Raw genomic sequence first — 124,027 nt, forward strand, 5'->3', positions numbered from 1 at the left:
AATGGGTTCAGGAGTGTTTAAGAGTTTGGAGCTCAATCCAACTTACTTTGTTTGAAGGCCCTTGTATGCTGTGGAGTGATCCCAGCAGACAGATGAAGTTTCTATACAGTGATGCAGAAACTCTTACGTGCGCAAAAATGACAACCAGATGTACTTTGTGCTTTAAGATTAAGGAAACAATGGTAACTGGTGAAACAGGTGTCTGTATGTGTATATATGTGAGAAGGGAAAAAATTGTGGGTTGTAGAAAAAGACTTGGAAAAAGCCTTCAGGTATGCATGTTACAAATAATCAGACCATCACAACGTGTTTTTTTCTGGCATCCCATTTAATTTATTTCAAATTTCTTACAGTTTAGCAATCAAACAAAATAAAGAAAACAGCATTCTGATTTCTAAACAGGAGTAAATTGTAAGCATCAGCTTCCAATGGCAGTATTTACATGGAAAGTATCTGAATTTTTCTTTGATGGGTATTGAAAGAAAATAGATAGCACCAATTATTATTAATTACTAAATGTTGCAGTACGAAAACTGGATGCCTCCCACAGGAAAAATAAAACAAAACAAAAATGTTGATTTATATTCCCAGAACATGAAGTGTTTTCAGTATTTTTATCACTATAGTTCTAGGTTTGTTCCTGAAGAAGTATCTACAGTTAAGAGTATAAACTTAAGGGGTAGGTGATATTCCTCTTTAAGGCACCGATACTAGTTTCTAAATTGCTAGAATGGAAGTGGAAAGTAAATAAAAAGGAACAAATATTTTCTTCCCAATGAGAAGAATATTTGTTGGATGAATTTGGATTTGGAATATACCAAACATAAATGTTTAAAAAGCACAAATAATCAAGGTTTTGCCTGATAAGAAAATAATGGTTTTCATTCACTGCAATGATCTGTTATCACAATGGTTTTATTCCTTTATGTACTGTGCCTGCTGGGAAAACTTCTCCAGTGCAATTTGAGATTTACTTTATCACATTCACTTACAGCATTGCCTTTTTTTCTTCACAGAATCTTGTCACCAAAAGCATATTAATTCTTTAGCATATATATCTGCTTTCCTACTAGGAATAATCCACGGTCTACAATTTGCTCTGGAAAAATATTTGTTTAAATTCAAATTTAATAATAATAGATTTAAATTTAAATATCAAAGTTAATATTTAAATTTCAACTCATTTCCTCTACCAGTTTCTGTCTTGCAACATGAAACATTGATATTTGTTTTATATTCTCTCTTGAAGCAATGTGTATGGTATGTGTATGTATACCTGCCTATGGGTCTGAGGTACTGACATTCTCAGTAATTCACAATTTCCCCCCTCATTTTCACCAGAGATTATGGAAATATGGCTATATGCCTCACATTATGCCATAGAGGGAGTGCTGCAGTTTTGGGAGGGGAGGCAGGTAGAGAAGGAAGGAGATTCTTTCAAGGCATCAAGCATAATGGAACAACAGGAGTTGTGTGCGTGGAAAGGACACAGTGAAATGGCAAGCTGGCCAAAGGAGAACTCTGTTACCTGAACCAGAGAGAAGCCCAGTCATTTTTCTACTGTCATTTTTCTGCTGTGTTCTTACAGAAAAAAAAGATGGAAATGTTTCATTTTTTTTCTCCTCCAATATATATGGCATTAAAAAAAAAGAGAACATACACAAAACCTCCTGTCTTTGACAATTATACTACTAGCAACTATTCGGTAAATATAAATTGGCATATATAATACAAGAAGACATAATACATGCAACTGCTTCTCATTATTTTCAACATTTCCATGATCCACCCAGAAGCAAAATCAAACTCAAGAGGGTGAAATGGTTATCTGAGAAACTTAATTCATTACTGGGAACTGAAAGTTCAACACCATATCTCTCCTAGCTCCCAGATTTGATTATTCTATACAGGCTTGTATGCATATCAATGAACATATACATATAATCTGTCCACTTTCAAGGTTTACAAAGCACTATATTTAGTGTCGTTTACTTACAGAGACACAGGCACTGCTCATCTTGGACCTACGTCATTTAGGGTAGGGAGAATGACTGGTCTACTCATGGGTTTTAAATGGGTTTTTGCTTCTTAAGAGTTATGAAGTCTAAGTCTAAGAGGCAGAAGGATGCTGAATAATAATCCGTGGCATTGAATTCTCAGTGAATAAGGCTACACATTGATGTTTTAACATTTAATGGTGGGGTGGTGGCAGCAGGGTTTTGCACTTTTGTAAACCTTATATTAAATGCAGTGCCTTCTAGGACAACATGGTGGCATGGTGTAGCTCCTTGCTGGCCATGCCTTCCAAGAAATATTGATCCCTAAGCAAAGATTCTCTTTAGTCCTTTAGCTATAGCACACCTAATAATCAAATGGGACCAACATGGACAGAATGCAGGGCTCTGTTGTAGCAGGCACAATGTAGTATTTACAATCTTTGGTCTTTGGCTTGGGTGGTGAGAAAGAATTAGGGTAAGGATTATCTCATTCAGCCTGGTGGGAGCAGGAGCACATATGGGTGAAGAGGTCAGGTTAACTCTTTGTCCTGACCTTGTTTTCTTTGCTCCTTCTGGCAAGAGTAAAAGTGATTTAGAAGAGTTTGGGTAGAGTTGGGAGCAGGATAAGAGAACGCCTGAGATACCAAACCTTTCTATCCACCACCTTTATTGTATTTGCCCAATGGTGCAAGCAACTGAGATAAATGTATAGCCCAGATTTCCCCCACCCCTATCCCAAAAATCACTGGGGATTTGCTGGAACATCAACACGAAGGGGAAAAAAAATCAGAATGCATTAAAACCCATGTAAAATCCAGCACTGAGAATAGGCCAAGCCACATGACAGACAGTAGGAATGTGTCCAACTATTGCACTTGAAAGGCTGGTGTTCCCCTGTCGTCCTGCTCATAGTCAGCATAGAAGAGGTGGCATTCAGGATCTCCACGGATGGTAGGCGACCCCAAGATGGTTTTCCCAGTGTTGGGATTAACACACCAACATTCTCCTCGCTGGCCATTCACTGACATTTTGCACTAAAACAGAGAGGGGAAGCAGAAGAATTGATAATTCAGTTGGCTAAATAGACCCTTCTAGAGTTGACAGTCATGACAAATGATTGCTCATTCTTCCAAAATCACTAGGATTTATTATTCAACCATAGTATCTGCTGAATAGTGAAACTATTCAAACCATTCTGTTTTCTTAGGATGTTTAAAGCTAGCCAATTCTATAGACTAGAACATCAAACTGGAAAAAGTTGATTTATTACAAGTTTTGGAGGATCAAGCAGTCATTTTGTCTGAGATTAACAATGTAATAATAGTCAGCATGCCAAATTTGCAACTTGGACACTTCCTATTTAAATTACATGTCACAATCATGTGTAATTAAGAAAATGATGCTGATGAAATTCTAGTTCTATCCATCAGAGACTACTTTCTTGTATTTGATTTAAAATTAGTAGAAAAATGTCATGTTTTGCAGCAAGAAGTAAAATTAGAATAATAGATTTTGCTTTCAATGAGAACTGTGAATTCTGACAAGATTTTGCAACACTCAATAGATTTCATCATGGGTAATATTTATGTTTATTCAAAGCAACTATAAAAGCCATTCCCCAGTGAGCACTGGGAAATGAATAGGGATAGAAAAGCTCATATTTGGAGAGGGGGGTGGCAACAATATTTTTTAGGTCCATGAGACTCGACCACTTACAGTATTTTATATTGTTCTCAGACTATGGCTTAGCTTATTATGTGAACAAAGCATTATTGTTTCCAAACTAAGTTTCATGGCTTAGCATGTAGTATAATTTCAGTCAATTCAATAAATCTTGGCCTCATACAATAAATTAATGAGAGTTACTGTGTTTTTCAGTAATCTTTGTTTTCATCCTCTGCCATGCATTGGTTGGAACATCTAATATGACAGAATTATGTCATTAGTATGTTGAATTTGAGAACATAAAGAAATTCCATAGTGCGGGCTTGATTACTTAATCCATAAAAAAAATTGTTAGAGCCTTCCAGAGTCAATATTGTAAAAAACGGGCATTTTTGCTTGGATCAACTAGCAGAACATTGTAAGTACACCCCTGCCTTTCTGATTTAAGGATTGGAGGAGTAAGTCATCGAAGATTTGTTCAAATCAGTCTTAATGGCTTGATTGCAAATAAAATTTACTTGAATCTTTACTTGATTAATCCAGTATTAATCACACCTCCCAGATAGAAAATGTATGGTCAGTGGGAATCAAATGAGCAAAGCAGTCAACCACACACTTCTTCTTCTTGCCCATACAGCTTGCACTTTTCTGTATTTCTAACTCAAATATGATTAAAACTCTCTAGCAATGCTTGTTTTATTTTGCAGATCAAGTAGTGAATCCCAACTCCATATGTATCTGTTTGTAATCACGTAATAGTTCCTTCAGGGCACTAAACAATTGAAGGGACATTGTCCACAGCCATGGGTGTGGGCCTGCCAAAATAATTAGACCTCTGAAGACATTGGAACCCTAGCCCTTTGTCTTACAAAAAAGAAAGTTACATCAAAGAAACCACACCCTACATTGATGTTCATACTCTGTATGTCTAGCAGAAGGTTGTAAGAAAAGAAAATGTATTATAGAAAGGAAAAACTGGATGGATTATTGATGCATCATTAGAAAATGGCAAGAAAATGGCACCTAGGGATATCTGAAATGAGAAAAAGCTTCTGGCTCTATGATCCTGCCAAGGAACCTTGTTGCCTGGGTTATTTGTGGACATGGACTCCATCCTTTGTTCCTCTAAGGTAGTGGTCCCTACCTTTCCAATGTGATGGACCAGTGGGGGGGAGGATGGTTCCATACAAGCGGCAGGGCACACATGCACTTGCTACTTGTGAGGCCTGGTTCCTAACAAGCTGTGGCCTGGGGTTGGGGACCTCTGCTCTAGGACTTAATCTAGAAACTATATTTTCTCAGGAACAAGATATTTTGCTTGGCATTCAAATTCAAGAATCCAGAGTCCTTTTGACAAGTAGCTAATGTTCTCCCTAGGGACTTTAAGGACATTTTCTAAAAACCAGAGTATGCATTTTTGAACAATCTCCAGAAATATAGTTCATGCCAGCAATCAAAATTAGGACATGGTTCCTGTCTCATGATAAGAACATCTGTCCCTTTACAAACTCACTACTTTTGATGTATCGATATCCCCAGTAATTTCATGAGAAAAGTAAACATTTGACATAATATTGTTCTTTCTGGATATGGAGATCTAGCAAGGTGTCACCAATGTGGTGAATTTTCTAAATGAAGAACAAATATGTACAATGTACAAATCAAATATGCCTACCACGTCATGACCCTTAGCTATTTTTCAGATTCCAGTGTATAAGGATGACAAAAAAGAGGAAAATAGGATTCCAAAATTGATGGGAAATCAGAAGAGGAATGCTTTAAGAAAATAGCAGCATGAAAAGTCTCTATATTGTGGAATTTCCTACTCCAAGAATCCCAAGACTATCAACATTTTTGTGTTCTACACAGGTTTTTTTTTTTGGCTATTTTTAAAATTAATTAATTCCACTCAGTCTTTTAAAGCTTGGTTCTTGTCCTTAATGTTTATGATATAAAGTTGTTTTAAAGACAATGAAATAAAAGGCAATAAAAACACGACTCAGAAGATAAGAGGTAGATTCTAATCTGGGCAACTCACTAATTACATAGAAGCAGCAAAACCTCGAGGCTCCAGAGATAGTTTACCATATCTACAATGGGCATAAAATTAAAATATTTAAAGCAAAGCAGGCATTGTATGCCCACTGGGGATGTGAAAACAATACAAGTGGGAAAATATTCTCTCTTCTATGATTTTCCTTTGAATGTCTATAATAAATTCATTCTATATAAAATAATTGTTTATTAATACACCAATAACAACTGAATGATACACCACTGCATGATCATGTGTTCAGTTTTACATGAATCTGCTTAGAGTGGAGTTATGCATTGAATTTTTTACTATGTTTTCCGCAGTCTCCCAAGTACTCTTCTTACCTGTTTGAGATTGTAAAGTCCTTGCTTATCACAATTTGGGATGTTCAGGGAATAAAGATGTTCTAATGGACCACGTTCATCCGGCAGGCGCATGGTTGATATACGTTCCAAAACCTGGTCCAATTCCTGTTGACAGGGTGTCTGCAATGCACAAACAAGGCAGAAAGAGAAAACAGAACAGAAAAGCTCAGAGCATATCAAAGTTCATGTTCCGGGTTTTTGTTTAAGAAAGAGACTACAATTGCGTTTGGCTTCTGAGATAAGTATGTCAAGGTTTGTCATTGGTATGCTCAGTTTGCATTATTATTTTAAAAAAATATTAGGATTTAGAAGCTGCCCAACTCCAAACAACTCTGTGCAGTTTATATATTAAAAGTAATGAACTATAAAAACCAAAGGAAAAGATAATGAACATCCAGAACAACCCAATACCTCTCAAAGGAGAACAGGATGCGATCCTATATACTGGCTAGGACTTGCCACACCTGAAAGTAAAACCAAAGTTTCAAATACTTATGGAACACCCTCACAATGAGAGCCATATGGATTGCTGGGGAGATGGTGTTGAAGCTTGCTTAACATAACTTTATAGATTTGAATCTAATAATATAGATATAATTTTAAAATGTGACCGCTGTCTGCCTCCACCTCAGAAAAGTATATTACCATAGCTCTTTGCACTTAATATAACCTTTTTTAATACAGTGCCCTGTGGGATGTATTTCACTTGTAGCCTTTCTCTTTGACTAAGGTCAGAGGTGGGCTGCACATACTGTAACAACTGGTTCGCCTAGTTCAGAACCAAAAATGTGAGCGCGCACACGCCCCATTTGCTTGTGCACGGCTGCAAAAACATGGAGATTTCCTGCACGTGGCAGTTGCGGTGAGTAGACTGGGTGAGGCGCAGAAAGCAGCTGGGCTGCGTGGGCGGGACAAGCGAGCAAGATATATAGGATGGGATAGCACTGGGGCGGGTGCAGAGGTGGTATTCAGCAGGTTCTGACCAGTTCTGGAGAACTGGTAGCGGAAATTTTGAATAGTTCGGAGAACCGGCAAATGCCACCTCTGACTTCAGATTTTACAGTATCCTTCCCCTGCCACGCCCACCAAGCCATGCCCATAGAACCAGTAGTAAAAAAAATTGAATCCCACCACTGGGCGGGTGGGCAGGCCCAGCTGGTGGTCGGAACTACTGGTATGGGCAAGTCGGTCCAAACTGGCAGCAGCCCACCACTGGCTAAGATCAACCATGCCATGGCACTCTCATATAACATTGCTACCACAGGAAGTGCAATTACTCCCAGCAGGTTTCTGGGTGTAACTCAATGTGCTGGCTGTCAGTTTAAAAAACCCACCTGGCATGGGGAAAGATTACTTGTGGGGCTGCTTATCTTTGATGTTTTGTCCATCCCACCAGGTCTGTCAGAGTGGGCTTGGGTTTCTTTGATGAAGTAAAACTAGTGGGTTCTTCCACCCAAACACATCAGCCAGGATGTTAACAAGTTCTGGCACCGGTGTGTGTAATATGTTGCTACTGAGATTTTCACAGAGGCCTTGACTTGAGTTTTTTATAAACACATTTTGATAATTGTATTATGCCTTTACCTCTGTTCTTCACTCACAAGTTTCTCTTGTTAGATGGATGGATATTTATTTGAATTTGAGTAATAACTAACTACTTAACCTCCCATGATCACTTGAAAATAATTTGCCATGATTCTTTTATCTTTAGGTAGCAAGGAGATGTTTTTTTTATATAGCAAAGACTCTACCACTATCACTTCAATAAATTATAATCGGAGCTTGCCTGTTTTATCAGTGCTTATTCTTCAATCCATCTTGAGCTTTCAAGAAAATAAAGCACCACATGCCAATTGTTTAACCCACACACAGACAGAAGCCTCAAAAGCTTTCGAGAGACTGTGAAAACCAATTTCAGAGCCTGTCAGTTCCTGTCCAAGAAACATCCTGAATAGTCTTCAGCTACTCAGACTTTGCCTGGATTTGGGCCAGTTACAAAACAGTGAAGCCAATTAGACCAGCCTAAATATGGCACTATGAACGACAGAGTAAGAGAGGGGAAAACCTCATGCATTGCTAGTATAGCAAAACCAAAAGGGATGGTGTAAAGGACAGCTAGCTGGTATCAATTTTACCTGAGGGAAAAGAGCGAAGGCTGAATGAGAAAATCTACAACTAGAAATAATCCCTTTACACTACACTACGCCAGCTGTAATCCTGATTGACAATCCTGTGTGCCAAAATCTTCCTGGGCCATGCCAAAATTCTTCAAATTTATGGAAAGAGATGTTCTTTTCTGATCTGTTAAGTATTATTTTCTCTTTTCCCCTGGCAGTCTTCTCTAAAATTCCCCACCTTATCTAATTAAGGCAAATTGAGAGACCTACTGTAGTTTCTGATATAATTTCTGCTGAGTTACAAAGCATATTAAATTTTCAGAGCACATGTATATTAAGATTTTTTTAACAGTAAAGGTAGATAATCAAAAACAGAAGTGCCTTGCTGGATTAGCCTCCATCTAAGACACTTGCTAGCATCCACTTAATTCATCATTTTCTGCAAAAAATCTCAGTAACCAGTAGGCATTACGTGGTTAGAATTCTAGAGTTGTACAGTCCATATTTTGCCATCTAAATGAACATATCTTTCTTCACTGATATCCTCCATAAACTTGTTTAAAGAATAACATGCATCTAGGTGAAAAACTATTGCTACCAGCTGAATAATATAATAAAATATGTTGTTGTTGTTGACAAACAGAATCTGATTAAAAAAAGAGATGATCAGAAGTGAAAACAATTATTGTGTCTGATTACTTTTGATATGGCTCCAGTGATGTTAATGCACACTTGTAAACAGATAGAAAAGTGGGCTATACATGAATGTCAATATTTTATTTTTATCTACTTTATTTATTGAACATATATATGTCAGCCTAGCTTACAGACAATAATTGTAGGTATTCAAAACAACAGCCAACAAAAACAAAAGATAAAACAATAATTTCATAGGGAACATCACTTCCTATGACACTGTCACAACATCCCTACACTGGCTGGGCTCATTCCCTTGATGACTCAATGCCTGAGGAAATAGCGGTTGAACAAGATAAAAGTGGGATGCTGAGATGGGAGATGGACAGATCAGAATTTTATCTCAGATTCCAAAACTTTAAAAAAAAAAATGCCTGGGGAAATAGCCAGATCTTTACAGCTTTCTTAAAGACAAAAATCACCTGGTTCTCTGCCTGCCCAATAATATTCTGGGAAATAGGTAGACTGATTGCACAACAAAACCCTCACCTATAACTTAATCATCATTTTATCCACCCAATTCAACAGCACTTTTTAATTCTATTGTTACCATCATATGTCATTACCAACCAAATTACTTTTTAGCCTAATCCCAAGAATACAGGCCACCCCGACCTACAGCCACAACTGAGTCCAAAATTTCTCTTGCTAAGCAAGACCATTTTTAAGTGAAAAATAGCTGTAAAGATCTGGTTATTTATTGCCACAGTGGCTAAGTGAATCACTGCAGTGGTTAACTTAGTAGCATGGTTGTTAAGTGAATCTGGCTTCCCCATTGACTTTGCTTGTCAGAAAGTCACAAAAGGGGGATCACATGACCCCAGGTCACTGCAACCATCATAGATATGAACCAGTTGCCAAGTGTTCAAATTTTGATCACATGACCATGGGGATGCTGCAATGGTTATAAGTGTGGACACACGGACAAGGGAAGATCAGTTGCTCCTTGTAAAGAGAAGAGCAACACAAATGATTAGGGGACTGGAGGCCAAAACATATGAAAAATGGTTGCAGGACTTGTATGTCAAGTCTAATGAAGAGAAGGACTAGGGGAGACATGATAGCAATGTTCTGATATCTCAGGGGCTGCCGCAAAGAAGAGGGAGTCAAGCTATTCTCCAAAGCATTTGAGGGTAGGACAAGAAGCAATGGGTAGAAACTAATAAAGGAGAGAAGCAACTTAGAACTAAGGAGAAATTTCCTGACAGTTGGAACAACTTGCCTCCAGAAATTGTGAATGCTCAAACACTGGAAGTTTTTAAAAAGATGTTGGATAACCATTTGTCTGAAATGGTGTAGGGTTTCCTGCCTAGGAAGGGGGTTGGAGTAGAAGACCTCCAAGGTTCCTCCAAGGTTCCTTCTATTCTATTCTATTCTATTCTATTCTATTCTACTCTACTCTACTCTACTCTACTCTACTCTACTCTACTCTACTCTACTCTACTCTACTCTACTCTATTCTATTCTATTCTTCTGTTCTGTTCTGTTCTGTTCTATTCTATTCTATTCTTCTGTTCTGTTCTGTTCTGTTCTGTTCCGTTCCGCTCTGCTCCGCTCCCCTCCCCTCCACTCTGAGACTGCACATCAATGGTCCATGGTGGGTTTTGAGCACTCAGAAACGACAGAAATAGCTATTTGGCTCACAGTTGCTGTTAGTGCCTTTCAAAGGACAGTAAGTTCACAATCTTCCTCTTCTATTCATGTTCAGAAATTGGCAATTAACTACTTTTAAACTACGGGTATTAGATACTTTTGGATTGATAAGTCTGAAAATACTAGATGAGTTTGCCGTACATCTTCAATGAAAGAAAAATTTAATAATAAATTTAAGAATTTTTAAAAATTAAAATAAACAGCAAAAAGCTAAATACCACTCTGATTCTAGAAAGTTATAAAGGGATTAAGGACATAGATAAATTTGGAATAAGATTTTCAAATACTGAAGGATGTTCTTGAAAATCGAAATCAGAATTTAGTATCAACAATATTAATAGTGATGTTTGCTTCTATAGATAGAGATGGCAGAGATGGCATCAAAAATGGATCAGGCTATGAGAATGATATAGAAAAGATTGTCTCACTGCATATTAAAAAGAAATATAATGTTTCAAAAATTAAAAGGGTAATACAAATCATAAACCAAAACAGTGACCTGCATATTTTATTTATTTTTTATGTTGGATTTACAAAATAAGCTTATTAAAGCTTTGAAGAATCTTGTGAGGAAAAAATGATAAGAAATCAAATTCTATGACATTATTTGAATGGACTAAAGCTTTAGATGAGTTGAATTAAAAGAAGTTGGCTTAATTGATCCAGGTTAAAATAAAACATTATTATTTCTGGTAAATATTAATGGACTTCCTGTTGGCATCACAACTGAAAAAATGGTGCTTTATGGATTTGTTTATAGATATGGAATGAAGATATAATTGGCTGTAAACTATGAGATGGCAAAGAATTACTAAAATTATTTATACATGTCATCAAAGTTGGAAGTCACTTCTTTATATATTTTCTTTAATTACTATATTATTAATTTCTTTACTACATTATTTTCTTTCTTTTTTGTGCTTTTTGTATTTTTTTCTTCTTTGCATCTTTCATTCTTTTTATTATTTTTTAGTTTATTTTAGATTTTACTATTGTACTTAAAATCTTCAGTAAAAAATTATATATCATCTTTTAACTCAAGGATCCCTAAATTAGAAAAAAGTGGGACATAATTCTAGAAAAACCTTCAGTCAAATCTTATACGGTGCCACTCAGAGAAGATTAGAATCTTAAATGGAACTATTAGATCCTTGAAACTACCTCATAGTAATACTAGTTAATTTCATATTACTATTTATCAACTCACCCTAACAGGTTGTAGACGTATGTCAGGCTTATGCTTGGTCATCAGCTTTTGCTGCTCATTCGTTTTGTCGCGAATTATGGCTATTTCCTTGCCATTTTTCACAGGAGGCTTTAACCTTCCAAACACCACAGTAGAGGCACCATCTACAACGTTTTCCACAACAGATACTTCAGGATGTTCTTCGTTATCTAACAGAGAAAAGAAATATGTTAAAATAAAGAAAAGCCATTAGTTATCCAGCCTCAGAAAAAGTTCCTATAGATTCATTTGTGGAACACTACCTCTAATTAAAATATGGGGTGGGGGGGTGGGGGAAACCAACTATGATAGTTTGAGGAAATATCCTCATCCTTATATGGAAATCATAAAGGGTTTGTTTCTGTTTTTGATGAGACAATTCCTTGCTGCCAAATAGGTTTCTGAGGCGACAAACTCATCATTCCATTTCAAATGCTTGGTTGTAACAAATTGACAAGGTTTTTAATAATGCATTAATTTCAAATCAAAAGACATGCATGACTGAATTATAGGGGAAAATTTAGCTAAAGACACAAAATATAATGTACCATCTGTACTAAGAAGAGAAAGAAAAGTACTGCAGAAATTGTTAGCTGCCTGGTCTTAACATAGTGCTTGTTGTGGATCCATTTCTCCTAAGATATAGCAGACCAAGTTACCTCCTGACCCATCATTCTCAAACTGTCATTGTATTTAAAGCAGAACAAAGTGAAAGGGAGTGTGAGTGTGTGTGTGAGTGTGAGTGTGAGTGTGTGTGTGTGAACAAATAAAGGAACAAGACAGATTGTCTCCATGGTCACATAAAAACTCTTTTGGAAAATAATAAAATCTAAAAAGAAATACAGCACCTGTAATTGTATATAAATAATGCTAAATAAATAAATAAATAAAAAAGCAATAAAAGGATCTGCATTCTTTATAACCAAACTTATTGACACACTTTCAAGGAGGTAAAAGGTTGGAAAACAGAAACAGTGAAATAAAAACAGAATATTTCTTCAAGGAGAAAAGTCTCAATGACTAGGCTATCATAATAATGTGTGTGTGTGTATGTGTGTGTATAATATATATATATTATATTATTATATAAATGTGTGTGTATGCATGTGCATGTGTAGATTTTCATTCCACTGAGGTTACAAACTGATCCATAGAACATATGAACATTTGGCATCATCCTAACAGTAACACAATGATTCTTTTTTTTAAAAAAAACCTCTGATTGACAACATAGCAACTGTTAATATTATAGGTCTGGTAGCAACAGAAGTCAATCAAATTTGCACTCAAGTCCTTTACTTATGACCACATTTGACCCCAAAATTTCTGTTGTTAAGTGAGATATTTGTTAAGCGAGGTTTGCCCCCATTTTACAACCTTCCTTGCCACAGTTGTTAAGTGAATCACTGCAGTTGATAAGTTTAGTAACCTGGTTGTTAAGTGAATCTGGCTTCCCAATTGACTTTGCTTGCCAAAAGAATGCAAAAGCTGTTCACATAACCTTGGGACACTGCAATGGTCATAAGTATTAACCACTTGCCAAACATCTGAATTTTGATCACATGATCATGGGGAAGTTTCAAAAAGTCATTACTGTGAAAAATGGTCATAAGTCACTTTTTTCAGTGCTACTGTAACTTTGACCGGACATTAAATGAACTGTATTAGTAAGCCTGTATTTGATACATTTCAAAGGGTTTTTTAAAAAAAACATATTACCTATTATTTTTGTGATGAGGTAGTATTTTTTTCACCAGTTAATAATCTCACTCCCCCTCTCAAAAAAGAGTTACTGCTGTTAGTGACTATACTTGCTATGAGACTGACAGTGTATTCTGGAATTCTTGTATTGAGATAGGACTGATAGTAGACACAGCTCTGTAAACCATAAAGCTAGGACAAAATTGTAGTTTTGTTTGATTTAATATTTGGCCAATCAAATCCTCACAGAGTTAAATCAACCACACTTACATCCTTCTGTGTCTACAGAATTCTTAAAGCCAACGACTAAGTAGATTGGCAACTTGAATTCCTTATGCAAACGTTGGATTTCTTAGAAAAATAAAATGCTCTGTTCTTGTCATCCCAGGCTATTGATCATACAACACATCTAATACATAGCTAACACTTGCAGTTTTGGCATGGAACGTTCTTGGTTACTGAAGGTTGAAGGAATGAGATTCCTACTTGATCATGGCATAAACATAGGATAAAGACTTCAAATAAATTCATATGTCTAGGCCAGGTAGTTTGTATTCTAAGCCATTGCCAGAACTTGCTCTATTATTTTTGGGAAATCCTTACCAGGCTGTAGCCATTTTGAAAAATGGGGAAAAAAGGAATCTTGGGGAACTGGCCTCTGTCAGCTTCCTACTGATTCCAAGAGAATTTTACAACAGATTATAAAGTAATTGAAGTATCCATACTATAAAAGGGATGTCGAGTTCACTAAAAGTCAGAGCAGCTTTGTCAAGAACACATCACTAGCGCATACTGTGACCGTTGAAACCAAAAAGGAGTTGGTTGCAACAAGTTTTAGTTTTAGAATTTGTGGTTTAATCACTGCTAGGTTGGAAAACTAGATTTTGAGCCTGATCCAAGAGTATGGATATCCTTTCAGATAATTGGGGTCATTATTAACCCTACTTCCCCAATACATTATCTTCTGCCCTTATCCAATCTTTTTAGCAGGACGGTAGGAGTAAGGAAAGGATTGCTAAACAGGCTAATGAACAGTGTGTTCTGATGCGTGGTTGCTTAGCGAGAGCTTCTTATTCTTCTGGACTGCTGCTGGCAAGGGGATGATCCAAATGGGCATCCAGTGACCTCCTTTGGCTGTAACCTTCCCCAGGAAGTGCTTTCAAGCCCTTCAAAAGCACATGGAAACAGTGGCTTGACAATCCCTCTTCAGCCTGAGTAAGTCCAGCTTTAGCAGCCTGCCCTACTTGTTCATTTTGCTTTCTTTCCATTGCTGAAGGTACAGATTGGGGGCTGAACAATTGATTCATTCTTCCCCATCCTTCCTCTAGGTCAATGTCATGCAATCCTCATCATTTATTCAACTTATAGCGCAGGATAAAGGTCTCAGCTGCGTGTATGCCCTTGTTGTGGCAAAATTGCTGCATCACCCTCTCCTAAATTTCTGCTGGAGACATAAAAACTTACATTTGCTTGGAGAGATAAACACCAAATGGACATTTTTGTAATTCCCACTCTGGCGCAATATAATGAGCAAATCGAAGAAACTCATGTTTCACAATGATATTCTTACTTTACTTAGCAAGACCCCCTAAATCAGGAAAATATCTTAGTATGTTTTAAATGCAATTCATGGTATCCTCACATTGTGATTTGGATTTCAGCTATTTGGATTTTTAGAACTTTGATTCTAACCTTGACATAGAAATGGCTTTATAAACATTGAATAGTTTTTCAGGATTTTATGTGAAGAAATGTCCAGCCCTTTCTGATTCAGGGACCACAGGTGGGTGAAGTTTACTGATGGAATCAGTGCATGGTAAGCATACATGCGTGTATGCACATATATGTATTTTTAAACAGCTTTCTACAGTCAAACACTTCCAGAAACATGCCATACTATCTATGTGCTTAAAATCCACATTTAAAATTTATTGTTCCCTCCACTCTACCTATAAAATAAAAGGGAGTTCTATTTCAATTCACCTTTAAAGTGGATTATTATCATTTTCATTTTGTGATGTGCAACTAGTTGCAGACGTCACATAAAGGAGATTAGAAAGAATCTCCTTTGGATGGTTTGGCATAATGTCTATTACAAACATCTAAGTTACAAGCAGAATTGGTTGAGAACAGAGTGTCCTGGAGAAAAATCTATGTGGTTACTAAACGATGAAACTGATTTAATGGAATGTAATCAATCAATCAAATTATAAGTATAGTAATAGTCATTTTGTTACTTCTGTTACCCTTCTGAAAGGAAACAATCATCTTTGGGGAAAAACAAATAAAAAGTGAAGGGTTTTCATGCCTTGAGTAATACAGTCTGACCTCAGTTACACCCAACTGACATTTTTAAAAAAACAAATAAAAAGTGAAGGGTTTTCATGCCTTCAGTAATACAGTCTGACCTGAGTTACACCCAACTGACTTTTTTTTAAGGTTTGGGGAAGTAAATACATGTACTGCAACCAAAAGTTTGCTTTTACATTAAAAAGCTAAACCCCTAAGGGAAGAAATGCCAATGCTCCACATTAAGCAAGTAAAAGAAAAACACAAAAGGATCAAATATGAGTTTTACTCTCCCCTTTAGAGATATCTACATGTCTGTCTTTGCTTTTGAATCCTATGGCTTCAAGCCAACATGTCTAAATGTGATTGGCTTTGAAGCCACATTACACTTCTTTATTCTGTATTTTCCAAACAGTAACTCCACCCAGGGCGTTATGTTTCTTTTCTCATTTCAGTCTTATTTTTCTTAGCTTGCCTTTTCTAAGATCATAAACAACTATTGTGATGTTATTCTAATTTTATCTTCCATAAAATTTGAAATCAATTGCATTTCACCATTTATGGGATCTTGCATTTATATCAGACCTAGAGAACAACTGGAATGTGGCCGCCTGCACTGTGGAGAGTGCCCTTAGGTTTTTCCAATAATACCTCTGTTGCATGAGCTGCATTGGTTTCCAGTTTTTTTCTGGGTGCAATTTAAGGTGTGGACCATCACTTTTAAGGCCTACATGGCACAGGCCCAGGTTATCTGCAGTACTGCCTTTCCCTAAGGATAGCTACCCATCCTACCAGGATAGATAGGTGGGCATACTCCTAGCCCCTTCCTTTAAACATTGCCATCTTATGGGAACTAGGAAAAATGCCTTTTCCATGCCTTTTCCTTGACCTATGGAATTCCCCTTCCCCTGAAGTTTGTCAGGCTTCTACCCCCCTCGCAACCTTCTGAAAAGAACTGAAGATCTGACTGTCCACTCAACTACTGGGAAAAGATGAGGTGATTGCACATTGGAAGCTTGGCTTGGTACCAAGTTTTTGTTTTTAGGTATTTGGACTGAATAATTTAAATATGGGTTTTTAATGTTATTTTAGTTTTTGATTAGGAGCCGCCAAGAGTTTGTTGTAAGATAGGCAGCTATATAAATGTTTTAAGTAAGTAAATAAAAATAAATAAACAATTTTTGAGATCACAGTCTTAATCACCACCATCACCAATCAGGCTGTAGACAGTGCATATTCAGCACTCCCATCACTTAAGTTATCAAAATGATTGTGAATCAATCATTGGTCTCTAGAGGTAAAAACAAACAAACACCTGCCTTCAGAGAATGTCAGTTTCAGGTCTCTCATGCTTGTGCTGAATCCCTAGAGAACTCTGCCATTTTAGCTACTGCTACTCAGGCATTTCTCATCTCAGCTACTAAGGAAAGAATTAGTAATCCCATTTAATTTGTCTCACCTCTATTAGACAGATTCCTTAATTTCTGTCCTAAATAAAAAATATTTAAGGAGAAAATATGGAAAGATGAAAGATGCTGATGGACTCCAGTGTCATCATACATAGTGACAGATTCCACAAGCACAAAGAAAGCTTCAACATTGTTAGGAAAACATCCAAAACAAACATCGACTGAGATATGTAAATATCTAATTAAATATCCTTCATGCTGAGCCCTACCAGACAGATATACAACTACCACATCTTGTTCCTACTAATGATTGATTTCCTGAAGCCAAATAAACGCTTCAGGAAAGAGATAAAATATAAAATATAGACCTAAAAATAAATAACAGCTCAGAAGAACATTTAGCCAAATATTTAACAGAGCAGCAGTTTCATCTAAAATAATTAAGGGAATATTTTACATTGAGAAGCCATAACAAATATTAATCCCACTTATTATTTTTAGAAGCCTCCTTTTTTTTCTCTTTCAGTTCAATAGTCAAATGTATGTATTCTTTTATAAAAGTTTATTAACCCATTTAATAGATATAACGTTAATAAGGTACCAATGGAAGACATTCCAGCTGAAATAGGCTTGAGATCATTAACTCAGATTAAAACTGCACCAGAAGGCAAAGTGTTACAGCTATGACATCTCAACAGGATCACCTCCAGAATTAACCCCTCCTCCATGTGTGAAAGTTGTTTTTTTAAAGGTATCCTAATGGTATATGTAATGGCACACAGGGTTTCTATGAGACACCATTTAATATGGCACTTTTTAAAACCTGGCATGCTTAGGTTTCAGAACAATTTATTTTTGCTCATTTGCAAACTCTACATTCAATTTTCAACCAATTTAATTAATCAAACCTTTTGTTTAAAACATAAGGGGAGGGATCAGCCTTTAAAAGATGGGAAGTTTTATTCCATCTGAAAGAAAGAAAATGAATGTGCTGTTTGAGAGCATCAGTAATATGATAATAAAAAGGAAATGCAGAAAGGGAGGGAACAAGAAAAAAAGTAAGAGACATTCTTCAGCCAATCCACATCAAATTTAATTAAAAAAAAAGATAAATTAATACTCTGAATTGTTCTTTGCTATATTAAACCCAAATCCAACAAGTCAACCTGATTTAAAATTTCACATAAGCAAGGGACAATGTTTGGGGATGAATGAAAGAGTAAAGGGATATATAAACTACTATGGAAATTCTAAACCATCACTACCACAATATGATCCTAATCCGGAACTATTAAGTTCTCTATAGATGTGTATATCCAAGTGATAGCAAATGTTAAGCAGCAAAATGACTGAATAAACTGCTTGAAGTATGAACACCTGCAGCTACCATATAAATTTCTCCTGGCTACTTGAAATAAAGCAATGTTCTTAAACAGGTTTATTAGTTTCCACTGCTCTCAGTTAATAAGAAAACTGCTCTGCTACACAGTGTTACAGCTGTTGTGACCATCCCTACATCTGCAGCTGTTTCAAAAATATGCATGTCTGGGTTAGACTGCTAAGCTTGTAACTTCTCTATTTCCATCTGCCGGACAGGTTTATTAGTTTCTTTTATGGTAAACTCCACCCCAGGCAGGAATGAAAAGCTTGAGCTGTGATCATTTGTCACATCTCGAGTCAGGCATTCAAATAACTCCTCCTGTCCCATCTAAATGCTGAAATAGACCCCAAATAACTGTAGTGCATGATCCAAGTTGCTAACAGTTGGAAGCACACCAACATTAGCTTCCGGAAGGAAAGGAGATGCTGAAACTAAAGGTCTTTCAGCCAGTGAATACAAGCAATTCTACTTTCTTTTCCTTTCCTCATTTCAATTGTTTAAATTTCCTGCTCACTATTCTTTTGCATTTTTTTTAAAAAAACCTCCAATTATCTAGAGCCTGCCATTAGCTTAAAAGAAAGAACTGAATGGCACAAAATCACAAAACATACTTTAGATAATGTACACATAACTATATTCCTAGTACTTGTGCAAACCAACTGAATCAAAGGAATGAAAGAAAGTTCATTCTGCTCTTCTAGACCCACTGTTAACATTTTAAAAATTTTATATATAGCTATAAACCAGAAGTACAGTAAGCTGAAACTTTTGATATGACTCAGCGTGCTCTCCAGACACTGGTCTTCTGAATACAAAAAACTTGAGGAGACATCAAATATCCATGACTCCATGGCAGCCTTATCTCATGCACACAATGTTGTTCAGCATGTGGCATGTTATTGAAAATGTCATGTTGAAGAATGCAGCCAAAGGTACAAACAGAAAAAATATCTCTTTAGTAGCTCTCATTTGCTGAAGCTACGTATCACTATATTTCTATGCTCAGATGCATTTCTGTTAGTTGAAGTGGAATTGCTGCTATTCAAATTTCACACACATCTCTCTTGTGCAGCTGAAAACTCTTGCGCAGTCATTCTTGGGTTCTGGGCCAAGTCTTCATCCATTAAACCCTTAAATAATGCTTTCAAGTGTTCTTCCTTTTACCCAACATGGGAATGACTCTGGCCAAGATGCCATGGGAAAAAAAATGATGCAGACAAAAAAAAAAAAGTACTTACCCGGAAGAGTGGTCTGGATGTTAAAACAGAGCTGAAAGGTGATGTAATAAATGGAAAACATAAAACATCTGTGTTATATGCCTCCATGTTTTGAAACCATCACCCTTATCCTGCATGTTATCATTCTTCTGAGTAGCTTTTGTCTTAGTAAAGGAACTTTCAAATTGGATAGTTCAAGTTTTAAAATATCAATGAATATAGAAGATTAAAATATTTAAGATGAAATTCAAAAATGCTATTCAGTGGAATCTTGTTCATTGTTAGAGATAGATAAACAATTAATTTCCCAACACCGATAATAATCATCCTATTGCATCAGTTCAATGTTGACCAAGTAAATTAATGCAAACAATGTTGTTTCCTCATACTATTAAAGCAATAATCCTTTATTTACTTGAAGTAAATCCATTAATCTCACTGATCATATTTCTTTAAATGCATTCAAAGCATTTAAACAATATATTAGAGACCTGGAAGCCCAACAGGACCAGTCTTGTTCTACTTAAGAACATTTTTTTTCTGAACAGTCAAGTCCCTTTTTACAAACCAGCAAGATGCATATACTATAGAACTGCTTTAAAATTCTAAACACTAATTTTAGCATGCATCAATGTTCTCCCTACAACAGTTTTGGAAGGTTGATACAAAATAGTCCCCTATGAACTGAGACTGCCTCTGTGGACAAGTGACTGTTGAAACTATGCCTCATGTTCTGCTATACGGAGTCCTCTATAAGGACTCAAGCACTCACCTTTTACTCCTTATCTAGTAAATCACCCAGGAAATTCTTATCTTTTTTATGTCCAGTTGTTGTTTTAGATCAATATGATTCACTCTCCTTGACCACAGCTAAATGTTGTTGTACCATCTATAAAATTAGGGAGACTTCAATTGTCCACTGATGCACACAGCACCAAGATATTTTATCTTGTTTCATTTTTACTTTATTTTTATGTTTTAATTTGCTTCTGATTGCTGTTTTGCTTGATGACCGTAATAAAAATACTTCTTTGTAGACCTACTGTATGTATAGCATTGTGCTCCAGTTATCCATTGTGCTCCAGATATAATCAAGTGATAACTTGGATAACATAAATCTGAAAATGTTTCCTGTAATAATTGACTTTCTTTCTCTACAAATATTCCATATGCTGAAATATAACTTAAATATATCCAGATAATAGCAAAAATTTTACCCAGGTAGAATTGCTTGTTTTGCTTCAGTAAATTAAAAACTAAGGCACTGTGATCTCTCAAAGGCCAAAATATTTACTGGTAGCATGAGCTTTTGCAAACATACATTTACTTTACTTAAAACTTAAAACATTAAAATAACTATAAAGGAAATTGATGTATAAACAACAGCTGTGGTATATAAACTGAGAGGCAAGTTTTATATTTGTAAGAATACTTTAAAATGGAGTCAGAAAAAATACAAATTCTGCCCACTTAATCAAGCTATAATTTATGAGCAAAATTGAGGTACTGACAACAGAGTATCTTTTGCACACTCTTGCTATTTTATTGATAAATACGGTAAATATGGATATTGTTACTCCAATCATACTTTTGTTTCTGAAATACATATTTCTAATTCTCAAAATACATTGTGTTTTGGCAGAAAAGGTTTTTCAGTTTTTAAGCGCATCCCTTGCTTGTGTGAGCAATATGCAGAAGGTCAGAGTTTGAACAGATTTCAATGCCAACTAATAAATAGTACCTACAATTCATGAGTAACATGGGCTCCTTCCGGATGAGTCTTTTTTATGGTGCAATAGCTCTGCCTTTGCATATAATTTTACCTCAGGACAGATGTCACCATTCATTTGTAACCTCCCTTGTCATCCTACCACCACTTCTTTGGTCTTTTCCCCCCCTTGGCCTTTTTACAACAAACCCATTAAAATGGAAAACAGGAGTTTCCACACAATGTCTTTTGACTGGTAGTATTAGAAGCCAGTTTGGAGAATCACAACCTTCCACCTTAATGAGTTTCACCTCTGCAAGAGTTAGGGATTTATGTAAGACATTTCCATAGCACATTTAGCTATCTCCCAACACTGTTTATTTACACCTTGGTCATATAATGTTAAGAGTTCAGATATTATGCTAAAATTATGTTTAGTTTTCTTCTCAGAGGAACAAGAAGCTAGATACATTAATTTGGACATCCCCCCTCTAAGATTTTGCTGAAAAATAGATGTGCTGAATGATGAATATTTGCTCTGTCTCTTTGCTCTCCTCCTTCCCACCCACAATCAGGATACACAAAATAGCTTCAGGGTTGCAAAAATCAATACCATTAAAACTTTTTTAAAAACCCTCTCTATAACCTTTGTAAAGAAAAAATAGGTCATCAACTTTTGGCAAGATGCAGGGTTCATTGGTTATATATCAACTATGAACCTTTTCTGGAGTAATTGTATAGTACCAAAACATACAGGTACACGAGTGGAAAACAAATGAACTAACGTTATTATCTCTCTTTAGCAATGTTTCTCAACTTAGGCAGCTTAAAGAAGTATTAATTTCAGCTTCCAGAATTCTCCAGCCAGCCAGAGGTCCACACATTTTCAGGCTGCCAAAGTTGTGAAGCTCTGCTCTACAGGCTCCAAATACATCTTCGTAACTGTAATCCTGAGTTCAATGATTTAAAATTTCTACCTCTAGAAAAGGCTGAATATTAAGATGTCCACAAATTATGAGAAAGTAAAGAAAGATTTACTCTCTGTAGCTGAGATTCAGAAAGCTACCTGTGATGCTCCAAATAATTTCTTAATTTCAGAACTTTCACTCATCCTTTAAAAGCCTGTCCTGAGCACCAGAGACCTTTCCTGAGTAGCATTCAATAATGTAGTTTTAGAAGGTTGGCCTGATTAGTACTTGGGTAGACAATAATGTTGAAAAAACATCCCAGAAGATGCCAGGGTGAACCACTAATTATTTGAAAGAAAACTATATGGAGGTAACTATATAAACATCACTAGTGGAGCCCAACTAAAATAGCACTTTACTATTGTAGATGTCACTAGCATAGAAGAAAGCCAGAGATCCTATATCTAGTCAAAGAAGTATTTTCCATTAGAACAAAAAAGCTTTTTTCAATATGGTTCTTCAATGTAAGAAATTATATAGTAATATTTTAATGTGTGTGAAGGGTTGTGGAGGGAGGGTATTGCTACATTCATTGCTTCAATGACATCTTTTAAACTGAGCATTTGTGTTCCCAGTGACACAGTAATTTCACTTTCCACAATAATTTCACTTTCCACATACATGTTTTACACAAACAAATTGCAATAAATGACTGTTACTAAATGTTAAGTACCCATGACTGCCCTTTGGTCAGGACACGTGATTTTATAATCAGTGAACAAATAGCGTGTTTTGAAACTTCATTTTGCATGCCAAAATTTGCCTCTGTACAGCTAGAATGGTCACCTAAACTAAAGCAGTGACTAAGCTCCTAAGGGACCAAAGCTATATCAATATTCAACGTAAGAATTCAACCCAACAATAGATTTCTTTTAAAATCAGCACTTCTTTATTTTTAAGTAACAAGATTTATGTGAACAGAGTGCAAACATTGCGGACTCCTTTTTAAAAAGATTACCAACATTATATCGTTTATTTGTCCTTTCATTTAATACACATTGACCTCAATGAACCATTAAAAATAGCTGTGCATGCTGTGTCACACAACATGCTTTTACTGATTTGAAAATGATATTGCAATCATTCCATTACTTCATCAATACAAAATTGGTACAAAATACAAAACGGTAATCCTTTAATTTCTGACAATTTAATAAAATGCTATGGAAATAAATTAAGAGGATGAAAAAATAATCAGTAACAATTGAATGGTTGTGTGGTTTTTTGTTGCTTGCTTGTTAGAGGGTACTGTTTTTCTGCTACTGAAATTATTGTTATATATTAGATTTTTATCCCAGCTGCCTTTATTACTGTATAAGTAACTTAAGATGCAAATTTACCTAACACTCTTTCCTCCTCCTATTTTCCCCAAAACAGCAACCCTGTTAAGTAGATTGAGCTGAAAGTGTGTGACTGATCCAAAGTCATCCAGCTGGCTTTCAGGCCTAAGACAGAACTAGAACTCACAATCTCCTGATTTCCAGGCCAACACTTTAAACACTAAATCATACTGGCTTTATTATGCTACCATGCAATTTCACTCTTATTCCTAAAAAATATTAAGGCCACCCTTTGCTCAGTCAGTGATTAACTGTGAAATTCTTGTCCAACAATCAGAAAGTAAAAACTTTGGTAAGCTGCAAAAGAGTTTCAGACGGCCAGCTTTTCACTGTGCAATTTTCCTCTCAGTACTTCCTTGGCTTTCTTCCTTTCCTTTAAATGCCAGCTCCTTTTATTGTCCCATCGCCTCCATCTTTTCAGACTGGGAATTGTGAGTAGCCAAATAGGAGGGACAGAAAGACGTCTAGGAGAAAACGATACCAAAAGCAAAGCCTGCTGCCCGTAATAACGCAGTAAGGGCAAAAGCACCAAAAGAAAGTCAACAGGCGTTCTCATGTTCCCTAAGAATAAAGAAGATGCCTCGTCTATGAAAGAAGAACCCCTCTGAGAAATTGTAAGGCAGATTTTTGCACAGTATTAGAATATCATTCAAATAATACACCGAGATAAGAAATAATGTGTGTATGTGACAACAATGTAGAACACTATGCTAGGGGAATGTCAGACCTGCCACCACCTAAACCTCTAAGCCAAGGCTGTTAAGCTCCACGGGCCAGATGTGTCATGTGCTGGCCACACCCACGCCCGGTTTAGCGAAGGGAAAAAAAGTCCCGATATGTCACATGACGTCCCTGCTCTAAGCAGAAACTATCCTTGGCTCCATTTGTTGAGACAGCTGACAGGGAAATTGAAACACTCAGTTTCTATGATACACTACCATGAATTAATCACATTAAGATCAACTAATAAACAAACACCATTACTCCAAACTTAGGCCAACATCCCCTAGACCTGGCACACTGTTCCTCAAGGGACAGTCATTATCTCTGTTCCACTGGGTTTCATAGCAAGATTCTTTCAATACAGTAATCTAACATGTCTTTTTGTATGTGTTTTTAAAATGGTGATGTTATTGTTTTTACATTTCAAAATACATTATTGTTGATTTTCAATAGTGTAATGAAGCAATAAGCCAGGAGAATAGAACTCCAGTACTTTCACAGAAGAAACCATGCTACTATTTGCCAAGCAATAGTTTTAAGTGTTTGCACACTGGAAATCTAGGCAAGTAACATATACTCTATGGCTTGGAAGGAAGGCTGGACAGACTAGTGGCTGGTCCAAGAATATGTATCATGATTTTGTCATCGGTCCCCGCTCCCCTCCCCCCACACCTGCCTACAGATCAACACAGCTCCCTTAGTACTTAGTCAAGTGTTTTGAATCTTGTTTTTTGACACAGAAAACTGTCATTACAAATTTTTTCAGGTAACATGTCATTTATTTAATTTATTTATTAAATTTATATGCTGCCTATCTCCACAATAGGACAACTCTTGTTGGGGCACCATTGGTTGGCAGTATGCATTCTTTGTCCTGTTACGAAGTAATTTTGCATTCATTCCCTATATGAAACCATCAGGATCTCCTTTGATGGTAAACTACCACCTTGTCCGACCAGCTCTTGAAGGTGAAATTCCCATTCAGAGAACCAGCAAGGGGAGTGGTTTGTAAGCTGGAATGTAATTTTGGACAGTGCTTTACAGCTATTCTTTGGGTGCTTCATGACCCTCCCCCTATTCTGCCCACCAAAACCAGCTGGATGAGTTGGAGATCAGCTGTCATAGAAATAGTTCTGACAGCCTCATGTTCTTCTTGTCCTGAAGTGTATGCAAGCTGTCACAAGGGATTATGTCAATCAGCAGTGAACTATACATTGCACTCTTTCATACAGATAATAAACCATAAATGACTAATGCAGACATGTGTGGACAAAGCTCATAGTAAAAGATGTGCCTTACAATTTGCAAGGTAGAAAGTCAGAAGGGTTCGTAATTCAATGATATGACACATATGCTGCCCCAGATTCAAACACTAGCTACTCCAGTGGGTATTAGGGGATATAAAAGATCTCTGCCGTGAGCTCCAGAAAGATCCAGAGAAGACACGTTATCAGAATTATTTATGCTGGATGCCAAATATTATGATTAAAAAGATGCCTGGGTTCATACATTATAAAGTGTATTTGATTTTGGCTTAGCATGCTGTCTGAATATGACCTTTGCAATTTGTTTTATAATTTGGCATGTTTAAAGAACACAACCAACAATAATTCATTCAGGAAATCTTAGTTCAGCAAAGCACAATTAGTCTCTATAATATAATTGATAACATTGAATCCCACCATAAGAAAACTTCTTTTATTTCATCACAAATCCAGCACTATTTTATTAGCTATGAGTACTAATTTTCACATTTATATACACACATATCTGTTCATACAATTTATTTTTCTATGGTTTCGCTGTTGTTTTGCCTTCGCCCATTCTGGTCTTTGATTGGGGCTGTTAATAAATAAAATTAAATAAATGAATGCGCACATAATGGAACAACTTTTAAAAAAACATTTCTTCTAAGCAGAATATTTATTTAACTCATCCCTTACTGACTTTCAAGATACTTAAGACTATCTCCTCTGCACATTCTCTATACTGATTCCCTGTTGCTTTTGCAGTTTTGACTTGATGAATAAGCAAGCATACTTAAGTCCAGTAGCAATCTTTTTTGTGATTGCCCTTTTGGAGTTCAAGAATGCATATCACTTCCACAACTTTCATAACTTCACTGGTTCCTGATGATATACAGATCTAATTTAAAGTGCAATTGTTGATTTTCAAATACTGAATACAGGTAAGTTTTGCCTCTGTACTTTCAGGATAAAAAATGTGTGAAATTGCCTGTCTATGGATTCTTCTTCATTGTGGTTCTGCTTCTTATTCCCCTACCGACCAAAATTAAATAGGTCTTTTTAAAAGATGACATGAGACCTGAGGAATTTCTTTCCTTCAGACCTCCCAACAATGCTTACATTGTCAAAAAAAAAAAAAAAAAAAAGAGGAATCACACCATACCTGCAAATCATACATATAGATGCCTACTTAGGGAAAATTATTCAAACTTAAAGCAGAAATATTGTACTTTATACATATTAGAGGTAATAGAATCCAGGTGACCAATATACTGTACATGCATGATCCAGTATCTGGGTATTGATGGTGGATGGACACCTGAGAAGCTCCTAGGTGTCATTTTTATATTTATCTGTAATACAGACTTGGACCAACTAGTCATTCAAACAAACTCTGAAAAATAAAAACACGTGGTTTTAATTTGTCTTTAGGTTCCAAGATAAGGCAGACTCCTTTACGAAGATTTTCAAATTATCTACATCTTTGTGTTTTACCTCTTGATCAGTATTACTTCTAATAAATTTCACAGGAACTATTATTCTTCCTTGTACTGTACAAGGACATGAACATGACAACGGAAATTTTCCAGCATGACCATCGAAGTCAGAGCTCAAGAGGAAAAGTAAAGAGTAAAAACGAATTATCACTTTACTTTTCCCAATAAAACAGGCTGTACACAGAAGGGTTTTCCCACTTCTTTCAAAAAGCATTTCAGCATTTTCCACAATTCTTATCAGTATCCATGGGGAAAATCTCCATTGGCTTGGCTGCTCTAGAACAGGCTGTCAAATTCCTGGCCCTGTGGGCTGTATGTGTCACACACTGGCCATGCCCATGCCTGGTTTAGTGAAGGGGGAAAAAGTCCTGATATGGCACATGACACCGTTGTGATGATGTGAGTTTGACACCCCTGCTCTAGAAGGATGAGAAATAAAATAGTCCTCTTTCTCATGAATAAACCAAAGAGGGATTTAATTAACAAAACGAGATTTAATTCAAAGCAGAATACCATGAACAGTTCAAAGATGTCTCCACATCTAAGGAGCTGCTATCAATAAGGCTCTGCTGACTACCTTATCATGTTTATTGTGAGCTTCCTCAAGTTTAACAGAATCTTTGCAAGTCTTAAGATACTACAATCACTTTTAACCCCCTGATCAATTAGGGTGCGACCTTCCTAAGTTTCGTCCTCCGGCCATTAAAAATGGAGGGTTCCTGCCTCTTTTGTCTGATCATTTCCTAGGCAGCAACTATCTCTTTTCCTTCTCCCTCAAGGTCATTCCTACATGCCATGACATTTATCCAAGAGGCCATCAAACCAGCCCAGTGTATTACCTGCTCCAAGTCATTTTCTAGCCTAGTGTTTCAGCAATTGTCAAAAGACACCAGCAAAGCTGCTAGGCCTACAAATTCCTGCCTGCATTTTTATGAACGGTTCTTCAGAAGAAATGAGCTGAGACATGCATAGCAGCCAAGATTTCAATATTGATTACATGTTTCTTTAACACAGAGTTCATTAAAGATGGGATATGATGCATTCTTAGCAGGTAAGTAAATAAATGTCATATTTGTACAAATTATCCCATCTAACTTCTTGCAAATTGAACATATTAAAAGTTCACATTTTTTTAAATGGAAAGGAGCAAAATAGCCAACATTGCAGAAGACTTGCCCATCTGTTTCCTCTTGTACTTTCATGTCCTGCCAGAGGTGAGAACACAACAGCAAGAGCTCTCAATCTCTCTTATGTTTTATACTTATAGTAGTTGAAGTACTAATAAATACACAACTGAAATATAATCAGTATAAAATATTATAAAGTATTACAAAATCTCTACTACGTAACACACATTGTTACATTTTTTGATTAAGAGAAAATATTGCCTTTTCCAAAACAGATAGATCACACATTTCCAATATTTGGATATTTGGCGTAGTAACATATTTCCAATTTCTCAATATGATTCTTTCAGTCCCCCTCATACTTGATGCAACCATGATTCCTGATAAATTATCAGTTTACAAAGCTTGGAGAGAGATATAGTTCAATATTAACATATTTAACATTTCAAGATTTCCCCATAAATCTAAATACATAGGTTAATACGCTATTCTAAAAAAATACTAAATGATCACATCACCATATTATAGGGATCAGTGAATATTTAATATTTTTTTACACTATCAGCACATAAAATTTCATATCCATCCTTTCAACTATCTTCTCTGGTGAGTCTATTATACCCCAAATACAACTTTTTTGATGAATCAATGTTAATATCAGATTTGTTAATATCATTTAACATTTTACGGAAGGACATGATGTGGCTTTATTGGAAATTCCAGTTTTTTAACCCATGCGTGGGATATCCCATAAATCTCTACTTTGAAAACATATTTGAGCTTTTGGTGGGTTTTAATTCTGTTATGGATTCAATCAAATAAGAGAGCAAAACAAGTGCTTTGAAATAATTAAAGCATCTGGTCCACGTTGATCTGTTAGAACATACTTCAGTTGAAGATATCTCTGCTATTGCAAATTGGGAAGACCAAATTCAGTCTGAAGTCTTTTCCCACCCTATTGTTCAACAGTCTCACTGCTGGAGAAGTCACAAATGATCTCATATTAAGATGTTAAGGATACATCTGATAATTATTTTGAATCCCTCAAAAATCATGACAAGTCTGTCAGATACAGGCAATTCAAAATTCTTAACTTGTGTCTAGTCAAGCATGTAGTCCCAATCACACTGGAAATATGCCTCTATTTAAAAAAGTACAGTTTACAATGTTGAAATAAGGGAACATGCTACTCTTTGATTCTATAAGATTAATCTCTTCTTCCTTTACAGAAATCTTGTACATTTATTGCTGTCTTAAGGAAAGCATCTTGTGTTTATCTCCATGGAGATCAAGAGGTATCATGAACAAATGCCAAGAATCCTATGCTGTCTGCACTAAATGGTGCAAAATCACCAGTGTCTTAAGCAGGTAGAAACTGTCTCTTACCTATCCGTCCAGTTCAATCATACATGTACTATTCCTCCTTAATCTGATGCCACCCCAAAATGTTTGGGTGTAACTTCTAAAATTTGCAGATAGCAGGTTCAACAATGTTTTTAAAAATTTCAAGACTTTTTCTCCTTCCACCCCTACTGGATAATATATTTTTTCTTTTCAGGGTGAACACCCATAATGAGCTAATTCCTTGATTATCTTAAAAGGGGTTCAGTCAGAGTGTCTCACTGTCCAATTAATTTTTATTTATTTGGATCCCACCTTTATTATTTTTATGAATAACTCAAGGCAGTGAACATATTCAACATACCTTTCTCCTCCTAGATGTAGAAGTGGATAGTGACACTAAAAAGTACTACTCAGTTAGAATTGAGTTTCCAGTCTAGAAAATTCTGGGTTAATTCTTGCAGTGGATGAAAGGGCAGGCGGACAGATAATTGAAGTCAGAACTGGAAAGCAACAAGGGGCAACTGAGAAGGATAAACTAGATGACCTTTAAAGTAAATTGCACAATTTTCAACTCAAGAATCTTTCTGTCATCTCTTTCTCATATAGCAAAAGAAAGAAAAAGAAAAAGAAAGAAAGAAAGAAAGAAAGAAAGAAAGAAAGAAAGAAAGAAAGAAAGAAAGAAAGAAAGAAAGAGCAGAATTAATCATAGATCATATACAAGCTTTTACTTGGCTCATCCATTACCAAACAAAGGAGAAAAGAATTACAAACACAGATCCTAATTAAAGCATCTACCGGTATATAGTCATTCTTTCAATAAGCAGATTTAATATTTTGATTTGACTGGGCAAGTTGGCCTTCCTGAAGTCAAACCTAAAACATCATTTCCTGATGCTCTTATAGTTTATATGGTATAAACCTGAAGAAAATAACAATAGTTAGATTTCTAATATCCATAATATGCATGTCTGTGTATGCTGGAATTAGTAAAAGAGATTTAGTCATATGCTAAGGTTGATTTACATTAAAATATTATTTTATGCAAATAATATAGTACTATTACGATTGTAATATATATGTATAAACAGACACTATGATTCTCAAGATTATTCCATTTTTATGGAAAGGAAGTTACACTTATCATTTTTCTATAGTGTGAGATAATTAAAATATTAATTTTTTTAAAAAATAATCTGTCTGAAATGGCCAATGGCTGGTTTGAGGTATCTCCTCTCCTAAAGTTGCCAATGTAGTGCTGTGTTGGTAGTTCTTCATATTATTAGTGACCTGTAGACAGGGGGAATCTTGTCTGTGTAAAGTAGCATTTTTTTTAAAAAAGATAATCTTTTCAATTATTGCCCTCTATTTTAATTAAAGATTACCAGAAAATCAAAGGAGTGAGAATTTATAAAATATCTCATATAAATGTAGAAAAATATTTTGAATATAAGTAACTGTGCAAAACAAGGCAGCATTTATTTCTGATCAGTGAAGACTAAATTTCTTAGCCTTAAGCAGTGGTGATAGAATATAAACAGCAATGGTTTATGTTTAACATTTTATGATATAGCAGCCAGTTCCTGATAGTACATAATTTTAAGAGTTCTTGCCATAAAAATTGTTAAGAGTTTGCTATAAATGATTTGAGAATCTGCTCTAAATTGCTAGCGTAAACTCTTAAACATAAGAGAAAAATATTATCTTATTGCTATGTGAACACAATATAAATAACCACACGTAACTGGTAGATTAATGCTATATCAATTAGCTTTCTAATGAATGAAAGATAAAAACATAGACCTAACATTGGCCTTTTAAAACAAAATTCCATTCTGTACACTGTATATGCTGTGTCTTTCATGGACAATATCAAAATTCTTACGGTTTGCATTTAGCCAGTTTTGCAAAACTTAGCAGTCAGTTTCAACAAATATACCTAAGAGTTAAGCTTTTTATTTTTGCATTAATCTCAGAAATACTGGATTTGTACATTTGTGGGTAGTGGGTGGCGGCGGACCAATGTTCCTGGATTTTCTGTAACTTGAAAAAAAGACTGTCACTATAGTAAATTCTGGATACAGAAACATACCTCATTTTCAGTTTAGACCACAACTAGAACAGTGGCAATTGGGAGAGACTAACGAAAGCAAGACATGGAAAATCTTAATAGGTAGAAGGTACATCCAGCTACTAATAAAATGTGTACTTCTAAATCATTTCTGTAATTATGATTTCCACTGAAAGAACATTGCAAACATCACAGTGATATCTGAGATACCAACAGAAAAAAAATTGGCTCATATGAAGATCACCAGCTCCTATGAGGTTGTTATTGTTTGCTTATTCTACAGCCTTCTAAGAAAAATAAATGCCGAATGAAATAATTAACCAGACTCAAGGTCATCCACAAAACAACTACTGAGATTAAGCAAAATTCTGTATTCTCAGAATGTCACAATCCCAGGAACTGTTGTGATTTCCAAAGCAATGTTTCTATTGCCCTTTAACCCTAAATGATTTTATGCAACCCCACCCCTAAATTCAGTTAATTTTATAAGATTTGATAATCAGGCAAGAAAAAGAAAATACAAAAGTGCAAAGTTCAGGGAAGCATTGCACAATGGTGGTGATGATGCTGTTAACTTCCAGTTTGTTTTGCAATACAAAATAGCGGATTGTCCTGTGTTTAGAAATAAATACAATTAACATTCCAGATTAGAAATCTATTCTGCTCCAAACTTTTCCCATCTTATAAGAAACTTGTATCATATGGATAACCACCTCATTGTAGGTATGTTTTTTCACATACTTAGTTCAATATTTTTTCTATGTAAGATTCTGCAAAAATTAAGGCACAAAGGTTTTTGGAAGATGAAAAAAAAAAGAGCAAGCAAATTCTATATCCAAGAATCTTAATAAAATGTAAATACAAGCCTGTTGCCTTATATCAATACACTTATTCATTTCGTTCTATATATTAAGTTTAACAGTCATGGCACAATAGCCTCTTAATAGCCTTTTAATAAACTGAATGCATGAGGAGACTCTTCTCCCTTCATCTAGTCCAACTTGTATTCAGAACTCCATAGAAGCTTCAAGGTAGTTCTGGGACATCCTGGCTTCTAACTACACTTATATCAGCCATATGTGTTAAACCTTTTGACTCTTTTGGCTGTATTTATCCTTTTCTCACTCTTTTCATCTAAGTTTATGTTTGTGGACTCCAACCAATAATTCTGGTAGTGGAAATCTTTTTGAATCCTTTTTGGCAAAGCAGGGAACTTGGAAGAAGCCAAGGCCAAATATCATTAAAATCAGCACTGACAGTACAATCCCAAACCCTTCAGAATTAAATTCCACTGGATGATATTTACTCCTCTTAAACATATATTCCAGTCAGAAATTTTGGAAAGCCAAAAGCAACCAGAAATAATTTGGAAGTTCACTGACAAATAATCTGGTCTAGTAGGAAGCAGCTCTTCATGTATAAGAGGCTATCTGTGTAGAAGAGAAATTGTATGGGCTTGGGAAAGAAACTAACCTTAATTTGATTTTTTAGATTCAGAGAGCATCAAGGATTCCATGGTTAGTTTCCTTACTGCAGAAATATCCATGTAGTAGCTTCACAGTATCCTTCTGATACTTTAGTAACTATTTTTTGAGGGACATCACCTCCATTTTATCCTCAATCTATTGCTCAGGCAGCCTAAAGCTATCTTCAGATATTCTAAATTGGAAGTGTTGTTTCTATTCTTCTCTCAGGACAAACTTCTAGGGCACCTCAGCAATAAGCTTGGAGATGACATGGTCAGTAATCTGCTCAACTCCAATTGGCCTAGCAATCTCCTGTAAAATGCCCCCTTCAATTCAGTTGTTTGGTACTGCACTTCCATTTTGACTTCAGCTGAAAGAGAGACTGGACACCAGGTCTTTCTCTCTCTTTATACTGGAAGGGACAATGCCCAAAGATCAATAGTCTGTCACTCATGAATCTTGCTATTGGTAAGCATGCATGTTATGCATTTAGGTGTGTACTGGGTATACTGTAAAGTAGGCAAAGCACATGAGATTTTCTCAAACATAGATACAAATGTGGAATGGGGGATGGAGAAGAAACTGTTTATCTAGTTAAAATTGATTTACAAGGGAAATTGGCTTCAGAAGGAAGAAAGGAGAGAAAAACCCAGAGGCTCAATATACCCAAGAGTTTCTGTTTTGTATTTTAAATCAGTTACCCTCCCTGTCCTGAAGCAACCCTGTAGTAATTAATACTGCCCAGACTCACTGTTGCAATATGCTAAAGGGAGGTTGTAATGAAATTTTATGCTATGATTCAAGGATAGGAGGAAAGCACATTAGCATGACTGTGAGGAAGAGTCCTTTGTTTTGGAATTGTAATTAGAATTCCACCTTTAGTTTATATTCTTTGTTAATGCATGCCACATTTCTGCAGTAAATGAAGCTTGTCAGTAAAATTAGCTTGTCCCAATCAGACCACAGCTGATACTGACAGCATATGCTTCAATTGAAATAAGTTTCTATCCAATATTTTTAGACTAAAATTTAAAATTATAATCACATATGTGCAACCTCCTGTGTCACCATCACTTTGGTGAGTCCTTAAATGTTCCATTGATAAAGTTCAATGGAATAATTTTCCTCACTACAGAGTCTCAGTGCAACTGCAGAAAAATATTTCTCAGGACTTACTAAGATGTGGTGGCAAAAGAAGCTCCCCCAATTTCCATGCTGATATGGTAGAGATGTGGCAGGGAAAATAGTTAAGTTTCATCACATTTCCCCAGAACCACTGCTTACTGCATCTCAAGGCTATTATTTATATGTTGGGAACACAAGTATCTTCAGCAGAAAGTAAGAATGTACAGTCATATTATAAAGGACATATTGCATACAGAAATTAAGAAGGAAGAAAATTACTATCAGTGTATGGGGTGGGGAGAAAAATGGATTTTTTAGGGTTAATAAGGTACTTTTGAATAAGTTTCACAATGCGATACTTCATGAGCCTTTGTGGAAATAGAGATCCTTGTTTCCTCATTATTATTTTTATTATTTCCTGATTTTGTTTAGTACAAAAGGAAATACGTTATCTTTTTTTCAAAGCCAAGGGAAACTCATCACACCCATGTCTCTAAATCATTCACCACTAGTAAAAAGAAACAATTTTACCCAACAAAGATTCCAAACAGGAAAACAACACAAATGGGACTATAAACAACCTGAACACAAAAGGTCATAATCTTATCTAATGAAAGCACGTGCATGATGCTTTAAATATTAGTGCAAAGTAAGAAGAAGCTACAAAAACACCAGTAAACAAGGAAATGTTATTTGTATAGTTGTAACATTTTTTCAATCCCACTTTCCCTACAAGAAGATGTGGTATTGTTCAAGAAATTCCACCCTATAGTAGCCTTTAGGTTCACAACAATTCTGTGAAGAAGGCTAGGCTAGCATATGCTTCATTTTTTGTATAAGGTTTCTTAGTGCAATTCACCAGGATGGGTAATAAGTCTGGAAACGTTCTTTAGCTATCCATTTACTCACAACTAAGTGTATAATATGACTCTTATTGGTGCACAAATCTTTGAACAAATGGCATTCAGAAGGAGAAGAAGAAGGAAGAGGAGGAGGAGGGAGAGAATAGACATAACAAATTTCACCCTTAAGCACCTTTATATAATTAACTTGACCGTCAAGGTATCAATCAAATATTGTCTGTTTGAACTTACATGTTCTTATTTGGAAGTAAGGCATATCACTTGCTGTTAAATTAGCAGCTATGGAGCACATATATAATATACTTTTTATTAAGGGTGAATATGAGAGAAGTATGGAAAGCAACTATAGCTGCTTTATGACTTTATATAAACTTTATTATACACAATCATACACACACACACACACACACACACACACACACTAATCTAAAGCCTTATTCAAAGATACCATTACCAAACCAAATATCTCATATCCTATATATGGTGCTTTTATCTTTTAAAAATGTCCTATTATTCTCAACTTATTTACTTGAATGTTCATTCAGATTGTATGTTCATTCATTTGTAGAATAATGATCATTCCCACCCAATTCTGTATTATCTGCAAGTCTGATAAGCATATTTTGCACCTCTTTCCAAAGTGTACTAGGAGAGGTGCATTTTAAGAAGTTGTATTCCCTTCAAATAGTATGTACTGTATTTAGCAATACATAATGATGGACTGTATTTAGTATTTTTTCTTCACCAGCAAAATGGAAACCTTTAGAAAGAAAGGATTCCTGCTTCTCAACTCTGCATATCTCTATGCCTCCTTTGTAGAGCTGAGGGATTTCCTGGAAAATTCATGAAAAACAAGAGATATTCTGGTTGCACAACCAGATATCCACTTGCATGAGATTGGATACCAGCCAAAGTTCTGTAACTTGTGTCTATTAAAGTCATATGGTATTCAACAATTTTTCTTAGGCTGAATGTTCTGTAGGACATTTGTGTGCGCATGCACATGTGTGGTGGGCACATACACACACAGACGCAGAGTATTACATATTTCTAATAGAAGCTGAGTTGCTCTTTATACTCTTTCAGCTTTTCTAATAGGATCATAATAGATTTCATAACTTTATCACTGTAAACTAAGCTTTGCTGATTATAACAAAAGAAGGAAAAACAGCCATAGTTTAGGCTGAATTGCTACCGTGTTCTCCTCATGAAGAAAAAGTTATTCAAAGATGGAAGTTAAACATTTACTTCTTCTCTCTTTACTTCCATGCTATTTCCACCCCATTGCTACTGGGGTGGGGATTGATGAGGAAAACCCCATAGTTTAAGCAAACTCTTCGCAGAATTAAATACATCAACAACAAATCAATGGTTGAAATTCACAGTACTAGAACAGCATATTGGGTTGTGGATTATTTTGCTTAACTTAAGATATAACGTTGAAAAGGAACAACTCTAAATGCATTTTATCAAATATTGTATGGAGCACCCTGCAACATATTTTGCTTTATATATAAAGCATCAGTTTGATTCAAATCAAACCTAGATTATCAAAACAAAAATAAATATGTCTCAATTAATAGATTCTGGACAGTTTCATCAAAAGAGCAGAAAAAGGCAACTTAATTGGCATTTAATAGACTTGTGATGTGACATATCACATTGTATATTTGAAAGCTTTTGAAAATTTGTTTAGGAATCCTTCTGTAAATGTTTGTATGAGACAATTATTTGGTGGATAATTGAACTAGATAGCTTTAAATACAATTTCTAGTTAGCATGGCTTTTTGAATTGTGGAAGTTGAAATTAAACCCACCGGGTTGTTAAGAAAGAAAGGCTGAGTTCCTCCCCCTTCCTACCTCTTTCTCATATTGAGAATACTAACATAAACAGTGCCATCCTTAATCTATCCATTGGGTAATTTCTAATGGGAATTGTAAATAAAGCTAGGGAAACTGAGAATGTGATGGATGTAGGATAACACATTTCAGAATTAAGATACACAGAATTAAATTTTGAAGGACTTATTGTTTGTAAGCCACCCAGAGTCTCTAAGAGTGAATGGGCGGCTATATAAATCTAACAAACAAACAAACAAACAAACACAGTCCACTAACTTATTTGAAAACAATAAAATTGATGGATGCTGTAATGGAGAATATATACTATATGCTGAAACTGTAAAACCCAAAACTTACCATAAGGCATTCATTTATAAGAAGACCAAAAGTTTAACATATATGTATTTTGTCTAAAACTGCCTTTGGACTTTTTTACTCTCCATGAACTACTAAAGTAGTTCTATCAGAACTTAAAAATAATTTCATTAGAGGCATATCTGCACACTGAATCATGTTTCTCAGCTTCAGATTCACAATGGATACTGTTTGCCTTTTTTCGACTTCAAGGTAAGATGTAGCCTGAAGGCAAGGTGAAGCTACCTGCCCTTGCTGTAAATTAACCACATGAACTAAAACTTCGCCAGTTGTATCTTCATTCTACATAGGCAGTCATGCAGCACTGACTAAACCCTTAAATCCTGTTCTAACATGTATTGTGAGAAAAATGAAAAGATGAATTGGTTAAGAACTGATGGGAGAGTAGTTTTTTAAAACATACTTGCAGCTATGGTCACAAGTATTTAGAGAAAGTTTCCCCTGGATGTAACAGCTAAAATAAATGTCTTTACTTAATTAATGTCTTAATTTAGCAATTGTTTGAGGAGAGTAAGATAGTGGAAAATATGTGGGAAATTTTAATTTATTACCATATTAACAAGTACAGAAAACAGTAGGTTGGATAAAGATTTTGTCATGTCTAAAATTAACCCATCAAAATCTGATGGACTTAAGCTATTTATGAATCTATTCAAAGTGTGGCTGAATCTGGCCCACTAACGAGAAGTAGTTATGCATTAAAAAAAAGATTGTTTTCCTATAAATCCATTAGGATATCATTCAATTGGACAGTGTAGGATCATATCATTCAATTGGACAGATTGACAATCAGATAGGGTGAGAGATTCACAAATAATATACACATATTATAAAATGTTTAAAAAACATTTTTAACTCTGCCTTTAACTTAACCCCAGGAAATGTGCATTAGACTTGTGCATTATATAAAGTTGGAGTACTGCTGAAAGTGGTCCTCCTAAATCACACAATTAAATCAGAAATAACATTTGCTTATAAACAGCCTTGTGATGTAACTGCTGCAGTGGAAAATGCTGTCTTAGGGTACTTAATCAACCCAAATCATGGGTGTGTCTGTCCATTCCATTCCATTCTATTCCATCCACTCATATCATCATCATCTACCTATCTACCTATCTACTTACCTGCCTGCCTGCCTGCCTGCCTGCCTGCCTGCCTGCCTGCCTGCCTGCCTGCCTGCCTGCCTGCCTATCTATCTATCTATCTATCTATCTATCTATCTATCTATCTATCTATCTATCTATCTATCTATCTATCTATCTATCTATCTCATTGTTTATACCACCTGTCTCATCTAAATGACTCTGGGAGATGTACAATAAAAAATGTTCTATCATATTCTGTTCTATCTAATTGTTCAATTCTATTCTTTATTCATCTTGGTCAGATTAAAATTGGAAAACTAGAGCAGGTTCAGAAGTGGGCTACCACAAAGTTGAAGAATCCAGAAACCATTAGAGAATCTGTGAATATTTAGCTTACAGAAGAAACAACCAAAGAGAGATATGATAGTAATCTACAACTCTTGGAAGGGTTGCCAAAATGAAGAGGGGTTAGATTTAATTTATATTGTCCCAGAAGGCAGTGTCAAAATGAATGGGTTGAACTTGTAAGAAAGCAAGCTCAAATTAGACATAAGGATCTTCCTCATTTTAAGAACAGATTGCTACAGTAAGTGGTGAGTTCTCCTTTGTTAGAAGTCTTCAGTCAAAGACCAGATGGACCTCTGTCAAAGATGCTGTATTGGGTCTTGCAACAAACAAGGAGGTAGACGACATGACTTCTGAGTTCACTTCCAAATGACACTGTATGAACTTAACTGTTTATACACCAATACTCAGAATATAAGTAAAAATGAGTCTCTGCTTCTAGTACAGAACAGCAAATATAATTTAATATGTATAACACATAGCTGGAAGTCTCCCATGATTGGAATAGAGAACTGGAGTATTTATTCAAAAGGAGAAGAAGAATTGAAGTGTTGAGGTGTCTGTCAAAAATCTCCATTCTTGCATCAACCATCTGTAGTTTACTCCTCTTTTAAGTAGCTCTTTAGTCAAGAATAAATAATCTCTTCTCATCTCTCTTACTCTTCTTGGTATCTGTTTCAGCACCACAATTTCTTTATTTTTATATTTTAATGTTTTCTCTCTCACCACCTGGAGTATCTGTGTCTTAATAATCTTCTTAGTAAATCTGATGTGAACTTCTCTTGGTAGTCTATTCCTCACTGCATATCTTGTGTGGACACGAAACACTTCATCCATCCCATCCATCATCTTTTCTTTAGTTATTTCCAGTGCTTCTGCCAATATTTCTGCCATTATTTCAGCAAGGTTTTCACCTTTCCCTTCTTCTATATTTTGAAATCTTCAGTAAAATTCTGATTTGTCTATTTCCCATCCTAATGACTCACCCCTTCCCTTCTTGATATCGTTCAAACAAATATCAATATCTCCAATTTTCTTATCTCTTTGTATATCTTCTTCAATTTTTTGAATCTGTCTTCATATTTGATCATCATCTGTTGAATATTTTCCACTTTTCATCTGTCTTTTCAATTTTTTGCTCAATTTTCTGAATTCCTTGCATGATCATTTGTAATGTCACTTCCTTCTCTTTCTCTTTTTCCTGTTGCAATATTGTCTGTATAGAGCATTGTCCTCCAGATGGTGAGGGAGTTGGTATCAAAGAAGCTGGGGCTGTTGTCTTTCTACTCATCTTGTAATGCTTATCTGTAAAGAAAGAGAGAGGGGAAAAAAAGAAGAAAAAGGAAAAAAACAAAAACCCAAGGCAAACAGTTGCCACTCCAAAGGAAAAAAGAAAAAAGAAACTCTTCAGGCACTTGTATACCTTAATCCAATTATTTGCGATGGTAGATGTAAAAAATCAAAAAGAAAAAAGAAAAATATTCTATATGTTCCTCTTAATAAACAAAAAGAAAACCAAAATAAAAGGTTTACATTCTAGTTCCTGGTTTAAAAAGTTAAAATCCAATTAAAGAGAAAAATAGAGCCCCACTAGTGGGGGGGGCGGGGGGAGAGAAAGGGAGGCAAAAGGTAAAAAACAATTCTAATATAAAACAAGCCTTTGCCGCCAAATATCCAAGGCTCTTTGATAAATCAGCTCAGAGTTTTTCAAGGTCACTTCAATCTTCTCTCTTTCAACTTCAACTCCAGACTCCAGCTATCTGTTCAGAAATGAGCACCTGAATAAACAAACTGCCATGCTCATCTCTATCTTTTCCAATACACAGCTCAGAGTCCTTGATTGTAACACAAACTAGTGAAAGAAGAAAGAAACAATGTATTCAAGCCTCTGGGCAGCAGTGCTATTTACTTTCCTTCACTTTCACTTCCCCCTCCTCAATCTACAACTAGGAACTAAAAGAAAAAAAAAGTAAAATCTCCCCCCCTTTTTTTAAAGGGAGAAAAATAAATCTTAAATCAAGCAGAAGAGTCTTAATCAAAAAAGAATTTTCAAAAGGATTGTTAAAAAAAGGAGAAAGAAATACAAACAGAAATAAAAAGATTAAAAAGTACCAGTCCAGCTTAAAGTAAAACAGCTTTGCCAAGTTCAAAATTCCAATAAAAAGGGGGAAAACCCCCAAATTTTCACTTTGACAATTAATGACGCCGCTTAAACTCTTTCCTCTTCACTTTTAGTCCACTTTCATTTTTTCAGGGTGTTCTCTCCAAGAAATAATAAGTAAAAGTTCATCTCACCAAGCTAGCACACTTTCTTCCAATCTCTTCCATTCCGGAGCTGTCCCAGCTTCAGCAGCTTGGAAGGCTGCCTCTCTGCCACCGGCAAAAAGGGCTTTCCCTGGATCAACCATGGACTTTGCGATGTCCCTGGGATCAACAGGACGTGCCCTTGTCAATCACCGTCTCTACGGGATGGTTTAGGTCCATGGGGACTGACCAGCAGCTGAAATATCGACGGTGATCTTGGAGAATCAAGACCGCCCATCCAACCACCACAATGCCAGCTCTGCCCTCTTCCTTTTGTTCACTTGGCAGGAACAAAGACACAGAATTGACATAGTTGGAAAAGCTGAGCTATTCTACTTAGAATACTTTAGAGAAAAGGAGGAAGAAGAAAGAAAGGAAGAGTTGAATTCCTAATTGAATTCCAAGAGGAGTGTATAGCAGTAATTGAAAAAGAAAAAGAAGGTGCAGTAGGTGGTGAACCCAGAGAACAATGAGAATTGAGATCTACTAGAGCAATAAAACCCTCTTATAAAGCTTAACATGGATGAAAGAAAATTGATTACGATTAACATAAATTGACTTAATTTGGCTATTAAAAGAAGGAAAGTATTTTACAAATTAGATAAATTAAAATTTGATATAATCTGCTTACAAGAGGTACATATTAAAAAGCAACATGAATATATACTAAAACAAGGAAAATTAGGGAAATTATTTACATCGCTGGCACAATCGAAAAAAAGAGGTGTGGCATTATATATTAAAGAAACAATTTTGGCAGAATTAATTTATACAGATGATGATGGAAGGATTTTGATGGTGGAGATAATGGATAACAGTGTTAAAACACTTTTAATTGCAATTTATGCCCCAAATGATAAACAAGAAGAATTCTATAGGAAGTTGCATACAAAAATAATTGATTTGGACTATGTTAATATCTGTATGTTGGGTGATTTTAATGGAATAATTAATGACTGGTTGGACTAATAAAACACAGAAAACAACAAAGAAAGTTAGAAAGATACTACCAAAATCCTTCCTTCAAATAACAGAAGAATTTAATTTAAAAGATTCATGGAGAGAGAGAAATGCGGAAAGTAAGCAATATACTTTCTATTCAAATAGACACACATCTTGGTCTAGAATAGATATGATATGGATGTCAGCAGAATTATTGACTAATGTATGACAGATTGAAATAGAAACAAACACATGGGCAGATCATAATCCAGTATCAGTTATCTGGAAAGGATACAAGAGGAGATCTAGGTGGACTCTAAATAATATGATTTTGAAAGAAAAAGACTTTAAACAGAAAATAAAGAAAGAACTTGTTTTCTTCTTCAAAGAAAATAGAAAAGAGGATACATCTTTACAGAATCTCTGGGACATGCTGAAGGCCTACACAAGTGGCTGGATAATGGATTATACTAGGAGAAGAAACAGAAAACAGAAAAAGACATTTAAGACATTAGAGGATGACTATAAAAGACTGGAAAAAGACTTACAGAAGACCCCACAAAAAAGACATTAAAAATAAAATGGATATAATTAAACATAAAATGGGACTAATGGAAAAAGAGGAATTAGCACAAAAAATTAAAAGTGCGAAACAGAATTACTTTGAAGATGCAAATAAACCAGGCAGATGGCTAGCTTATAAACTGAGAAAGAAAAGAGAAGCAAGAAGAATTAGCCACTTGATAAATAAAGATGGACAGGTTTGTTATGGAAATGAGGAGAAGAAAAAAATTATACAAGATTACTATGGAAAACTACACTTTCAAGAGAATATTCAAGAAGAAAAAATCAAGCAATATCTTCAGAAAGCAAACTTACCTCAGATACCCCAAAATATTGAAACAATGTAAGAAAGAAGTATAACAATGATGGAACTAACAGAAGCCTTAAAAAAAACAGAATGCTGGGAAAGCTCCAGGTCCAGATGGGTTGCCAGCGGAATTCTATAAGACTTTTCAGGAAATATTGAATTTTCATCTTCTAGAAGTCATGAATGAAGTTATGTTGAAGAAAAGAATACCAAAACCATGGTCAGAAGCATACATTACACTTATACCGAAGGAAGGTACAGACCTGCAGCAAGTTAAAAATTATAGACCTATATCTTTATTGAACTCAGACTATATTGAACTCAGACTAAAATCTTTGCTTCAATTTTGGCAGAAAGACTAAAAAGACACTTAAATAATTTTATTCATACTGATCAAAATGGATTTCTGCCAAAGAGACAAATCAAAGACAATGTGAGAATCATTTTGGATACTCTGGAATATTATGAAGCACACCCTGAGAAGCAAATGGCCTTGATGTTTCTAGATGCTCAAAAAGCCTTTGACAATGTGAGTTGGCAATTTATTTTACTGCAACTGATACAAATGGGCTTTGGTAAGAAATTTATCCAAGCCATTGAAACAATATATCATGAACAAACTGCAAAGGTGATGGTGAATGGAGAATTAACAGAATCCATAGATATAAGAAAAGGGACAAGGCAAGGCTGTCCATTGTCACCTCTGCTGTTTGTGTTAACGTTGGAAGTGTTGAACAGGAATATCAGTGAAGAAAAAGAAATAAAAGGAATGAAAATTAAAAAGGAGTATAAATTGCAAACTTTTGCAGATGACCTGGTATTTATGGAAACAGCACCCAAATTAATAGAAAAAATAGAAGAATATGGAAAAGTAGCAGGTTTGAGAATAAATAAAGACAAAACAAAGGTATTAACAAAGAATATGTTAACAAGACGAAAGAAAGAGTTGGAAGAAACTTTAAAAATACAGGTCATAAACAAGGTTAAATACTTAGGGATTTATATTACACCAAGATGCAGTACCCTGAAGGAAGATAACTATGTTAAACTCAAACAGCAGATTGCAACAGACTTGATGAAATGGGAAAAATTGCAATTATCATTGATTGGAAGAATATCCACAATTAAGATGACTATATTGCCTAGAGTTTTATATTTATTCCAGACAATTCCTATTCGATTAGGGAAAGAGTTTTTTGAAGATTTAAATAGAATTGTGTTGAACTATATTTGGCAGGGTAAAAAAGCAAGAATAAAATTAAAGCTGTTACAAGATGAGAGGAGGGTTTGCCTTGCCCAATTGGGAGCTGTATTACCAGGCGACAAGTTTGATGTAGGTAAAGGAATGGATAACACTAAGGAACAGTAGATTACTGACTTTAGAAGGCCATGACTTGCTGTTGGCATGGCATGCCTTTCTCTGGTATAAGGGAACTAAAACACAGGGGTATTTTAGAAGACATTATATTCGTGAGGCATTGTTTTTGAGCTGGGAGAGGATAAAAAGACAATATTATTTAAAAATTCCAACATGGATATCTACTACTGAAGCTTTTTCTTATCCAATAATATATAAAAAGGAACAAATAGTTAGATATGGGGAGTTATTGAATGAAAAGGGTGAACTTGGACGGAGCTGGCGTCACGATGATACGGCATGAGATCTTGGAGGTCTGAGATCGCTGCCAATATCTTTGCTCCTGGACGATCCTATCGGATCTAAACCATCCTGAAGAGATGGTGAAAGTGAAGAGCACATCCTGTCGATCCCAGGGATACCGCAAAGTCCCTGGTAGATCCAGGAGAAGCTCTTCTTGCCAGCGGCAAAGAGGCAGCCATTAAAGCTGCTGAAGTTGGGACTATACAAGGAAAAGAAATACCATGAAAAGATTAGCCTCTAAGGCATCAGAGGATGAGTATAAAGGACTTGAAAAAGAGCTACAGAAAATGCCACAGAAAAAGGACATTAAGTTAAAAATGGATATAACCAAACATAAAATGGGTCTAATAGAAAAAGAAGAATTAGCACAGAAAATTAGAGGTGCTAAACAGAATTACTTTGAAGATGCAAATAAACCAGGTAGATGGTTAGCACATAAATTGAGAAAGGAGAAAGAATCAAGGAAAATATTGCAATTAATAGATGATCAAGGCCAAGTTTGCTATGGTAGTAAAGAGAAGAAGGAAATCATTCGAGACTATTATGGGAAACTATACACACAAGAGAATATTGATGAGGAAAGAGTCAAACAGTACCTACAGAATGCTAAATTACCTCAGATACCTAAAGAGATTGAAACAATGTTAGAAAGCAATATAACGATGATGGAGTTAACTGAAGCACTCAAGAAGCAAAATAATGGAAAGGCACCAGCCCAGCTGGACTTCCGGCAGAATTTTACAAAACATTACAAGAATCGTTGAATCTTCCATTGCTAGAAGTTATTAATGAAGTTATGTTAAAAAAGAGGATACCTAAATCATGGTCAGAAGCTTATATTACACTTGTTCCAAAAGAGGAGGCCGATCCATTACAAATCAAGAACTATAGACCTATTTCCCTACTAAACGCAAATTATAAAATTTTTGCTTCAATATTGGCAGAAAGACTTAAAAAAAAACTTAAATAATTTTATCCATCCTGATCAAAATGGATTTCTGCCAAAGAGACAAATTAAAGACAATATGAGAGTAATCTTGGACACTTTGGAATACTACAAGGCACATCCTGAAAAACAAATGGCTTTGATATTTCTAGATGCACAGAAGGCATTTGATAATGTGAATTGGCGGTTCACGTTGTTACTGCTGGAACAGATGGGCTTTGCTAGAAAATTTATTCAAGCAATAGAAGCTATATATCATAAGCAAACGGCAAAGGTAATGATAGAGGGAAAACTGACAGACTCTACTGATATAAGAAAAGGAACAAGACAAGGGTGCCCACTATCACCTCTGTTGTTTGTGCTAACTTTGGAAGTGCTAAATAGAAATATTAGAGATGAAAAGAATATAAAAGGGATGAAAACTAAAAAGGAAGAATGTAAGTTGCAAGCATTTGCAGATGATCTGGTTTTTATTTTAGAAGACCCACTAGAAACAGTATCAAAATTGATAGAAAAGATAGAGACATATGGAAAGGTGGCTGGTTTGAAAATAAATAAAGATAAGACAAAGATCTTGACAAAGAATATGCTATTAAGACAAAAGGAAGAACTGACAGACCTATTGAAAATTCAGGTCACGAATAAGATCAAGTACTTGGGGATATACTTGACAGCAAAATGCAGTACACTAAAAGGGAATAATTATATTAAACTCAAGCAGCAGATAGCGCTAGATTTGGCAAAATGGGAAAATTTACAACTGTCATTAATAGGGAGAATATCAACAATCAAGATGAATATATTACCCAGAATTTTATATTTGTTTCAAACAATTCCAATTAGGCTTGGAAAAGACTATTTTGAAGATTTAAATAAAATTGTGTTGAAATATATATGGCAAGGTAAGAAAGCGAGAATAAAGTTAAAACTTTTGCAAGATGCTAGAATAAGAGGAGGATTTGGTTTGCCTAATTGGGAGTTGTATTACCAAGCTACATATTTGATGTGGGTTAAGGCAGGGGTCCTCAACCACCGGGCCGCGGACCGATATCGGTCCGTGGAGCACTCTGTACCGGGCCGCAAAGAAAAAAAAATTAAAAAATGGCGGCTTTCTTCGCCTTCGGTGAATGCTGCTGGGATCGGGGATCAAGGACACAAATGAAAGAAGGGGAGGGAGGAAGCAACCGAAGGCTGTCCTGCTCTCTGGCTCAGCAGCTTCGGTTTCCTCCCGCCTCGTTCCTCTCTCAGTTGCTCTCTCGCTGCTCCACCAGCCCAGGAAGAAACTGCTTCAAAGAAGCCGGGGAGGTGGCTTTTCCTGTCGCCGCAGCTCCTCCAAAGTGCCGGTCACCCCACCCCGCCCACCTGCACGCCAGTTCAATTCAGTGCCCGTTCTGCCTGCCTGCCTGCCTTCTTCGTTTCGGAGCAGCTTGGCTGAGAATAATAACTATTCACCTCTTTTTATCAGCTGAAGCTGCTCCGAAATGAAGAAGGCAGGCAGGCAGGCAAGCAGAACGGAGCACTGTGGATTGAACCGCGCGTGGGCGTGCGAGGTGGGGGTAAACGGGCGCTTCGGAGGAGCTGCGGCAACAGGAAAAGCCACCCCCCCCGGCTTCTTTGAAGCAGTTTCTTCCTGGGCTGGTGGAGCAGCGAGAGAGCGACTGAGAGAGGAACGAGGCAGACACCTGAGGGAGGGAGACACCTGAGGGGTGGGGCTGAGGGAGGCAGGGCCAAGGCGCTCCCTGAACTTGGTGGTTTGCTGGCAGACGTTTTATTACCCGACTAGGTAACAACATCAGATGTTACCTAGTCAGGTAATGAAACATCTGCAAGCAAACCACCAAACTCAGATTCTCCCCCCCCCCCGGTCCTTGAAAAAGTGTTTGTGCTTGAAACTGGTCCCTGGTACAAAAAAGGTTGGGGACCACTGGGTTAAGGAATGGATAACATTAAGAAATACTAGATTGTTGACGTTAGAAGGACATGATCTGTTGTTGGGGTGGCATGCTTTTCTATGGTATAAAGCAGGGGTGGGCAACTATGGCTCTTTTATGCTAGCTCAGGAATTTTGGGAGTTGAAGTCCACAAGTCATAAAAGGACCATAGTTGCCCACCTCTGGTATAAAGGAACCAAAACACAGGGGTATTTTAGAAGACATTATATATGGGAGTCTCTGTGGTTAAACTGGGAGAAGATTAAAAGACAAAGTTAATTGAAAATTCCAGTCTGGCTATCGACTATTGAAGCATTTTCTTATCCTATAATATACAAAAAGGAACAAACAGTTAGATATGGTGAAATATTGAATGAGAAGGGTGAACTTAAATCTATACAAAACTAGAGGAACAAGGTATAAAGATGAATTGGTTTTCATATGCGCAAATACATTCAAGGTATGATAAAGATTCTAAAACAGAAGGTTTCTATGATAAACTGACTGATTTAGATAAGATTTTGACAGGTACTGATGAAAAGGTGATTAAAAAATTGTATGGATATTTATTAGAAATTAAATTAGAAGAAGAACAAGTTAAAGAAACTATGATTGCTTGGGGGAAGAATTTTGGATATGGGATTGATCTAGAGAAATGGCAAAAATTGTGGTCTCAAAATTATAAAATGACAATGTCAACAGCATATAAAGAAAATTTGTATAAGATGTTTTACAGGTGGCATTTCCCCCCAACAAAAATAGCAAGAATGTTCAAGAACAAATCTGAAAAATGTTGGAAATGTCATCAGACACCTGGCTCATATTACCATATGTGGTGGACTTGTGCGGATGCTAAAAAATACTGGACTAAAATCCACACGTGGTTGGAAAAAATGATAAAAAAGCATATAGACTTGAAACCAGAGATATTTTTATTGGGAATTTTACCTGAAATATATAGTAAAGATTTGAAATACCTGATTGTAAATGTATTAACAGCGGCTAGGATTGTATTTGCTAAAAACTGGAAAAATGAGAAAATACCATCACAGGAGGAAATTATTAAGAAAATATGCTGAATATGCTGAAATGAGCAGATTGACATTTGAAATTAGAGAACAGGATGATAAACAATTTTATAAAGTTTGGGATCTATTTTATCAATGGTTAGACAATAAAGTATAGTAACGAAATATGTAGACTTTTAGAAAATACTATATCTACAAAATGATTTTAGGATAGATTTGGGATGATAATATGAATTGTCCCAAAACAAATTAAGTAAAATATGATTATTTCTTAAAGCATGAATGAATAAAAGTACAGTCAAATGATTGATTAATAATGATACCAATGTATTTAATATTGGATTGAAAATACGAGATCATATACAATGTAATTGTAATTGAAGACTACGAAATGGAAGCACAAAACAATTTGTAAACCAACCAGCACACTGTATGTACATATATGGAAGATGGCCTGATGTTTTTATGTTTTGTTTGTTTATGTTTGTTTTAAAAACCAATAAAAATTTATAAAAAAAGAAAAGAAAAGGGTGAACTTAAATCTATGCAAACGTTAGAAGAACAAGGTGTAAAAATGAATTGGTTTTCTTATTTGCAAATACAATGTAGGTTTGATAAAGACTCCAAGGCAGAAGGTATTTATGATAAGTTGACTGACTTAGACACAATTTTGATGGGTACTAATGAAAAGATAATTAAAAACCTTTATGGACATCTATTAGAATTTAAATTGGAGGAGGAGCAGCTTAAAGAAACGATGATTGCTTGGGGGGAAAATTTTGGATATGAGATTGATTTGGAAAAATGGCAAAAATTGTGGACTCAAAATTATAAAATGACAATGTCAACTGCATATAAAGAAAATTTGTATAAGATGTTTTACAGGTGGCACCTACCCCCAACAAGACTTGCGAGAATGTTTAAGAATAAATCGGATAAATGCTGGAAATGTCATCAGATACCTGGTTCATATTACTATATGTGGTGGACATGTTCAGATGCAAAGAAATATTGGACTAAAATCCACACATGGTTGGAAAAAATGATAAAACAACATATAGACTTTAAACCAGAGATCTTTTTATTGGGAGTCATACCGGATACATACAGTAAAGAACTGAAATATTTGATTGTAAATGTTTTAACAGCAGCTAGAAATGTATTTGCGAAGAACTGGAAAAATGACAAAATACCTATGCAGGAGGAAATTATCAAAAAAATTATGGACTGTGCTGAAATGAGTAAACTGACATTTGAAATTAGAGAACAAGAAGATAAACAATTTTATATGATATGGGATTTGTTTTATCAATGGTTGGATAAAAAGGCATGGTAATATAATAGACTAGATAATTTTGTGATAGAAATCTAATAGATTGATATAACACATAATATAGTGTTATAGTGGTTGAAAGTATAACATAAATTTTAAGATAAAACTTGGAACATCTCGTATAAAATGATGGAATAAATAGTTTAGTCATGGATGATTCATAATTGATAAATATACAAACATATGTTAGTTGGACAATGTGAAGACTGATATAAATTGTGAGTAAATGACTACAAAAGTATAGCACAAAAGATACGTAACCAACTGACACACTGTATGTATATAAAATGGAAGAGGGGTTTATGTTTTTATGTTTTTGTATGTGTATGTTTGTGTTTAAAAATAAAAAACTTCATTTAAAAAAAATAAAGAAAAAAATATCAATTCTTGCTCTGAAATTCAAATGAAAGAACTTGATAGCACTATATTCTAGGTTACATTATGTGGAAGAACACATAAACATAATTCTGTTCCTCTTATCATCATTTTCCCAAATAGAGGAAAGACATAAATGATGCCTTTCAAAAGCAAACTATAAATCTTTCAAAGAAGCACGTAAGGATAGGACATTGTGATTATTCTGACACATGTTGGGAGTACTATTCTGCCAAGTATGGTCCTTCCAGGAAATTCCTGACTTGTCTTGTAATTTATCTCTTTCACAGAGTGGAGGAAGGCATAAAAGGATCACCTATCCTTGACCTATGTTGTTCCTAGCATCAAACAGAAGGAAAATGAATATCTAACAAACTGTATATTAGTATTAATGGCTGGAAAGATTCTATACCTTTGTATGTGTCTTGAAAATAATACAAAAATTACCAACATTAACATGGATTTGTGTACCAGTCTAATGTTAAGCCTTTTTTTAAATGGACAACTTTAATAGATTGGGAGAATACCAAAGACATTATGCACTTCTTGACTGCAGCAAAGCATTTAACAAAGTACCCCATGACATATTGTTTAGTAAATTATTTAAGCATGGGTTGATAACATAACAAATAGTTAAACATACGGTTTGAAGATCTTATCCAGTGAATGTTTATCTATGGAACTGAACTGAACTGATATTAAATGGAATCCCACAAGAATCTGACCTCGGTTCTCTACTCTTCAATATTTTATTAATAACTTTGATGAAATAAAGAGATGATATAAAATCATAGAATAGCTAAAACTCTAGAAGACAGAAATACATTTTAAAATGATATTGGCAGGTTACAGAATTGAGTGGAAAGTAAACAGAATAAAAATGCCAACTACAAAATTCTTTACAAAGGAAAGAGCAATCAAATATACAGAAATAGTAAGCATAATAGAGAAATGAATGTGTTGGGGATAGTATTTGAATTCATAAGATCTTGGAAAATAATTGAAAGAAAACTGAATATATGTCCATCACATCAATAAAGTGACTGTAAACAAAACAAATGAAATTCTAGACTGCATCCACAGAAGTATAACTTCTAAATTATGGAAAGTAATCATTCCATTTTATTCAGCTTTGGTTAAACTCCAAGTGCAATACAGCATCCAGTTTTGGGCACCATGCTTTAAGAAGCATTCAGAGAAACAGGTCCAAAGATTGCTAACAAAATTGATCAAGGAACTTTAAGAATCTGGATATGTTTAGCCTGGATATGTTTAGAGAAAGAAAAGAAAATGGAAGGGATGATAGAATATGGATCACTCTTCAAATACCTGTATGGAAAGTCATACAGAAAAAAGGTTAAGACCTATTCTCTTTCATTCCATAGTGCAGAATATGGAATAATGGCATAAACTTATAAGAAGGCAAATTCCAGTTGAATGTTAGGGGGGAAAAACTTTCTAACAATTAAAAGGAAATACAATAGTGCCTCTCCTCACCTAGAGGGGTATTCCTCTCATTTGGATACAACCAGAGACTGAACAGCTATCTGTCTATGATATTTTATTTTGAATGCTTGCACTGAATAGGAGATACTTGATGATATAAGAGTCCTTCTTATCTCTATGGCTCTAAGAACAAAGCCGATTAACATGCATTATGAGTTAGAGGCAGACTGAAAGCTAAGTTTTGGTCAATGAAAATTTAATAACTGTCTCCCCAAGGTGGCAATTCACATTCACAAACACATTAGCAAAGTAGAACAACTCTGGATTAAATCTGTATACAGAAACAAATATTATAGATGCAAACTTGGAAATCAATATAAAAATGCAACATACATAACTACAAAGTTATGGAAAAGGGAAGTTTTGGACTAGGGGTGGTTGCACAGATTTCTTTTCAAATGCTAGCTGTTGACAAACAACTTCAGGATTCCTGCTCTACAGTGCTTAAAATGAATGCATACCTGTCTTTGATAATTAAAACAAGATCATGAAGTTCCCCACCTTCATTGTCTTGGAAATGGAAACACCTATCCTCCTATGCATTCCAGAATTCCTCTTCTGAATCAAATCTGAAATACTGCACAGGCATATAAAACATGTCCTTCATTAACAACAGACATATACAAGTTGGGCATTTTTTGGTTCCTAATCATCTTGAATGAAGAAATCATCTAAATAATTAGACCTGTAAGGGAATGCACACTGCATACTAGAAAAAAATATTTTAATTAAATGTGCACAGGAACATGTGATTTGTTTCTTATGGTAATCTCTAACATGAAGTAAACATAGCTACATAAGTAGTTTATTACATATTTAATGCTTCTGTATTTGGTTCTATTTAGTACTATTGCTTTAATATTATTATTATTACTATTTATCTATATTCTAGTGAAAACCAAATAAAGAATAAGTTACAATTTGCTGTTCTATGGTTCAGATTTAGGAGGAAAAAGAAGGGTTTATCAGGAAATATATAAATGGTTTACTTTTCCATGCACTATGTTATGGTATTAGATTTCAAAATGACTATGGGTTATTAAGGAATGTAAATCTAACAAGAGCTGCCTATAATTATTAAGGTACATATATAGAGATTGGCAACATGCAGGTAAAAGAAAACAACAGGGGGAAAAAACCCAAAATATAACATAGCAGTATTTCAGAAAGACAGCATGCAATTGAAGACTTGTCTGTAGAGATATACACTTCACATAATGTCATAGGATTATCCTCAAAAAACCTATTAGCAACATAGAAACAGAATTTCACCGTTTTAAAATCTATTAGATTTTAATCCATCCATCCATCCAATTTTTTAAACAGTAAATCTATTTATTATGTTTGTATGTCTGTGTGTTTGTGTGCTTGCATATTTCAAACATTGTCACATGAAGTGGGAGCAAGCATCTCAAAACTTTCACCAACAGCAAGAATTCAAAGATGATTAGTGAAGGCAAAAAGTAAAACTGGAAAAATGTTAGATTTCTGTAATGTGCTCAACTGGGATTGCTCTTGAAGAGTATCCAGAAGCTTCAGCTGATGCAAAATGCAGTTATGTATGCCCCTAGAATGGCACACATTATGTCTGCTCTACAACATGCATTGATTGTCATTGTGCTTTTGGATCCAATTGAAGGTGCTGGTTTGACCTTTAAAGCTCTTCATGGCATGGGGTCAAGTTATCTTGAGCAACCACCTCTCCCCAAATATATTTGCTTGTTGCACCAGATCTGGCAGAGAAGGCATGCTGCAGATTCCATCTAATCAGGAATTGCAATTGGTGGGTCCCAAGAAATGGGTCTTCTGAGCTGAGGTGCCTACATTATGGAATCTTTTCCAGGGGTGGGATTCTACCAGTTCACACCTATTCACTAGAACCGGTTGTTAACATTCTAAGCAGTTTGGAGAACCGGTTGTTAGAAGAAATTACTGGTCTAATCCTGTAAGGAAGGCAGGAAGGAAACATTCTGGTGTTGCTTACAGAAGCTGCCTCTCCGTTAACCCTTATTACATTCTTGGCAGGACTAGACTTCCTGTCTCAGGAACTTCTCTGGAGTTTTTTCCCCCTCCTTTGCTGGTACTTTGCTTGTGTGGAGTGACCATTCAAAGTTACAATGGCACTGAAAAAAGTGACTTATGACCATTTTTCACACTTATGACTGTTGCAGCATCTCCACAGTCATGAGAGGCGAGGAGATGTGTGCCTTGATATGAGTGATATTGAGTTGGCCACGCCCAGCCAATAATATGACCACCAAGCCACGTCCACCCAGACACATGACCACCAAGCCATGCCCACCAACTAAGCCACGCCCACAGAACCAATTGTTAAAAAATTTGAATCTCATCCCTGATCTTTTCCCCTTGGGGGGGGGGGGCGAGATTAACCCCATTTCTTTCAACATTCCACAAGTCCCTTGAAACCTGATTATTTCCCAGGGGACTGCAATGGCTCCCTTATTAGGCTCCCATCATCCTCTTTGCTCATGTGCTTTTTAATAGTGTTTTTTTAGTTTTAATGATTACTGTTTTTATATATTTATTTTTCTTTTTAATTCACTGCTGTACACTAAGAGCCACGCTCTTAGGATATGGACAGCCATATAAATATGATAAGGGAAGATTTAAGAGTTGTCTAGGATGCATGATTTTTATAAGGACAATTTGAGGGTGCTGAAATTGTCTTTTTAAACATTCCTTTACTGTTACGATGACTTGCCTTTTTGTTTCTAAGTGGCCCTGTGCCAGACTTGGAATAGAAAGGCACCAGATGGAGACGAAGAGTGGAAAGCCAACTAAATAGAGCAAGGTATAAGCACATTCTTTGAGGAGGAGGGGGGATGTGGGTGGCCGCCATGTGCTTCATAGAATGTGAAACTTCCTTGAGCTCTGGAGGCAGGCTAAACTGTGCAGGGAAAAACGACTCAGATAGGTTGAGTTCTAATATTCACATAGTCTAGGAATCATCTAAGTTTAAGGAATCATCTAATAACGGGATGCGGTGGCTCAGTGGCCAAGACACTGAGCTTGTCGATCAGAAAGGTCGGCATTTGGTGGTTCAAATCCCTAGCACTGCATAACGGAGTGAGCTCCTGTTACTTGTCCCAGCTTCTGCCAACATAGCAGTTTGAAAGCATGTAAAAATGTAAGTAGAAAAATAGGGACCACTTTGGTTGGAAGGTAACAGCATTCTATGCGCCTGACCATGGAGATGTCTTTGGACTGTGCTGGCTCTTTGGCTTTGTAACGGAGATGAGCACCACCCCCTAGAGCCGGAAACGACTAGCACGTATGTGCGAGGGGAACCTTTACCTTTACTTATATATATATTCAGTTCAGAAATTGATTGAAAGTCAGTTCAGCTAATGTTACACTATAGAAATTAAAATAATTAGCTGGATCATTTAGTTTTAGGGATCTTCTTTGACTCAACTGCAGATTTTAGAATAGTATCAAGTTTATTTGCCTCAAAGAGATTTCTTCAACATACACTATGGATCAAGCTGCAGTGCAACCCAGAACCAATGGTGCTATCCATGAAGCTTGGCTCTCTTTATTTGCCCATACATCCCATCTGATTATTCTATTCAAAAGATTGTAAGTAGGAGCAATAATGATAATTCAGCAAAATGAATTTTACACATGTTATTTAGCACTCAAATTAGTTTAAATAAATAGAAAAGATTAAAATATTTTAAAAATTTTCCAGGGCTTTAAAAAGTCCTCAAAAGCTTGCTCTATTTTTTTCTTAATGCTTATCCCGCACTTATCAATGCCAGAAAAATGGTCTTTATCTTGAACAATCAGTTTTGAAGCACCTACAACTTCTGAAGGCAAGCTATGGACCACCTAAAATATTATCATTAAATAAATAAAATGACATGGAAAATGATGCCATAGCCAGTTATTTTTAAACAGTTATTTTTATAAATAACTATTTTAAATAGTTATTTTTGTTTTTAAATCCAGGCACTATTATATTTTAAATGAAATGTTACCTGGGAGAAAGCAGTTCCAATATATCTCCATCTAACTATAGTCATGGCAGACAAATCAGCAAAAGGTGATAAAAGATGCTGATTCAAAAATGCACATCAGTTTAGAAGTGCATTAGTGCAAGAATGAATGTCTATGTCATAGTGGGACTCCTGCAAATATGCTGCATACAATTGACCAATTATATATTGGAACTGCTGTGGGAACCATTTATATTCAGATTATCAATGGTCTGCATATTTGTGGTTAGAGCAGTCTTTTTGCTCCATCTAATTCAATAGGAATTCACTGAGTGCACTCACAAAATACACTTAGTGCTGCCCTTTCCATGTAATTTATATACTGAACAAAAAGAAGCCCCTCGAAAACTATACTTTCACAATGCTATATAATTGGAGTGTATTCCATAGCTAAGCATATTTCGTAAATTCATTCAATCAATTCACTAATCCAAGTAATAAAAAAGAAAACTTTTCTCCAAACACAATATTAGAGACTCAACGTTCAATTCTTTTTAAAGGCCACTGAATTTTGCAATGCTTCTAGATACTTTCTAGTGAGAACATCCGATACCAAACTGAATAACTGTGTTCTTGGAGTACCATAAAACTCAAATAGATGGGCAGACTAAACTGTATTTTGATGTGCATGGAACTAGGAAGGAGAATTGGTATAAGAGAAATAAAGAGTACTGTAGTTGAGACTCACTGAGTGCAGTTCTATCTATTAAACAGCCATCAAGGACATAAAATTACAAATAAAGAATTGGAAGTATGTTTCGGTTAAAAATAAAAAGATGTCAAAATTCCACCTATTATTTAAAGAGACAGAAGTTTTAAAAACTTGACCTAAAATATCTGGCCTTTATATGATGATGATCAGATAAGAAGAAACTGTATTGGTTTCTGTAAAATGTTATACACTAAATCAAAAATTTATTTATTTGTAATTTATTCATAAAATTTATTGGGCACCCATCTTACCACAGGGTAACTCTGGGCAGAAACAATATTGACTCTACACAAGCTATTCTCACATCCATTTTAAATATAATCCCATTTTAATTTCAATTTGAAATTGCAATTTAACTCATACTCAAAGCTTTACTCAGGGATTTTCCATCTTGCTTCAAAAATCATTCAGCTTTAAAAGAGACAAATAATCTTTTACCATGTCCGAGTCCAAACACGCTTTGTAACATGAATCTGATGGAACAGGGCACTGCAATTACTGGAGTCTACATCAGCAGAAGTTGTAAAATCCTGAGTTGAAAGCTAATGTAGCATCAGGCCAAAGGCTAAATTCCAGAGAAGGTCACAACTTTTCTACCACTTCATTCCAGAAGAGTTTGAAGATTGCAAAGAAAATGTCTTCCACCTTGATTTCCCAGGAGAATGAAGAGCAAACTTCTGCAATCTTTTCTTTCCTTAGCATTCTAATAATTTTTTCCTTTCAAAATGAACCATAGATTCAGACTTCTGGCCCTGATAGTATTCCTACTCAGAACATAAACTTATTCTTGTCTGGACCAAAGAGACAGAGTGAGCAGGTGATCACTTTAGCCACTCTTTCTAAGCTGTACAACATGTCACGTTAGAAGTACAATTCTGTTTTAAGTATTTAAATGCTTTTCAAACATATATCACCGATTAAAAAAAGAGAAATGTGCAACTCATAACTTCTAAATAAAATTACATATTTGATGTGAATTAATAATTCAGTAGTTCAACATTATTATTTTGTTCTTTAAAAGGAGTAGCCATTCTACCCCTCCTCTCTTTGGTCATATGGTTACATTTAGTAGGACTGAGACAATGAAATCTAGCTAACCCAGGAGGGGGAAGTAAAATGGGCTGTGTGATAAGACCAGTTTCTCTTACAGATGAGCCAATAATCCACTTGGAAAAATCTTAAATGACCAATGATAGTCAGATTATTAGGCAAAGTTTTTAAAAAATGTGTCAAAAATCAAATCACAAAAACCCAAACTTCTATAGAATCACTACACTATGGATAATAAAGCCAATGTCCCAGGACACTTTGCAAACATCGGATTTGTTGTAGCATGCAGTCATGTATGTTCCTTCTGTCAGATATCCAAAGCACACCAAGTTGACAGTGAACTGAAATACAGTAGGCACTATATCAGGTTAACAATATAAGACCAAGAGAATAAAAAATGGGGAAAACAAAGTTAAAAATACCAGGGTAGTATGCAGAAGAAACTTTTCTGGGAGAAGAGTTTTAGGTTACCCATATGTCATTCTTTTTGAAATGTGAAGCAGTTCCACCAAATATTTATGAGAATGCCAATGGTCAAAGGTATCTCAGCAGTCCAATGCATGCTTAAGAGTTTCCAAGCTCAGTGAACCTTAGTGTCCATGTACACAATTGTAGCAGTTTCTTTACTATGAACTTTACAAGAGTTACTTGTATACTTTTATCAGAACATGAAGACATATCTTAGAAATAGGAACAATGGGAATATTTTCATATCAATAGGAAGAAAGCTGCAATTCTTTGTGAAATGGGGTCAATTTAAATTTTATCTTATTAAAGAAAAATTGGAATAAAATTCACGAAGTCACCTCACAGAGGATTTGGAAGAATACACTGAGACCAGCTGGTGGTGTTTGACTATAGACATGGGTAGAGGCAGTAAATAGAATGTCATCTTTGTTGACTTAATAGAAGTGAAGCAAGAACTCCAATTAAATACCAATTAGGTACTGTTGAAGTTAGTCTAGTTTTAATTAAGTGCCTTTATGAAACAAGATGAATTATTTAGAATTTTATAAAACTTAACCTCAAGGGTCACACTTGTACTTGAACCCTTATTTTGATTCCCACAAGTATTCTACAGTTCAGGAGAATACTCACAGCCTATTTTACGATCAGAAATGACATCTATTCTTGCCACAGATTGTTTGCATTTCTTCCTACATGAAGCCTGACTGGACTGCAAGGGCTTTAGTGGAAGATTAAACAACCCCAAAGCCCATAGTAGAAGGATATTCATTCTTATTCCTTTGACTCCTGCAATCTTCCTGACTCTCATCAGGGACAAAGTTTGCTTTCCACCCCTTATTTTAGGAATTGCATTCCAGTCCTCAATTAAGAAAAGGCTCACTCCTCTTGACTTTCTCTATACAGTACAAATAATCAAGAATCCATGGAATAAGCAGGTACCGCCTGTGACATCTGTACTAAATGTAAACTAAATGAATTACTGGAAGAAAAAGTAAAGGGTCTAGAGGCAACTCTAGCCACTCTGAAACTCAACCTAAAAATGAGAAACTCCAATCTAAGCAAGAAGGCTATATATGTACTCTTCAATATCTTCATAAACTATTTGGATGAGGGAATAGAATTTGCAGACAACACTAAACTGGCAGAAATAGCTAACAGTCTAGAAGATAGGCTCAAGATCCAGATGGATCTCAAGAGACTTGATCACTTGGCCCTGTCTAACAAAATGAAATTCACTGTAGACAAAAGTAAGGTTTTACACTTAGGTAAGAAAAATCAAACATACAGGTACAGATTAGGTGAAACCTGGCTCCATAGCAGTGACTGTGATGGGGACCTTGAAGTCCTTAAATATGAACCAGTAGAGTGTGGCAGCAGCCATAAAATCCTAGGTTGCATTAACAGAGGGATAGAATCAAGATCACATGAAGTTTTATTACTGCTTTATCAAACAGCAGTAAGACCACACTTAGAATGCTGCATCCAGTTTTGGTCACCTCATTATATATATATAAAAAAATGCTGAGACTCTGAAAAGACCACAGAGCAGAGCAACAAAGGTGATTAGGAGCTTGGAGGTTGAAACATATGAAGAATGGCTACAGGAATTGGGTTTGTCTAGTCGAGTGAAAAGAAGGACTGGGGGGACATGATAACGGTGTTCCAATATTGGAGAGGAGGGTCAATCTATTTTCCAAAGCACCAGAAGGCAAGATGAGAAACAATGGATAGAAACTAATCAAGGAGAGAAGCAACAGAGAACTAAGGATACATTTTCTAACAGTGAAAACAATTAACCAGTGGAATGGGTTGCCTTCAGAGGTTGTGGGTACTCCATCACTAGAGGCTTTTAAGAAGAGACTGGACAGCCACTTGTCTGAAATGGTATAGGGTCTCCTGCTTAAGCAGGGAGTTGGACTAGAAGACCTCCAAGGTCCCTTCTAACTCTGCTATTTTGTTATTCTGAATATACCTAAAGCTTTAAATCAGCACTTGGATTTTGGCAGATGAGGGTGCTCTTGCCAAAGTATGCTCAATTCAGATTATATTAATTTTGATTTGATTTCTCCCCAGTTTGAAAGAAGGAGCTCAAAGCTCTGTGTCTTATACTCAAACTCAAACTCAGCAAAAGCAGTTTCTTTTCCTTCTTCCGCTCTGTTTATAATGGGAAAACTCTCATCACCGTTCACCTTTTCCAAGCATCATTTTGGAATGGGTAATGAACAAAGATGGTTTTTGTTGAGAAATTCATCTTTATTCAATAAATTGTTTTTTAATAATCCTTTTCATCTATTCACCTATTTCCTCAGGAAAAAAAATTAAGCGAGCTGTGCTTTCCTCTAAATGTTTGTACTATTAAATTTATGTTGTGTGCATTCTTCAGTTGTCTCTTGACACAATATAAAGAGGAACAGTAAACAGGCAAAAGTTATGTCATAAAGATTAAGTGTTCCCAGTAAATACTATTACAAAAGTATTTTTAAAAAACCCTATCAAGCTATGTTCATGAAATTAAATTTGGTATAAAGCATTGATTCTAGAAGAATGATTTCATTCAAGTGTTAACTATATTTGAAATTCTCTTCTGATGCTCATGACTTTTTGAAAGTCCCCTAATTAGTGCAAGACTGATGTTTCGCTATATCCTTTATACCGAAAGAGACTAAATTTAAGTCCCACTAAATTTAGAAGGAATTCTTTTTAACTAAGCATGGAGACATAGGAACATACCGTATGTCATATAGATGTATAGAGTACATTTATAAGGCTAATTCAGAAGAATTTGAGAATTAAATAGAATAAAAATTTTGTGAAAGAAATGCTGTATATACTACGAGGGATGGATGGTTTTAGGACAATTTTTTCTACTCCTAAGCAGAGTAGCATGAGAGTTATAGACTAACATTCTTCTTTCTTTACCTCAGGCAGAGTAAGTTTTAATTTCACTATAATTAACTGTTTGAGCTGAAAGGCTTTAAGCTAAGACAGTCAAGATAAGCTTTTAAATGGTAAATTGCAGTACCCTCTGGTCACAATGGATTTTGGAGATCACAAACTATTAAATATGTACACTGCATTCTAAGACAGTTCACAAGGCAATTGAATTTGACATGGATATATCTATTTACAGTGTGTCTTCCATAATCTATTAAAAAAATTCCTTCAGTATCACTGGAGATATAAGCTAGCAAACCATGACTGCTTATGCCTCTTCAGCACATCTACTTAATGCTGATACATATATTGTTTTTGGTGTCAATATATATTGATACCAAAAACACTATAAAATAATTATCAAATTATTCTTAAGAAACTTAAAATAAAGTTTGAAATTCAGAATTATGGGATCAGGGATCAGGGTTTCCAATATTACCAGAAGGGTTGTTTTCCCTTTTAATGCTCTTATCATTAAAAGAATTACAAGGGAAAAGAACCCTTCAAATAGTATTGGAAACCAGTTCAGAATTCTGATCCCTGAAATTCAAACTTTACGTTTCTTGAGAATAGTTCTTTAAAAGATGCAGCATCTCAAAAAATGTTTTGTAGCATTTCTACAATTCACTGCAACATTTTACGAAGGACCTCTCTGAAACAGAATCTTATGTTTTCCAGCCATGCATGATATAGCTGAGAAGTCTATTTCACTCTACATCTACACATACAAGCTGTGTCCACAAAGTGGACCCCACATTAGAAAAAACTCCAAAGATCCAGTATGTTTTAAGCAAGTGAAAGTACAGTATTAGTAACTGCAGAGGGCTACAAATAAAATAACTATATGCACCTGTTTCTCTGCACCCTCAGATTAGAACCCCCAATTTCCATTCTATCATCAATCCAACTTCCTAATATCATGTGCCTTACTATTTACTTGCGGCCTCCCAGGAAAACATGTCTCTTCTTCAAATCCGTATTATTTTTGTTTAGTTCTTGCCATTCAATTATTTCTATTTGTACGCTTAACACCACATCTAAATTCTCAGTTAATTTACTCCTGGTCTTTTTAAAAATCAAATTCTCTCTGAATGCTGGTATCAATTATAATCCTCATTAGTTTCCTGTGCCTTGTTCCTTAGAATCTCCTCTTTTTCAATTCTTTCACGCTCTTCTATTGTTTTAGACTGGTTTTCTGTATTGTTTTCTATTCTGTACTCTCAGTCAGTTACCCCACATTCACATTATTGATCCCATCACCATTCTTTGCTCCCAGACTTCTATCTACAGGCTCCAGAGGTCTCTTCTACACACACTCTTAAATTCCTCACATGGTGCTTCTCAGTTAAGCCAGCTTGCTTCTTGAGCCATTTGCAATGTCTGGTACTTAAAGAATTATCATGTTATGCATATTCCCACACAAACTCTGTATACTTCTCAAGCTCCCACCAAACCACTCTATTCTCAATTTTTGCTCAACCCTCCAGCAACTTAAATCCACACAAACTCGAATATACTTCTCAAGGTCCCGCTAAACCAATCTATCTTCAACATTTGCCTAACACCCATAATGTATTCTCCCATAATATATTTTCTCTATCAGAAAAGACAGAACAATGCAAAATTCAACACCTCATCAGGGTTCTTCAGAGAGGCACCCAAAGAATACTTTATATACTTCACTTGACCCTGTAAATATTAAGAAAAATGCTTTATTGCGTTGCAACCCCCCAAAAATATGTTGCAACCTTGAGTGAGCTCTGGAATTGCAGTATTAAATATGGGCAGACAGTCACCTTGCTTTTCCTAACATCAAGCTCAAATTTGGGGGATTCTCTCATATAATCAGTCCCAGAATTTAACTACCTCCAGAGAAGATGCTGAGGCTCAATTTCACCTTAAAATTCTCAACCACAATCTTAAGAAGGCTACAGTGAGGTTACTCAGCCCTAACACTTGATTAAATATATTATCATTGTTTAGTCCGGGTCTAGAGTCGTTTTGGGGAACAGTGGAAGAGTTTGGAAACCCTTCATCCTTCCCGGTTTGGGGGAAGCACTCTGCACCTATTCAGAAAGCCACTCCCGGGGCTGAAACAGGACCTGAAGGTTCGGTCATTCTTAGCCAAACGTCCCTTGTTCGCTTCCCCGGATGGCCGTCTTAGCCCACCCCGCGGAGACCCTCCACTCACCCGCCCCGGGGTGCTCGACGGTGGTGGCGCTGTACTCAGCGGCGTCGCTCCACCGGGAGCAGGTGCCCTGTCCCTGCACCAGCGCCTGAAGGGGCAACTCAGAGCCGGGACTCGGGTAGCAGCGGGACCCGGAGACGCAACGTGGCGTGTACACCCCGCAGGGCTCCCCCTCGAAGCGGGCACAAACTCGACAGCAGCCACAGCCGGGCTCCCGTACTAACTCCGGGCAGGCGGAGGTCTCGGGTCCGTCGGAAGGGCAGGAGGCGATGCGGTCGGCGGTGCAGGGCGGGCAACGGAACAGCACCTCGGGCAGCGCCAGTCCGGTTGGCGGCAAAGACGCCCACCAGCCCAGCCCGAGCCACAAGGAGGAGGCGACGACCAGCTGCGGCAGCTGCACCATCCTGGCGGCGGCAACCACTTGACTGAATCACCGGCTGGGCAGGTGCTGCCGAGCGAGAGTCTGGAGGGTGCCTGGCACCGCTGGGTCCTAGAGGCAGGCGGACGGGCGACGCTCCACCCTCAGCTGGCGCGGCGTGCAGAGGGAGACCCTCCCTCGCGCCCTGCCCCCGCCGCCCGCGGACGGAAGGCGGGGAGGGGGGGGGGAGAGGTGTCTCGCTTTGCCGCCCAGCCCAAAGTTCAGAGGCAGCTTCCCTCCCCACCATCCATTCCACAAGCGGGGCAACAATTTGTGCAGCAGATCCCGGCTTTTCCCCTGAGAGGACTCTTCAAGATCCTAGGTTGGCGTGATTTTGCCACTTCAGGGTTATGGCGAGAATAAAAAGTTCGACCAAAGAAACTGGAGGAGAATTGGAATAACCGGTCCTGTATATCCGTCTGTTGGCCTTTCAGGCTGGGACTGACCCGATCCCAAATATGAGCCCATCTCCTGTTACTCTGAAGTTTTCATTTCATTTACTGTGCTCGATTTTCCACAAAATTTATGTAGTCTACCTTCAAAGCATCTCTATGGAAATAAAACTGGCCAAAAGCTACCTAAAAAACCCAGTTCTCAAATAAATGCGCAAATAAATTTATAATTGGAGAACTAAAAGAAGGGCTTCTTGCTTACATTTTTGTTCTGCATTGTGTTATTACGACTTACTCTGGTTGTGTGGTTTTATACCTAGGACTTATTATATTTAGAGGAAATACATTTTTAGAAGCCTTAGTCCTCATCACCGCCACATCATTTAAAGTGGGCTTTTACCTACTTTAAGAAATACTGCCATCAAGAGGTAATTTATGAGATTATAGAACATGAAATCCTAAACCACTTTGGAGGCCTTGGCCACAGTTAGCTGATGGAAATGAGCATAAAGACAACTGTAGTCACTACCAGCTGGTAGATATGTTTCCTAACCTTCGGTGACCTAAACCAGAAAACCCGTAGCCTTCTTATGGTGATGTCCCCACCATAACAGCATGTGGGAGACCGAGGTGGCAGAATCAAACAGTTCCAGCACAGTCTTGGATATTCTTTGACAAGGAGAGACTTCCAGCAGAGCTGGTGACAGTTCTGAGTCCTTTCATAAGATGATATATAAACAAAATGATAATGGGCAATATGTTTACGCAGATTACACTGGCACGTGAAGAAGCACATGCCTTCAGGGAAGGAAGAAAATATTCCTGTTTCCTTTATGTTTATTTTACTTAATTTTAAAAATGTTTTATACTGCTCATCTCCCCAATGAGGTGACTCTGGGCTGCTTGCAGGTTCTAAGCTTATAAAGATTACATTTATAGCCTGCGAGTCCTTTATGTTAATTCTAAATATTTGAAAGTGTTTTATTTTTCCAATTGTTTAAAACTTTAAAGCTTCTAAATCAACAGAGAGACATCTCCACATCATCCAAATTCCACCCTGACAAGTTTTTTTTTTTTTTTTAGGAATGGAAAGCATAACTCCGCCCATAAGATAAAAGCAACGCATTAGCATTATTTCGCAACCAGTCTCTTGATAATTCAGCCATTCAGCATGGGTTGCATCCAGTCATCATAAAAAATACCACTAGCAGAATGGAAGGTTGGAAATAAATATGCAATTTCTGAAATACCTTCTGGAAAACATTCTTTTAAAGAAGAATTCTAAAGGTTCAAAACTAAGCCATAATAATTGCTGCTCCCCAAACCAAACACAAGCATGGCACTGAAAGTACCTTAAGCTGTAATTAATGCCTCAGGAAACTGAAGACAGCCTGCTTAAGCTCTGTTAGAGAAATATCAGATGATATTAAAAAGAATATTGAATCCTCAGGCTATGCAGCACTTTGGATTCAAAAGCAAAAGGGGCTTCTGAACTCTCAGGAATGAAAATGTTGCATTTCTCTGTAAAGTGGCCACACCCACAAAACGCCTAATTCTTTTAAATACACTTTCCAGAAAAAGAAGGGGAAAAAACCCCCCACATCTGCTGGAAGCCTGATTTTACCGTTCACTGATGTTAATTACAGCCTAGAGAAATTTATTAATAATCCAATTCTATGCAAGCTCATCCAGAACTAAATTCCACTGAGTTTACTCCCACTCCCAGGTAAGTGGGTATAGAATTGAGGCCTAAATTAGTAATGCGCTTGTCAGAACACAGCCCTGATAAAAACATGACATGGCATATAAGCAAATTCTGTAGGTGGGATAATTATATGTCTCCTGAACTCTTCTCAAAAAGGGAACATGAGTGGCACTTTCCTGGTTTTGCTATATCAGTTCCTGGTGGTACTTCCATGGATTATACCACTATTTCTAATGCTAGCCTGCCCCCCGCCTCTCTCTGTGTATGTGTGTGTATGTGTGTGCATATATATGTATGTATATAATATAAATCTATATTTCATATATATATAATATATATGAATATATCTATATTTGAATTCTTTGATACATACATACATATATCCAAGAGTTTATATGTATGTATGTGTGCTTGTTTATATGTATTATGTATCCAAGAGTTAAAATATAGATAGATATAAACTAATGTATGTATGTACTGTATGTATGCATGCATGCATGCATGTATGTATCCAAGAATAGATAGATAAATAGATAGAAGATAGATAATACACACACACACACACACACACACACACACACACACACACGTAAACTTTCAGCAAGTCAAGCAAGGAGAGAGAGAGAGAGTAAGATTGGCTAATGATTTCGAAGAGAACTCATATAGCTATGTACTGTGAGTGTTGTTCTGGGTAAGTGCACTTTGTAAAGGGACTTTACAAAGTTAGCACAGGGATTGCTCATGACTCCTGATGAATGAGTTCCTTACTGGATAGATAATGGCAGAATTAAACTGTCCATTAATGATAATGCTTGTGATATGTGGGCATTATATATGACTCCTGATTCCGATCGATTTTATCATCAAGTAATAATAAATAAATAAATGATAAAGGCATGATCTCAGTTCCTGCCATACTTCACCTTTTATTATTTTTCAGCAGATTGATGGATAGATCTCCCTCTATTTGGATCTTCTGATGATTCTCCATTTATTTATTTATTTATTTATTTATTTGTTTGTTTGTTTGTTTGTTTGTTTGTTTATTACTAGAACCACATACTCCACAGAATACAATAATGCTTGGGAAGACCCCTATATATTCAGAATTAAGGTCTAAGGTGTTTCTGAACACATGCTCACCCCAAAAATGTGTTGTTAGAACCAGAACTGTCTTCCTAGTTCTTTTAACATAGGTAGATGTACAGTAGATTTTTTCCTCCAAATTTTCTTGGGGCCATTAAATCAGAGGAGGGGAAGATATAGAAGTTTCTTACCCTGAGATTTATTGGTAATTTCTAATTTAACTTCCACCTACTCTTAAATAAAACTTTTTCACCCCTTCTGAATGCTGCAAATAATTAAAAAACTCCTAACAGTGCTTTGCTTTGATTTCAGATGATGAGGGATTTGAGAGCAAGCTAGGACAGGTTGCATGAAAGAGACGTCCAAGAGTTGATGGGCTGATGAAGAATTCTGAAGCCCCCTTTTCATAAATGAAAACAAAAGTTACTTACTAGGATAGGCATAGCTCAGAGGCATTGAGTGGATCTAAAAGAGATTGTTCTCCTTAAATCAATGGGGTGTGGCAATTCTTTTCCTGTCATTCACATGAATCTGCTCTCATGTCACGGAATGCTTAATCAGATTTTGGCTGGGCAAATGAATGAAATGGAATAAAGCACAGGAACAAAATGCAAAATTAATGTCAGGAAGCAACTTCTGCTGATTAAATTGTCTAAGTCTTATTAAATGGCTGGAGACCTGAGTATTTTACTGATGGAGTAGTTACAGAGCCTTGGATATCAACATATTGATCATGTGAAAAAATGTATAATAAATTGGAGGCATTTTTTTTTATAAAAAGACAACAGAACCTGAAAAATAATGAAAGATGAAGTATGGCAGCAACTGAGATCATGCCTTTATCAGTGATCATTACTTGATGATCAAATCAATCAGAATCAGGAGACATATATAATGCTCACATATCACAAGCATGATCATTAATGGACAGTTTAATTCTGCCATTATCCATCCAGCAAGGAACTCATTCATCAGGATTTTGCCTGCGTAGCATTTACCAAGCTACCTTGTGATCCACACTTGCCCAATTAAGGCTGCTCTCTGAGATATCTATGTATCTGAAAAAAGGTCTGTTAGCTTGTTTCACATTGAATTAAGCCTTGCAGTTGCTGCTGAAATAAAATATTATTTTATGTGATAAATAATGATCATATTTGTTCTTTTGTTTCAATCAAGGCATAGCAAACTAGTTAAGTTGTAATAATAAATCTTCCAATTTTGGATAGCACTACAATAGTGATTGCTAGTTGCATGTATGGATTTGAGTGAAATTCTAATAGCAAGAAACTCTCCTACATTCTTTCAGTGAAGATAAAAGACTGCACCCTCTACAAAGCTCTTATAGATGGGCAACACAATATCCTCCAAATGATTACGTTCTTGGGATAAGTAAAGGCATTAAAACACAGTATAATAAACTGACTTTGCAAAGCTAAGAAATACTGTACTTTTAATAAAAGACTCAAAGACATTTAGGAAAGATATATTGTATAGATGTACCTTGAAGATGATGATGTCACTATCATCATGTTGATACTATTTCTTTAATTGTGTCTCATTCTCGGTGATTTTATGGATCACTCCTGTCCATATTTTGCACTCTTGTACATCTTTCAGTTGTTGTTTGCTCTGGATGGAATCAGTTCTGACGGTGTCTGGACACTGTGTTTTTTGGGTGGCCTCACTTTTTTTTTTTGCCGTTGATCATTCTAAGCATAACTGCCTTTTCCACTGTGTTTGACCACATGACATAGCAAAACTAAGCCAGACAAATTGTGATTTTGCTTTCCAGTAATATGTCTAGTTTTTGTCACCTTTGCTGCCAAAGGAATGCACAAGAATCTTCTTCAACACCATAGCTTGGACAAATCTATTTTTCTCTGTCTAATTTTTTCATGTCCAACTTTCACAATCATAGGTAGCTACAATAATGTACAATAAACACAATAATGTAGATTAATCTTCATTTACTTGCTAGGCTGATTTTCTTGCTTTTCCATATTTGATTCATGTGATTCAACAGCTTTATTTCTGGACTACATTCACTGCTTTGATCAATCCACAATCCTATAAGTTTTTAACATGCATTTGATGTCTTCATCAACTGCTATTTTTATATTTTCATTTTTCACAGTGGTCATGAGCTTGGTCTTACTAACATTCAGGAAGAGGCCAAATTTCTCGCTTTCTTCTTTAATCTTTTTGATCAGATGTTTCAGGCCTTCCTGAGAGTTATGTCATCAACATATTGTGGATGTTACCTTCCAATCTTTACTCTAATTTTTGATTCTTCAGGTTTCAGCTTCTTCATGATCACTTCAGCATACTGGTTGAATAAGAAAGATGAAATAATGCAACCCTGTCACACTCCTTTCTCTATCTTGAACCAATAAGTGTCTCTTTATGGTGTCCCCACAATGGCTTCCTGATTTGTGTATAGCACCTGCACCAACTTCTACAGAGGTGTTGGCATCCCTAGGTCTTTGAGGGCCTCTTCACAGCTTGTCACAACTGACAAAATCAAAAGCTTTATTGTAATCAATTGTAGTCAATAGAGCAGATGTAGATGTTTATATTCTTTAGATTTTTCTGTGATCCAGCACAGATTTTCAGTATGGTCGTAAGTGCCACAACCCCTTCTGAAGCCAGTTTAAACATCTAGTAAATCCCTTTCAATGGTCAGCAACAGATGTTGTTGTGTGCATTTTGTTAGTGTGAGAGATGAGAGAAGTTGTGCAGTAATCCTTGAAGTCACCTTTTTTGGGAATGGAATTAACACTGATTGTTTCCAATCCTGTGGCCATGTGTTTGTTTATCACATTTTTTGACTATGATGGTTGTGGGTGGGTTCAGGCCTCAGCAACTCTCCTGGAATTGTATCAACACCTGGGGCCTTATTCTTTGGTAGTTTGCCTATTGCTCACACAACTTCTTTCTGAAGGATGGCTGGTTCTTTTCTGCCTCCCTTTCCACATCAACCTTTGGGAGGCTGGCCCTTTTTGTTGTTCACAAACAACTCTTCTGTATATTCTCACCATCTGTTCTTGATACCTTGCTGTTCAAACTGTTCTTCAAATCCTTTTGACTTGCACAAATGTACTCCTGGTATGCAGGGGTGGAATTCTACCAGTCTGCACCTATTCGCTAGAACCTGTTGTTAACAATCTAAGCAGTTCGGAGAACCGGTTGTTAGAAGAAATTACTGGCCTAATCTTGTAAGGAAGGCAGGAAGGAAACATTCTGGTGTTGCTTACAGAAACTGCCTCTTCATTAACCCTTATTACATTCTTGGCGGGACTAGACTTCCTGTCTCAGGAACTTCTCTGGAGTTTTTCCCCGCTCCTTTGCTGGTATTTTGGTTGTGTGGAGTGACCATTCAAAGTTACAATGGCACTGAAAAAAGTGACTTAAGACCATTTTTCACACTTACGACTGTTGCAGCATCCCCACAGTCATGAGAGGCCAGGCGAGGAGATGCGTGCCTCGATGTGAGTAATATTGAGTTGGCCACGCCCAGCCAATAACATGACCACCAAGCCATGTCCACCCAGTCACATGACCACTAAGCCACATCCACCACCTAAGCCACGCCCACATAACCAGTTGTTAAAAAGTTTGAATCCCATCCTGCTGGTATAGCCCTTCAGGCAGTCCTCTTCTAGCTGTTTGCAATGCACTAAACTTCATTTTCTTTCCTCTCTGCTCTTTGGAAATCCGCATTCAATCTCATTGTTTCCTCCAATTTGACAGTTGCTTGTTGCTCTCTGAGCTTGGTTGTTTTCTTGCAATCATTTCATTGCCCAGAGTAAATAACATCATCAGTGCTAGCAAGAAAACATCTGCAAGAAAGCGGCCACACTCAGAGAGAATCAAGGACCTTTCATTTTAATCCTGAGCTACAAATATTCTCCTTTATTGCCTTTCTCCAACTTGTCTGCAGCTTTGGCTGCTTTTCTCTGCTTGGCGATTCTGATAATTGCTAATTTGATCATCTTGATAAATGTCTTGTTAATGAACAACTTTTTTTGTTATAAATTCCTGATATTTTTTTTTTGATATGAGTACCAAATCATTCCTCAGATCAAGTGATTTCCGCCCCACCCCAATAGCATGGTTTACTTTGGGCATTGAATACATCTTAGCAATAGCTCTGGGCAGGGAAATATTACTTGAAATTAATTTCCCCCCAATGGTATAGATAACTGCTTCTGCCCAGAAACCTTTATAAATCATGGAGAAGAATAAAGCAATTCCTTGTACAGCATGAGATACTTTGGAAGCTTATATTCTCCTGCCATAGAGAACGGCATATTGTGAAAAGCAGTTAGAACCTTTGTATTTCATATAAATTGATTGGCAACTTTTATCATGAAAAATAAATCATCCTAAATCTGTAGAGGTACAGTATCTAGAGCATCTAATGAGTCCATTAGTATTCTGTCCCCCAACCACCACAACCACACTCCTATTCATTCAGTTCCTGGGTACTTAAAAGTTTCTGAAAAACATAAAAAAAATTAAATACAAAGATTCTAACTGCTTTTCACAATATGCTGCATATTTATATATTTATTTAAAAAGCCTTGCTGCTTCACTGGGCCTGCTTTTACTTAGCTGAAAGGCTGAGGCTAATAAGGAATTATCTATCCTTCAGTTCTGGGTTCATGGCAGATCAATAAATGTTGTCTCTCTAAATACTTCATAGATTATCCATAAGGAAAAAGTAGGCTTGGGGGTGGGGTGGGGTGAAGCTCAAATGTGGGCTTTCTGAAAGGTCAATTGTAGAGGCATAAGAATGACACAGGAGGAAATTGGTAATGTAGTTAAGACAATGAATGCTTCAGTGAATGGTCCAATCCAATACATAGTAAATGTCTCATTTGGCAATAAAAAGAAGCTTTTAAATGTCTTTCTGCAATAGAGGTATTATTAACATAAAAGTATGTGACATTCCAAAATTACATATAAACACAGCAGCCCCCCAAAAATAAAATGCAAAGTTAACCTATATGGTAATATGCCAGCTAAACAAAACTAAACTAAATACAGAAATGCTAAAAATTCAGTATTGGCTTCCCATCAAAGCCCATGGGCCTACTTAGTAAAAATATTTTAGTATTTAATATTTACACACAATATTAAAAATATTTCTTATCTACCCGATTCCTCATAACTCAGAGACCCTAGAGGCATTGGAAAAAGCCTTTAGCCTGAAACTAAAGTATTATTTTAAAAACAATTACCATAAATCAATAAATAATATACAAGAGAGATTGGAACAGAGATTGGTCTATATTTAATAGTTTTAGGTTTTAGGGAATATTAAAATCACATCTCATGACCTCAACATTCATGTAATTCAGCAAAGAAAATCTTTAGAATCTATTGAATCCTTCAAGAAATGTTTTTAATAAGCTGGATCTACCCCTTTCTTTGAGAGGAAATACATTGAAGGAACTTTGGTGTATATATATGTCCATTGATAATTCCTCGTTGATTAAATATTATCATTATGGTGATCTAGTTTCTTGGAAGGCAGTTAAAGGATAAAGGTGTTTATTTTTTCTTAAACTATAGTATCTTTCAAAAATCAGGAATCTTTCACTTTATGGTCTAAGTCAGGGGTCACCAAACTTTTGGACCTTAGGGACCACCAAACTAATAATTTTAGATCCCAGGGACCACGAACCAGTTTTGTGGGTGTGGCCTAATTTTGGGTGTGGCTTGGTGGTCATGTGATTGGCTGGGCATGGCTAGTATGTAAATATAATAAATATTTATATAAATATTGATTTTTTTATAAAAAAAAGAGCAACTTTTACCCAAAATCAGGCAAAGCAGGCAGGCAGATTGAGTTGCTCACAGAATCACAGATTCATTCAGAAATCTATCTATCTGCCATTGGCTAGCTTAGTCTGTCACATAAAATTTGCTTGCAAGCAAACTCATAAAATTTACTAGCAAGCAAACTCACAAAATTAACTCACAACACACCATGTATGTAAATATTGAATTTTTTTATTATAAAAAAAGCAATTTTTACCCAAAATCAGGCAAAGCAGGCAGATTGAGTTGCTCACAGATCCATTCAGTGATCTATCTATCTGCCATCGGCTAGCTCAGTCTCTCAAATTTGCTTGCAGTGAGTCTGCACTGAATTTGCTTGCAAGCAAACCTTCAGTCCTAAGAGAAGCAGAGCCAAAGATCTAAAGACTAGCTAGAAAGCAAGAAATCCAACCATTTTCTGCTTCCTAGCTAATCTATATAATCTATATCTCCCAGCACAGCATGATGGTCAGAAAAAGGAAAAATAGCAATTTTAGCAGGCAAGTTTGCCCGGTAAGGAGTGAGTGGGCGGGGAGCATTCCTGCAGGCCATGTGGGCAGTGCCCAGCCTTATTATAATTTGATTCTATGACTGTATTAATTGTTTTGTCTAAAGATGGCAGGAAACACTTTCCTTTCTTTGCCTTTTGTTGTTGTTTTTCCAAATTCCAACTTTGATAGACAGACAGACAGACAGACAGACAGACAGAATTCTTTATTGGCCAAGTATGATTGGACACACAAGGAATTTGTCTTGGTGCAAATGCTCTCAGTGTACATAAAAGAAAAGATACATTAGTCAAGAATCATAAGGTACATCACTTAATAATAGTCATAGGGTACAATAAGCAATCAAATAATTGTCTCTAGAAATAGGAGGATGACCTTAAGTAATCCAATATTCTAGAGCCAGTTTGGTGTGGCAGTTAAAGCATCAGGCTAGAAACTAGGAGACCAGGAGTTCTAGTCCCATCTTAGGCGTGAAGCCAGCTGGGTGAACAAGTCATTCTCTCTTACCCATAGAAAGCAGGCAAGGGCAATCTACTTTCAAAACCTTGCCAAGAAATCTATAGGAACCTTGAGGGCAGTTATCAAGAGTCAAAAACTGACTCAAGTGGGGGGGGGGAATTTACTTTCTGTGGGTGAGTAAGAAGAACAGTTTTTGATCATGTATTTCTTTCATCCTTACTTCTGATTGATGTTACTTTTCATCTATCTATTTGTTCCTGGCTGAAGTAACAATGACGTGGTCCAAATAGAAGATTCAGCACGACATTTCTGTGCTAATCAAAAGAAAACAAGTATTCTTCTAAGTATATGTTGTGCGGGGAGGGGGGGGGTAAAGGGGGGAAATGCAGCTGTTTGGAGGTGTTCCCCTTCCCCCAATTAGGGTGTGTAGCACAGGCCACAGTTCACAGGAGTAGATTAGAGAATAGCTTTACTGACCAATTTAGGCTATATAACAAGCAAGGCTCTGTTCCTAAGTGTTTACCCTCCATTTAAGTTGAACCATTTGTTGCCAGGGGTTTATTTTACCATAGACATCCTAGCATTGCAAAACAGATGTAGGCTTGTTCCTAGAGGCGGAAAAAAGTTTTTTCTTTCTTTTTTCCTTTAAAGTCATTATGATTGTACCTCCCTCAGGCATCAGATCCTGCAGCCGCCTGCAGAAAGGAGCCCTTTCAAGGCAGCATTTTCCCACAGACATCCATCCTTGATTATTTTATAGCTCAGCTTTGTCATGAAGGATGAAGCAAAAACAAATGGGCCCATCAAAAAGCAAGACACAAAGAGCAGAGAACTTTTTATTTTGTTCAACAAGAAAATAAAATAAACAACAAATCTCGAAAAATGGAACAGGGATTAATTTCTGACATTATTCTATTCCCCACCTCCTGTATCTCAGAAACCAGAATAGACATTATTCTCTGCTTTCCAAATTCTGCACCTGCTTTCGGTAACGTTTACAGTTGACCTATTAAATTAGGTGGCATCAACACAGGATTAGATTTCCATCTCTCCTTTTCTCTTGGGGTTCAAGATTGCATTCTGTTACCACTATTGCCTTTCACTTTATCCCATCAGATTTTACAGGCTTAAATTAATTGAATAAACTTCTGTGTTCGAAGACCTGGATCTGCATTTAGTCTCGTACATTAATTTTCACTACAGATCTGATGTCAATATGATATTTTATGGCAGCAAAATTGAGCAAAGGATTCCGAAATATGTGCCCTCCTCTTAACGCTGAGCATTAAGGAGGCTATGAGTCTCAAAAACCCGGTGCTCTCACTATTATTTAGCTGGAATCCTGGTAGGTCTACCTTGGAATGAACATGCACACTAAGGACTCAAAGCACCCAGGCCAAGCTTTTCAAAAATGTGGCTCACTTGGTATTCCAAGTAGAGAGCTTTAAGGGGCACTTCAGTTGCCCTGCTGATTGAGCTTTAATGTAATCCAATTACCCCTTCCCTTCCCTTTCCACATAAATACACATACATACTTTTTACTCAAAAAGTCACAAAATCTTGTATATAATATCATAAAATCATAACAGTTCTCTTCTGCTAATTATTCTGAGCTTATTTTTCTGGATAGAAGAATATATCCTTCTATTGCTCAGCCAGAGGATGGAGCAGGCACTTTTACTTTGAATACTTTCCTAAATCAAGAGCAAAGGTGATTATTCCATTAGGAATTTGCCTGTCTGCAGTGGGAAAATCAGCCAGGGATCAGCTTCTGGATTGCCATTTTAAGTACAAGCTGAAAATGGAAAATATAGATATTATTGTTTCGAAGGAAATTCTGGTTAGAATTTACTGATATCCTGAATCAGAGAAAACTTTTATTCCATTGAGATAAATTGGAAGGGGTGATACTTATTTACCATGAGCAAAGATTTAGGCTGAATTCCATATAGACAGCTAAGGATTTTTTGATCAGATATAAATTAATTTCAGATCCATGTGGAGAAATGGGAATAGAAAAGATTTAGTGGTCAAGCAAGATCCAAAAGATGGCATTGGAGAAAAAGACGTGGTAGAGAGAAGAAAGAAAGAAGAAGATGTGGCCAAGACAGTTGTACAGGAATCTATTACGGTGCTTAAAGATGGAGATTAAGTCTATCACATGGAATATTAATGGAACAAATGCCCCATCTAAGCGTAATTTCCCCCCCACTATTTATGGAAACTTAATCTGGATATAGTCTGTCTTCAAGAAACACATATTAGAAACAAGACAAGACATATTTGACAAATAAACGATTAGGAGAAGAATATATATCAGCCGGGGTAAAAAAGATTAATGGAGTTGTTTTATATATAAAACCCCAATTCAAACCTATGCAATGGGGAAAATCAGCCAAGACTACATAGTTATTCCCTCATTTTTTAGTCTGATGTAGTTTTGTTGAATAGGAACTTTCTGAGGATGGAAGGGCAATGCCTAAATACTGTATGATGAGTACGCTCAGCCTCCTATTTTGTTTCTGGTGTATGGTGCTTATCCTGTTCCTATTGTCCTTATGGTGCAAATCTTGATATGTCTCTGTTTGAATGTTTAGAAGGTTTTTTTGTTACTATAAATGCTAGCTTGCACACTCTCACAATCTGCTTATGCAGGTTCTTAACATCAGAGGTGGCATATGTGAACCACCCATAATTATGCTAATTTGCAAAACTAATTTTTAAGGAACCATAAATAATAGAAATACAATTTAAATCAAGAATTGCTCCAGTGATGCTTTCAGATGTAAAGCTGTAACTGTAAATGAGTTATTTATATTTCCACTTATTTGGAAAAAGCAGTGTTCCAAAGCAACAGCACTTTGGAATTGCAGCCCTGTTCCATGGATTCAGGATGGTATTTAAGTTGACTTTTGAGATCTTCTCTCTTCTCTTTCTTTTAGCCTGTCTTGTTAGCTTGATCAAATGGAGGTTTCCTAATAAATAGTGATTCCATCATCTAATTCCAAGGGGCATACTGTGGGGAGGAGTGAGGGGAGAAGGTCAGTGGTTCCCAGCAGTTGTTGGACACAGGAGCTAACAAGGCTCTCTGTTGATATAATAAAAGCAGACTACATAAATCTTCCTTTCTCCTCCTCTTTCCCCCATTAGGTTTAAGTCACAGGAAAATACCGCCCTTTCTAATGGAGCTATTCAGTCAGAAACAATGCTACTAATGTCTCTCTGGAGAAGGCAAGGCAGACACATTTCACATAAGAAGCAATTAGTTAAAAGACTCCATCATTCTTCTGTCTGATTTGGGCACAAAATCAATGATAGAGCCTGATATCATAGTCTGGTAAAATGGAAAAATTGGGGGATGACTTCAAAGATCTCTTACACCACTGTCAGCAACCAGTCAAGATTTGCCACTATGAAGAGATAAATCAATCGGCAAGAATATAACCTGTGATCAAATCATAAATAGCAATAGCAGTAGCACTTAGACTTATATACTGCTTCACAGTGCTTTACAGCCCTCTCTAAGCGATTTAAAGAATCAGCATATTTCCCCTAGCAATCTGAGTCCTCACTTTACTGACTTTGGAAGACTGAGTCAACCTTGAGCTGGTGTGAATCGAACTGCTGGCAATGAGCAAAATTAGGCCACAATACTGCATTATAACCATGCACCACCATGGCTCAAGTAGGCTGAAGGATGAGGCACTAAGATACAATGAGTTGCATTTAGGTGAGTCTCAAAATGTTGATATCGACCAACTTTTCCTATTTCCTTATGTTGAAAATGATGTGAGAATTGTGGGCAATGAAATCTACCACATTTGAAGGGAAGGTTGGCATGGGACAGAATGCCAGCAATTCACAAAAGGGACATTTGGTTAAAATGCCATAAAAACACACAGCCAGACACAGAAATATCAGGGGAAAATAAAATAAGAACATTCCATTCATTGGTCATCGGTCAAATTGCCCCAACCTTTGGCCTGTTTAAAAAGCCAACATTTCTAAAGATTTTCTAAAGGATAGTAAGGTCAGAACAAATTGACCTGTTTGCAATCAATATTTCTCTTCATTTGGATATCAGTAAATTAATTCTCACAATAGGCCTATCATAAGTGCAAAGAAAAATTATTAAGAATATGCTGGAAACTGGAATGAAATATTCTGTGTTTTGCCAGTTTAAGGAAATTATAGAATTAAGATTCTTTGGAGTATTTATAGCCATACTGGTTCATGTGTGACTTCCCCACGGATATGATTTTTGCCCCAGAAACATTGTGCAGAACTAGATAAATAGTCAATGAATCTGGGCCAGCTACTCACATTGCAATCAGTCCATAGTTTTGTCATTCAATATCAATTATCTATCTATCTATCTATCTATCTATCTATCTATCTATCTATCTATCCATCCATCCATCCATCTATCTATCTATCTATCTATCTATCTATCTATCTATCTATCTATCTATCTATCATCATTACCTATCATTTTTATATGCGACCCATCTCACAGAAACAAGATTCTGAGTGGTGTCCAAAAAAAACCCTTAAAAACAATAATTATAAAAATATTAAAAATATTAATTTCACTGAATAAATACTCTAAAATTAAAGCATAAGTATTACCGTGTTTTCCCAAAAATAAAACCCGGTCTTATTTTCTTTTGGGCCCCAAAATAAGCACTGGGGCTTATTTTTAGGGGTGTCTTAATGTTTTTGAGTGCTACCACTGCAAAGTGTGGGGTAGAGCTGCCTGACATATACACTGGCTTACCTCAGGGTTCTGTGGCTCCACTCCCTGACAAGTGTTCGGCGGTGGCAGCACTGGCAACCATGGGCAATAGGAGCCCATATGGGTGCCGACTCATTTCTTATGGCACCAGCATGGCATCGGAACAGGAGGCTGAGCAACGCAGCCAGGCAAAATACTCTGTTCCCAAGTGACCCATAGGTGCCCAAATTCTTTTCAGCTGGATGGAGAATTGAAGGGGACTCGTAGTTTTATTTGCTTCACATCAAATGGGATGCTTTGAAATGGAGCATCTCATTTGCAAGCAGATGAAGCATTGTCTCCCTCCAAGCGAAAAGTGTACAGCAGAGCCAGGTGGAAGCAGAGGCATGGAGGGGGAGGCAGGTGATTCCAACACACCACCCAAACCATCCCACTGTCGCTCGTCTTGCCCACGGCTGCACCAGGCAGGCAGCTGCACAGGCATCAGGATTGCCTGCCTCCACTGTGCTTCTGCCTCCGCCTGCTGCCAGTGGCACCACACAGGCCTCCCTCGAGCCTCCTCTGAGTCAGGCAGCCACGCAGCATGCGTGGATGGCCTGTTTCCCCCCTGCTCCGATGCCTCTGCCTGCTGCCCATGGTGCTGCACAAACCTGAGAGCACATCTGGATCACCTGTCTCCCCTTGCCTCTGCCTCCATGTTCAGACTTACAGGTATCTGTGCTGCACCAAGGGGCTGGCGGGCCATGCCCATCTCCTGGGCTGATTTTCACAGGAGGGCTTATATTAGGCCCACCCCAAAAAATCAGACTAGGACTTGTTTTTGGAGTGGGACTTATTTTCCGGGAAACATGGTATTAAATAAAAATCTAAAAACCCCAGCATATGGAAGATTGTGGTTGTAAGGATAAGTAGCAAAGAATATGAATTAACAAATAACAAAAATGAATAATGTTGTAATGCCTGAAAAATAGGAGAAAATGTAAGGATGCTCTTGATGGGTACAGATCTAATTTGTTCTGCTATATCTTATATATTTTCTGTGCTATTTTCTGTGATATGTTTGCCCTGAAAGGGAAAAACATATTAAGTACATCCAGTAAAGAAGACTAACAAAGTTCAATTTTAGAAAACAGTATCATTGCTCTTGGACAGACAAATACTGCCACCTTCTGGGTCTTCACAATGAAATAGTCTAATTAGATTTTGTATATTAGTAATAACTTTACACGAATATATATAATGTATATGTTGCTTCATACTTGTAGTTAAAAGTAATAATTGCTTTTGCACTGATTGTTTTCATATTGGGATTTTATTATGCTCTCTTATTAGATTTATTAGTTCTATTAAATTTTAATTTCCCATTCTCTTAAGAGATAAAATAAAATGCAATATTAAAACACCTTAAAAAAAAACCATCCTCATTGCCTGAATGAGTGTTCTTTAATTTTAATATCAAACCACAGTTATTACTTATCCAAATCATCCTAATATGTAACTAGTTCTAAAGAAAGTATCTCTTTTCATCCTCCAAAATCAACATGGAGGAATGGTTAGGTCTACCAGATTGGTTTTTTTCTACTCCATTGCCATAATCTGGAGGTCATCTGGATTTTTACAGTCCAGATCTAGTAGCAATAGATTTCTTCTCCTACTTTTATGCAGAATCTCTCTCTTACTTTAACATCTCTCAGATGGGAACAAGTTCTTTCAAATCTAGGCCACGTTTCATTGTTGTGGACTGAATCTTCATGTGGGTTTCTGGAAAGGACTAAAAACATGGAAGAGGGTATTTGATTTGCATGGAGAAAAAAACCAGCTCCAGTTTCTGATTTCTTCAGTTGAAAGCATTGTGAAGATATGGATAGGGAAGACTTCTGAAAACAGGAATAGGCAATAATTAACTGGTTGGCAGACAACCAGGTTGGTTTGACTTAATATCCTTTATGAGTAATTGCTTTCCCCACCCAATTCCAAGCCAGAAAGTGAGCTCAGGAGGTCAGGCTATTTTACCAGTTCTGACTCTCGCTTGTGTTTTGAAGAGAGAAACCATACTGGAAACCATACCTTGATCCTGTCATGGTCTGAGTGGGAGTTGGCAGAAGACCAGGGGTGGGATTCTACCAGTTTGGGCCAGTTCTATAGAACTGGTTGTTACCATTCTGAGCAGTTTGCAGAACTGGCAAATCATGCCACTGGCTGGCCCCGCCCCTCCCTGCTCACCCCTCCCCTCCCAGTCACTCCTTATCTTACATGCATGCCATCCAACTTGCCTGCGTTGTGCAAGCAAATTTTATGTGACAGACTCAGGCAGCAGATTGCAGAAAGGTAGATCTGTGAGTGAATCTGTGATTCTGCAAGCAACTCGATCTGACTGCCTGCTTTGCCTGATTTTGGGTAAAAGTTGTTCTTTTTTAAAATAAAAAATTCAATATTTACATAAATATTTACAATATTTACATACAAGCCATGTCCAGCCAGTCATTTGACCACCAAGCTACGCCCAGTCAGCAAGCCATGCCCATCCAGTCACATGACCACCAAGCCACACCCACAAATTAGGCCACACCCACAGAACCAGTTGTTAAGAAATTTGAATCCCAAAAATAGGAAGGCTTTTTCCATACCATCTTTACCGGCTGCTTTTGTTTGCTCATATTCTTCCCTCAGTTTTATTTTTAGAAATGGCGCTGGTTAACTATCAACAAACAATACAACAGACGGAGGCAGAAGAACAACAACAAGAAGAAGATGAAGACGCCATCTTTAATGAATTTCAAAATTTAACTAAGAAAGAAGGAAGGAAGAAAGTGAGGAAAATGAAGGACTTAAGATCTAAAAAACATTTAAGAAAGAGAAAAATAAGATGCAAAATAAATATAATGATAGTAAACAAAAGAAAAAGGAACACAACAGAGAAGGGATGCCAGCAAGGCAGAGACTAGAAGAAGGGGTAGGAAGATTTGGTGGGGGAAGAAAGAAAGGGAAAGGCGGAGAAAAGCCACAAAGTTTTGAAATTAGATGGGAAAAGAGAATTTTTTTAGGGACAAAGGGTAAAGTACAATTTCCTTAAAAAGATTTTGCAAGGTACATAAGATGGTATTGTAACATCTGTATTAGAAATAGAAAATTAGAATGGCTTAAGAGTTAATAAGAAATTAAAATGTTGAAATGTTTAACAATGATTGATTTTAAAATGTAATAAAATATTAAAGGGAAAGGCAATGGGAATGTTATAAGATTTAATATTTAGATTTATTATTTAACTATGTATTTAATCATTTTGGATTTATCACTCTGTTTTTATTGTTATTAAAAGAAAAAAATTAGTAGATAGAATGTTTCAAGCAGAATCAGATTGGGTATTAGGTGTTATTTTAAATGTTAATCTAATTAATTTAGGGGAGGATGGAAAGGCATCATACTCTGATTAGTGATTTCAGGAGAAATTCTTTTTTTTTTTTTATAAGGAATGAGATAGAGGGATAATAAAGAATGGGCAAAAGATACAAATATAATGATTTAAATTAAGATGGATTAAATAAGATAGAATCATGAAGAGTGAAATGTGTGGAGAAGTTTATATAGAAGATATAGAATGGTAAACAAAATAGGTAATGATATGTAAGATGAGCATGAATATAATTGAAGCCCATATAAAGAGAGGTACCTGGGGCCAAGTTACTTTCCTAAAATATTTTTATATGTTTGTTTGTTGTGTGTTTATGTTTTTGAGAGTATTAATAAAACCTTGTAGAAATACAGAATGAGAATAATGGTAATCAAGTCAGAAAGAAATAGATGAAATAATAATAGTGAAATTGAATAAGAGTAAAGAGAAGTAAAGAGAAATTGGATAAGAGGTAATTTTATGCTCATATGGAAATGGCTTAAAATAGAATTGTAGTGTATAAAATAAGGTTTTATCTGACTTGTAAAATTTATAATGGAAAAAGGTTCAAATATGTAATGGCTGATGATGATTTGTTTGTCTTTGAAATTAATAAAATTTGCTTAAAAAAAAAAAGAAATTTGAATCCCACCTCTGCAGAGGACAAAGTATTCCTTTATCTCTGTGATTTCACTTTCACTTGCAGAAGACAGTGATGCCATGAACTCAGAGGTGCCATTGAATCTCTTTGTATGGGACAAAAGCTGGGTAATGAAATGTGTGATGACCTGGAGTGTATCAAAAATATAACAAAAAGTAAAATGTAAATAAAGGTCCTTTAATGCCTTCGACTTGGCTTCACTGTTTAATTGTTCACAGTTGGATATTAAACTATATTCAAAATAACATTCCAAACAAAAGAAATACAGTTCAAATTCAAAGAACAGATAACGAAGCAAAAACCAAAAACAAACCGCATTGAAGAAAGTTCAGATCAGGATCAATAATTACAAACTTCAGGAAGATAACCAGGTACAGTCCGTTGGAAGAATGCCAACCAAGATAAACCTCATCCAGGAATAAAACACTAATTTGTCTCCAGCATTTGTTAGTACAGAGGTCCAAACTCTTATGTAGATCTCACACCTGCAACCCATGAAGAGGATCATGGCCCTCTCCTCCCGAGTAGACCATGTTTTTCCCTGATCCTCTCCTCCCTGCGTGCCCTAGGATGGATAGGGGATGGGCCTGGGTCCTCCTCTGACTGCTCAGCCGGCCTCTGCCCTTCCCCAGCCTCCTCCACCACCTCTGGAGCCACACTCCCACTCCCTGTTGGCCGTTCCTCCTCTTCCTCAGAGTCAGCCTCCACCAGGGGCATGACAAATGTCTGCACTCTGCAAGCAAATCACCAAACTCAGAGAGCACCAAGAACTCTGCAGTACAATCTAGGGCTGCAGATGCTCTTTTGTAGTGGGAAGGCAGACTGTTTATACGAAAAGAAGAGAGGTTGTTTTGCCCATGGGATGTCTAAAGTATTTCTTCCAAATTGTTGTGAATCAATAAAAGTGTATAACCTAAATGCAAATTAGGGGTTGAAAACCTGCACACTTGATTGGTCCTTGTACAACAACTTGGGATTGGGCCAGAACCAGTCCCTGATTGGCCACTTTTGGGACTGTTCTTATTGGTTAGTAGTTTGAACGGATTGCACATTTTCATTGGTTAATAAGGCAGCAGCTAACCCTATAAAAGGGTTACTGCTGCCCATAGCATTGCTCTGTTCCATTCTGATTCCTGTTATTATTAAAGAGTCGAAGTCACTGGTCAGATGTCTGGTCTCCTTATTCTCCAAACTTAACACTGGCGACGAGGGTGGGATGCGGAGACCGAAGAGCTGACTAAACCTACAGAGCAACCTACAGAGCACGTGGTTGATCACGCACCATCAACGGCAACATGGCCAGCGGTGCCGTACCACCCGCTCCATTCAACCCAGAAACCGAAGACTGGGAGGCCTACATGGATCGGTTCCAGATGTTTCTGGAGACCAACAATTTGAAAGATGCAACAACCGGGAAAAAAAGAGCTATCTTTCTAACTCACTGCGGGCCAACCGTGTTTAAGATGGCAAAATCACTTGCCAAGCCAGCAGAGGTAAAAGAAATGGACTGGGACGTCCTCGAACCGCTACTAAGGGCTCACTACGCGCCTTCCGTGCCAACCCTAGTAAGGAGACACGAATATTACCAGAGGGACCAACGGAAGGGCGAAAGCCTTGCCAATTACATCGCGGACCTCCAGAACCTAGGAGGCCTCTGCGGATTTGCAGACCTAGAAGAAGCCCTCCGGGACCGCCTGGTTCTGGGCCTAGAAGATGGCACGATCCAGAGTAAAATTATGGCTAAGGGGAACATCAGCCTCACCGATGCCCTTAAAGAAGCCTCGGCAGCAGAGGCGACAAAGAAATCGGCAGCCCAAATGCGCCGCACCAACGCACCGCAACGTAAACTCGCTACTGATATCTCGCCTTGCTCAGAGAGACACCCGGTATCAACTCACCACGAAGACCTAGAGTCCCCGTCCGACAGCGATGAGGAAGAGGTCAACCGACTTCGAACGGAGAGAGACCAGTCCTCACCACACTCATTTCGACCGTGTGCCGGCTGTGGAGCAAATCACCCACGATCTGGTTGCAAATTCCTGGACGCACTTTGCCGCCATTGCGGGAGACGCGGTCACATCGCAAAGGTTTGCAGAAGCAAACAGAACTCCAAACCTCGACAGGCCGAATTCCAGTCTTCCGGATTCTTCGGCACACACCGAGAAAAAGTGAACCACTCCTACAGAAACAAACCGTCCACCACTTCCACCAGGCGTGAGGAAACCAAGCGGGAAGAAACCCACCAAACAATCACCATAGGCCACGCTACATCCCTGGATGCCGGGAAAATCCGAGTAAAGGTCGCCATCGAAAACAAACCTTGCGTGATGGAGGTAGACTCGGGATCTTCCCTCTCGATGGTGTCGTGGAAAACGCTCCAACAGCTCCTTCCAACGATTCGCCGCCAAGACCTTAACCCTCAAAGGGTTATACTCAAAGACTATCAGGGCAACCGAATCCCCATCGTCGGGTCCCGCAGATTCCAGGTCTCATTCAAGGACCGCACCGTCGCACTACCACTGACTGTCGTGGATCGCGACAGGCCTAGTCTTCTAGGCCTCCAATGGTTCAGGCCGCTCGGAATCACTGTAGCCGGAGTCCACAAGGCGAAAGCGTCGATTGGGAGGAAGACCTCGTGCAAGAATTCAAAGGCGTTTCGCGAATGGACTAGGCAAGTATAAGGGGACCCCAATCTCGTTTAACTTGAACCCTGAAATAGCACCCATCCGCCTTAAGCCGCGTCGGGTGCCGTTCGCCTTAAAGCCTAAAATCGACGAACAACTCGATAAGCTGATAGCGCAGGGCGTACTGGAACCCACCGACCACGCCTGTTGGGAAACCCTGATAGTGACGCCTATCAAGCCTGATGGGTCCCTAAGAATTTGCGGAGACTACCGGGCCACATTAAACCACACACTGCAGCAAAGTGCTTATCCAGTACCGGTAGTGCAACACTTACTCCATTCTCTGGGCGGCGGAAAGTTTTCGCCAAACTAGATTTAGCCCAGGCATATCAACAATTGCCTGTAGACCCAACCACAGCCGAGGCGCAAAGATCGTAACACATAGGGCGCATTTAAATGCAACCGGCTCCAATTCGGAGTAAGCGTCGCCCCTGGAATCTTCCAGAGTTTAATGGAAAGGTTGTTACAAGGGATAAAAGGCGTTGTCCCATATTTCGACGATGTACTCATCGCCGCACCTAACAAAGACACCCTAGAAAAACGACTCAGAGAGGTTTTACGAAGATTCCAAAATGCAGGCCTCAGAGTAAAAAAAGATAAATGCCACTTATGTACCGAAAAAGTAGAATTTTTGGGATACCTCCTGGACAGCCAAGGAATTCATCCCACCGAAGACAAATTACAGGCAATTAAAAAGGCACCCACTCCGAGGAACAAGGCAGACCTACAGGCGTTCCTTGGACTTATCAATTTCTATAATGTGTTCTTACCCCACAAAGCAACAGTAGCTGAACCATTGCATAGACTATTAGACAAAAAAGCAACGTGGGTTTGGGGACAACGGGAACAACATGCTTTCCAACAAGTAAAGAAATTGCTAACTTCTGATTCAGTACTTATGCAGTACAACGAGACTCTGCCGCTCACTATCACGTGTGATGCATCACCTTTTGGGGTTGGGGCAATTCTGGCCCACGTGTTACCAAACAGAGCGGAAGCCCCCATCGCGTTTTTTTCGCGAACCTTAGCTAAAGCTGAACGCAATTATAGTCAGCTGGACAAGGAAGCTTTAGCTATTGTTGCTGCAGTTAAAAGATTTCACGAATATGTTTATGGCCGTGCCTTTACAATAATCACTGATCATAAACCGCTACTGGGGATCATTGCGGGTAATAAACCAACCCCGTATATATTGTCCCCCAGAATGACCCGTTGGTCTGAATTCCTGGCGGCCTACAACTACACTTTGCAGCACCGCCCGGGGAAATCGATTCTCCACGTCGATGCATTGAGCAGAACACCGCTTCCAGATGCTGTTGTGGATCCAGCCCCAACCCTCTCAACACTACAGATTGAAACTCTACAGGCACCACCCTTGACGGCTAGAGACATTGCTTTTGAAACGAAACGTGACCCAGTTCTGCAACACATACTATGCTGGGTTGAACGGGGGTGGCTGATGGACCAAATTGCACCTGAATGGGCGCCCTTCAAAGCCCGCCAAACCGAGCTGTTTTCCCAAAAAGGCTGCATCTTGTGGGGCGATCGAGTCGTAATCCCTACCAAATTGCAACAGACTGTGCTGGCAGTATTGCATGAGGGACATCCGGGCATTGTGCGGATGAAATCACTGCACGCAGCTACGCTTGGTGGCCGGGAATCGACAAAAGAATCGAGGCCTGGGTCGCTACGTGCCAACGTTGCCAGGACGTCAGCAACGCCCCACCGAAAGCAAGCCCAACCGAATGGGAAACACCGAGGGGACCGTGGTCCCGTATTCATATTGACTTTGCGGGGCCTACCAAAGGTCACACTTTCCTGATTACTGTCGACGCCTATTCCAACTGGCTCGAAATTCATCGAATGCACACAACTACAACCGACTCAGTTATTAATAAATTAAACAGACTATTTGCCATGCACGGATTTCCGGACGTGTTGGTCTCGGACAACGGCCCGCAGTTCACGGCATTGCCTTTTGAACAATATCTGGCTGATCGGGGCATCCGCCATGCGCTGACCTCGCCCGCGCACCCTGCGGCGAATGGACGTGCAGAACGCATGGTACAATTTGTGAAAAAGACCCTGCATAAAATGGAATTTGGCAACATCGACGAGAAAATCAATCGAATCCTCTTATTGCAGCACATCACGCCCACAGCGTAACCAACAAAACACCCGCTGAACTTCTTATGGGCGGAAAATACGATCGCACCTTGACCGGCTCCACCCCGCTTCGCACCAGAAAAACCTGTCGGCTCCAGCAGCAAATGCCGGGAATTTAAGGTAGGCGATTTAATCTTTGCCAAAAACTTTTCCGGCGACCGTTATGGATACCCGCAACCTTACCCACCTCACCAGGCCTAGATCTTACCGCCTGCTAACAGACGATGGGAGAGTGTGGAAACGCCACATAGACCAACTCCGATCGAGATTATCACCCAGCGGCCATGACTTCCCGGTTCAAAAACTCAAGGGGAGGGAGTATCGAGGAATTGACTTTGATACAACTAATAGCGGGTCAACGGGAGCCCTACAGCCCAGCGAAGCACCGGAACGTGAAGCGGGAGGGAGTTGATGTCTGCAGGGAACTTTAATACAGGGGAAAACGAACTGCAAAACCCCGAAGAAACACGCAGCAGCAGAGACATCCACAGTGAATGCAGCACGGAATCGCCGTGCAGCGAAATAGAACTTAACAATGGCCATCCAAACGCTCCACCGAACCGGACATTGGACAAAACCCGGTGGAGCCTCGGAAATCATCCAGGCAGACCAAACGGCCTGCCTATCTTGAGGATTTTATCACAGCTCCCCTCAAACGGAACCCAAGGGGAGGGGTGTTGTGAATCAATAAAAGTGTATAACCTAAATGCAAATTAGGGGTTGAAAACCTGCACACTTGATTGGTCCTTGTACAACAACTTGGGATTGGGCCAGAACCAGTCCCTGATTGGCCACTTTTGGGACTGTTCTTATTGGTTAGTAGTTTGAACGGATTGCACATTTTCATTGGTTAATAAGGCAGCAGCTAACCCTATAAAAGGGTTACTGCTGCCCATAGCATTGCTCTGTTCCATTCTGATTCCTGTTATTATTAAAGAGTTGAAGTCACTGGTCAGATGTCTGGTCTCCTTATTCTCCAAACTTAACACAAATCATCCTGGAAACATTTGAAACTCTCATCTATGGCACAGATCATACGTTATTTTTAAAGTGGGCTTTTTTTTTTTCATCTACTGAAATTTTCTGACTGCTTGTTATAGACAAAGGACAATGGGTCTTCTCTAAGAATGATTGTGGCATGAAAATCTTGTTTGTGAGTGTTCAATTTGCCAAATGAAGGAAAAATATCTCCTAGGTTGTTTTTTTTTAAATTGGTCGGTTGGTTTTATCTTTTTTACAAACATGGTTTTTGTGTTATAGTATGTTTTCTTTGAGTGAGTTTAGCCCATTTAGGAATGGGCCTGTTTTTTTTCTTCTTCAAATTTTAAAAATATTAGGGTTGGTAGTGTTTGTTTGTTTTAGAAACTTGGTAAAATTCATTTAATAAATTCTTTAAATTCCACATAAAACATGTTTTAAGCCTTCTTTTTCAAGAGTTTTTCCATCTGCTATTAAAACTCTATTTTGCCATTTATATGTGTTTAGTCTAAACTGTTGTGAGTCATATTCTCCCAGTGAACAAATATTCCTTTTAGGGATCCCTTATGAAGTACAAGTGACTGCATTTATAGCTTTTGGGGCCTCAAGGCAGCATTGCAGGGTGGAGTGAGATGGTGGAGATGTTTCCACTTATTATTCTATAAAAGATCTAAGAGGTCGTTTGAAGCAAGAGTTAGTAATTCCAAGGTCACCCAGAGATTTATTAATGGCAATGAGTGTCCCATTCCTTTGTACAAAATCTCTCATCCCATTTTCTCTGAAATTTTGAAAGGGCCTCAACAAAAAGGATTATTACTGTTGCAAATTTCATCACAATGTTTGCACAAATGAAATTTACTGTTCAGAAACTTTTAAGTGTATCTTGAAAAATACCTGCAATAAATTTTATGAAATTTGAAATATTTTCCCCTTATAAATCTAAAGCCGGTCTGTGAACTATATCAGATTTTGCTAAAGAAACAAAAACATGGATATTTGCCTGTGTTTTTCCTCCTCTAGGAGTGCAGAGTATGGAGATCCATTTTCTGATTCCTTCCTGGGATCTAGAATCAAGTTAAATCAGATCACCTTTCAAATCACTTAATCTGGACCAGTTTAATTCTAGAGCTTCAGATGTCATTAAAAACCAAAGAGGATATATTCCTTAATACATTTATTGATGGAATGAAACTAATTCCCAGCATAATCTGGAAACCATGTGTGAAACATAAATATATACAAAGGGGGCGTGCATAAGCGCACCAACGTGCCTACCGTCCCTGTCCTATTGTTTCTTTTATTTTTCTTATATGTATCCATTTCATGTATTCATAACTATGTTTATACTTATACCTATTATCTTGTAAGCGATTGACAAATCAAATAAATAAATAAATAAAATAAATATTAAAAAAATGTTATTGGTTTGGGACAATTGTATTGAATGTGCTATGAATGGCTACCCCTTTGTGATTTATTTTAGATCTCAGTAATATTTGCCCCAGTAAGAATATGGTAACAATAAGAAAGGTAAAGACTTCCTCACATTAATATCAACTCCTTGATATGGATGATATGGATATTCAGTAACTTATGTCTACTTCCAAGTAATGTAATGCAGGTGCTTTGCCAATTCTTTCTTCCTGGAATGGTCTCCCCACCCCCATCCTGAATTTTCCTCAGAATCCATCCAAGTATTATTAAGACTGATCTATTAGGCTTTTCTACAAAATCAACCCAGGTCAATTAGTGATATCTGATAATTATATCTCCTCAATCCCATTTGTGACTTCTAAACCTCTTTGACTTTCCATTACCGAAAACAACAATTGCAAAATGCTTTTTGCAATTATCTACTCCTGGGTTAGCCTATGTTACATATCTTGCTAGCCCATGCTACATATCTTCTTGGGATAAAACGGTGTCATCCACCTTGTAGGCTGTTTCAAAACTCTGCTTTTAAGCATATTTAGTTGACATTCTCCTCCAAACATGGGAATGTTGGCAAAATGAAATATAGACCTACCTACTGATACCCAAGAAACTCCCAATCACTCCAGGATTTTTAAATCCCCAGAGCTGCTGGGAGTGAGAGAGTCTTCTAAATGAAGCCAATTGTCCAGCTTTTCTGGACTTTGGGCAGCCTGAGTTCTATTATCTGATTCCACTCAAAAAATTCTTAAGTTTGGGATGCTGAGGTATAATAACGTTTGACTGTTAGTTTGTAATAACTTCTGCCATTCAAAACAGAAATGATGAACCATTCCTCCCTTTTTTTTTTGATGTAGCGGAGCTAGTTTGTGTTTTTCATATGTAATATTGCAAAGCCATTTATTTATCTTTCAGGCTAGATGGGTCTCACCGAGCCAACTTCTTTCTCCTTTTTGTCTCTCTGGCTTTTTCTGCCAATATGCAGGAAGGCTAGAACATTGTGCTTAGAGCCTGGAATTCACTAGCCACCCTTTTATGGGCTCCATCAATTAAATATTTATGGACAATAATTTTATTTCTATTACTTAATTAATCCAAGCTGTACAGAGGGTTTACAATGCTCATTTCCCTGTGTAATGTTATTATTATGAATACTGACTGGTCTCTTCACCACTCAATCTTAAAACAGTTGGGGCAGGGAGGGGCTGGGGGCAATTCTCCAAATATACGGAAAGGGATATTGTGCTGTTTTAATGATGGGGATCAGGTGCTAAGCTTGCCTTTTGGTTAATGGTCCCTTGATATTTCTAAAATCCCTATTGTTAGTCAACTTGGTCTTCCCTGTCATCCAGCATGGGGTCAAGAGGCAAACAATACTTGACAATCTTTTGAATATTTTGCCTCTGAATTTTTTTGTTTTTTTTAATCAAAGCCTAAAGTAACTGGATGGGAATGGAGAAAAAAGCACTTAGCTCTTTCCTTATGGGCTATTTTCCTTAACAGACTTTCCAGCCTCTAAAAGGCTTTTCATCCCTTTGAATACTAAAGTTAATGTTGGGTCATTTGTGCAAACAGAAAGAGACAGAGAAAAAGAGAAGAGTTTTCACTTGCAAAATAGATATTCCCAGAGAAACTGTTCTCAAGTTTTTGCCATTTCTCAGGGAAACTCCAAATGAAAGAGGAAAATGAATAATGCTTTACTGAGTACCTTGAATGAGGTACATGATTGCTACCATTGATTCCCACCAGTGTGGAGCCCAGGAGTGATGAGGCTTGAAATCTGACTACCTGGGAAAGGTATCAGATTGACGAAGGGTAGAAGAAGACCTGCTCAGGTATCTTATCTTTGGAAAGCTGGGGAGGGGGAAGGGGAACCATAAAAAACAAAAGGGTGAGCAAATGTCACATTGATGCCCTTGTGGTCAAGCTGGCACCAGGAATGGATGTCCTTTATATCTAATGAGTTATGCTGTCTTAAAATCCTAAACTACTGCTATCTTTGAGTCAGCAGTGTGAGAAAATTGCTGTCCTGTTCTCCATCTCTGTGGCCTTTGCTCCTAGTCCCTTCAGGTCACCTGGTTTTCCCTCAAGGTGATTGGCATCACTACTAATGGCTGGAATGAGGGGAAAAGAACAGCCTTAACCCTGGGGCAGCTAAGGGTGGTTTATGCCTGCTTTATCATAAAATGAAGGCAGTATATGGAGACATGGTAGAAAAATAATGCTGCCATGGTTAAGTATTATTTAGGCAGAGAAGCACAGATCAATACCCCATGACATGCTTTCACTAGTGAGTTAGTTAAACATGGGCTAGATGGCATGACAATTGCCGGTAGGTGGATATGTAGCAGGCTGAAAATTTGCTCGTCAAGGGTTCTTCATGAAACAGTTGGTATCCAGTTGAGTGTTGGCTTCTCTGGTTTTCACTTTTATGATTAACGGATGGAGAATAGAAGGAATGCTTTTCAAATGTTGTTGTGATAAATCTGGGCTTAAAATATGAGTGTGGTTTGAACTCTGGACCCAGTTGTCATATAAAAAAAAACCTGGATAAAGTTTTAATCCATTGGGGAAAGTATTAATGATTTAACCTGAAAACCACTAATTGTTAAATGAATAGCATATTAATGAAAGATGTTATTCTGATCATCACTTTCAGCTTTCTAATGCATATCATGCTGAAATATTTTGGCCCGCGCCAGGCCCCATTTTTCCCCCCTTTCCCAATAATTTTTCTCTTTAGATCCTAGTAACAACTAATCTATTTAATAATACAAGAAGAGATTGAGTGAGACCCAAACAGGAAGAAAGTAGAATTCTTGGAAAATTATTGCCAAAATTCTGGTTATAAAACACTGATTTAGATGGTTGGAAATAGTTGACAAGCCAAAAATGACTGAAGAATTCTTACTTCCAGACTATGTCCTTAAGAACGTGATATTTTAACATTTTGAATGATCATCATGTTCTGGGGGAGAGATTTTTGGGACACTCTCAGTTTTCATTAATGGCTGTTTTCTGGATGCTTAAGGTTCTCTTTGATTACTTGTCAGAAAACATTTAACCTGTTAATATGACCTTGCCTTCCATTTTCTTCTGGTTAATGCTAGTCAATACCAGATAGCTTAATTAATCCTGTGCTTAAACATTTTGGCCTTTTCTCAATCTGGATTTACATATGGTACAAAGATACTATGGTTTTTGGCTTTTGATTTGGATTGGTGCATGAACCTTGCCACTGTGGTTTGAAAACCATGGCTTGTGGCACAACAGGGGTCACCAACCTTTTGGACCTCAGGGACCACCAAACTCATAATTTTAAATCCCAGGGACCACTAACCAGTACTGTGGGCATGGCCTAATTTGTGGGTGTGGCTTGGTGGTCATGTGACTGGCTGGACATGACTTGTATGTAAATATAAATATTTATATAAATATTGAATTTTTTATTAAAAGAGAGCAACTTTTACCCAAAATCAGGCAAAGCAGGCAGGCAGGCAGATTGAGTTGCTTACAGAATCACAGGATCACTTAGAGATCTATCTATCTGCAATCGGCTAGCTCAGTCTGTCACATAAAATTAACTCACAACACACCATGTATGTAAATATTGAATTTTTTTTATTAAAAAAGAGCAACTTTTACCCAAAAGCAGGCAAAGCAGACAGGCAGATTGAGTTGCTCACAGATCCATTCAGTGATCTATCTATCTGCCATCAGCTAGCTCAGTCTGTCACATAAAATTTGCTTGCCGTGAGTCTGCACTGAATAATAGAACCTTCTGTCCTAAGGGAAGGGAGGTTTGGCTGTGCTTAAAAGCAGAGCCGAAGATCTAAAGACTAGAAAGATCTAAAGAAGATCTAAAGCTAGAAAGCAAGAAACCCAACCATTTCCTGCTTCCTAGCTAATCTAAATCTCTCAGCACAGCAGAACAGCTGATGGTTGGAAAAAGGAAAAATAGCAATTTAGCAGGCAAGTTTGCTGGGTAAGGTGTGAGTGGGCGGGGAGGGTTCCCGCAGGCCATATGGGTGGTGCAGTCTTGTGTTTCTGCACAGCCTGGATTAATTGCTTTGGGGGTGTGTGCTCTGGGGTGAGATTTCTTTGCAGCCCACCAAAATTTTCTTGCGGCCCACCGGTTGGCGACTGCTGGTTTAGACCCTTATGGCTTGTTTATTAAACTGTAATGAAAGTAAAGCATGGTTTAGGGTTATGTATTATTATCCAAACCCTTTTTGTTTGTAAGAATGTTTATTTCTTATAATGAAGTAAAATTTCTTACAAGCTACTACAACACATTAAACAACAACATTAAATCAAAATATGGCTTAGGATGATATCTGAACCCAAAGGTGGAATTTTTTTGGATAAAGATTCTTATGGTTACCTTGTTTTCTTGCATAGCTTTTTATTAGTTTGCAATGATTAGAATATGTGGCTTGTATATGGAGAGCAAACCCTCAATTACATGCAATATCTTGGTCACAAACAGTTGAATACCTAACAGCTGTTCACCACAGATAGAGCTGTGGTAGTATTTAGATCAACAGTACAAATCTTACCTAAAGATTTGTCTTGAATTAATGGGAAGGAAAATAAACCAACTTTTGTTACTGGTAATTGTCAGTCAGTACAAATCTGAACAGGGACATGGTGGCTCAGTGACTAAGATACTGAGCTTGTCGATCAGAAAGGTCAGCAGTTCGGCAGTTCAAATCCCTAGCACTGCGTAATGGAGTGAGCTCCTGTTACTTATACTCAAACTGCCAACCTAGCAGTTCAAAAGCACGTAAAAAAAAAATGCAAGTAGAAAAATAAGAACCATTTTGGTGGGAAAGTAACATCATTCTGTGTGCCTTTGGCATTTAATCATGCAGGCCACATGACCATGGAGACGTCTTCTGACAGTGCTGGCTCTTCGGCTTTGTAATGGAGATGAGCCAGAAATGACTAGCCTGTATGTGCAAGGGAAACATTTACCTTTTGCTTTCCTTTCCAAATCTGAAGCATGGTTTAGTTCATTTGGAATTGTAGTAAGGACAAGGTAACATATGGACATATGCCCTAGAAATTAAATGGATGTAAATATTGTTGCTTTTACCCTCTCTTTTCTTCTTTCAGTTATACCTTTCAGCAATTTTGCTGAGTTACTACTTAATACAAATGAATAATTAGTTCCTACCTGGTATTTTCCTAACTAAACCCAGAGTCAGGCAGTACTCCATTACAAAATCTAAAAAACAGTATGGCAACGGAGAAGGAAATAAGTCAACTCTTATTTCTTATTTTAGCTGAGTAACTGACAGTTGCACAGAGTAAAAAAAAACAATAGGATTTCTCTACATTCATTTTATTTCATTTTTCTTAATGTCACCAGGTATTTGATTAAATCATGAGATCTAGATCAGGGCTGTCAAACTCCCAGCCTGTGGGTTGGATGCGTCACATGTGGGCCACACCCATGCCCAGTTTAGCAAAGGGGAAAAATGTCCTGATACATCACGTGATGAAGTGAGTTTGACACCCCTGATCTAGATAAATAAAATTTTAGGTGTACCAGGGCAAAACTTTGTATATGAAAACAAAGCTCATATATTTTATTTGCTGGAAAAGAGATAGAACAATACTACTTTGTAAGTCCTAAACAAATATATGTAATTCAGCAGTAGCTCTGAGGATCATTTTTCTACAGATGTTTGTAGTGATTGGCAATATCTCACTCAGTGACCCTGTTCAGACCAGACCACTGCATGCCAGTCAAAGAATCAGGATGCTATGAGGTTCTCCCAGATTCCTGCTTGAGGAGCAGGTGGCAACTGTGGTCAGGACCATCTTTGCATAGCTCCATTTTGGGTACCAGTTTAACCCATTTCTGGATTGGGAGTTGCTGGTCATTACCACTCAAGTGGAAGTTGTCTCTTCTTGGTTTTCTGTGATGAAATGAGGATGTCCTTGAAGACCTTTCAGAAGCTGCAATTGGTCCAGAGTACAGCAGTGGGCGTAGTAATGGGTGCATTACAATATGCCCATATAACTACACTGCAACCTGCACTGGCTTCTAGCAGACTTTCAGGTGCAATTCAAGGTGCTAATTATCATCTATAAAGCACTAAAATGACACAGCAAGATTATTTGCAGTACTGTCTATCTCCCATAGATACGTCTCTCTGAAGTTGTCCCTGCCCTCCTTGCCCTCATAAGCCTTTTGTAAAGTCATGAAGCCATGATGGCAGATGGCCCTATTCTATTTGGGAGTGTGAGTGATGTTTTTATGACTACAGCTCTGGTATTCTCTGGAGCACCCCCACCCCTACAAATACTAATCAGGATTGACATTACTTCTTCGTCCAGATAAATTCATTTGCACCTTTCTTCAATATTTTATGATGGGAAATGATTTGATTTCATGGAAATTATTTCTAATATAATCCCATAGAATTTAGCATACTCCATCCCCAGATCACTTTTAGACTGGGATGAAGGTATAATAAGAAACTGATATGCTTACTCTGTCCCTGTTTCTGAACAGTTCCTCTAGCAGATCATATGATAATGTAGAAGAAGGCTTGCAAAAGTTACAAATTTCAATTTTACCCAGGCTTCCCACTCACTGGAAAATAGGAATTATGCTGCAACGAATGCTATTGTTTTATTTTATTTTATTTATTTATTTATTTATTTATTTGATTTGCCAATTGTTTACAAGATAATAAGTATAAGTGTATACATAGTTGTGAATACATGAAATGGGTACATATAAGAAAAATAAAAGAATAAGAGAAACAATAGGACAGGGACGGTAGGCACGTTGGTGCGCTTATGCACGCCCCTACAGACCTCTTAGGAAAGGGGTGAGGTCAATAGTAGACAGTCTAAGGTTAAAGTTTTTTGGGGTTTGGGGAAGAAACTACAGAGTCGGGTAGAGTATTCCAGACATTGACCACTCTATTGCTGAAGTCGTATTTCCTGCAATCAAGTTTGGTGCGGTTAACTTTGAGTTTGTATCTATTGTGTGCTCTTGTGTTGTTATGGTTGAAGCTGAAGTATTCATTGACAGGTAGGACATTGCAATGTATGATTTTATATACCATGTTTAAGTCAGACCGAAGACGGCGTAATTCAAGGTTTTCTAGTTCTAGAATTTCAAGTCTGGTGGCATAAGGTATTCTACAACGAGTAGAGGAGTGGAGAACTCTTCTTGTGAAATATTTCTGGACTTTCTCAATTGTGCTAATATCAGATACGTAATGTGGGTTCCAGACTGATGAACTGTATTCGAGTATTGGTCTAGCAAATGTTTTGTATGCTCTGGTTAGTAGTGTGATATTACCAGAGAAAAAGCTACGTGAGGATTAGGTTAACAACTCTTAATGCCTTTTTGGCTATGTAGTTGCAGTGGGCTCTAGCACTTAGATCATTAGAGGTGAGTATTCCAAGGTCCTTTACAGAGCTTGGGTCATCAACAAGATCTTGACTATTCAGCTTGTATTTTATTTTCTGATTTTTTTTGCCAATATGTAAGACAGAGCATTTATTTGTTGAGATTTGAAGTTGCCATTTGTTTGACCATTCTGATACATAGTCAAGATCTTTTGTAGGGTAGCAGTATTGTCTGTGGTATTGAACAGCTTTACATCATCAGCGAAGAGAACGCAATTGCTCTTAATATGATCACAGAGGTCATTTATGTAGAGTATGAAGAGAGTTGGTCCTAGAACACTGCCTTGGGGACACCACTATTGACAGGTACTGGATTTGATAGGGACGCTCCCAATTTTGACCATTTGTTGTCTGTTTGACAGGAATGCTTCTATCCAGTTATTCAGTTGTACCAGAGATACCATAGGATTTTATTTTTAGGAGTAGTTTGTCGTGTACCACTGAATCAAAGGCTTTACAGAAGTCTATGTAGATTGCGTCTATTGCTTTGCCCTGGTCGAATTGTGTCGTCCATATGTTTTTGCAGTGTAAGAGTTGCAGATTACAGGATAGTTTTTTTCTGAAACCAAATTGTTTATTGGAGAGTAGGTTATTTGTCTCTAAGTGGAGGATGATGGATTGGTTAATAATTGATTCCATGACTTTACAGGTGATGCAGCATAAGGAGATTGGCCTGTAATTTTCAACTAGGCTTGGGTCTCCCTTTTTGAAGATGGCTTGTGGCTTGTGGCTTGTGACCATAGGTTAGGCAAGGAGCTGGTCCTGAAAGATTTTTCAAAGATTATGCTTACAGATATTGTCTGAATATCTGTAGAGATTCTCAGTCATCCAAGTCATGGTTGTCCCAAACAACCTGAAAAAGGTGCTTTTTCAGGAGGCAACTGGACTTCCTTGTTTTTTTCTTTTGAAGACTACAGGAACCTGGAGGACTACTCAGGTGACCCTGAGGACACAGATAAACCTCCAAGTGCTTCAACGACCCTCTAAAACAGGGGTCCCCAAACTTGGCAACTTTAAGACTTGTGGACTTCAACTCCCAGAATTCTCCAGCCAGCATGATTAGCTAGAGAATTCTGGGAGTTGAAGTCCATAAGTCTTAAAGTTGCCAAGTTTGGAACCTCTGCTCTAAAAGGATGCAGATTATCAGCTGTCTGCAAGGAATAGAAATCCTTCCATTTCCCACTATCCTGTCAGAGCTGAAGAAGCTTCTTGGATGAGAAGCGAAACATCTTCAAAAGAAAAATAAAATAAGAAATCAGTTGCCTCCTGAAAAAGCACCTTTGGGATATTGTCTGAAGAGTTTGATTTAACTTTTCTAAGTGTTGAAGAGATGATCTGCCTTTTACTTTTTTGAAGAGTAGAAAGATGTCTGGCCACAAATTTGGTTTATATTTGAATACTGATTGGTTGGCAATTCTTCGCTCTTTGCTGTTAGTTCAAAGGAAGCAATACTGGAAGTTTCCTGCATATAGGCATGCCAATCCTCATAGTGTCTCAAATTTCCAAAAAATCCAGAAATGGCAGAATAGTCTGGAGCAATAATAATTGGATAAATTGGAATCAGAAGTGATTAGAGACTGAAAACTGGTTGTTTGAAAGCTCTTTTTGCATCAATTGATCGCAAATGTTTGGACTTCACATTACCTGCCTTCTGAGACAGGTGTATACATATACTAACCTCCTGCTATCTTTAAACTAAGTAATGAAAAAATAATAAAGCTACAATCCCAAGTTTTTTTTTCATGATCTTTCCCCTTTCCTGCCCAGGGTTGTGGAAAATTTACTGAGCTCACTCCAAGTAATTATTTTCTTGAATCCCAAGATTTCAGAGTTATGGGAAACATTTTCCCCACTTCAAGACTTGGCAGACATAGAGAAATGGAATTTATCAACTGAAAATGTTTTTCAAGGGAATTTCCATTCATCTTTTTTGAGTATGTAGGGCCTAGTTTACCGAGGAATATTTCATCTTCTATTGCTTCTTGGATCTTGAAGTACCATTTTTATTTAGAAAAAGAAAAGACAAAGAACTGGCAATTTCAATGCAATCCATTTCCATCAAAGCAGAGGATGTACTTTTTAAAGGTCACTGTGTTCCTTCCTCTGCCCTGAAGTGCTGTGGGCCTAACTTGGCCCATTCAGGGAACCAGACTATTTCTTTATTGAAAATGTCTATGTCCCATCCACCCAATGCCTTCCCCAAATCAGAAGAATGTGCAAGCTGTCCAATGGCCTGCATCACTTATATAATGGAAGCACCAAGAAAGATACATGAAAAAAGTACTGAGAACTTTGAGGAATCTTATTAAGCAGCAACTTGGATGAGCAGCCATCGTCAGAGCTTTCATATCCTCTCTCTGCAACCCAGATATTTGAGCATTCAACAACTTTGAATGCTGAATAATAAAATGCTATAGCATAAGGTGCCTCTTACAAATGTTACATTCATTCCTGGTAAATAGACTGAAATGTCAAAAGCACAGTTAATGGGTGTCTATAGAGATTCTCGGGGACGTGGTGGCTCAGTGGCTAAGACGCTGAGCTTGTCAATCAGAAAAGTCAGCAGTTCAGCAGTTCGAATCCCTAGCACTGTGGTGTGAGTTCCTGTCCCAGCTTCTGCCAACCTAGCAGTTCGAAAGCATGTTAAAAATGCAAGTAGAAAAATAGGGACCACTTTGGTGGGAAGGTAACAGTGTTCCGTGCGCCTTCAGCATTTAGTCCTGCTGGCCACATAACCACGGAGACGTCTTCAGACAGCACTGTAAAGAAGATGAGCACTGCCCCCTAGAGCTGGAAACGACTAGCACGTATGTGGGAGGGGAACCTTTACCTATAGAGATTCTCAATCCTCCAGGTCATGGTGATCTTCAAAAGGCAACTTGACTTTCTTGATGTTTTTCCTTGCTTTCATCCAAGAAGCTTTTTCAGTTTCTCCAGAACTGAAGAAGCTTCTTGGATGAGAAGTGAAATGTTTTCAAAGAAGAAAAAAACTACGAAAGTCCAGGTGCCATTTGAAAAGCACCTTAAGGGGAAAGTGGGTGGGTTATATGCAACGTGAGTGGGTCTACATAATGCAAATATAATTTTTGATTCCCTCTAAATTTGGTGGAGAATTGCTTCTTCTTTTTTTTTTTTCCAAATTACATTCAGCCTGTCTGAAGGTTTACAAAAGTTTTCTCCTTTGCAAATAGAAAGGGCTTCAGAGGCTACATTACGAGTTTGCCTAGCTCTGTAGTCAAGGCCTTGGTGCCCTGTCTCCCAACAGGGTAGGAAGTTAATTGCAATTCCTTCTGCAGCATGCAGTACGATAATGTTTCTAGGACCAGCAGAAAGGAGGCAAAATATGTAGTCTATACTTAGCTCATTCTGCTGCTCACCATTTGAAGCCAGCATGAGAACTGTGATTTATAAGGAATAATAAACACACTTTGTGAAGAAAGAAGCATCTAGCTTAGAAAAAAACAAGTAGGGATGGGCTTAGTATTTCAATAGGAGACTCGCAGGTAGTCCTTGCTTATAGGTTATACCGGTAAGCGGGGACAAAATTCCAGGAGGCAGCAATGGCAGTCAACTGGATCACATCCCCATAAAAACTCTGGAAAACTACATTCAGGAAAACTACATTCAGGAAAACTACATTCAAAAAGAGACATTTTCTTTAGCAAGTCAATCAGCAGAGTTGGTAAAAGGCACAATGACATAATTGGCCAGCAGTCATTTTTAGCATATTTCTCCACCCATGTTGCTATTCTATTTTTTTTTTAAAAAAAAGAATGGACATGCTAACTTAGCTCTTTTGTAGCTTCCATTTGTTAATCCAGTGCTGAAACACTTGAATAATGGGATTTCTTTAAAAAGTCTCAGTTATACAATCCCATCTCTATCCTGTCCAGGATTGAATATTTCTCCTTATTTTCTCTTCTCCCATAAATCAATCTAGATTCCTGACCACTCTTCCTCCTTAATAATTATTCCTTGAGATCAAGATTAATGAAATCAGAAGCTCTCAGAGGTCCTTCTGTAGCCTTAGGGCAGTGCTCTCCAAACTTGGCAACGTTAAGACTTGTGGACTTCAACTCCTAGAATTCCTTAGCCAGCATAGCTGGCTGAGGAATTCTGGGAGTTGAAGTCCACAAGTCTTAAAGTTGCTGAGTTTGAGGACCCCTGTCTTAGGGGAATCTGAATAGCTTTGGAGAACAACTTTCCCTGTTAGTATTATGTCCCATGTTTGATGGTGTTGAGGGTGCTGAGAAAGCAAGTTGCTTTCTGTCTGACTATAAGAAGAACATGTTCTTCTCTTGGTATTAGCATTTAACCAAAGGAACAGAGTGTGATAATGGGACACATTCTTGACATCAAAAACAGGCATTATAAATAAATATTCAATAAATATTGAAACAAGGACCAGTGAAAATATCTGCTGCATGCTTGAAAAAGTACCATACCATATCATTAATGGAAGACAAGTTTTGCCCTGATCCTATCTCAGCATTTGGGATGAGTAACCATGTCTACAAATCCAGGGCAGTAAGAAAAAAGTCATAGGAACAGAAAGAGATTTTTGTGGGCAGAGATCCCACCAACATTTATTATCATTTTTTAATTTTATCTCAAGGATGGGAATAATTCCTCTCCCCTTTTGGTGCAATTTTGATAGCTGAGGTCTACTTGGTTGAGCTGCATCAAAAATAGCATCTTCTGAGGCCTTTAATTGCTGTTGTTTTAATGATCAGAAATAAATTAAGCTTAGGAGATGCTGGTATAGGATGTGCTACCAAACCATCTCTAGGTGGCTGTACTCCCAGCCCCTTAAGAAAAGTATAAAAGATGGCAAAAGTTGCAAACACAATGAACCTTGGCATAGACTAAAAACTTCAGAGAAATAGATGTTGTACAAATGTTGGTCCAGGAGCTTTGTGTGTTGGGTTCTTAGCAAATCTATAAGACACATTGATAGGTATGTTTCTCCCCCTCTGCCATTCTCTTACTGTTTATTCAATAATTCAAATCAGCCAGGGTTAGATAGATGTACCAGATAGGTATGCATTTTAAAAACAACCCCTTGCTAATGATTCTTGCAAACTCTTGAAATGCTTATGTGGACGTCGGAGGAGTGGGATTCAAATTTTTTAACAACTGATTCTGTGGGCATGGCTAGGTGGGTGTGGCTATGTGGGCATGGCCATGTGACTAGGTGGGCGTGGCTTCTTCTTTTTTGCAGCAAAAACCTCCCCATTTTTTTTTTGCCTTCTGGGCCTCAGGGAAGCCTCCTGGTAGGGGGCGTTTTTGCTCCCAGAAGGATTCCCTGGAGCCCAGGAAGGCAAAAACGGAGCATGAGGGGGGCATGCAGCACCCTTCTATACTCCATTTTTGGGCCTCCTGGGCATCAGAGAAGCCTCCTGGAGGGGAGTTTTGTTCCCAGGAAGTTTCTCTGGGGCCCAGGAAGGCAAAAACAGAGTGCATGGGGGGGGTCACGCAGCATCCCCGCACCCCTTTTTGCCTCCTGGGCCTCAGGGAAGGCTCCTGGGTGAAGCAGTAAGACAATGAGGGGCATCCCGGCACAGCTGATCATCGGAACAGCTGATCGTCAGGAGGAGAAAAAAAGAGAAATACCTTAAGGAGTAACTGGGCGGGGGAGAACGCAGTCAGCAATGTCAGGCATGCGCGCGATGCTGTGCATGCACGATAAGGATTGGCGGGGAGGGGAAGGGAAGGGTGGGCGGAGAGGGGTGGGGCCAGCCAGGGGCATGATTTGCCGGTTCTCAGAACTGCGCAGAATCATAACAACCGGTTCTATAGAACCGGTCTGAACCGGTAGAATCCCACCCCTGGGACATCTGTAGATTCCAACCCCCACCCCCAGGATGTGAAAAGAGCTGCAGCAATAGATAGGACCAGAGTTTGTGCACATTGTGTGCATTACCATGTCACATTTATCCATTTTTCTGATAGGTTTACTCTGTGGTTGTTATACTTTATGTTGGAAATATAATGTAGCACTTTTATGACCATTTGTGCAGTAACTCTGTTTTCTGTGCAGTAGCTTTGTAACTCATTCCTTTTTTCACTTGTAACTTTCTATTGCCAGTGGGATACTTGGACACAACTTCTAATCCGTGCTTCCCTCTTGTGGACAGAGCTGAAGTAGCAGTCACTGTGCTCCCCCTGCCCCTTTTAAATAGTGGTGTCTTATGGCACCATAGAGATTATTTTGCAGGGAAAATTTATGCCTTCCAGATTCTTTAGACTTTAAGATTCCCCATGTCTCTTCGTTATGACAGATGTTTCACTGATATTTTTTTTAAATTTATCATAAAAGAGACAGTTGAGTGTAGTGGTTAAGGTGTTGGTTTAGAAACCAGGATTCTTTCTTCAAGCACAAAAGTATTCTATTTCAGCCCAACCCACCTCACAGCAAGAGTGGGATGCTACTGGTTCTGCCTGGCTCTGTAGAACAGGTAGCTGAAGAGCAGCAGACACAGAACCGGTTCTGTGTCTGCTGCTGTGTGGCCCACTCACCCGCCCGGGCTCTGTACTTTATTTCCTGCTTTTTCAACCTCAGCTGCTTTGTGCGGCACAGCTGAGGTTGAAAAAGCAGCAAATAAGCACCCCTGCGCAGCACTTTTCAGCTGTCCTGGTGGCTCAGCTAATAGTGTAGTACATGCACGCACAGCCCACGTCTGGTGCGTGTGCACACGAAGCACGCATGTGCACACAAAACGCATATACCGAACTGGTAGTAATGCTGGTTGAATCCCACCCCTGCATCACAAGATTACTGCTGTGGGGAATATAGGAGACTGGGACATTATGTATGCCATTTTGAGTTGAGTTGTACAAAATTAAGTAAACTAATCAAAATAGTGGAGTACAGGGGATGTATTAGAAAGCAATTGTATTCGTGGGAAGAAGAGGAGGCAGAGATGAAACTACAACTCTTAGCTGTAGTTATAATATATTGTGGATTTTTATCTTCCCCACCATGCACATCAGAAATAGTCCAAGAATTACACCTGAGCTACATTGACAAGAGTGGCAGCTTGATGGATGTCCTTGAATCTCCTCTATTCCAATACTAATAGGACAATGCAATTTATTGGGAATCAACAGTACAATACCCAAGTAAGAAAAACAAGGCAATTTTTTTGTCATGAGGCAGAAAGCAGAAGCACACACATGCATGTGCATACATGCGTGTGTGTATGTTGAATCAATTTTCCACTTGGCAATTTCCCACTTGACCAGTCCTTGCAGTTTCTTTTGGCAAGGTTTCAGAAACTGTTTGGCCTTGCCTCCTTCCTAGGGCTGAAAGGCCCAAGGTCACCCAGCTGGTTGTGTCTAAGATAGGACTAGAACTCCTGGTCTCCTGGTTTCTAGCCTGATGCCTTAATCACTACATCAGGCTGGCTCTGAAGTGGTATATTTGGTAGAAAACTAATTAATATTCCATCTTGCAAAATGTGACTACGCCAAAGAGGACGATAGAATAGAACAAATGTTTTCGTGATCTAGGTAGGAATAATTTTGATTCACAATGTCTGGTGTCATTATCGTGTAGATTTGACTTTGACCTAATGATACTCCAAACTCTTATCTTCTCTCCCATGAAAAAGTGAAAGCTATTGACTCTTAGCAGAAAATTGATGTAAACAGTGGGGAACCCTGATGAATTAAGGATAGTACAGATGCCCAGCTATGCCATGAAGTGCCCTATATCCTCCAAGGCTTGTGTAAATAATAGGTCTTTGATCCATCTCCATGTCAATGTAAGTCTTTTGTCCATGTTCATTTAATACTTTGGTAGTTTCAAAGAAAGTCAAAAGATTCTCCATTGGCTCGCTTAATAGCAGGCTGGCCAGTTTTAATCCAGCGTATACTGAACACAGAGACTTGTTTTAGGCCATGCACGCAGACTTAACTGAATGCATAACTTTATTAAATAAATGCTTTGTCATAAGAAAAGACAAAGATCAAAGAGTAACATAAATTATAACTTGAATAAATAGTATACAGCAATCTTCACCTTTTAATAAAATGTGAGATTCTTTTTTTTTTTTAAGTACAAAATGCTAAACAGAGCATTACACTCCTCATCCATTGTCAGATTTTTTTTTTTCACAAACTGCATTTTCCCCCCACTGGTAAGAGTATGAATATTCTTGTTTACTGCAAAAAGGAAAACAAAAACAAAACAGCCACAGAACTAAGGTATGTATGTATGTATGTATGTATGTAAAGCTATAAAAAAACTACTGTAAAATGTGTAGTGAATAAATGGTGTAATGAAAACCAAAACCAAAACCAGGCAGGAATCTCGGAATCTTGTCTGTTCACTGTGCTATCGTGGGGTGTAATCATTGCATTGGAAGGGCTTAAAGTGGGGCAAGGCTGGAAATGGAAGGACTCAAGTTTTGGGGCATTAGCCAAGCAGCTCCTAACAAGAAGGGGGGAACTGGGAATTGGGATGACTGGCTAGCTGCGTAAGTTATCTAGGCTCTGTTAAAAGTGAAAGAAGGAAGGAGAGAGGGATGAAGTGGAGAAATAGTGCAGTCCTCCTCTTTGAACTAGTGGTTTCAAAATACAACTGTCCACCACAGCACTGACAAAGGATCTCTGGCTGCAAATAGGTTTGGGCTATTCTAGAAGCTGCCTGTCTTAGAATATTATCAGCTGCAGTGTGACTCTCTAGAGAAGTCTTCTTTTGACCTGGTGCTTTCCAGATGCATTGAAACCCTAATGTCTGGCTGGGGTGGCTTAGGATTTGGAGAGTGTTAAGACACATCTGGAGATTCTTCAGGTTGGAGAAGGCTGATTAGCGGTCTAGCTGCGCTCCTAATCCCAACTGGCTGACGATGCTCTTGGAGTTCAGAATTGACTAGCTTTGGTGCCTCCGAAGCCTCCTTTGCACTTCCATTCTTTATACTTCTGAAGGGAGTTTCCCCCACTGCTTTGTCTTTTTTTATCATTTTTCTTACCTCCTCTCACTGTGATTTGCTCCTCTGATGGGAGGAGGGTCATTTATTGGGGGAAAAGTAATCAGGGGAGCTTTCTCCCTTTGGTCAAGAATAAAGATGGGATTCAAAGCAGCAGGGGTTGTTGGCCAAAGTGACTTGCTTCCCCTTTTCCTCTGCTTAGGGCAGGGTTGAACAATCTATTTTGGACTTGGGTAGGAAACCTAGAAAGACCTCTTCTTTGAAGGAAAGAAAGAAAGATGGCCTTTATCCAGAACCAACTGCCCGAAGCAATTTCAACTTTTTCCAACTGGCTGGACTTGAAGGTAAAGGAGATGAAAAGGTGGAGAAAGGATAAAGGTTAATTCTAATGATAGCTGCCCTCATGGTTCTACTATAGCTAATGTACTTGACTTGGTTTCTCTTTGTTGTCTCTGTCAGCCAAATAATAAGATGAAGGGATTATCCTTGGAGGCAGTCGATGACTTTCTGAAACAGTCGTGGCAGAAATATTGCCTTGGGACTGACAAAGGAACAGCTATATGGGGCAATTATTCCTTCAAGTCACCTCCCTTGACTGTAGAGTTTGTCTTATGTGTCTCACAGATAGGAGGACCAGTGACCTTCCTCAAGCCTGTTTACTGAGGAAGAAAGGCTAGCATTTTCTATGCAGGGTAATGTTTTCAAGTGTTGGGGAGGAGGAAATAACATGGTTTGAGTTAAAACTAGTCCAGGGAGTGAAGGAAGAAGGGTTTCAGTTACATTCTTTCGTCTTAGGTAATTTAGGATGAATTTGTATCTCAGACAGACACTTAGCAATAATTTTTCTTTCTAACAATGATTATTTCTCTTTCTAGGAACCTTAGGAAATTTAGTCATATAGTAGAATTCTGGACACTCTTAGAAAGCTAATGTTGTCAAGATACTTTGAAAAGAGCTAAGAAAAAAAATCATTATAGTAATAGAAACTCAGCATGATCTGTAACTTTGCCTCACTTACTTTTCTTATGTGCCTAGTACATCTCCTGCCACTTTATGTACTAGGCAGATAGCATATATATGTACCTCACCTTCTCTTCTTTAATGCTAGCTTTACAGAAAGGGGTGTTGATTTTGGAATCCTCAGGCTTTCTTTCTCTTAAAACAATCATGAGACAAATGCTTTTGTTAGAAGAGTCCCTGCCCTATAGAAAATAAAGAGGCTCCAACCCATCCTTAGGCAGGGTCAGTTTCATTTGAAAGGGGACCAATCTCAGCCTCCACCATCAAACATCAGAAGTTAGCAGATACATGAGAAGAACCATTTTGTTCCTCTTGTCTAGTCTAATCTAGTCATAATGGATGGAAGACAAAGGAGTTTTCTAAATGAACTTGTCCTGGAAATGTCAGGCCCAGAGTAAAGATAGCAATAATCATGGCAGGGATTGGTCATTTGAAGGAATTCTAAGACAAATTATTTTTTCACAATATTAGGCCACCCCAGCTGGGAATGCTGGCCATTTTTCCAAAGAGACCCCTGGCTGCCATTTGACTATTGTTGGAGAAGAAATTTCATCCTCAGGGCTTGAGAAGTCTGTGGTTTAGCAATGATTGATGGGGGTTTGATTTAACTCTTCCCAACTCCTCATAGAAGATTTGACAAAAAAAATGTAAATCACACACAAATCTCTTGCTCGGGCATAAGTTACCACAGAGGCTGGCTAAAAAAGTGTGTTGAGTTGCCAACAGCACAGCTTCTTCCTCCTTTCACCATCACATTGATATGTACTATTTTCATGGATCATATACTTAGGATGGAGAAGTCCATTCATACAAGTTCTGGATTTATTATGTAGACCAAGCTTCTCCTACCTGATACCATTGACACCATCCTAACAGAAGAACTTTTCCCTGGGGATTTTGAGGATCACTGTCCCAACACTTTTAAGAATTGTCAAGTTGGAGAAGCTGGCACAGAATTTATGAAGGAACTACACTGTAATTAAATAGCATTAGTGGTCTCTAGCATCTTATCTATCATAGAATTTGAAAGGAAGGTTTAGGCTTTTGACTAATTATAGAGCCAGCAGAATACTTCAGGGCTTTCTTAGAACAGAAGAGGACATAAACAATTCAACCAGCTACCAGCCCAGTGCAGATAGTAAACTTAAGTATATTACTCTCTTCCTAAAGCAGGATGGGAAGGGGAAAAGTACTTGGATCCAGCTGTCACAGTAGCAAATATTTCAATCAAAAGTACAGTTAAACCATTTGTTTGGATGAAAGCTCATGGTAGGCTGAGCCTCAACTCTTAGAAGAATAGCTATGAAATCACTGCTGCCAAAGCCCAGGGAGGATGACAGATGGAGCACTTAGAGGTGACAATTTCTGGAAATAACGAATAATTGGATCAGATATCAAGACGTAGGACAAATGGATAGAGCTGAATTTTTCTTTCATGATTGATAGTAACCAACAAATAATCAGACTTCAAACATGTATACCTACTGAAGGAATAAAATGTTTGCATCCATCCTTATAAGGAGAGGATTTTGCCCATCTACCTTCTGCTTTTATAGTGAGGCCAAATATCCCATTTTTTTTTTTTTTTTGCCAATTCCCATATCCCTGCTAATGCCAGATATTCATTAGCTTTCCAATGTAGTTTTGGAACCTAGTTGAATATTAGTAATGAAAGGAGAGGAGCCGAAGAGCAAAACCCACCACAGTCACTTGGATGCAATAGCCAATCCTGTCAGGAGGATTTCTTATTTCATCTGTGTTAGCTGTGAGTTTTGTGCATCACGGGTGTCCTTCTGGTTCTTCCATCAGTAGCATCCTTTCCGGATGCTGGACAGTCGTGGGCTTGCTGTTCCTGCTCCCAGGAAGCCAGCTTTTTTTCTCCATGCTTCTGATCAGTACTTGGCTTGGAAGTGCTTGCAGTCAGCCCCAGCAAGATCCTCAAGTCCTTTAGAGTCCTCTCTTGGAAGGGAAATATATTCAGGACTGTTTTATATTGGCTAATCAGATCATGGCGGACCAATATTTCTTGCTGGCTTCTATTTCAAGGATTCATCCCACAATCAGAATGGGAGCTGTTCTTTCTTGTTGTTGCCTTGCCTTTCATTCGTTATTATGGGCATTGGGGAAAAAACAACAACCTTGTTATTGGCAGCGTCCATGAAAACATAACAAAGAATTAAAGCAACAATTATAGTTACAAAAAAATTAAACGGCTTTAGTGGTCTGCCCAAGCCTGAATGCCAAAGCTGTTGAATCAATGGTCTCTGCAAGTGGTTGTATGGGTTTGGTTTCTCTTCCTTTCCTGACAGGGTCCCTAGGTTTTTCAAAGTGGGGCACTGTCAAAAATTAAATAGATACAGCCTCTCCCCAGGACAAATAACACATTAGTATAGTAGATCAAATCATCACTGTTGAATTTCTAAGCAGCTGTTAGAGATGCCGAATTCTGTCAGGAGAGAGAGAGACAGAGGGGAAAAAGGATAACGTCTTTTCAGCCAGTCACTCAAGTAGGCTTTGAAATAGTAGAGGCCTCTGCCTACAGAGACTTCTCTAAATGTTGTAGATATGGGGAAATGGTAAAACATTTCCCTTATTACAGATCATGTTTATATTTCTAGTATGTGTAATTTTATGAATCATCAACCAGCCTCTTGGAATTTTCATTGTAAAGGACATTTGGGATATCATAGTGAAGAATCAGGTGTCCTTCCAGAGTTAAAAAAAAATCAAAAAAATCAAAGGGATCTTACTATTTTAGCCTGTCAGAAGGTGGAAATCCACAGGTGTATTTATAGAAGCAACAAACATTTCAGGCTTTAAGTGCCTGCAAGATCTCTGGCAAGCCATGTTTCAACTTGGACACTTTTCCTGCAAATACACAACTCTGAACACCTTTGACTTATGCAAGTAGCCCTGAACAAGTTGCCGGGCCTTCGTGCACAATTAAAATCAAAGGGCTTTGCATGTAAGGAAATGGGATTGTTCAATCGAGAACGAAGAGTAAACATCTGTGTGCACATCTGTATTTACATAGGAAAAGACTGTACAAGACATTTTAAATAATCAGGTTGAACCCTTTTGCTGTCCTGGGAAAGAAACCCACTGAGAACAGTAAGTTTTTAATTCTTAATTTTGCTTCATCCCATTATAGGATTCTGTTGTCATCTGACCTTTTGCTTTTTTAATAAAAGGGAAGTCATAGAGGGCAAGGGCACTGACAGGCTTTTAGTCCTTGTTAGGGAAAAGAGAGAAGAGGTTCCAGAAATGAACATATTTTTGAAAAAAGAAGAAGAAAGAAAGGAAAACATGCCCAAATAGATAATAGATAACAAGAGGCCTGCTTGTCCTAAGGGTTGTTTGTTTAAACTAAGTTTTTTAAACTGGAAAAGCTTTAAACTGTAATATCAAAGAAAGGAGAAAAGAAATCATTATTCAAGTGCCTCTGACAGCTTCCTGGTCAGTGCTTCTCTGGGTGGCGGGCTAGAGTCAAGGGCAAGCATGGTGGCCTATGAGCTTCTTGATGGCCCTGTCCCATGGAGGTGGTCATCATGGTCATCTCCCTTCCTTCCTTCCTTCCTTCCTTCCTTCCTTCCTTCCTTCCTTCCTTCCTTCCTTCCTTCCTTCCCTTCCCTTCCCTTCCCTTCCCTTCCCTTCCCTTCCCTTCCCTTCCGCCTTAATGGGTTGCCATTTCTCCTTCAGTCTCTGTCATTGCCACTGAGAGAAGCTGATGACATACACTGTAGATTCCGAGGTCCACAGTTTCTTAAATGAGATGAAAGGAATCAGTCTTTGGGGGCATCGTGAGGTGTGGGTGGGTGATGGGTGGGGAAGGGCTCTGGCAGAGAGAGGCAGCCGGGGATCTTCATTCTGTGTTTCCGCTGTCAAAGTTGTGACACTGCAGGTCTCCAGCTACATAATCAGTTCCTGGCAGCTTCAATCCATACTTGTCCACACACCAGCACAGGCCACGTTTTCGGCCCCGAGATGGTTTGCACTAAAGAGGGGAAGGAAAAGGATCAATAGTGAGCAGGAGGATAGCCGGGCTGCCATTTCTAACACCTGATTCATCTTGCATGGCATTAACCTGAACTTATCATCAAGCTATCGGGAGAGGAGGACAGAAATATAAATCCAGCTCGTTACTTTGCTCAGCAGGACTGATTTTATAGAATATCACCCCAAGGTCAGACATTGATTTATTTGGGGTGCAGGAGAAGGCTATGCAGTGCACTCCTGAAATGCAGTGCACTCCTGAGAAGGCTATGAAGTGCACTCCTCTAACACAGGGGAAAGGACATCCTATCTGGAACCATGCATATACAATATTTGCAGTGATTCTGGATCTAAAATGTAGCCTTCTCCCCATCGTTTTGTGGGGCTTCTATAGCCTTCCTTCAACTGAACAAATTTAACTTCTCTCTCAGCTATGGCTTGTAATTCAAAACTCCAAAATGGTGGTAGGACAAGAGGTTTTCCATCGGTGGAAACTCAGATCTGGTGTCTGAACTGACAATGGAAAATGAGTGCAAATTTGTCCCTGCTCCTTATCTGCAAAGCGTACATGTTTATTTTGAATCCAGCAGGAAATAGTACCTGTTTCCTTTTGTAGAAACCTTTCCTGTCACAGTTGGGAAGATGAACAGCTCGAGGGATCATTCGCTGGCTAGATTTGAGCTCCTGTAACGATGCCTCCATTTGCCGACGGCAAGGGCCCTGAAGAAAGAGAAGCAACCACAGAAAGGTTGGTTAAGAAATACCAAGAAACTCAAGCCCGAAGTGGATGAACACAGAGCTTCTGACTTAGAGTCAGATTAACCAGAGTGTATTCATAGGGACACCAATCTTGACAATGGCTCAGGAGCCTCTGTGGTGCAGTGGTTAGAGTGCAGTACTGCAAGCTACTTCTGCTGCAGCCAGCTGCCTACAATTTGGCAGTTCAAATCCCACTAGGCTCAAGGTCGACTCAGCCTTCCATCCTTCCAAGGTGGGTAAAATGAGGACCCAGATTGTTGGGGGCAATAGGCTGACTCTATAAACCGCTTAGAGAGGGCTGTAAAGCACAATAAAGAAGTATATAAGTCTAAGTGCTATTGCTATTATCTGAGTGTGAAGACTAATGTTGTTATTTATTTAAACATATTGGCCACCCAATGTCAGTGGACTCTGGGCCACTTTTTTACAAAACTGAAAAACAAACAAATCAGCTAAAAACATAAAATCAGACCGACTGAAATGATCTGATCAACAACAAGATGAATAAAACAAAAGAGAGGGCATTGAACGAATAATAAATGTCAGGCTTGGGACCAAAACCAGGTTTTTAAAGCTTTCCAGAACCCCAGGAAAGAGGGTGCCATGTTTATCGGGGGGGGGGGGATTCTGTTTGGGGGCTGCAACAGAGGAGAGAGGCTTCCTAGGTCCCATAACATGGCAATAATTAGTGGAGGGGACCTGGAGTACCCTTACTCTGCTGGAACATACTTGGTGGGCAGAAGCAATTGGAGATAAGCTGTCTCTCAGGTATCCAAGCTCTACGCCATACAAGGCTTTATAGGTAATAACCAGCACCTTGAATTACACTTGGAAACTAACTGGCAGCTGGTGCAGCTCCCATGGCAGTAGTGACACAGGAGCACATTGAGCACATTAATGCTTAAAACGCCACTGCATTTTGAACCAGCTGTAACTTCCAAGTGATCTTCAAAGGCAGCCCCATGTTAAGCACATTGCATTAATCCAATGTGAGGTGACCAAGGCGTGAGTAACAGTCTGAAAGGTCTCCCGATCAAATAAAAGGCACAGCTGGTGCACAAGATGAACTGTGCAAAGGCCCTCCTAACCACAACACACCAACTGCTCTTTTACCTTCTCCACATTTCTTGAAAGATGACGATTGTTCCTTTGGCACATGAAAGCAGTAAGAGACTCCCTCTTACATGACTACTATAAACGTGATCCAGAAAGCCTACTGGTTTAAGTTATGAAAACCTGAAGATCCAAACAAATTTCTCTGAATGAAAATCCAAACCGAATTCACATTTCGAGATTTTTAGTAGGAACAAAATTGCAGAAACTTTCTGATAGTGCCTGTCCAGATCATAGAAAGGCTACTAGAAAAAGCAAGAGAGAAAGAAAGCTCTCAGATTGACATGGGTCTGTAAAATGGGGATTTTTATCTGAAATTTGGCAGGTTTGATAGAAATAGGAAAATACATGTATGGTGTCGGTTAGAATCCTGGTTCGTTCCCCAACCTAAGCCAATTGAAACAATGCAAGCAAATTGACAAAAACGAAACAAACAAACCAAAAAAAATCCCTGTCTTTTTGTGAAAATACCAGGAGAAAATAGAACCATGTACTTCTGATTCAACAGCTTGTTGTCATCTGCCACAACCGATGTCCTTCTCACACGTAATGTTTCCAAGCTATGAGTCTCCTATCTTGTATATGCATACTGTATTTTCTCTCTCGAAATATGATAACTTACATTTGACCTTGTTAACAGACGTCATGTTCTTCTCAGCCCAGTTTTCCCACTTAACCAAATTACACTGAAATCTTGTTCTGACATCCGAGTATTGGCCATAATGTTACTTCCAATGTTCTCCTCCAAATATTTGTTAAGTAGCTCACCAATCCTATTATTTATTTATTTATTTATTTATTTATTTATTTATTATTTATCCTTTATTATTTTTTATAAATAACTCAAGGTATAAAATACACACAATACCCATTCCTCCTCCTGGGCTGAGAGAGAATGACTGGCCCAAAGTCACCCACTTGGCTTTTATACTGAAGGCCACACTAGAACTCATAGACCTCCCAGGAGAAACTTTTCTTAGTTTCAAGCCTGGAACCACTAGACCAAATTGGCTCTTATCCACGTAATTAATAAAAATGTTGAACAATACTGCCCCCCAAACAGTTCTGATTATTGTTTTCCCACTCCATGTTGAGCTTTTAATGCTGTCCCGCTGAATGTCCACAAACTCTATGTCTGCCTCATAGTATTCCAAGCTCTTCTGGGTAATGGCCTCCACTCAGAGTAAAGTTAGCAGGAATATGAGAGGGAGAAAAGCAAGACAGAAAGATATAGAGAAAGGAAGACTTAGAAGTCTTAGGAAGGATGGCTCTTACCAATTCGAATTCTGGTCTTAGTTCCGGAGCAGCAACTCGAGGGTGTGCAGTATTTTCTGCCCCACCCACAATCTTAGATAAGGACAATTTCTTCTTGCGGTCTTTCTTCACTGCTTCTGCCTTTAGCTCAGAGTAGCGCCCAAGCCCCTTGTTTCTGTATATTTTGGATGAATAGGTCTCCTCAGCCATCTCAGAAGTGGTTGGTTCTTCATGCTCCCGGGATTCCCTTTCTAGATGGGAAAAAAAAAGAGAAAGAACATTTTCAAGTTGTGTTTGGGCTTGTCACCATGTTTACTGTATCAGTGTATTGGATTCCAAATGGTGATTACATGATTTTGAAATACTGCAATTGTCATAAATATTCAGACTGCTGAGAAATCTAATTTTGATCATGTGAATGTGGCGATGCCACATAATAATTGTAAGTGTGAGGATCGGTCCATAAATCATTTTTTTTCAATGCTGCTGTAACTTCAAATAGTGGCTATGTGACCACTGGACTTCATTCAAACCCACAGATGAAGCCTCACAGACAGAGAATTATGCACTCAGTTTTGATTACAGAATTTTTGGGAGATATAGTTTAGACCAGGGGTCCCCCGACATGGCAACTTTAAGACTTAGGAAGTCTGAATTCTAGGAGTTGAAGTCCACAAGTCCTAAAGTTGCCAAGTTTGAAGACCTCTGGTTTAGACAAATATTTTAGACAATAAATATAGTTTAGACTATTGTATACTATTTAAATTAAAGACAACTGTAAGACTCAGGACATATATACAGCATACCAATCTTAGCTATAGGTCTTTTCCTCCTATCCATGCAATGTAATACACTGAAATTCATTCATTTCCGTAATTGATATCCGTGCATTGTTACTGTGATGGACCCATTTTGATCATCAACTCTTTATTTCTAATCTTGCCCATTTTAGTCCTAAAAAAAAAGGGGGGGAGAGGGAAGGGGAAGATGAACTTAAATGATTTTAAGATGAAGTTAAACCAGAACTTCTTTGCTAAATTTGTAATGAGAATTCTTCCATTTTAAAGGCCAATTATTGGGAAGAAGGGGTGTTTCAGAGAAGAATCGCATTATGCAAATCCAGTACATACAGTAGCCTGCTGTGTGGAGGCCCTGGAGATGTTTATCAGCAAAGATCCAGGCATTGACATTATCTATTTTGGATGGCTTGCTTTCGGTTGAAGGAGACTGTCCTTGCCCATTGGACAAGCAAACTGTGCCTTATGGCATCAAATGGCAACTAACATGTGGGACTTATTGCATTTTGCACCAAGTATAATTTTTGAGTTGTCATTAAAGGCAGCACCATGTTAAAATGTACTGCAATAGCCGAAACAAATGGCAATGAGAGAGGGAATTACTACTTCATGGTCCTCCTGCATCAGGAAGGCTTACAGCTGGTGATCTAACTGAAGTTGGCAAAGGGTCCCATCCAGCAGTAGCTGTGACCTTGGAAGACACCCCTAGATCATGGATAGGTTCCCTTCAGGATAGTGTCACCGCATCCAGAGGTCAGCTCTGGAGTTCCCATCGTATTTTGGCTTCAATGGATATTCCCCAGCTGAATTTACTGTTAGTGGGAGTAATGATCATTTTTATCAACATTGCCTAGAAGTGTATATTCAGACAAAGGGGATTAAAACATTTGGACCATCAGAAATTTTTTGGTCAATATTTCTTTTTTAGATCTCCCAAGATAAGCCTGAAATGCAGGCAAATAGCAAACGTTTAACATGGATCGCATCTGAAAAAAGAGCTCTCTCAATTGTGTATTAGATAAAAGTATGCAAAAAAAAAGAGAAGCATTTTAATATTGGAAAAATATATGCAATTAAAGACAAATGCATGCACAAAAGTTCATATGTTAGGAAAAATCTATGGAAAACTGCATTAATTTATGTGTGTGCGTGAGAGAGAGAGGGGGGGAGGGAGGGAGGGAGGGGGAAAGAGAGAGGGAGAGGGAAGAAGGAGGGAGTGAGGAAGGGAGAGAAAGTTATAAAATTGTAACAAATTAACTTGACAGAATTACCTGCCCCTATTCTGACTTCAGTTTACTGGCTGGCCCAAGAGGTTTCAAAGCAGACAAATTGCTGATACCAGCCTCTTGTTAATTCTCAGTATTTGATCACTAAAAATCCATTACCACTTAAAAGGAATTTTACTTTTCTGAGTTTCATAGTCCAACTGGCAGCTGTTTCTTGTCTGGGTATTTGTTTTATTATATTTTTCCCTGGAAAGCAATTCTACTACATTGGTTGTTTCCCCCATGCTTTTGTGGCAGCAAATTCCAGAGGAAAAAATGCATCCTACCTCTTAAGTTTTGTACCTGATCCCTGCCAATATGATCTCTTTAATAGATGGTCATTTTCAGAGCTCCAGGGTGGTTTATATATAGGAGCAACTTGGTGACAGCTATACTTAGCTAACTTATGACCTTTAATATGGCTCTTAAAGCAAAAGAGGGTTATTTTTGGTTCTCAATTTAAATGAATCTTAACTCCCAGAGTTTATGGAATCCTGCACTGACCATGTCTATTACTAGAACAGGGGAGAGGGGCAAGGGCTGGTAACAGGGAAGAAGAGTAGAAACATGGCTTTCTGCATCACATATAGCACTATAGCAATAGCACTATAGCGCTTGGACTTATATACCGCTTCACAATGCTTTACAGCCCTCTCTAAGTGGTTTACAGAGTCAGCCTATTGCCCCCAATAATCTGGGTCCTCATTTTACCAACCTCGGAAGGATGGAAGGTTGAGTCAACCTTGAGCCTGCTGGGATTTGAACTGCCAAAGTGAAGGCAGAAGTAGCCTGCAGTACTGTACTCTAACCACTGCGCCACCATGGCTCCTATATATCCAAAAGAGATTTCTGAACACTTTCTACTTCCCAATTGGCACTAAGCTTGTTGCTCATTTCCAAAAGAACTTTCTTTCCATGCCCACATGGGCATTTGATCTTTGGATCAGCCTTCCTCAGGCTGGTACCTTCCAGATACGAGAGGGTACAACTGCAACCCTTTTAATTCTGAGGCAATTGGCCAATCTGAATTTCCCTTCAGATAGAGAATATTGGGATTTGCAATCCCAGTTTATCTCAAATGTATAACCCTGGAAGTATTCCAAGATGTGGAACTTGAAAATATTTATGGAGAAGAAATGCTCGTAGTCAGTGGTGCTTCCTGGCAACTGCCGAGACTAGTCCCTGCATTTTTCTTGGCAAGCTTTCAGAAGTGCCTGCTTTCTAGGGTTGAGAAAGAAAGTGACTGGCTCAAGGCCATCCAGCCGGCTTCATGCCTAAATTGAGACTAGAACTCACCATCTCCTAGTTTTTAGTCTGGTACCTTAACCACCTAAAATTTGTTTGGCTCCTTAAGTTCCACCACAGCTTCATGCTCCAAATATACCCGAACTTGTCCAGATTTTATTTTAGAGACAGAACTGAAACCCAATTCAAGTTTAAGCAATTATGATCATGCCTCAACAGTTTCTTTGCTTGCTTAAAATTAGTGTATCTTTTTAGGCTCAGCCACCATTTTCTTAGATAAATCAAATGCTTCATGGAAACTCTCTCTCTCTCTCCTCCCTCCCTCCCTCCCTCTCCCCTCCCGCTCCCCCTCCCCCTCCTTTCCTCTTGTTATGGCATGACAGTACAATGAGAAACAGAGAAGTGGTATTTTTATGCAAAATTTCTTTCCCACGGATACCGTAGATCAGGGGTCCCCAAACTTGGCAACTTTAAGACTTGTGGACTTCAACTCCCAGAATTCTCCAGCCAGCTATGCTGGCTGGAGAATTCTGGGAGTTGAAGTCCACAAGTCTTAAAGTTGCCAAGTTTGTAGACCTCTGCCGTAGATCATTACCCTGCATCCTGAAGAGGGCACCAGAGGCATGCATAACATGCCTGATAAATATAATCTGGTTATAAATAAACTAGGTTATAAATTACTGAAAAATAAACTGGGTTATAAATTACTGAAAATATAAACAGTTTAAACCTGGAATCTGTTGGCAAGTCACAGTGGGGGAGCATTGGCCAACTTCTAATTCCTTTTGGGCCCCGGCATGGAAATACCAGCAGCTTCCAGGAAAAAAAAAAGCAAAAAAACAAACGACCAAAAAAACCCAAGGTCTACTTTGGGAGGCATGATATAAGGATGGCAATGCTCTGAAGGGTCTCTAATTCATTTGCTGGGTTTTAGCTTTACTTCTTTAAGGCTAGTTCATAAGATCCTTGGCAGAGATTCTGGCTTTAAAACCTGGAAGATTTCAGAAGCCACAAGAAAGGAGGGGTGTGTGTGGGGGAGAGAATGTGTGCTCCAGCATGTTGGAAACAAGGAAAGTCTTCCTGGGCATGCCTTTTGCGTAAATATATAAATGCTTCTTGAAAGCTGATTAGCAGTCGATGAAAGCAATTGCTTTTGCTCCAATTAGACCTCAGCCTCTGCTTCTAAAAAAGATACATTGCCTTTGCATGTGGATTTTCCATTTAGCCAGTATGGTCAGGGAAAGTCATGCAGGATACTGCAGCCACATCTTCTGTGAAAGCAGTTTGAGGAGTAATGGTGGTTTGAGCTTTGTTAGTTTCTGTATATTTGCGCTCTCTTGGCCATTTTCTATCTTATTCCGTAGTATAAGTAGATCTGACCTAGTCCCAGTGGTGGGATTCAACCGGTGTAACAACCGGTTTGGTGAGCAGTGTTTGAAAATCTCTCATTTTCAGCTCTAAAACATACCTTCTACAGCAGCCCCAGTGAGTAAAACAGCTGGGCTGCAAAACACAGAAATATAGGACAGACTAGGGCAGGAGTGGGTGGGTGGGGCCCACTGATCGCCAGAACTAAGGGCTCGCCCGAACTGGTCCGAACCAGTAGCAGCCCACTCCTGCCTAATCCCTCTCCCAACTGGTTCAAAATTCTTGGTTTTTTTTTGGGTGGGTAGGATTTTGAAATAAAGTACCCACTTTCCTTCTTTCCTATCTTTAAGCTACTTAGACAGCAGACTGGATATACACAAGTATATCCAAGTGTAATTTGTACGAGTGTAATTTGCACGGTGTCCAAACTGGTTATTTTAAAACTTCTCTGTACAATACTGTCCTTCACAAAACTGTGTAAGTTAAAAAAAAAAAAAGACATAGTAGTAAGGAGGTTTGCTTAAGGTGCGTAAAAGATGATTCTGCTTACTCTCCATCACTGCAAGTAGTTTGAAGAAAGAAACATTCTTATGGCCTTCCCGAGGTTTGAACTCTGGAAGTTCTAATGAGTTTTATATCAACTTAAGCATTACATAGTTTCACTGTAGCCAAAGTGGCTGTGAAATAAACCAGTTGGTTTAAGAGATCGCATGGCTACAGTATTTATTCTGCTGAGATGGACATAGAATTAGTCCAGAAATTGACTAGGGGGACGTTCCATTTTTTTTTGTGGACAAAATAGTATCATTTAACAGGAGTTCCAGCATTCTTGCTATAAAGAAAGTAGGTTTTGGAGAAGACTGGAGATGAGAACTCCGCATTAAGTTGAGGTGTAATGACAAGAACAAGATCAAACGTAAACAGTAACATTTTAGCCCAAAGCGGTATTTTGTGAGGTGAGGGAACAAATCAATTTAATCATAACTCCAAAAGAGAAACACACAAAATTAATTTGCATAACATTTGTCTATGCTGATTTATAACGACAAATGAAAGTGTAGAGAGAAAAATAACCTAGTGATTTGTTTGCTGGCTTAGCCCATTACTGTTAATGGCCAATTGCCAACTGCTCATACATTAGGCTACGGAAAAATTCCTAGGCTTCATTTTTATACCAGAGAGAAAGGTCTTATGAGCATGCAAGTCCATTTCAAACAGTGTACTATATTAACAGACATGACTACTTATTAAGAAGACATTAATGGATAATTAAAAAACAAGCTGTAAGGGAAATGGCCATCTTTGTTTCCAGTGACAATATTCAGAAATATGCCACTGATTAACCTACTATCTATAGGGTGGAGGTTTTTTTTTTTCCTGCCTTCAAGTCAGTCTCTGACTCTTGGACAAGTCCTTGCAGTTTCTTGGCAAGATTTTGAAAGTGTTTTGCCATTGTCTGCTTTCTAGGGCTGAGAGAAAGTGACTGGCCCAAGGTCACCCAGTTGTGCCTAAGACATGACCAGAGCTCATAGTATCATGGTTTCTAGCCTGGTACCTTAATCACTACCCCAGACTAGTTCTCATTATATAATAATCACACATAAAGATATATAATCATGTGGGAGAGATAAGAAGGGCAGGCCAGTGACAAAAATGGGGAAGAAATAGTATGTGGAAGAGATGTAGCATAATATTATTAAAGAGGAAACTGAAGGAATACTTAGGTGAGGGTCACACAATATGCTAAATCTGGGTCAGTAATTCACCAATGCTTTGTTCACATCATATGCTGTGCCCAAACAAACAAACAAACAAACAAACCATATTGGGGCATCAAGTAACAGTCTGGTTCACTTACTTTATTAAAGTAGGGGTTAGGTTTCCATTTGGAAATGGGAAGAGAGAGGATGGAAGCAGTCTCTGTTAAATAAAGTGTGTTTGATAGATTCTGAAATTATTGCAAACACCACTTGAAATAGGGTAGCCAGGATCTTACCCTGCAACATTAGATTGGAAGTCATCTTACATTTTTAGTTTTATTACTGGGCAGGTGCATATCCACGACTGTGTGTTAGTAATCCCAAAAATCAAATTTCAGCTCTGATCTTTCTTTGGCAACGCTATGCCTCACTTGTTAGGGGATGCGAGAGGGAGACCAAGAAAGGCAATCACTCAAAGAGGCTATATTTTGGGTTGATCTCTCTGAATAACTCTAGTCAAGCTTTGGTTTGAAAGGAAAACAAACAAACAAAAATCTGGCCAGGTGGCAGCCTTAGCAGCAAACTGGTTAGACTGGTTGAACTGCAGCCAGAAAGTAATGCTTGGTGGTCTCTTCATCTTTAGAATGCCTTTCTGCTTGTTCCAGTGAGAACAAGGGGAAGGGGTTGAAAAGCTCCCAGGCATTAAGGGTCCCTGGAACTGACAGGGTGGAATGTTAGCTGAAATTCTGAAGGGCAGGGGTCTCTTTTGCTTTCCTCCCCATGCCAAAAAACTTGGGTTTGTCCAAGGATCATGTGTCCTCTGACTAGAATGAAGAGGAACTGGCTTCATCAGCTGAAACAAATTGAGGTGTTATTGATTCTACCTTGTATCATTACCTGCTATTGCAGCTGGACTGTGAAAATTGCAGTGAGACTTTTCTGTATGTCTTTGCTGCCCCCTAATGGCTATCTGGAGTTTTGCATGGCAGATCTGATATTCTTGATATTTAACATGAGTTGAATTTTCTTGATACAATTAGAATTCTGTACCCAAGTCAAATGCACATGAATGCACCTAACAATTTTAAGTGTCCTCTACTATAAGAACATGACAGTGAGGGATGTCTGACACTTTCATTCTGAAGATATTTAGAGAAGGAGTAAGGAATTTGTCCCACTAGATCTTAAAGGAAGAGACCCAGGAGACACCAAAGAAATGCCTCCTAACAATAGTCCTCATTCTTAAAAGTCTGGAAACATCCCGATTAATGATAGCAGAAGATGAATCAAGGACCCTTGTTGTCACAGGTCTTGTGCAAACCAACCACATGTGTAGCTCTGGGAAGTTGAATACAGATAAAATGGAACATGACAACCCATCATTTCTTATATCTTAGGATTCACTATTTGGAATGAATACTCTTGAGAAGTCAATGAATTTGCATTTTCAAAAGCATGTTAAAATGTTTTAAAGTTATCATGCCAGGTGCAAGTTAACTGATCATGCTAGAAGATGAAGTTTTTGCAAGCTTCAGAGAATTATAAAACCAGAGGCCATAGTAAAATATTACTGTTCTTTTGTCTCAAAACAAACATGGAAACTGAACAGGGATTTTAAAATGTATAGACTATTAATATTCTTTATTGGATTCAAATCTTAGTTGGGATTATTCATGGATGCTTGACAGAGTTTTAGAATAGAAATGAGAAGTAAAAGAGATAATATAAACATTTGGATTACATATTCAGGTGTATTTTCTAACAAAATAGTTTGGGTTTTGGCTTTGATCACCCTTCTTCAGTGAAAATGATGTACTAATTTAAGATGCCTTTGATTCTTCTTAAAAGACTAATCCTCTAGTAGCTATAGTTGAGCCAATAACTATGAGATAGAAAAAGCATAGCTAAATGTACTGCCTATTTCTCATGGTCTGTGGCCAACCTACAAATAGCATTATTTACCAGTTGGATGCAATTGTAAGCTTTGTTTCATCTTTTACTTTCAAAGGGCAAATACTTTAGCTTATGAAGTCAGCATTTTCACCATTTTTAAAAATCAGCTTTCCAAGCGGATGGCCAAAGACTATAGTTGGTTGGGAATAACAACTGCTATAGTCCAAGACATCTGGAGAAGAATATCTAATTCAAAATGTTTTTCAGGATCAGGAATTTGGAACAAAAATTCTAGAAAATGTATTTGGCAAACAGAAGAGAAAAAAAGAAACATAGTAACAAAATATTTTCCTTTTCTAATCAAGTGAGCCAGTGTAGAGAAGTACAAAGATGATCTTGGAGAAAATAAGCTGCGCCCATTAGTAGAATGTAAGCTTAGCCTGGGATAACAGGAATGCATGAGAAAGAAACTCAAGGCTGGCTTGCCTCGAGTCTCTTTGGTATAAGAGGGAAGGAAAAGGAAACACAATAAGGCTTTCAAAATTATTTTATTATAGTTTATATCAATAAAGCTGAGTTTTTGTATTTCTTATGATTCTATTTCCTGATCTGACTTACCTCAAAATGCTGATAATAGTTTGATACAGATGGCAATTATTTTGAGGGGATGACAGATACTGGGTTAAGAATGATAATCCTTTTCATCTTCTACCGCTGGGATTAATTTTTTTTTTTAAAGTTATAACCTTAAAATCAATGCAAGTCAGTGACTGGCAGTAAGCATGTTACCACATAAATGATCATACTTTAAGCAAGGAGTATATTTTTTGGTTCACGCTTTCCTGAAATACTTTTTATCAAGTCAGCTGTCTTGCTCGTATGTTATTTCTAGGTAGCATTTTCCATCTGATGCTTAATAGAAAGAGTGGATTTGAAGATTTGGGTGGTCCAGCAATTTAATTATTCATGAATTTCATGTCTTGGTGGTAAACTTGCAGCCCCTTCTATTTTTCTTGTTTGATACATTCCTGACAAACTGTGAAAATGCGGCCTTCAGCCCTAGAAATTCAAGATCCTACAACCTGGGAGACAAGGTGGTGAGTGAATCAGACTTAGGTGGCAAAGTGAGCATAAAGCCTTTTTCCTTTTATGTAATGAGTGATACTTTATCATCAGGGGTGGGATTCTACAGGTTTGCACCTATTCGCTAGAACCGGTTGTTAACATTCTAAGCAGTTCGGAGAACCGGTTGTTAGAAGAAATTACTGGCCTAATCCTGTAAGGAAGGCAGGAAGGAAACATTCTGGTGTTGCCTACAGAAACTGCCTCTCCGTTAACCCTTATTACATTCTTGGCAGGACTAGACTTCCTGTCTCAGGAACTTCTCTGGAGGTTTTTCCCCCTCCTTTGCTGGTACTTTGCTTGTGTGGGGTGACCATCCAAAGTTACAATGGCACTGAAAAAAACATTTTTCACACTTACGACTGTTGCAACATCCCCACAGTCATGAGAGGCCAGGCGAGAAGATGCATGCCTCAATGTGAGTGATATTGAGTTGGCCACGCCCAGCCAATAACATGACCACCAAACCATGTCCACCCGGTCATATGACCATCAAGCCATGCCCACCACCTAAGCCACGCCCACAGAACCGGTTGCTAAAAAAAATT

At 38.0% G+C, this 124,027-nt stretch overlaps 2 protein-coding genes and 1 long non-coding RNA gene across 3 annotated transcripts in view; all 3 read right to left on the bottom strand.

The window, feature by feature from the left end:
- Positions 1–309: 309 nt before the first annotated feature.
- IGFBP2 (insulin like growth factor binding protein 2) lies at positions 310–63,832 on the bottom strand. The gene is made up of 4 exons (XM_026665506.2): positions 63,143–63,832; positions 11,736–11,923; positions 6,042–6,182; positions 310–3,031 (listed from the first exon to the last, which is right to left on the bottom strand). The coding sequence occupies exons 1-4, from the start codon at positions 63,540–63,542 to the stop codon at positions 2,864–2,866; spliced, it is 897 nt and encodes a 298-aa protein (XP_026521291.1). The 5' UTR covers positions 63,543–63,832; the 3' UTR covers positions 310–2,863.
- Positions 13,461–25,771, bottom strand: LOC148133196 (uncharacterized). The gene is made up of 2 exons (XR_015746579.1): positions 15,863–25,771; positions 13,461–15,782 (listed from the first exon to the last, which is right to left on the bottom strand). It is a non-coding gene; the product is annotated as an uncharacterized LOC148133196 (long non-coding RNA).
- A 41,099-nt stretch (positions 63,833–104,931) lies between the features above and the next one.
- IGFBP5 (insulin like growth factor binding protein 5) overlaps positions 104,932–124,027 on the bottom strand; it is a 40,960-nt gene continuing 21,864 nt past the window's right edge. The window contains exons 2-4 of the mRNA XM_026665507.2: positions 114,111–114,340; positions 111,564–111,683; positions 104,932–110,964 (exon numbers count right to left, since the gene is read on the bottom strand). Of these exons, the coding sequence (XP_026521292.1) occupies positions 110,833–110,964; positions 111,564–111,683; positions 114,111–114,340 (482 nt within the window). The 3' untranslated portion in view covers positions 104,932–110,832. The remainder of the gene's footprint in view (positions 110,965–111,563; positions 111,684–114,110; positions 114,341–124,027) is intronic.

This window comes from Notechis scutatus, chromosome 1, assembly GCF_049901735.1.
Source record: "Notechis scutatus isolate UNSWTSFEM ecotype Mainland chromosome 1, rNotScu1.2, whole genome shotgun sequence".
Taxonomy (NCBI): Eukaryota; Metazoa; Chordata; class Lepidosauria; order Squamata; family Elapidae; genus Notechis; species Notechis scutatus.

Bases quoted from the DNA above. Each gene is read 5' to 3' on its own strand.
- IGFBP2 (XM_026665506.2), bottom strand. From the start codon at position 63,542: ATGGTGCAGCTGCCGCAGCTGGTCGTCGCCTCCTCCTTGTGGCTCGGG. The intron at 6,183-11,735 runs GTGAGTTGATAA...TGTGCATTGCAG, and splicing joins TACGTCTACAACCTGTTAGG to ACACCCTGTCAACAGGAATT. The intron at 3,032-6,041 runs GTAAGAAGAGTA...TCTCTGTTTTAG, and splicing joins GACTTTACAATCTCAAACAG to TGCAAAATGTCAGTGAATGG.